This window comes from Drosophila willistoni, unplaced genomic scaffold (genome assembly GCF_018902025.1).
Source record: "Drosophila willistoni isolate 14030-0811.24 unplaced genomic scaffold, UCI_dwil_1.1 Seg531, whole genome shotgun sequence".
Lineage (NCBI taxonomy): Eukaryota > Metazoa > Arthropoda > Insecta > Diptera > Drosophilidae > Drosophila > Drosophila willistoni.
Genome location: NW_025814459.1, coordinates 1,661,712 through 1,805,890, shown reverse-complemented (window position 1 = coordinate 1,805,890; position 144,179 = coordinate 1,661,712). Strand labels below are relative to the sequence as shown.

Genomic DNA, 144,179 nt, shown 5'->3' with positions numbered 1-144,179 from the left:
TGTATACTTGTATGTACATACCTGACCTGTTCCAAAGGTTACATGGTATTTCCCGATCATTTTTGTGTTTATAAAGTGTATTTTTTTTCATTCTTCGAAATTCTGATTGTCCAAAAGTCCAATTGCATAGCAATACATATGTATGTATATACACATATATACATACATGTAAAAACAGCTGTTTTCTAACCTGTAGGTAAAAGTGTTTAATAATCAAGAATTTGTAAAGTTAACACCATGAACTCTGCCCACAAACATCAGGCCACTCTGCCCCTCACATAAACTGCCCCTCACATAAACTGCCCCTCACATAAACTGCCCCTCACCCAAACTGCTGGCTCAGCATAGATTGCTGGCTCAGCAGAAAGATGGGGAAGCAAAAATACCAACCGATTGCGCAAGAGCCAAAGCGGTGACACCGGATGCGCGTGCGACCGTTGGACGGTCATTCGCGCTGCGTCAGCAATTCAGGGCCAGCGAGGGAGCTTTGGCACTTTTGGGCGGGAGCGGTAAGAATTATTCTGGTTGCAACCAGCAAAATAACAAGAACTATTAATCAATTTGCTTCAATATCAAATACCAACAACATACTATTAAAACTCTTTATACTAAGTACTGAATAAATGGAATTGTAATGTTTTCTAACTGTCCAGGATTCTTATTTGGGTAAATAACATTTGTAATAAATCCTTACGAAAACGTAAGGTAGCTTTCGTTTAGCAATGCGAAAGTTAACTTATATGTAAAAACAGCTGTTTTCTAACCTGTAAGTAAAAGTGTTTAATAATCGAGAATTTGTAAAGTACCACTTACCTTTACTTAAAGTGTAAAGCACACTCCACGTGCTGATCATTAGTCCAGCGGCATATAATAATAATATTATTTATGCCAAATAATTTGTACATCCATACATACATATGTAATATTTTTTGCCGCGGTAAGCACACTCATACGTACATACATACATATGTCCACATACAATTTGATTTCACCCACACAAAATTAATTGCAGCCACTCCGATTGGCTTTCTGCAATTTAATAATTTGAAACCTACATAATTAAAGCAGGAAATCGTGATATTCGTTAAACAATTTAAAATTAATTAAATTCACAAAACATAAACAACGGCAGAGCAGCTGACTCCCGATCAGTGCTGACACTCAAGTCTCATCAGTGCTGACACTTGAGCCAAGCCGTGACTCGGTCACGACATCCATTTTTTCCATCGTGATTCGTATTGTGCCAAAAAAAAAATATTTCAATCAGTATTTAATTCGCAAAATATTTTCTAAATAAAACTAAGTATAATTTTATTTATATGGAATTAATATTTTGTCTCGAAAATTAATTTCGAGTTTTTTTTTCTTCATTGAAAAGTTATTGGCACTCCCAATCCTACTGATCTCAATTTTTCCATATTTTTTAAATACTCTTATAAATTTCAACATATTTCCACATTGTATAAATTTTAATAGCCAAGTGATTATATATCCTTATAATTATTCACACAACTGCGAGGAAAATTATAAATCCTTCTAATTTCATTTATGCTATCTATGCTAATTCATTGTATTCATTAAAAAGAGGAGACATTTTTCCTTCTCACTTCTCTATCCTTAAATTATACAGTCCACTTACAGCTTCGTTTCGATCTCCTCGCTTGAGAGCTCTTATTCCACAAAGTTATTTGTTCCCATTCGATTCGTAATAGCTTAGATAACACTCTAAGATGTCTCTTTCCGACTTTGTTGCCGTGTGCGAGGCATTAACGGCGTTCGAGGCTCGCGAGGCCCAGGCTTTAGCTGATGATGTGCCACTTGTCTCCATTAAAATACACTTAGACCAGCTTAAGTCACTGTGGGCAAAAGTCGAGGCAGAGTTTTCACGATGCCATAAGGCCTTGACGGCTCAAAAGAACGAAGATAGTCCGAAGATACAATATACAAATTACAAAGCTCCAGTCCTGTTAAGGGTGAAGATTAGGTTGAGAGGCAAACTGAGCCTCTTATTGATTACAATACTCCAGTCCTGTTAAGGGTGAAGATTAGGTTGAGAGGCAAACTGAGCCTCTTATTGCTGGCCTTGGGCTCAGACAATAAAACAAATTATTTTACGGCTAAGTGCCGGAGTGAATATTTATTTAAGCGACTTACTGGAAGAGCGCTGTATTCAAACTGATTTTTTAATACATAGAATATTTCACTTAAGCTAAGCCAAAATTCGCATCACGCCACAATGTCATGGTCGGCAAGCCGACTCAGCAAATCTTCGGCGATAACGGAAACTCTTGCAGCAAAACAAAAGTGTCCGGTTACCGTCGCTGACCATTGCAGCTATAGCGCGCTGATATGCAATGTCGCAATTGCGAGGGCTGCTACTTAACTTATGGAGCACGCGATAGCGAGGGTAGATTATGAACTTATAAAATATCCTATGTTAAGTGTTAATTGTTAACTACTCCCCCTTCAAGTGTAAGGCCGTCCTCGGCCGACCCAATGCCGGCGACGACTTCTCGTAACTGCATTGCAGACTTCTTTGCACCGATGAGTCGACAAAGAGTGAGGCCAGTGCAGATCAAAGCACAGCATATGGCTCCGATGATGAATGCCACACGATAGGCCTGATCAGTTCCGGCGTTTTTTTGGAATTGCTGTATCACCTCCAGATTACGTTCATTCAAACGATGAAGGTAAGGGAGGCTGAGGACATCTTGGGTGGCAGTGATGTTCAGGAAGGGAGAATTGGCAATACTCAGGACTCTATTACGCACGTTGTTGTGATAGTAAAACAGAGTCCCGTTAATTGCGACTCGGTCTCCGAACGTGATGAGATGCGTGCCTTGTACCTGGATCTCAGTGCCGTTGTCCACCTAAATACCTGCGGACCCGTCGTTGAGGATGATGATTCCGTCATCTACATGGGTGATTATTTCCAGGTTGCTCGGCTTGATCCCGCAGTGTGCCGTGACACCTGCATGGAGCTCTTTGGCACATGAACTTTCCAAAGCCAGACGACAAAATGCGGCTCCAGGTTAAGCGGCGCAACTCTGCAGTGTGTGGGTTTCTCCATCGCATTCGGCTATGACGTTGTCAAACAATCGCACTATGAAGTTCTTGTGGATAACAGGATAAATCGTGATCTTTCTGCAAGCTCTTTTAATCTTGGGGAATTTAATTATAAAGTGTATCGTGTTAATGGATTGAAGAACTTTTACGGACGCAACGGACATAAGATCTCCTATGGGAGTGTTGGTGGGTTCCTCTAGCCAAATTGATTTCAAATCTGAATGGTCCAAAATGTTTGGGCTAACAATGTTGGCCTTTGCCAGAGTAATAGCAAGCATTAAATTTTGCAACTCCATCATTAGCATTCTGTTTCTAGACAGAAGTGTTTCATATAAATGGCCAGTGTCAACCTGTGTGTCTTTGGCTATCTTGAGAATTTTGTTGACAGTAATTGTTAACTGATTAAGCTGGTCCTGAACTCTAGTGTTTATTTCTATCTGTCTATTATTGGCATTTATTAATTGCATTTCAGTAAACCTAGCGTGCTCTAAACTATGCCAAGTGGCTAGAGGTAAGTTGAATAACTATATCTAACTTATACGAGTTTGCCTAGTGGCGTAAAAAAAGGTGTAAAAGAAAAACAAGTCACCTTAGGTTGTCCTTGTGGACCACCCTCCCTCTAATGAGGACCTCGGTCCCCAGGTCTGCTTCCACTGCCTTCTCATCACATAAGGGGGTGAGCTTGTTTCCGAGCCGTCGGTTGGACTTGACCAAAACTCGGTCACCAACGTCGAAGACCCTATTCTGCCGCTTTGCGTTCTCCCTAGCTCTGAGCATGGTCTGAGCGTTTCTGATCTTTTCTTGTTTTTTGGGGTGTCTATCATATTTTGCCCTAGCACATGTTTTGCAATTTTGTACTATTTCATTGGCCATTCTTGACATCTTTGGAAAGTAGTACCCCGAGAGTACCTGCTTAATATTTTCCTGTGGAAACTCAGGTAAACATTTGACGGCATCTAGTGGCTCGTCACAGCGAATGTCGTTTCTAATTCCTATAGTAGCATATGCTACTACTTGTGGGGCGGCAACGTTAGCTGCTGCTATTTGTGGGGCGGCAGCGTTTGCTGCTGCTATTTGTTGAGCCAACTCATTAATTCTTTGAGTCAATGCTCGATCCCTCTGCTCGTTTGCAGCGGCCTGTTCAGCTAAAGCATCGCTGACAGCTGACCTTATTATTTCCCTAAGCTGATCTGGATCCATTTTACCTAATGGGGAGAAACTGCAGGGAGAGGATTTGTAGCCGAGGCTTCGATGCGAATGTCACAGTCGGAATCTGAGTCGCTAAAGTGCTTGCGAGGTGTTCTGTATTGGCTGAACATGCGCAGGCCAGTGGCCGCGAAAAGCAAAACGGGTCGAATTACGTCGTAGCTCTGAACCACGAGAACTGTATGTATTGATATAGCACAATTTTAGACACAGAAAGTAACACAAAGTAATTTTATTAACGAACTGGATGACAAATTGTTTTACCTAGAATTCTCAAGGCAGTCACTCTCACAAGTTTTAGAAACCTAGTTCAGATTACTGTTATTAATTATGATTTGTTGCAATATTAAACACTCACAAGTACTAAACTAATTTTTACAAAAAATTAAGACTTTTGTATAAGAAAAAATTTTGGCTAGAGTATCCACTTACATGATTCCACTAACACAAAAAAAAATATTTCTTTATTATGTTGGTCACTCGCAGCTCCCTCGCTGCTGTCTTAATTTTTTGTTGGTCACTGGCAGCTCCCTCGCTGCTGTCTTATTTGTTGTTGCTTGTTGCAGCTCCTGTGCTGCTGTTTGGTTATTAGTGGATGTGGAGTCCGACCACTAGTTGGGCGCCAATTACAAAGCTCCAGTCCTGTTAAGGGTGAAGATTAGGTTGAGAGGCAAACTGAGCCTCTTATTGATTACAATACTCCAGTCCTGTTAAGGGTGAAGATTAGGTTGAGAGGCAAACTGAGCCTCTTATTGCTGGCCTTGGGCTCAGACAATAAAACAAATTATTTTACGGCTAAGTGCCGGAGTGAATATTTATTTAAGCGACTTACTGGAAGAGCGCTGTATTCAAACTGATTTTTTAATACATAGAATATTTCACTTAAGCTAAGCCAAAATTCGCATCACGCCACAATGTCATGGTCGGCAAGCCGACTCAGCAAATCTTCGGCGATAACGGAAACTCTTGCAGCAAAACAAAATTGTCCGGTTACCGTCGCTGACCATTGCAGCTATAGCGCGCTGATATGCAATGTCGCAATTGCGAGGGCTGCTACTTAACTTATGGAGCACGCGATAGCGAGGGTAGATTATGAACTTATAAAATATCCTATGTTAAGTGTTAATTGTTAACTTACACATAGGTACAATTAAAGCTAAACATGAATATTTTATATGGTATATGTGCGAGGCGGGACTTTGTTTGGAGAGCGAATCGAGCAGTTGTCCGCGAAAATGGCTCCCCCACCAGTCAGGCTCTCTGTCGATTCCACCCATCAGAAAAACTGCAGATGTCAATTCAAAGTTGCTTAACCGGTCTTGAGCGTTCCGGGGCTCGTACAGACAATTGGGATATCCTTCTCATAGCAATTTGTACGAGCAAAATGTCCAAATCCACCCTTCTGTTGTGGGAACAGTCCGTTCCAAATACGACCACCGTCTCATCCTGGGACGACCTGAATCGATTCCTAACTGATCGCCACCGTGTACTGGAGGCCACAGATGTCCTTCAACCAAGCTCTGGGGGTCAGACTTTTCCATCCGTAAGCCGGAAACCTACGGCAAGAGCTCAGTCCTTTCCTGCTCAAATGCAAGAAAGCTCCGCACCTGATGCTTGTATAATTCCTAATCCTGTGCCCTCCGATTCTTCCAGCAGCCCTCATGTAAACGTGGGAAGTTACTTCGACTCCACTCGCTGTATTCATCATCGAGGCAAGCAGTTTCAAATCTGCGCTTTGATTGATATGGGAGCCGAAGGGTCCTTCATTTTCCAAAGAATGTTTGAATTGATTAATCCTCCAAGCTGCAAAGTATCATCTACCATTCTCGGCATTGGGCAATGCGATGCTGGTAGCGGCGACAAAGTGTGCCGCTTACAGATTTCTCCTCCTGACGAACCGCTGCGCCAGTTCCAAGCAGTCGCCGTTGTGCTGCCTAGTGTAACTGAATCACTTCCGTCCCGCGCCGTCCCGAATAAGGTTAAGCAGGATTGACCTTCCGCTCGCTGATTCGCAATTTCACCAAAGGGCTCCTGTGGATTTGGTGCTTGGAGTTGAGCTCCTTCCCATTATCCTTGGGGAACGAATCATCAAGAATGTTGATTCTTTCGTGGGGATCGAGGCGATATTCGGATGGGTTCTCTGTGGATCCGTTACTGGAAAATCCAGAAGGTCTCGGTCCACCTTATCCTGCAGTCCGAAAATGTCTCTAAGGACAGTAGCACCATCCGACTTAGAACGCAGTTCCAATTGCTTCAGGTGCCGCGTGTGTCAGGGCCCACGCTCTCCGCTAGTTCCGATAAGGTTCAAGGACTACGAGCTGCCCGAATTGTTGGGCTCATGAGCATTCCAATGGTTCTTACAGGTGCACAGTTGGATGACATCGATGTGGCAAGCAACACCACACGCTCTTGCACATCGACAGCTCAGTCACGTACATCCAACCCAAAGAGCAAAGACCCGAAAGGCACCCGCCTTTCATTCGGACTTCTATCCAGAGGTCATCAGCCATCGTGCCGCCTACGCCATCTGCATCCAAAGTTCAGCCTCCATCTCCACCAGTGTCTTGGCGATCCAGAGCGCTGCCATCCCCCATCCTTACACATGTCCAGCGAGGCAATTGTAAATTGTTGCACGGGGGTCGGTATGTTCACGTCACCGGCTGAACAGCAGAGGGTGAGGGGTAGGGTTTTTTCTCAAAACGGAATGCGGTCATACTGAGGAGAGTGACGAGTAGTTCGCCTGTAAATCGCTATAGTTAATCTGGTACGAGACTTTGATTCGAACACCCATTCTTTTCTCTTTTATAGTCGAAACTCCTGTATATATATTTAAAATCGAAACATTTCGTGTGTGTCGGGTTATCTGTGAATAAACTTAATATATTAAACGAAGTCCCACGCGTTTTAATTATTTCATCAGCTCACCATACCACGAAGAAATTGGCACCCGCCAAAAGTTGTCCTCTCATTGGATCCTTCCGCCTCTCCACAAATAAGAACAAAATGACCCGAGAATACAAAAATTTTAGCTTTTACACCGCAATATTCGAGACTTTTTTCCGAATATAGTCTATTACATCCTCAGATGTGACAGCAGGGTCTACTCTAGAAACAAATACATGTTTCTTTGGTGGTATGCCAACGAGAGGCCGCGGTCCCGAAGCGTCAGCCGCAGCAGCAATGTTGGACAAGTCACCCACTGCAGCAGTCAGCTTTTTCACGGGGCCTTCGATAATTTTAGAACTATCGGCAATTTCCATTGGAATGGGTTATTGCCCGGACACATCGGACACTACAATTGACAACGTTTTTGACAGATCATTCCCAGGTGATACAGGTAATTCCTTACTAAGCGTATTCACCACCGGGCTCTTAAACGATAGCAATTGCTGTACATTGGGAGTGGAAGGTGCATAAGACCGGTCGGGGACGATAAGAGACGCTCGCGGATCTACAGATAAAGATACACTGAGCCTCCACCGCAGTAAACTCCGCTTGGAGTTTGTTAAAACCTACCCTCAAAGTGTCAAAACTATCTGTAGTCAATTTATTTATTTATTTTTAGAGCAGACAAACATTCTATAAAAAATTTAATTTAATTTTAAAAAGGAATAAGTAAATAAGTTATGACACAAGGGTTAATGTGCAGATTAAGCCTTCACAACTAAAGCGTAAAAAGTTCAAGTGATAATCAAACAAAAATAGGAAAGATAGTTAGCTACAAAGGTAAAATTTAAGACAAAAGCAAAAGAGAGAAGCAAAACAACAACACCGCTAATGCAAGTTTTGTTGTAAGATTAAATTTATGTTGGAATTGTTCCATTTCAGAAACTTTTAGTCAAGTAGAAAGTGAGTTTATAAGTTATAAAACATTATTTAATCGCGAGAAAAAAATAAAACTTGATAAGAACAAAAAAAAAACACGTCCGACCTTTACAACGAATAAAGTATTTATACCAATTGCAGGCAACCTTGATAGATTGCAACGATAGATTGACTACAAATGTTCAATTTTCACGAGCTTCTTTTGGAGCGGACAATACAGAAGCAATACCAAAAATACCAAGTACAAGAGCAAATACTCGGGCAAACCCAAATCAGAATCGAAGATCTGTGAGCCCATCTCGACGTGAAGAGCCACGGAATCCAATTCAGAACAAGCCATTAGGATTGTCAGAAGAACGCTTTCAACAACCTATTTCAAACTCATTAAAAACCTATCGAGTTAATATGGCAACGGTAATTACCAGGAAATTCGTAAGTTCAGGCAGATTCAACTGATGAACCTCAACTAGAGTGGGACTTTCCAGCACCCTCAATTTCTCCTCGGAGAAATCTCAAAAATAGAATTAGAACTCGACCATTTAATATTCGGAGTAATCCAGCCGCATTTGATCAAGAGATTGTACCAGAGCGATTCTCCAATGATATAACAGTAGAAGATTTTATTGATTATATAAATTGATTAACAAATCAAAGATACAACAACGCGGAATATTTTGTTATAAACAGTCGCAGGATATCTGCCGATTAGTGAACGGGGATTTCCGCCCGTAGTCTTGGATAAACCGAAGTATTTAATAATGAACTCAGACGTGACCTTAACTAATAACTAATACTAAACAGTTCAAATCCTAACATGTGCGGCTACAAGATTATTTAAAGCGAAGATCTGAACTTTTTAAGGACGCTGTGTCAAACTCGTAATCTTATTAACGAATGCGAACGTTATGGACTAATAGACACAAGCTGAAGAAAGTTCCCACATCGACCATATGTGGAGGTGCCTTGATTAAAACTTGCAGCTCAAAAGAAAAAAAAAAAAAAGGAAGCAAGCTGTGGATTCCATCTGGTTTGACGACTGAAGTCATATCCAGTACTGATAATTGTGTTATACCAGCACATGGAGGAATGGCTAAGACCCTAGAATTAATAAGGAGATTTTTTTATTGGCCAGGCATGGTGTCACAAGTGAGAGATTATGTACGTAACTGTGATATTTGCAAGTCTACCAAAGCCCCGAATTACAATTTAAAACCGCCGTTGGAAAAGCCAGCAGTTTCAATGCGTCCTTTTCAAAGGTTTTACATAGACCTGCTCGGTCCATATCCACGCAGTAAACGAGGGCATATTAGGTTGGTAATAGTTTTGGATCACTTTTCCAAATTTCATTGGGTGTGTCCGTTGAAGAAATTGACATCTCGTTTAATACAGGAGTTTCTTCAGCATCACATTTTCTTTATGTTTGGTATTCCGGAAATCCTAGTGATTGATAACGGAGCACAATTCAAAGCGGTCGAATTTAACGCGTGGCTAACGAAACTTGGTATTAAGCATGTTTATACAGCTTTATATTCACATCAAGCCAACGCTTCAGAACGGGTGAATCGATCAATCATAGCAGCGATTAGAGCTTATCTTAATAATGATCATAGAGAGTGGGATGAACGTATTCCAGCAATTGTTGTGCTCTGCGGAATGGTTATCATGCTAGCAGTAATTGTTCCCCATATCATGCAGTTTTGGCTTTGATATGATCACACTAAATAAGTTCAATTTATTAGACGAATCGCTTAATCCCCTTAGGAAAAATTCATTTTAGGATAGGCCAAGAAGTATTCAGAAGAAACTTCAGCCAGAGTAATTTTCAGAAAAATACGAATGCGAAATTCAATCCGCAATGGGTAAAATCTAGAGTCAGGGAATGTTTAGGGAATTGTTATTAATTCACCGAGAAAACTCTAGAATTCGTCTGCAGTTGTGGAGGTGCCTTGATTAAAACTTGCAGCTCAAAAGAAAAAAAAAACAAAAACAAAGGAAGGCCGAATTTAAATGACCCGCGAAGGCACTGCTTGATTGCAGAAAGAAAGTTCACCACAGTGGTACATTTCCTTTTTCCCATTATGCCAATAGCGGATAATCTCACTTTGACAATTGACTTCTGGTCTAAACGACGATCAAAGCGAGGCCTAGAGCATAGCCGAACCATCTTGATAAATTCTTTTGAAATTGGCAACCGAGCGGAACAGTCCTTTGCAGGAAGTGAATAAATTAATATTTCATTTTTTGTGTTTGAAGTAACACAAGTAAAATTAAATCCGAATAAATGCAAGCCATCCTTCATGGACTTGAATCGGCGATAAGAAGAAGCCAACTATATTGGTGTTCTCTATATCGCGATATAGTTCTTGCGTAAGTGCAACATTTTTCTTTGGTGGATTAAGTTGGATAATTTCGCAAATAAAATTTTTGCACACAGATTTGCTGAGTCTCGGTACGTTCTAATATAGTGCCTGAAAGGAAATTAAATTGTATTGCTTTGAGTAAGCTGAAAAAAAAAACGCATTAACGACTTTCCTATTTATCCAATATACATATGTATATAATTTTTTTAGAGCCCGAATTTTGGTATCGGTGATTTGCAAAGACAGAATTCCAAAATATTCATGTTGGATAGTGCAAGCAGCGAAGAAGTTATTTACCAAAGGGTACGACGCAATTGCATTGGCACCCACTGATCAGTCAAATTTCGTTACGACACCGGCAAGTAACGACTAACACTGGCAATTAGTGCTAGGGCAAGCGGTTAGAAGTAAAAAACAGGAAAAACACGCAGCCCAAAGAAAAATGTATAAGTAGTTAAAAAGTATAAAAATTACAAAGAAAAAAAAAACAACCCATGTGGAAAAAAACAATAAATCTAACAAGAGTGAAAAGAAAGAAAAAAGGTTTAAGTCAGATGAGGAATATTGAAAATGAGTGAAAACGAAAAATGTTAACTTCTATTTTTTTTTTGTTCAAATCTAGGTAATATTATATAATTAGAAGTTAGAACAAGTGCATGAGAGGTTATTGTACAAGTCTTGCTAATAAGAAAAAAAAAAACAGAGGGAGTGAAGCAAGTGAAAAAAAAGCAAACAAATTTACGAAGAAGAAAACGCAAAGTAAAATTTTAAGCCACATTGTGCAAAAACAATTTTTTTGGTCAAGTCGAGTGATAACACACACTGAAAATTGAAAAAAAAATGAAGACAAAAAAATGAACAAAATTTAAACAAAAAAAAAAAAAATGAAATCTACAAAATTGAAAAGGTTGAAAAAAAAATCTATAACAAACAAAAGAAGAAAGTGAAAATATAGAAGAAAAAAAATTTAAATACAAGCATGAGCAATTACTTTACAAGACTTGGTAACAAAATAAATAAAAAAATGTGAACATAACTAATTAAATTAAAAAAAAAAAACTAAATTAAAAAGCTTCTGCTCTCTGACGTGACGGTCGTGTTTTTGCATAGCTCCTGAGTTTTTATTAATATTTATTGTTTTCTCTCAATTTTTAAGTGTGCTTAGTTTGTTTACGAGTTTGCTGGTTATGTTTGCTTGACACCATTGTGTTTTATTTCCATAATTCGGCAAATTAAATAGTTTAAACAGTTTTTTCTGTTCTCTGCTCTGTGCTTGTGCTCAGCTTCTCTCCCGCGTAATCACTTTTGTAAGGCCGCCTCTCAAAGCTCGGCTTATAACTGTTCTTGCACTCTCTCTTGTGCTGTGCACTCTAGCTGTCTCTTTGTTTTATTTGTAATTATTGATTTTTTATCGATAATTATCTTTGTGCTGTGTAATTAAATTTTTCTATATATTCTTATATATATAAATTTATTTTTTTTTTGCCTTGTGTTTCTTTTGGCTTTATAATGGCTTGTTCGTCGTTTTGATGATCAGTATAGAGCAATATCTTGTTGGCTTTGCGAAAATCTTATTCATTATTATATCTTGTGTGCTGGCCTCAATGGCCGCGACTACGACAAATTTTCTGGTTTGTCTGTGTCTAAGCCTGAGCTTGGATAATGCGCTGGACTTGCCCATCTTGTGCCAGCCAGCAGCTCGATTTTAGCCGTATGTATAGAGATATTCGTTTAAAGTTTCTTTCTTTAAACAAACTGGCCAAACAGCTGTCTAACGAGTGTGACTCTAGCGTACATTTATTGTCGCAATTCAAGTTTGTTTCACCTTCTGAGAAGTTGCCCAAGAAATGTACCCTTGAGTTGCCTCGTAAGCAGTCGCCAGCACTCTCTATTACATCGTCTCCCATTTTGCTTTCGCCGACACCATCTTCTTGTCCCTCTTTATGCTCTTCTTTTCAGATTGAAGTACCCATTACAAGCCCTGGTGTAACTCAATCTATCCCTCACGGGAACTCTGATCAATCGCAGGATCATGCTGGCTCTCAATCACTTTCGGATCCCAATGCTCCTCCGCCTCCACTAACTGTAGTGCCTCATCGCAAACAATTATTTATTTCTAGGCTTGCTCCAGATACTTCTGAGTCGTCTGTGGCAGCTTACATTGGTAATATATGCCCTGCTAAAGTTTTAATTCAAAAGTTTAAGTTTTCTAGGCCTCGCGAAATCTCTCCTTTTTTAAAATTACAGTATCAAATGAGTATTTCTCAGCTATGGTTGGTAGTTGTACACGAGTTTGCGCCCAATAAGCGCTCCCGTCCGTTGCCTGTCCACCTTCCTAGTTTATCTTCTGCTTCAAAAAACTAATAACGTCTAGTCTTTGCATTCATTATCAAAATGTAAGAGGACTTCTTACCAAGCTCTCGAACCTGTTCTGTGATAGCCAAACCTTTTCGGCTGACATATTAGCTTTCTCTGAAACTTGGCTTAACTCCTCTGTTTTGGATAATGAAATTCTTTCTAATAACTTTATTTCTTATAGGCTTGATCATATTGGTGGTCGTGGCGGTGGAGTACTCAATGCTGTTAACTCGAATCTGTGTTCAAGTGTTGTGCCGATTGATCTGCCCTAGGTGTTGAGTTTATTTGCGTCGATGTTACATGTTCCAACTTTAGCTTATATATTTCTTGTTCATATATTCCTCCAGCTTCTGATATTATGACCTATATGTACCATGCTGATGCTTTGCAAACTATTTTTAATCGTCTTAAAGATCATGATTTCCTTATAGTTTTAGGTGATTGTAACTTGCCTAATATTTCTTGGTTTGCTGATGATAATCTATCTTTCTTAACTCCTTCATCTCAACATGTTTTTCTTGATAGCCTACTTGAATGTCCGCTATATCAGTTGAATTCTTTCCTTAACTCTTCTAAAAGAATCCTTGATCTTGTTTTTGTCTCTGATCCCACTGTTAGTGCTGTATCCCGAACACAGCCCCTAGTGAAACCTGAAGATCCTTATCACCCTACCATTGAAGTTACTATTTCTTTCAATTCCGTTACTAATTCATTTAATAACATCGCAAATTCTCGTCGTAGATGTTTTCGTAAAACAAATTTCAATCTTCTTAATAGCCTTATTTTCTTTTTTGATTGGTCGTTTCTATTTGAGTGCTGCGATATAGATCGTGCAGTGAAGTTTTTCTACTCTGCTCTCAATTCTCTAATTGATAAATGCGTTCCTTATGTGAATGTCTCTACCGTCTCCAGCGCGACAGTCTGGTTCACACGTAGGCTCTCTAATCGCCGTAACATTAAATCGAGATATTTTAAAAGATTTAAAAAAACTGGTTCGCGACTTGACTATGCAAATTACTGTATAGCCAAATCTCAATTTTGTCTTTTAAACACTCAATGCTACAATAATTATATCGTTCGCTGTAAGGTTGAATTTTATAAGAACCCCAAAAGATTTTACAACTTTGTTAATTCCAAAAGACGCTCTAATGTACTACCCTCCACCTTCAGACCTAATGACCAGACTGCTAATAATGATTCAGATATTGCAGATCTGTTTGCTAAATTCTTTCAGTCGACTTATTCTACTACTGTTTCGGATCCCACACCCTATCGATCGATTTCCCTATCTAAGCCTTTATTTCGGTTATTCTTTATATCGAGCGAGACTTGTAGCTTTCCCGATATTTGGAAGGAGTCTTTTATTATTCCGCTTTTTAAAAAGGGTAGCAAATCGGATGTTTCTAACTACAGTGGCATTGCCAAACTTTCGGCAATACCAAAGCTGTTTGAGAAAATTATTACGTCTTCCCTTCAACACCTATCCAGATCCACTATTTCTCCTTGTCAGCATGGATTCATGAAAGGTCGTTCGTCGCTTACTAACCTTTTACAATTGACTACCCTTGTACACCATGGCTTCCGTAAAAAGTGTCAAACTGATGTTATTTATACTGACTTTAGTAAGGCTTTCGATACGGTTGATCATTCTATGCTTCTCGCGAAACTTAACATCATGGATTTTTCCCCAAAACTATTGGCTTGATTAATGTTGTAGCTTATTGGCAGAACCCAAAAGGTGCCTTTTCGTTCCTCGATATCTAAAACTGTTCGAGTTACGTCAGGTGTACCCCAAGGCAGTCATCTGGGCCCACTGTTATTTACTTTGTTTTTAAATGATTTGCTTTTGGCCTTGGCTCATTCACGCGTGCTCATGTTTGCGGATGACATCAAGATTTGTTATTCCTATAATGATCCTTCTTTCCAACAGTACTTGCAATCAGATCTCGATGCGTTTTGTAATTGGTGCCACGTTAATAAATTACACCTTAATGCCTCTAAGTGTTCTTTTATGACTTTCAGTCGTTTGTCTCCGTTCCTAGCTCAATACTCTATTAAGTCTATTCTGTTAGATTATGTAGCATCGTTCAAAGACTTAGGCGTTATGTTTGACCCCAAACATTAATTTAATGTTCATATTTGTTCTATTTGATGATCCCTATGTAACAAAGGTTTTATACACTTCGTTAGTTCGCCCTACCCTACTCTCTTCACGAACCTTTTCGTGTTCTTTGCCAATCTTTTAACAACCTTTCTCACCTAATTTCTCCTCATCTTTCTGTCACTTCTCTTCGCGCTATACTTTTTAATCATCTACAGCGAAGCCAATTTAAATATTCTAGACTTGGATTGGCTGCAATTCATCCCTGACCACTGACCGCTGGCACCTTATGCAAATAAAACACCTCCACCGAGTCGGGGATGTTATCTTCTTCAATTAATTACTATCTGTCCTAAGCTTAAGCTTTTTCGTCGACTGCTGTGTTAGTTGACGTAAATAAATAAACAAAGAAATAAATAAAAAAAAAAATAAAAAAAAACCTATAGCCTCTACAGCAATTCCTTAAAGGCCTTCGTCGGACGCTACAAGGGTGAGTTTTTTACCTCCACTCCGTTTGCCCACTAAATATTTTATATACTTCTAATGTTGTTTTAAATAAAATCATGCGTAAAGAAAAGAAATAAGAATAAACTGAAAGAGTGAAAAGAGTCAAAAAAAAAAAAAAAAAAAAGGAAAGAGTGAATAGATATGCATAGTTTTTTTGTTGAAGACGTTTTGTATGCGACTAGTTGAAAAAAGAATTAAACACTTGATTTTTATACGCTGCGTATGTAGGCGTGACATTTTGTTTTTGCACAGTGGGTCAAAGTTTGAAAGAAACGTTCATGAAATTATGCCGAATGGTTAGAGCATTTCTTAGATGTTGAATTATTAAACTTTGAATATGAATCATTCTGCATTAAAGTTTGGTTTATGGTTTTTTTAAACCACTGTTCAATGAAAGACGTTAGTGTTTCTTGAAGTTATTAAATGTTTATTTATTTATATATATATATAGGCACTAGCACATAAACCAGTGACTAAAGGTTGTCGCAACCAACACATAAATTGGGTGGACCTCGGAGTGAGATTACAAAGGTAGAGATGGGGGCCAAAGACACAGCGATTCACACCCGATGTAGCTACAATTGGTATCTGATCTTACTAAGAATAATGCATTTCTTTTATAGTACAAAATAGCGAGCTCACCAGTGCATAGTGTTAGGTCAGCAAAGTACGTTTTTATTGATTAACTAAGTCTTTATTGTTTACTGCTGACCATATCAGATCTACTTATGACTGATATCTATAATCGGGTTACATACTTAACATTGACATACATTTCCATTCGTTCTATATTATAATTGGCTTAATGTTAGCTTATTTTATATAATCTAAACACCAACATACTCCCGGCCGTTGAACACCTGTTCAACGTTATCCAACGTTGACCGCAAAATTGCTGGGGGCTGGGCTTACTGCAGCAGGAGTCGGTATGGGATTGACGATCCTCACGGTTGTCTGCTCTGGACCATTGTGTCTTGGGGGTTGTGAGCATCTTTTTATTCCATATACCATCACAAGAACCAATGGTATTGTTAGCGCTACGTAGGAGACTATAACATGGTGAGCCGGCTGGCTGGGGTCTTCTGGCAATTTCCAGTTTTGCTTAGTTTCCAGTTTTCCTTGAATGTTGCTTAGTTCGTCGTAGCTTAGCTGCATCTTTGTGAATTGTGTTGTTGTTGGCGCTACTTTTGTTGGGCCAATGTTGAAGTTGCCAAATCGGACATATGACAATTTCATTGTGTCTGTCGTAGTTATACGGTGACCTGTTATTCGTATAGCAGAACTCCTTGCTGTACACGTCGGGTCTAGAGTTAACAATCCAGTCTTCTTAATAGTGACACCTTGTATATTATCGTCACAGGTCACTGCGAGTTCAATTGGTCTAGTGGTGGCAAAAATCCACTGATTTTTGTAATACATGTCGTACCACACGAATGACCTGTTTGTGTGTTGTATTTGACAAGTTAATGGTTTTTGTGTTTTTGAATAGCAGGAACTCACAGTTGCTATTAGCCGTAAACGTCGTTTGTTTATCAAAACAAATATATTGCTCGTTGTTGAGCTGATGGCATTGTTCCAAATCGGATCTTGAGAGCTCAATGTATTGATTGTGTTCCTTGTTGACAGCAATGATGGGAATTTTAATGTTCATGATTACAATCCCATGAGTTCCGATTGCTGGAATGGGTACCAGGTTATACAGTTGCACTGCCTGCGTTGCCACTAACGGAAACGTGACCTTAAATATCACATGATTGTTTGCGATTGTGCCTTGTGCCTTCATTAAGCCATATAATTGCAAGACGTCGTTATCTGGAACTGGCAAATCCAAACCAAACGGAAGATGTCTCTTCAGTTGGTTCAGATGTTCCCGAAGCTGGCCTGGTGATAGTAGTAACGGGCTTATTTTGCTATGATGGGCATCTGTAAATACTCGAGAAATTCCGGTTTGAATTCGGTGCAAATTCCCTGCAATAACTGTCATCTGAGTAGTTAGCGTGATATACCATTGCAATGCCTTTACCGCATTGTCCTGGACCTTGGTCATGTCGTTCATTTGTTGTTCCATTAGTTTTATCTGATTTTCAATTGTGGCTTCATCTCGCTTAATGATATTTATCGTTGAATCAATTACAGATGTCTGATTTTGCAACAGGTTCAATAAGTAATCTTCATTTGATTTAACCTTTCGTATGGTGCCTGACATCTCTGTTGCATACTTTGAGTCCAGCACACCAAATAAGCCGTTCGCAATGTTCCCAATTATATCGTCGTTGGCGTTCTATGTGAAGGAGATCATTTCCTGTCCGTAGCTCTGAGTTGACATGCTCGAAGTGCCTCTGCATTGCGGTGCATGCCTCTGGAACCTTCATTAACACGCATATTTCTCCAACCTTTACTACTCCGTCTGAAAATGTCTTCAGGTCGGCCCAATATGGTTCGAGATCGTAGAATGCCACAATAGTCCAGTCAGACGTTGCCATCCTTCCTGTGCCAATACTTTCATAGTATATGCCTGGTTTGGGGTTGAATCGAGTTATATTAGTTCTTTGAGCAAATGCTATAGGCAATAATAACAGCATTAGGCAGATCGTCATTGCCAACGGTGGCAGACCGATCGATAAGCGTCTTTTTGTTTTTGGTTCTGCGTTGTCCTCGATACCAGGGTCTTTTTGGGAATTCGATTCTGTGTCATCTGCCTCGATTTTACGTTTTGTCGCCGTCTCTCTAAGCAAGGGGGCCAATTTATGGATAGCCCGCTTGTAGGTGCCTCTGGCTGTTTTAACGTCTACCACGCAGACGTATCCATCCAGGCCTGGATATAATTTAACAATTCGTCCAATTGGCCACTGCAAAATTGGCACATTATCCTCCTTTAGAATTATCATCATGCCTTCTTTGACATTGTTATATGGTTTTTTCCACTTGGATGTACCCTGCAATTCTTGTAGGTACTCTTGAGACCATTGTGTCCAGAATGTATGCTTAAGCCGTTGCACTAATTCCCATTGCTCTGGAATCGATCGCTGTGTTATTGGCTCTGCATCTGGTTGGGCTACTAATGGTTCTCCGATCAATAGGTGGCCTGGGGTTAGAGCTGTTAAGTCGTTGGGATCGTCTGAGTTTGGCGTTAACGGACGAGAGTTCAGCACTGCTTCAACATTAACAATGATGGTAGACAGTTGTTCGAACGTTAAGTTTGCTGTCGATACGTTTTTCAACAGTAAATGCTTAGCGGACTTTACCGCAGCTTCCCATAATCCTCCGAAATGTGGAGACCGTGGTGGTATGAACTTATATTGCACTCCTTTTTTTTTTTTTTTTTTTTAACGTTTAATATATATTTGTTGAATCTACTCTTAAATTAGAGCCTAACAACAAGTTTGAGATATTTTTCTTAGACTAGTACTTAAGATAAATCCTGGGGATATTGCAGGCGGCCCTAATCACTTGTTATTGGGTTGGTCTGTCATTTCTTTTAAGACGAGTTCTATTATTAGTTCGCGTAAGGGAATTGGCAAGAACATTTGGGTGTGTATCCAGTTTCGCAGAATACTTTAGTTGTTGAGTACCTATTTCAGATTTTACGCTAGGTATATTTAGATCATTTTGAATGTTGTCGTTTCGTATATACCACGGGGCCCCCGTGATTGATCTTAAAATCTTCGACTGCGCTCTTTGTATAATATCGACATTGCTGGTACTTGCATTTCCCCATAGTACGGCTCCGTAAGTCCAGATGGGTTTCAGTACGGAGTTGTATAGGAGGACTTTATACTCCAGACGTAGAGGGGACCGAGCATTGATGATCCAATGTAGGCTACTCGCTTTCAGTTTAAGCTGTGACTTTTTTGCTTCGATGTGCTTGAGCCATGTTAGTCTTCTGTCTAGGTGGATGCCAAGGTAAGTGACATCCACGGCTTGAGGAACTGGTACGTTGTTTAGCATTAGAGCTGGGCAGTTTCTTCTGTTAAGCGTAAATGTAACATGTTTGCATTTCTGATCGTTGACCCGGATACGCCAGGTTGCTAGCCATTCCTCTACCACCTTAAGGTGTTCCTCTAGTTTTGCAGAGGCTTGTATTGGGCATTTGGATCTGCTAAGGATTGCCGTGTCATCGGCAAAAGTGGACGTTGTAAGTCCTAAACTCGTTGGTAGGTCTGCAGTGCAGGACCTTTTCAAAAAGCTTCGAAAGACATGGCAGCAAACTAATTGGCCTATAGGATGATGGCTGGGTTTTGTCCTTTCCCACTTTAGGAATCATGATGATAGTGGACTTTTTCCATGTTCTTGGGAAGTAGCCAATTTTTATTATAGCGTTGAACAGTTTGCAGATATATTGTATTGCAATGATAGGGAGTTCTAGGATCATTTTCGGTGTGATTAGGTCATGGCCAGGGGCTTTTTTCGGCTTTATGTGGTTTTTAATAACTGCAGTGATCTCGTCCGATTGGAGTTCCGAGTACTCACTATCCGTTAATGTGTTCGAAGGGGGAAGTACAGATGAGTTTGATGTTGGATTTGGCTGGAAAACCATTTTAAGATGTGTGGCAAATACGGATGCCCTCTCTTCGTCACTGCGGTCCCATCCACCGGTTGGACTCCTTATCGGTGAAATTGTCTCTGTAGGAGCGCTTAAAGTTGGGTGGGCTTTCCACAGAGGATGTTTAGTGCTGGTTGGACTGAGCTTTTCTATGTATTTCTTTTGAGCCCAGCTTTCCTCTTGTCTTAACGCCTTGGAGAGGTTGCGATGAGCTTGCCTTAGGCGAAGTTTTGCTGCTGGTGATCGAGTAATCTGCCATTCTCTTCTTAGACGTCGTTTTTCCGTTACTTATTGTTCTATCCGCCGGTTCGTAGGCCTGTCAACAGGTTTGTTGTAAGAAGAGGCATGTGGAGTAGATACTCTTGCTGCAGCTCCCATCATCGACTCAAGTGCAGAGACGCACATATCAATGTCCTCTGCAGCATCCAGTTTCGGCGAACAGTCAATGTGGGCACTCATGTACATTTTAAATTTAAGCCAATTTGTTTTGTTGTTTGTAAGCCTATATGGGCGATCAAGTACTTGAGGTCTTGTTAATAATGTGAATAGCACTGGAGAGTGATCGGAAGTTAAATCTAGCAGTGTTTCCGCAGTGATCCGATTACGTGGAATCCTCTTGGTTACTGCGAAATCAATCAAGTCATGCACTTTCTGTGGATCTGTGGGCCAATAAGTAGGCCTACCCGGTGAGACGCAATCCATCTTATTGAGAGGGTTGACTATTGTGTTGTACAACTGCTTTCCTTTAGGATTTACCAGGCGAGATCCCCAGTGCGTATGTTTGGCGTTATAGTCCCCTGCTGCAATGAAGCGATCTCCGAGTGTGTTAAAGAAATCGGTAAATTCCTTTTCAGAGATTGAGAAGCGTGGTGGGCAGTACAGGGCGACCAATGTAGTGTTGCCGCAGCTGGTTTGGACGGTTATAGCAGTTGCTTGTAGGTGCTGTGTTTCAAATCTGTTGAGGAACGAGTGTTTTATACGGTTTTTGATTAGGATACCGGTCCCGCCATGAGCTTTTCCGTCTGGATGGTTTGTTGCGTAGAAGGTATATTTTGATATTTGAAAATTATTTTTTGATGTTAAATGTGTTTCCGAAATCAGCAAAACGTCGATTTCACTTGAGTCTAGGAATAGTTGCAGTTCATTTTTGTGCTTGGAGATGCCGTTAGCATTCCAAAGACATAGACGTAGGGAAGCCATTATTTATTCTCGATAAGCTTCTGGATAAGCAGGTTTTGATTCCGCATCAGTTCGTGCATACAGTTTTGCATGAACGTCATAAAAGTGGTCATGTTTTGATTGAGTGAGATCAATAGGGCCTCTAGACCACTTGGAGTTTGCTGGCCAAGCTCTGGTGCGCTAGGTTGCGGATTCTGTAGATGGCGGAGTGACGGGGTCTCTTTCGCGGGCTCCGTCTGTCCAGTTCGGAGCACACTAGCGAAGGATACACTAGAACTGGTTGTAGCAGTCATGTTGGATGATCTAGCAGCCTTGGCGAAGAAGACCTCAGGTGTAGTTTTGGAGGCGTTCAAGATGATTTTTGGTCCAGCTGGGGGTTTGCGCCCGTTTAGGTGTGATTTAAGATCCTTAAAGACAGGACATCCTCTGTAGTTGGCCGTGTGGTTCCCTCCACAGTTGCTGCATAGTCTTAGTGCGACGTTGTTTCTGTCCTTGGTGCAAATTCCATCTTCATGATGTTCGCCGCAGCCAACACACACTGACCTAAGATTGCAATTCTTAGAGGTGTGGTTGTATTCCTGGCAGTTTTTACACTGCGGTGGTTGGCGTCTCTTATGGGGCTCCTCTACGGTAATTCTTCTGTGCAATAGAAGCTGTAGGTTGTAGATCGGGTGCACTTCATTTGGCTTCGACCGCTTTGCATCTGGTTGGAGCTCGATTTTAAAAAGCGGCTGTGCGACTTTGTTCCTGTTGATGATGTTGACAACGGACTTGACCGCAAACCCTTTTTCGACCAACGCGTCTGCTATTTCTTGAGTAGGGACCGATGGCTCAATCCCCTTTAACACAACCTGGAGCCCTTTACTGCTTTTTAGTTGGTAGGTATAGAAGTTGATGTTAGCATTACGGAGGTACTTTTCGATGATGCGGAAATTGTCCTCAGTTTGGGCTTGACATTTAATTTCTTTAATGTTACCCCTATTGAGAGGGGTTACAACAAAGTTATTTGCCCCTACTGTTTCTACTAGCTTCGAAATCAGGGCGCTGCAGTTGGCTCCACGGATGTATAAAGGGGGTGGTCTAGCCGATTTAACTTTATCTACAGCGCCGGCTTGATCGTCTTGCTGATCGGCAAGAATTTTAAAACGATTCCCGCTAAGGGGTGCTACTCGTTCATTTGGTTTGGTTATTTTCGGCGTATTGCCACTTTTTTTCTTTTGCGGGCTTAGCTTCCGCTTAGTTATTTTAATATATCTGTCCATTCCAGTTTGGACAGAAGTCGTTGGGTTTACTATTGTGGCTGACTCTGGGCGACTTGTCGTTGACGGCTTGAGGCAGGTCAATACTTCGGCAGACGTTGCAGTAGTTGCTGTCAACGAGCTGACGGTGCTGGTTGGTGCAATCGGTGACCTAGTTATCGATATTGATGGAGAAGCACACTGCTCTCTCCACGGTAAGTTGCTGTTAATTGCTGAGTGGCTGGCACTTTCGGTGTTATTGCTTACGTTAGCATTCGGTGGGGTCGGCGACACCACCGAAAAGTACGCGTTGTTGGACCGAGAGTCGACGCTCACGTTGTTGTTGTACAATTAGTTCTTGTAGCTGTTGTTGGTGGGGATCGAGAGAGCTTGGGCCCGAATTGGTGGACATGGCTTTTGTAAAAATTACGCACTTTGTTGTTGCAACTTAGTATTTATTGCTATTAGAGCAATCTAATACATTTTACACATTTTTTTTTTTACACTCAATTTTTGCGGAGTGCATTAAAAAACACGTCTGCACACGGCGGCAGTTGAATTGGCCTCCACTCCTTTTTGATTGCAAAATTCCTTGATACTACCTGCTGCCGTTTCTGAGTGTATTGTATCGGTCAGTTCCTTAAGTTGGTTGTTTGCTCCAACAAAGTTTGTTGCATTATCGCAGTATAATGTCTGCCATCTTCCTCTGCGCCCAATAAAGCGCTGAAGCGCGCCCACAAATGAGGAGGTGGACAGGTCTCCGACCAACTCCAAGTGTACTGCCTTGGTTGCAAAGCATACAAATACTGCAATGTAGGCTTTGTCGGGACGTTTTTCTCGAACCTTATGATGGATCCAGAATGGTCCACAATAGTCTACTCCGGCATTGAGAAAGGGTCTATTCTGAGATACCCGATGCTCAGGTAAGTCGCCCATGACTTGTTTAAAGAACTGAGGCCGGTACTTGGTGCATACTACGCAGCCCTGGATCACATTCCGGACCATCGGTTTCACCTTAATGATGTGGTACTGTTGCCGAGCTATTCCGCGTAGTGCCTCATGTCCACAATGAAGATTCTCTTCATGAAGTTTCCGTAGCATCATTTTTACCACCGGATCATTATACGGCAAGAGATATGGATTCCTTGTTTCCGTTGATACTGGTGCTTGTTGTAGCCTAGTTGCTACTTGTATGATTGAATCTTCATCCAGTATTAGTGGCAACGTTGCCACCGTGCTTTTGCGATCTAGCGGTTGATCAGGTCGTTTCTTTAAGTGCCGTAATTCATATGCAAATCCTGTTTCTTGAATTTGCTTAATGATCACTCTCCGTGCTTGGTCCAACTCTTCCAACTCTAACTGAGCCGTTGGTTTCCTGTTCTGCTTGTGACAAAACCGTAGCACATACGCCACTATTCGCTGTAGCCGGTAAAACGAATTTCTGTGATTTACCGTATATATCCATTCACTCTTGTTGTTTGCCGTGGCAGTCACCATGCTGAATACCTTGGTTTTCTTCTCAGCGGTATCCATCGTGTGCTCTGTAGGCTTAAATGGTGCTGGCCAGCCACGTTGTGGTCCATGCAGAAATAGTGGTCCATACAACCATAATGTATGTGTGCTAAGCTGAACTGCTGATATGCCTCGAGACAGAACATCAGCTGCGTTGAGCGCTGATGACACATGCCGCCATTGACTTGGATGTGATACTGTGTGTATTTTTGTCAACCGATTAGCCACAAACGTGTGGAAATGTGATGCCCGTGAATTAATCCACGAGAGTACTACTGTTGAATCTGACCAGAGGAATGATTCCACACTTTCTGATCCGAATTGGAGATCCTGTCGAACTCTATCCGTGAGTTCAGCTCCAAGTACAGCTGCACATAGTTCCAGCCGGGGCAGTGTCTGTTTTTCCAGGGGAGCCACTCTCGACTTGGCGCACAACAATCTGACCGAAATTTGGCCATTTTTATAGGTTGATCGGACATAAACTGCCGCACCATACGCCTTTTCTGATGCATCAACAATTGTATGCAATTCCTTTGTAGTGGGGACCTTGCCATCAAAAATATGCCTTGGAATTTTCATGTGGTTTAGTGCCTGTACATCCTCTCGGTAAGCTTCCCATTGCTTCTCCAAATACGGCGGTAGGTCACCATCCATCTCAATTCGTTCGGTAGCTACATGTTGAAGAAACATTTTCGCTTTTACCACTACCGGTGCGAACAGTCCTAGAGGATCAAAGATTTGACCGACTTCGGATAGCACCACTCGTCTGGTTTTTCCTTTTGTATGCCTTCTCCTTTTGTCTTTTCCTTTTGTGAGCCTTTCCACATAATTGGTCTTCTTTGGGTGCCCATATGATTCCCAATGTTTTGACACTTGTTTGTTCCAGTGTGTCACCGAGATTGATGTCAGCAATCGTATCTTCCTTTGGAATTTCCTTTAGAAGTTGACTGCTATTTGAACACCATTTTCGTAAGTTGAAACCCTTAGGTTTCAAGATTTCTAGAAGCTCTTGTCTTATTTGCAGGGCTTCTGGTAAACTGTCTGCTCCTGTGAGACAATCATCAACATAAAAGTCATTTTTTAATGCTGATGCTCCAGACGACAATTTTTCCATGTTTTTCAGTGCCAAATATTCCAGACACTTCGTCGCTAAATATGGGGCTGACGTGGTTCCATAAGTTACCGTTTTTAAACGATAAAACTTTAGTTCTTGACTTGGATCCTCTCTCCACACAATCATCTGATTGAATTGATCGGCAGGGTTTATCCAAACTTGGCGATACATTTTTTCAATATCTGCCGTGAACACATATTTGTGTGTCCTGAACCGCAGAAGAATTGAGAAGAGTTGACTCTGTACAACTGGTCCAGGATATAAAATGTCGTTCAGTGATTTTCCTGATGACGTTTTGCATGATGCATCAAATACCACTCTTAGCTTGGTGGTGGTACTTTCTGGTTTTAGTACACAATGATGCGGTATAAAGTAATGGTTCTTGGGAATTTGTTCTACCATTACTTGCTTCATATGTCCAAGCTGTTCATATTCTGACATAAATTTTACATACTCCTTTTTTATGTCAGGGTTCATTCGCCTCTCTAACGACATGAATCTTCTTATGGCTACTTCCCGAGTCTCCAAGAGATGACGCCTCTTCAGCAAATGGAAGCTTTACAATTATAGGTTATCGAGGAAGAATTTTTCGCAATACTCTTCCTCCGGACTCCTGTACCTTTTTATTGGCTCTAGTGTGTCTAGCTGCCAGAATCTTTCCAGTGATTCCTCTGGATTCGTCATGCCTACCATACATGTGATTGAAGCTGACGTTGACATATTAATTCTGCCAGCAACAATCCATCCAAACTCTGAGTTTTGTAATGTTGGACGGTTTCGATTGCCCCGTCTCCTTTCTGGTAGCAGTATAGCATAGTGATCATCAGCTCCCAACAGCATATCAATTTTTCCGGGTTTATCAAATGTTGGGTCCGCTAATTGAATGTTGTCTGGTAATGTGACTTTCTGCGTTATTTGTTCTGTGGGTTGGTCACCTATTATGTGTGGCAATACAAATGCCTCAACTAGCATTGCGAACTTGTTGTATCTTGACCTTACAACCAAGCTTACTCGCGCCTTGCTTATCTGTGGTTGACCACCCACTCCATTTATATGCACATGAGTCTCGCTAATTTTTAACGATAACTTCTTTACCAATCTCTCTGAGACGAGATTTACTTGAGATCCGCTATCCAGGAGTGCTCGAAATTCTCCTTTCCTTTCATTGATCCCTTTTACCACTACCTTGGCCGTTGCCAACAGGGTGTATTTTCTGCCAATTCCATACGCAGAAGCTGCAGAAGCAGATGTAGCAATTTGGTTGCCTGTTTCTAAATGCAACATTGTGTTATGTTTTTTATCGCATTTAAAGCATCCCCTCCAAGAGCAATTTTTTTGCCATATGGTCCGACTTGAAGCAATTGACACACAATTTGTGTCTCTGCACCCAATTGAGCCGCTCTGCTGCGGATTTGATTTTGAACTTTTCACATTGGAAGAGTTTGTGCTTTGCTCTTTCGCAGAAAGCCCACAGGGTACTGTTTGTCCCAGATGCTGTTGCGCATGTCTTCCTTGGACTTGGTTTTTCAATGCTGCGATTTTCGTTTCTTGGTTTCCCAATCGCCTCTAATGTTAGGAAGCGCTGTTCCAAGAAGGATAGGAAGTCCTTTACTTCCTGCAGATCCCTTCTGTTGGAAAGAGATTGCCATATTGACGCCTACATTTTTTAAGGCTTGCAATGATTCAAAAATGTTATCATGCAAATTCTTTATAGAAGCTGCGTCATTTCCCACATTTGGGTGATCAAACAGCTTTGCCAGTATGGCTGTTACTAGAACTCGTTTGTTATTAAAACGTTCCTGCAACACTGACCAAGCAGTGTTGTAATTGGCTTCTGTTAATTCCAGGTGCCGTATCAATCTCTCTGCTTCTCCAGAAAGGTTTGATTTTAAGTACCACATTTTCTCTATCGTGGATGCATTTGACTCATGAACCACCTTTTTATAGATGTCATGAAATTGTTGCCATTTCAGATAATCCCCATCAAATTTTGGAATGGGAATTTTGGGTAGTTGCAATGATGATTGCAATACAGGTGGTGATTGTATCACTACATTTTCTGCTGGTGCCACACAGAATTTCAGCATTGTATTTTCTGCGGCCACAAACGTAGCTATATTGTATCCGGCTTTGGCTGGATTTTCAGCTAGCCGATGAATCTCATAATGGATTTCTTCAATTTGCATCCATAATTTGTCGACTACCGATTTGTAAGTCATTTTATCTTCAGGCACAATTTGTCTTAATGTCCTGGACAATGATTCCAGCAGAGCACTTTGCTTACGAACCAGTGGTTTGATCATGACTCGCTCTTGCTCTCGTTGGCGAGCTTGCCTCTCTAGCTTTATTTTTGCCAAATGGTCCTTCCAATCTTCCACTATATTAGATACAACCGTCTTCATTTTGCTGAAATAGTCCGTTACAAAGTAGTCATCTTCAGTTGGCACGTTATTTAATTTGTCCATCAACTCCTGATGACTTTTCTCGAAGTTCTCTCACATGTATTCCAGGAGCTCAAGTTTCTCCTCGAAATAAGATGGCTTCGTTTTCATGGCGAAAGAATCTTTTTTGGTATTCCGAATAAAGGCCTGGATTGCCTCTCCTCGTTCTGTCTGCTGTTTATAAAACTCCTCCATGTTCTTTTATATTCTTATGCAATTGCTTATCTGTACTAGTACCTAACCCGATGGGAGTTTATTTATTTTGTTAAAGACAGGGAACGCTCCGACTCGTTCCTAAAATTGGTCAAGTGTAGCACAAATAAGAATAAGAAATAAATCGAAGTTGCCTTTTGATTAGTGTTTTAACAATAGTTTTATTTTTATTTCCAATATACCTATTCTTTTACACTGATAACTGCCACGACAGTCAAACCAATTTTTTGAGTTTCTTTTCTTTGTTTAAAAAATTGCTGATCAATGCCAAAATCTATACTCGTGCGTACTACCTGGGTTACTGACCGAGTTAACTAGGTCAGATATTGCTGACGCCAGGGAATGCAACAGAGTTGAGTTGATCAAACTTTATTTTTTATATAAAAATAACTTTTTATGATTTGGTCGTTTTATGATTTGGTCGCCTCGTTGACACAAATCGTTGTTAAATGTTTTTATAAAGTGATCGCCTAGTTGATCAACTTTTATTCAATGGGTATGCACTGCTACCCCGTTGCGGAAAACCAACTCCTAGTTTTCCAATAAATCTTTTTTATTCGCCAAGGTGGCTACGCAATGATTGCCAAGTTAATCAATTGCGATGTTTTTAGTCGGGACCCCAGATTGATGTGAGATGTTCATCAATTTGTGCCCTCGCTTAGGATTGTCGTGTCCAAAGCGTGCAAAGAAAGTAGTCGCCTAGTTGACCAGTTTCCTTTTTGTTGAGAGATTGGTCGCCTGAGTTGACCAAATGTTCTCGCTTGATGACGGTTTCACCAAGTCTGTTATTCTTTTAACTTGGAGCCGCCAATGTCGGGGTCACCAAAATGTTCAATGAAAGACGTTAGTGTTTCTTGAAGTTATTAAATGTTTATTTATTTATATATATATATAGGCACTAGCACATAAACCAGTGACTAAAGGTTGTCGCAACCAACACATAAATTGGGTGGACCTCGGAGTGAGATTACAAAGGTAGAGATGGGGGCCAAAGACACAGCGATTCACACCCGATGTAGCTACAATTGGTATCTGATCTTACTAAGAATAATGCATTTCTTTTATAGTACAAAATAGCGAGCTCACCAGTGCATAGTGTTAGGTCAGCAAAGTACGTTTTTATTGATTAACTAAGTCTTTATTGTTTACTGCTGACCATATCAGATCTACTTATGACTGATATCTATAATCGGGTTACATACTTAACATTGACATACATTTCCATTCGTTCTATATTATAATTGGCTTAATGTTAGCTTATTTTATATAATCTAAACACCAACAGATACCTAGTGGAATAAAACTATATTTTAAGAAATGAATGATTGTGGAAAATTTAATTTAAGTGAATAATAATGATATTTATAATGGGGTAATTTTCTAATTTTCCTTTTTGGGCAATCTACTGTGAATAAGGAGCTTTATTTTGGGATTTTCAACTAACGCTGAAAGGAAAATCATGGTAGGGTGGGTAGAGCGCGGCTGTAAAAATACACCTATATAACCAACACTAGGACTATTTTTCTTCTATTCTTTTCTCTCTATTCTATATCGAGTTTCAGCACAGGGACTTTATTTAAAGTTGCTGACGTGTGAGTGTGTGAAACACATTCATCAAAGAACCAACCCAGCCGATTGTCTTGCTAGCCGCATTAAAAGTCCCGCAGATGACATGTTAACATCGAGATAGACCTCACACAATAACGTATAGTTGCCGATTGCAATGGTTGGTGAGCCTTTGTGGTTTTATATTTAAGGATATTTAGTTGTCCATCAACTGCATTGAGGCTTTGTACGTTACACATAATTAATCCGGATAATGATTTACGACCTTTTATTGATTTATTAATATGTGGACAAATTCACACTGCTTTACTACACAGCGGTGCCAACAAAAGAGTAGTAGGAAAAGAGTTAGCAACAAAACTAATGACCACCAAGCAATAATGGGCCAAAACGCGCGGTAAAGATAGGACAGCCGATGGGCAATCGCAACAGGTCGAATACCGCCAACTTAGAATTTCCCATAGTACAGAAATTCAATTCAAAATGCCAAAAATTAGCATGGAGAACAAATTCTGGAGAACATTTGTTCTTTCAATTTCTCACGCCCATTCATACCCTAAAAATTGCCGAAGTTTCGTTGAAAGAGGATAACAGCTAGTCAACATAGTCAATTACAAACTGTAATAAAGGATTTGCAACGTTTGAAAGAGATGGCTAAGGCTTTACGACCCTGATAAAACATGACGTTGATACCGAAAACACCAGCCAAGGAAAACTTGTTAGGAGTGATACAAGAATGGCCTTCCCCTTGCGTCTTGTTAGTCAAACAGAGTAAGGTAAGATTTTGCTTTGATTCTTGTAAATTAATTGAGGTTACAGTAAAAGACGCGTTTCCAATACCTTATCTAAAAGGCATTTTATTATTACCAAGATAGACCTTAAAGATGGCTTTTGGCAAATCAGTCTAGAAGAACCATCAAAAGGAAAGACAGCATTTACAGTTCCCAACCGCCCATTGTATCAAATTAAAATGATGCCTTTGGGACTATGTAATGCGCCCCAAACGATGTCTCGTTTAATGGAACAAGTTATTCCGTATCAGCTCAAAACTCAAGTATCAGCTTACCTTGACGACGTATTGGTACCTAGTCGGTGAAGGCACGTTAATAGTTAACCCAGACAAGGTTAAGGCTATATCCGAGTTCAGAGTGCCGAAAACCAAGCAGCTTCAAAGATTTTTAGGGACGACTGGGTGGCAATTCTTTTTCGTCGAACGAAGAAGCGCAACGTGCTTTTGAGACCATCAAGTCTAAACTTAGCGCTGCTTCGTTTTTAACAAACCCAAATTATAAGAAACCGTTTATAGTTCAATGTGATGCATGTATGCTTGGAGTGGGTGCACTCTTAGACCAAGTTGGTAAGTTCTGATTCAAACGACCCATCACTTTTATGTCTAAAAAACTTAACAAAGCGCAACGTAACTATTCGGTTACCGAACTCGAATGTATTGCTGTAGTGTTGGCTAATAAAAGATTATTGATGTATATCGAAGGCCATGAGGTTCAGGTTATTGACCAATATATATATCAACGCACTGACTTGATGACTGGAAATTCAGCGGATAACGATAAGTTGTGGCGATATCAATCTAGATCACTTTAATAAATTTACCTTCGTAGAACCTCTAAAGAAATTTAACTCGAATGTGATAATTTCTATCTTAAAGGACGATATTTTAGCAGCTTTGCAATGCCACAGTCTGTTATATTGGCACTCAGTTTAAAAGCTAGGAATTCACAACATTTCTTAAGGATTACGGAGTGCAGCACATATTTACTGCTGCGTACTCACCACAGGTCAATGCGGCTAACGAGTAAACCGATCAATTAATGCGGTCTTACGGTCCTATCCCCTTTTGGGAGAATTTTTTAACAGTATAAACAGTGCCTTACGATTCATCAATATATTCATATTCATCAATCAATACGAATTTCACCCTATGATTGGTGTTACTCACACTTTTTCGTAAGTTCACTTATCGCCCAACTAGTAAGGAGTTATATACTTCAAATTATTGTTAATATTGTTCTTATATAAGTAGGATGCTAATTCCGATGTTATCTTCTTATCTAAAAGGCATTGTAGGAAATGATGAATTAATAAGATAGTTTATTTGGACACCCGACGGAAGGAACTTAACAGCAAAGATATAGGTAATACCGAGATTCCGAAGTTTTTCCAAAGTTGGGTCGGTAAAGAGAAGGCAATGACATCTAGGTCCTTCGACTAACATCCCTTACCTCTGCACAAAGATCCCTATTTTTGAAGTCCTTTATTCCTTATCTCTGTCTTCGTTTTATTTATGTAGCTCATGTTTTGTGAGAGCACAAGAACGACCACATTTTCCCTGAGCCCAGCCGAGCCACTTGTTAGAAAGAAAGAGAGTGCACTCCGACACCCGCGGGTTCGTCACGTAATAAATGGCGTCCTTAACCACAAATCCTTTTCTTCTCACATCACCTTCTACCTTCATCCTGCAAACTAAACATTCCTTGCAATATTCCAAGTGTCTTTCTGTAGTCGCTGCTTACCCAGTAGGTTTAGACTAATCAGTCTTTGAATCAACATTATCCGACACGGCAATCCTGACAAAACATACGACCTCATGTGGTGTCTTAACTAAACCACATAAGTGGCGATACTTCAGGATTCTAAAGCTCTCTGAATATTTCAAGGCATTTCAGTAGATGCCCTTAAACCAGAATTTAGGTGTGTTCTCTGTCCGTCTAAGATATATGAATGAAAATTCAACTTATAACATAATTTGAATTTCTTTAACACATAATTATCTTTTCGTTTGTGTAGATCCTATTACACATACGACCCCCGCCATAGCAAGTCTCTTCTTCCTTAGATCCTTTAACACATAATTCACTTTTCATTTATGTAGATCCTTTTACACATACCACCCCCTCCATAACAAGTCTTGTCTGCTATGGTGCGGCCTCCACCGCCATAACAAGTCGCTTCTGCTGTCTCTATTTTTACACAACTCATCGATTATCTGATTATTTAGTATTGCTTTTAAAATTCATGAGAATACTTGTACTTTTGTTCTAAATACTTCAATTATATCGACCCCGCCATAACAAGTCGCTTCTGCTATGGTGCGGTCTTCAGTTTCCCCATTAGGCAACAGACGTAGCTTCCCTGGTGCTGTCTCCATTTTTACACAATTCATCCATTATCTGATTATTTAGTATTGCTTTTAAAACTCATGAGAATACTTGTACCTTCGATAGTAAATATCTATCACAATCCAATACTTCAATAATATCGAATGACCCTTAAAATTTAGGATCTATTTTATTTATTTATTTATTTATTTATTTACGTCAACTAACACAGCAGTCGACGAAAAAGCTTAAGCTAAACACAGATAGTAATTAATTGAAAAAGATAGCTCAGCTATATATACAACTAAACATCCCCGACCCGGTGGTGGTGTTTTATTTGCATAAGGTTCCAGCTATGCCTCGAGTCACAGCCAATGTGGTCAGGGATGAGTTGCAGCCAATCCAAGTCTAGAATATTTAAATTGGTTTCGCTGTAGATGATTAAAAAGTATAGCGCGAAGAGAAGTGACAGAAAGATGAGGAGAAATTAGGTGAGAAAGGTTGTTAAAAGATTGGCAAAGAACACGAAAAGGTTCGTGAAGAGAGTAGTTAGTCAGACATCTACTAAGGTGAATAGGAAAAAAGTTTCTGGACCGACGTGAGGGAACACAAAAATATAGCGTATCTAGTAAATTAGTAGGAATGACTTCGTCGTTGACTAGTTTATGGAGAAAGAGAATGCCAAAAACGAGCCTACGGTTGTAAAGTGAAGGAAGATTAATAAGAAGAAGTCTGCTAGAATAAGAAGGTAGGCGAAGACTCGGGTCCCAATTAAGACCACGTAACGCAAACTTAAGGAATTGCTTCTGTACCGATTCAATACTACGCTGGTGAACATCATATTGCGGATTCCACATTGGCGAGCAATATTCTAGAGTAGGGCGAACTAACGAAGTGTATAAAACCTTTGTTATATAGGGATCATCAAATTCTTTGGCCCAACGTTTAATGAAGCCAAGAAGACTGCATGCTCTATTGACAATAGAAGAAATGTGAACATTAAATGAAAGTTTTGGGTCAAACATAACGCCTAAGTCTTTGAACGATGGTACACAGTCTAACAGAACAGACTTAATAGAGTAATGAGCTAGGAACGGAGACAAACGACTGAAAGTCATAAAAGAACACTTAGAGGCATTAAGGTGTAATTTATTAACGTGGCACCAATCACAGAACGCATCGAGATCTGATTGCAAGTACTGTTGGAAAGAAAGATCATTATAGGAATAACAAATCTTGACGTCATCCGCAAACATGAGCACGCGTGAATGAGCCAAGGCCAAAGGCCAATCATTTATAAACAGTGTAAATAACAGTGGGCCCAGATGACTGCCATGGGGTACACCTGACGTAACTCGAACAGTTTTAGATATCGAGGAACGAAAAGGCACCTTTTGGGTTCTGCCAATAAGCTACAACATTAATCAAGCCAATAGTTTTGGGGAAAAATCCATGATGTTAAGTTTCGCGAGAAGCATAGAATGATCAACCGTATCGAAAGCCTTACTAAAGTCAGTATAAATAACATCAGTTTGACACTTTTTACGGAAGCCATGGTGTACAAGGGTAGTCAATTGTAAAAGGTTAGTAAGCGAATCCATGCTGACAAGTAGAAATAGTGGATCTGGATAGGTGTTGAAGGGAAGACGTATTAATTTTCTCAAACAGCTTTGGTATTGCCGAAAGTTTGGCAATGCCACGGTAGTTGGAAACATCCGATTTGCTACCCTTTTTAAAAAGCGGAATAATAAAAGACTCCTTTCAAATATCGGGAAAGGTACAAGTCTCACTCGATGTAAAGAATAACCGAGATAAAGGCTTAGATAGGGAATTCGAACACATTTTAAGGATGCAACTAGGTATATTATCAGGACCGGGAACGAAGGAAGACGTCATAGATGACAAGCTAGAGATAATACAGTCTTCAGTAATACTAGTAAAAAACATACAATTTAAATGTGGGATTGAAAAGGGATAGGGTGTGGGATCCGAAACAGTAGTAGAATAACTCGACTGAAAGAATTTAGCAAACAGATCTGCAATATCTGAATCATTATTAGCAGTCTGGTCATTAAGTCTGAAGGTCGAGGGTAGTACATTAGAGCGTCTTTTGGAATTAACAAAGTTGTAAAATCTTTTGGGGTCCTTATAAAATTCAACCTTACAGCGAACGATATAATTATTGTAGCATTGAGTATTTAAAAGACAAAATTGAGATTTGGCTATACAGTAATTTGCATAGTCAAGTCGCGAACCAGTTTTTTTAAATCTTTTAAAATATCTCGATTTAATGTTACGGAGATTAGAGAGCCTACGTGTGAACCAGAATGTCGCGCTGGAGACGGTAGAGACATTCACATAAGGAACGCATTTATCAATTAGAGAATTGAGAGCAGAGTAGAAAAACTTCACTGCATGATCTATATCGCAGCACTCAAATAGAAATGACCAATCAAAAGAGAAAATAAGGCTATTAAGAAGATTGAAATTTGTTTTACGAAAACATCTACGACGAGAATTTGCGATGTTATTAAATGAAGTAGAAATAGTAACTTCAATGGTAGCGTGATAGGGATCTTCAGGTTTCACTAGGGGCTGTGTTCGGGATACAGCACTAACAGTGGGATCAGAGAGAAAAACAAGATCAAGGATTCTTTTAGAAGAGTTAAGGAAAGTATTCAACTGATATAGCGGACATTCAAGTAGGCCATCAAGATAAACATGTTGAGATGAAGGAATTAAGAAAGATAGATTATCATCAACAAACCAAGAAATATTAGGCAAGTTACAATCACCTAAAACTATAAGAAAATCACGATCTTTAAGACGACTAAAAATATACCGTAAAGCATCAGCATGGTGCATGTAGATCATAATATCAGAAGCTGGAGGAATATATGAACAAGAGATATATAAGCTAAAGTTAGAACAAGTAACTTCGACGCAATGAATGCAATTAAATCAAAACCTAAGGGGAGATCAATCGGCACAACACTTGAACACAGATTCCAGTTGACAGCAATGAGCATCGCCACGACGACCAACAAGATCAAGCCTATAAGAAATAAAGTTATTAGAAAAATTTTCATTATCCAAAACAGAGGAGTTAAGCCAATTTTCGAAAAAAGCTAATTTGTCAGCCGAAAAGGTTTGGCTATCACAGAACAATTTCCAGAGCTTGGTAAGAAGTCCTCTTACATTTTGATAATGAATGCAAAGACTAGACGTTATTAGTTTTTTGAAGCAGAAGATAAAGTAGGAAGGTGGACAGGCAACGGACGGGAGCGCTTATTAGGCGCAAACTCGTGTACAGCTAGGCCCTCTGGCCAAAAATTAGGGTCAACCATAGCTGAGAAATATTCATTTGGTACTGTAATTTTAAAAGAGGAGATTTCGCGAGGCCTAGAAAACTTAAACTTTTGAATTAAAACCTTAGCAGGGCATATATTACCAATGTAAGCTGCCACAGACGACTCAGAAGTATCTGGAGCAAGCCTAGAGATAAATAATTGTTTGCCATGAGGCACAACAGTTAGTGGATGCGAAGCAGAATTGGGATCCGCAAGTGATTGAGAGCCAGCATGATCCTGTGATTGATCACAGTTCCCGTGAGGGATAGATTGAGTTACACCAGGGCTTGTAATAAGTACTTCAATCTGAAAAGAAGAGCATAAACAGGATCAAGAAGATGGTGTAGGCGAAAGTAGAATGGGAGACGATGTAATAGAGAGTGCTGGCGACTGCTTGCGAGGCAGCTCTAGGGTACATTTCTTGAGCAACTTCTCAGAAGGTGGAACAAACTTGAATTCGAGTTTGTTTAAAGAAAGAAACTTTAAACGAAGATCCCTATACATACGGCTAAAATCAATCTGCTGGCTGGCACAAGATGGGCAAGTCCAGCGCATTAAGCCAAGCTCAGGCTTTGACACAGACGAACCAGAAAATTTGTCGTAGTCGCGGCCATTGAGGCCAGCACATTTTAAGTGAATAAGATTATCGCAAAGCCAACAAGATATTGCTCTATACTGATCATCAAAACGATCAGAATGCTTGCAAGTAGGTAGACAACAAGCCATTATAAAGCCAAAAGAAACACAAGGCAAAAAAATAAATAAATAAATTTATATATATAAGAATAAATAGAAAAATTTAAATACACAGCACAAAGAAAATTATCGATAAGAAATCAATAATTACAAATAAAACAAAGAGAACAGCTAGAGTGCACAGCACAAGAGAGAGTGCAAGAACAGTTATAAGCCGAGCTTTACAAGGCGGCCTTACAAAAGTGATTACGCGGGAGAGAAGCTGAGCACAAGCACAAAGCAGAGAGAACAACAAAGCCACTAGCACTGATGGTATGATGGGGGCGATGAGGGGAGCAACTGCAGAAGCAATGACGAGAGAGAAAAAAAAAAAAGGAAAAGAATTAAATGCACCAAACACTAATCACGAAACAGAAAAACTGTTGAAACTATTTAATTTGGCGAATTATGGAAATAAAACACAAGGGTGTCAAGCAAACTAAGCACTCACTTAAAAATTGAGAGAAAACAATAAATATTAATAAAAACTCAGGAGCTATGCAAAAACACGACCGTCACGTCAGAGAGCAGGAGCTAGTTAGGTTTAATGTCGTTCTTAATTTTTAAGAAACACGTGATCACCCACTTTGAAATTTACTATTTTTATCAAACCTATTTTTGTCGTATTTTGTTTGAGTGTCTATGTTCATTATTGCTTTCTTTCTCAAATTTTCTTCGTTTAATGGCAACAAGCCAAAAGCTCGAGCTTCCTTACCAATCAATATTTCAAAAGAGTGGACTTAATCGCACAATCATTGCTACCTGCACTTCAGCCAACGCGTCCTGCTATGATCTCTGACTGGTATCGACAGCAGTCGCATACCTTTCAGGGTACTCAAGACCCGTTCTACATCTACTTGCAGCAGTGGCAATTACATTAATTTTTTAAGAGGAAGAAAATTCTCGAAACTTTTACTTGTGAAAATATGTCCTTGATCTACTATATTTCAAGTAGGTAAACGACATAAGGACTTGGCTGATTTTACAGCCTTAATGCAGCTTTTAAAATCTATATTTAGGGTCTAATAAAGGCGAAGTCTTCTATATGAACGATAACGTATTCTTTCAAATAATTTTAATAGCCTTACAGAGGGTATTATAAAATTGGTCAGATGTTTGTAACACACAGAAGGAGAAGTTTCCGACATCATAAAGTATATTCCTGATAAGGATGAGAAGCTGTGCGGTGCGTATGCGTTTTATTTTTTAGTCATCAGGATCGGACCACTATATCTTAAAGTTTTAGAAGAAACAGGTGAAGAAATTCGATATAAAACCTCAGATCCCAAAATTTGAATGTGATCGGATAAATATAACACAAGTTACAGTCAATATAATAATCGGCTCTGCTCCCAGCTCTGCCGGCAACGCTGCTTGCTATCTACTGCGTCATTCGTCATCAACAGAGTACATGCATACACACACAGACGCAACGCTACATAAACTGTATGTGTATGCGAGCCTTGCTTTGCTTTGGGAATGAGGGAAGAAGAAGAACAAATTGTAAAATAGAGAGTAAAATTGTTTTGTTTGTATATTGATGAATTGAGTTGCAGAAAACAAACATGTAAAATTATTATTACCAAGGACTGCAAGGGTATATAAACTTCGGCATAGCCGATGTTAGCTTCTTTGATAAGTTTTTTTTTTTTTTGTATTTGGGGGAGAGCAATGAAAGCCGAAAAGTGTGGGACTTGGTGTCGACCTTGGTTAGAGGTCACCTCACCGCACTAAAACCTACCCTACTTCTGTATCCCCCTCGCGGAACCAACGCTGAAGTTATTACTTCACGAGGGGGAGATGGAACATGAACATGAAAGCCTCATCTAGATACTCATCTACAGTTTGAATTCTGGTTGCGTTGACGTTCAGCGCGACGCAAGGTCTGTATGATCACTGCAGCTAGGTGGCTAACTGCCAGCCAATTGTTTTGGGGGCTAAGTAAGATATCCATCAAGCCATGGACTATGAATGGCCTCCCAATGCCTTGGCTTAGCTCTTCCCGTTCAACAATGTCTGCCGGCCTGTGCCTATATATGTATGCGGGGTTGGGTTGGCAACGCCGAATGGCCAAACCACCTCAAAACAGCTGTTTAACGACGGAGTGGCAAGCGATCCATATGAGACGAGGTGGCAAGCGACCCACAAAAACGACGATGTGGCAATGCTGCTACGAGACGACGAAGAAGAACTTTTTTAAGACGAGCCAACGACGAAAAGACGTGTTTTAAAGATGTATTAAAGACGAAAGACGTGTATTAAAAGAAGTAAAGAAGTGTTAAAGACGAAAGACGTGTAAAGACGAATGAGAATCGACGCTCTCATTAAAAACTCAAAAACGAAACAATTACCATTCAATTCAATCAATTTATAGTTACTAAAACCTAATTATAATCTAAAATAAAACCTATTACCATTTAACTAAATATCAATCAAACGGGACTACTTATTTCTACGGAATCGGAACCTAGTCCCACAAAATTGGGTGCTCGTCCGCGATCGGTAAAAAGAGAATGGTAAAAAGAGAATGCTGAAAAGTGAATTGTGAAAAGAAAACTATGAAAAGATTGCTGAAAAAAAAGTCTAAAGAAGTTAGAGGAAAAAGTGACTAATAGAATATAAAACAATAAATGTTGTTGTTCACGCCACCGGGTGAACAGCAGTGAGCGGCGAAGAGCAGTGAAGAGTGAGGAGGGTTTTTTGATCCTCGGCATCTACGGTCACACCAGGAGGGGTGACTGGGTTTTTTCCAATGGGCATCGCCATTATTCTGAATCGAGATTTTCACCCGAACACCCGTTCATCTCCTTTATATTTTACTTTGCGATTTGTCACTTTTTCAAACCGAACCATTTCGTGTGTGTGTCGGTATACCTTGTGAATTAAATAAATCAAACATAGAATTAAAACGAAGTTTTTCGCGCGTTTTAATCATTCTACTCACGTACGAGACCCTGAAGATATTGGCACCCGCCAACCACTTGAGACTATATCGGGTCCTTCCGCCCCTCCACAAATATTGGTCCTTCGAGCCGGATATCCTTCCGCTCCTCCAGCTTGCATCGGCGGAATTCCTGATAAGTACAAAAATTTCATTATTCGTTTCATTTGCCCCTACATACTAATAAAAGTGTGAGGTTTTCCCGCTTCTCCATAGCGACCTACACACTTTTACATATTGTATGTACATACCTGACCTGTTCCAAGGGTCCATGGTAGTTCCTAATCCTTAGCGTGTTTGTCCAACGTTCTCGTTTTACATTACATTTCCATTTTTATTTATATTTTTCCCCGCACTTGTCCAAATCCACCTCTTTTACATATGCATTCACATGTACATGTAATTTCCACAGCTGTTTGCCAAGTCCGCGTAAAGGGTTAAAAAACAAAAAAAAATATTAAAGTGTTATAAAAAATAGAAAAAAAATAATAATCCAAGTGTTCACCGCGTTTTCTTATGTGTTGAAATAATTATTTTTAATGCCAAACTAATTTCCGCACGCGCGTATCCACGTACATACACACATCGTCATCTGTTGATGTACGCGCATATGTACATATCCATGTACATATAATCCCTTCACACATTTACCACAACACAAAAGGCCAAAAAATATTGTTTTTTTTAATAGCACTTAACGTATGCACCGCGATTTCTTGCGCGTTCGAATTAGGTGCGAAATTAATTCCTCACGCTCGTCTTTGGAAACCGGTGCACTTGCTTACATATGTACATACATACTTACATAGTCATACATTGCACATATGTACATATCCACAACACATAATCCATTTCGGTGTCGCGCATTGATTTAACACCACCCCACCTCCAATTAAATGACAATTACTTACGTTATTTTTGTTGTGAACAACGCGTGTGCACACATATCTATATACTCACCTGTGTACTTATGCATGTACGTACATACATAGATCAAGCATTTGTCCACATGCATTGATCGTTTGTTTTGTTTGCCTTCGCGCACAACACTCGCGGTGTGTAAAAGCGTTCTTTTGTTCTTGGTTTTCTCTTTTTTTGCACAACCACAAAAAATTATTAACATAATTAAACAACAACATCAAAATATAAACAACGTCCGACAGCTGTTTTCGGAGTAGTGGTGACACGTGAGTCGAGTCGTGATATCGATAGGCGGCTCAAGCGCGCCAAATTCAAATCACATTATTTCCGATTCCCTTTTTTCGCCTAATTATATATCCGCCCATATTTATAAATAAATACATATATATTTTTTCCAGCACTATCGTGCCCACATTTATATATCCGTCCATATGTATAAATCTTTTATATAATTTTTCCGGCCAACTTTTTGCGCTCATATATGTATCCGCCCATATTTATAAATAAATACATATATAATTTTTCCAACACTATCGTGCCCACATTTATATATCCGTCCATATTTATAAATCATTTATATAATTTTTCCGGCCAACTTTTTGCGCGCATATATGTATCCGCCCATATTTATAAATAAATACATATATATTTTTTCCAGCACTATCGGGCCCATATTTATATATCCGCCCATATTTATAAATAAATACATATATATTTTTTCCAGCACTATCGGGCCCATATTTATATATCCGTCCATATTTATAAATTATATATATATAATTTTTTCCGGCCAGTATTTTGCGCACATATATATATCCGCCCATATTTATAAATAAATACATATATATTTTTTCCAGCACTATCGGGCCCATATTTATATATCCATTCATATTCAAAAATTATAAATATATTTTTTCCGGCCAGCCTTTTGCGCTCATATATATATCCGCCCATATTTATAAATAAATACATATATATTTTTTCCAGCACTATCGGGCCCATATTTATATATCCATTCATATTCAAAAATTATAAATATATTTCTTCCGGCCAGCCTTTTGCGCTCATATATATATCCGCCCATATTTATAAATAAATACATATTGTAAACACCTAATTATTAAGTAAAAATGATAAAGATTAGTTTGTATTGGTCGGATTTAATCTTTTGGTTTTGCGCAGATGCAACTTGCTCGTTGCATCGCCGGAAGAGAAGAGAGACGCCGTCTCTCGACCTATCGAGGACTTATCGCTAACAATCGATACTTATTACTAACAATCGATACTTATTACTAACAATCGATATATATACATGAGCATTTAACAGACTTTAAATAATTGGAATCTTACAATATATATATTTTTTCCAGCACTATCGGGCCCATATTTATACATCCGTCCATATATATAAATTATATATATAATTTTTCCGGCCAGTATTGTGCGCACATATATATATCCAGATCCAGATTTATACAAAAACGTATTTTCTTTTATCCTATACATCTTTATTTATATATTTCCTCCGTGTTTTGTTTTATACGTACTCCCAGCGTTACTTACGAATTCATACAAACTTGTTTTGTAATCATTTAGCTTTGCCTACGGGCAAGTTTTGATCCGCACTCGTGCGTTCGTATATTGTTCCGCAGCTATCCCCATTAAAAGGGCTCCGTTTCCGAGCCGCACGCGAGATAATTCTCCCGCAATCCTGCGGTGCACAGTGAGAAAGCTCTTGCGTCCTCATACAGTCCACTTCTCATTTCCTGTGGTTTTTTTTCAAAACAAAAAAAACCCACAAACTCGGTGTTCGACGGTAAGGTCGTCCCCTGAGTATGTCCACGGAGCCGTCCAAGACTGCGCCGAAGTCTAACGGTCTTTCGTCTCCCTCTTCAACTCCGGAGAAGGTTCGGCCTCCGATAACTCCGGCGACCGTCAAGCGTACGGATATTTCGCGCAAGTTCTCGTCTGTTCGCAGCCGCAGCGAATCCCCAAGATCCCGTCCGTCTTCGTCCAGCCTCTCTCAGGGTCGCAGATTCTCGGTTAAAGACTCGAGTGAACACAAAGGTCGTTCCAAGCTTTCAACCCAGACCCAGATCCCGCACGTTGTTGTGACGCACTGTTCTGACGCTCCCTTCACCCGATCCGTATCACAACAGCGCAGAGAACACTCCAGAATGTCCCTCTCCGATTTCATTCTGGCGTGCGACGCATTGACTCTGTTCGAAGCTCGGGAGAGTGAAGCTCTAACTTCTGAAGTGCCCTTGTTTTCTATTAAAATGCACTTAGAGCAGCTCAAATCGCTTTGGTCAACTGTCGAGATGGAACACTCCCGTTGTCACAAGGCCTTGACAGTCCAAACCGACGAGGAAAGCTTGGCACACATAAGCCGCATCAAGGCGAAGCACGAATACGCTTATGCGGCGTATGTGCGATGCGGGACGTTGTTCGGAGAACGCATCGAACAGCTCTCGGCACAGATGACGAGTCTTATGCGTCAGCCAACCGCTCCGTCGAGGCCGGCGGGGCATAGAGTTCCTCCGTGTGAGGTGGGTGGTGGCGGTGACACAAGAGTCGGGCAAATCCTTGCGAGAGCTGCAGACTGCGTTTCAAGGGTGTCTTACCGCGCTTGAGCGTTCGGGTGTTAGTACGGAGAATTGGGATGTCTTACTTATCGCCATCTGCACTAGCAAATTGCCGAAGGCCACAATCCTCCTGTGGGAGCAATCAGTGCCAAATAAGACTGTCGTCTCAAATTGGTCCGATTTGAACCAATTTCTTACCGATCGGTATCGTGTCCTGGATGCCACCGAAGAACATAAGTCGGGCCCAAGTGTGCAAGCCATCCCCTTTGGCCCCCGCAAATCCTCTGCAACGATGAAGGTCCAAGCGTTCCCCGCGAAAGCCCAGCTCAAACCGGCTTCTTGTAAGCTGTGCCATCGGGAGAATCACCCTATACGGCTCTGCCCTAGTTTTCTTGATATGCCTGTTCACAGGCGGCTGGAAACCATTAGACAGCAGGGACTTTGTCTGAACTGTTTTGCCCGCGGTCATCAAGTGAAGGGCTGCTCCAGTGCGCATAATTGTCATACCTGCAAGGAACGTCATCATACGCTGTTGCATCCTAGTGATGTGTCCGTGTCCTCGCCGTCCGCTGCGCAAGTCCCACCATCCAGCGCCACAGAGGGTCCGTCCACGAGCAACCAGCTCACAAATGCTCAAAGTTATTTTGCATCTACCCCAGGCAGAGGCCTTTTAGGCACTGCGATTGTCACTCTGCACCATCGTGGTGTGGATCACCATATTCGGGCGTTGATCGACTCTGGGGCCGATTCAACTTTTCTCTCCGAGCGTGTCTTTAGCATGGTCCAGCCCCCCTTCTACCCAGTAGACGCTGCGGTTACTGGCATGGGCCAGAGTGATGGAGGCTGCGCCGACAAGGTGTGTCTGCTAATGCTGTCTCCCCCGTGTGACAGACTGAACAAGATCGAGGTCTCCGCCCTGGTCGTATCCAAATTGTCAGGGGCCATTCCAACAGCTCCATTCCTTAATACGGTTCCGACGCAGTGCCTCGATCGCCCCCTGGCTGACCCGTACTACAACAAGCCCGCGCCTATTGACATGATTATCGGTGTTGACCTGTTTCCCCACATCCTCGGAGAACGGATCAAAAAGGATATTGGTGAGTTCGTCGGGCTAGAAACCATCTTTGGATGGGTTCTGTGTGGAGCTATCATGCCTGACCCTCCGGTGTCTCGATCAGTTTTCGCGGCACAGACGCGAGTTAGGCCAGAAGCAAAACTTGATGTACTCCTCACCAAGTTTTCCCTACCCGTTCAAAGGTCCGAATAGCGTTGACTTGGGCCACTCAAGACCGATCGCGCTGGCTCAATTCCTGCGGAATGAAGCACGCCTTCTCAAGGATCCCGTCCTAAAAACGCAGTACGATGCCATTATTCAAGAGTACGAGGAATTGGGTCACATGATTCGGGTGACGCCGCCTCAAGATGGGAAAAACTTCTATCTCCCCCATCACGCGGTGTTTAAGCCCGATAGCACCACCACTAAGGTACGCGTGGTATTTAACGCGTCGAGCCCCTCCACACAAGGCGTCAGCCTCAACGATGTCTTGCACACCGGCCCCACTCTTCAGGCCGACCTCACGCTTCAGGTACTGAAATGGCGGTTCTTTCAATTCGTTTTCAACGCCGACATAACGCAGATGTATCGACAAATCCGAGTCGACCCCAGGCATACCCCCTTTCAGCGAATCCTCTACCGAAACCGCTGCGGCAATATTCAGGATTATGAGTTACAAACTGTCACGTTTGGGGTTAACTGCGCGCCATTCTTGGCGATCCGAGTCCTTTTACAACTGGCACAAGACGTGCAAGCGATGTATCCTCAGGCGAGCGAAATCCTTCGGAACTACATGTATGTTGATGATGTCCTTGCCGGCGCTCACACTGAAGCCGACGCCCGTCTCGCCATACGAGAGCTTCAAGCGACCCTCCAATCTGCGGGCTTCCCGCTTCGGAAGTGGACTTCCAATAAGAAGGAAGTACTTCAAGCCATTCCGAGAGAGCACCTGCTGCGAGAGGACTTTCTCGAGCTGGAAGACGCGAGCACTGCAAAAACCTTGGGCATCCGCTGGCAAGCTGCCGAAGACGTCTTCTTCTTCACCGTAGCGGACCCCCCCTTGAAGGAGTCCATCACCAAGAGGCAGGTTCTGTCCCATATCGCTAAACTCTTTGACCCCGCTGGTTGGCTAGCCCCATTTGTCATCCGAGCGAAGATATTCATGCAACAAATCTGGCTTACCGACCTGGGCTGGGATGATGTTCTGCCGCCACTCCTGCTGCAGCAATGGCACGAATTCCTGCAGGATTACCCAGGCCTCAGTCGACTCCGCATTCCCCGTTGGCTAAACACCAGCGATAAGCTCTCGTGGGAGCTTCATGGCTTCTGTGACGCGTCACAGAAAGCGTATGGAGCAGCCCTATATGTGCGGGTTCGGTGCGGCGATCAAGTAGACGTCCATTTATTAACGGCTAAGACCCGTGTAGCTCCAGTCAAAACAGTCTCGCTGCCTCGGCTGGAGTTGTCCGGAGCGGTTTTGCTAGCCGATCTCTGGGCGTCGATCGTTCCTGAACTCCCAATCCCACCTGCAACCTCCCAGTTTTGGACCGACTCTACCATCGTGTTGGCTTGGCTCAATAAACCCCCGTGCAGTTGGTCCACCTTCGTGGCCAATCGGGTATCCAGCATCTCCAAAAGCACCAGTGGCCAAAGCTGGTCACATGTGCGCTCCGAGGACAACCCCGCTGATCTGGCGAGCCGTAGAGTCTCCGCGGCCGAGTTATCGGCCAGGTGGCATGGTGGCATGGGCCGGACTGGCTCCAGCGAGCCCCCGAGTATTGGCCAACTCCCCATAATGAACTCCCAGACACACAGCTGGAGCAACGAGTCCAGTGCCACACCACCGCGACAACCCTACTCGATGACGTCAGCGAACGTTTCTCGGACTAAGGTAGGGCATTACGAGTCACCGCGTACATCCTACGCTTCGCCACCAAAAGGATTTCGAAGCCTTCCACGGTCCGCCTCACCAATGACGAAATTCTCTCCGCCGAGCGCGCCTTGATTCGGACCTCTCAGCGTCGGGAATACCTCGCGGAGATACGGGCCCTGGGTGAAGGGCGACCCCTGCCATCATCCAGCACGCTACTCAATTTGAATCCATTTCTCGACCAGCGTGCGATAATCCGCTCCTGCGGACGACTCCGAACCGCTGAGTCCCTCCGGTATGATGAACGTCACCCTATTCTCCTCCCCTATAGTACTCATTTCACTCGCCTGCTTGTCGAATTCGCCCACCGCATCACGTTGCATGGCGGCAATCAACTGATGGTGCGGTATCTGCGCACCAAATTCTGGATCCCACGGATCAAGAACATGGTGAAGTCCCACCTCAAGGGGTGCAAAGTCTGCATCGTTCATCGTCGACGACTACAGACCCAGATGATGGGTGATCTCCCTCGAGAACGCATCACGTACTCCAGGCCCTTCACCCACACGGGCATTGATTTCGCAGGGCCGTTCGAGATCAAAAATTACACCGGGCGTGCGTGTCTCATAACTAAGGGTTATGTCTGCGTCTTTGTGTGTTTCAGCACGAAGGCAATCCATCTCGAGGCTACCTCCGACCTCACCACTGAAAGATTTCTTGCAGCCTTGTCTCGGTTTGTCGCACGGAGACAATGCCCACAGCGCATTTACTCCGACAATGCAAAACCTTCGTAGGGGCCTCAAAGGCGCTCGAACAAGATTTCCTGAACGCCACCAAGCTTGATATAATGAAGGCATTTCCCCAGCACATTTTATCCTGGCAGTTCATTCCGCCAAGCGCCCCCCATATGGGAGGACTGTGGGAAGCAGGGGTCAAAAGTTTTAAGACCCTGTTTTACAAGTCCTCGTCCACTGTCAAATACACTTTCGAGGAACTTTCCACTCTCCTGTGTAGGATCCAAGCGTGCCTAAACTCCAGGCCAATCTCTCCCATGAGCGAGGATCCAGAGGACCTGCTGGCCCTAAGCCCGGGACATTTCCTGATTGGAGGACCGCTCTTATCCATTGCGGAACCGGAAATTCTGGTCGAGCCTATGTCACTGATCAACCTATGGCAGCGACTGAAGGCAATCCAGCAGGCTTTCTGCCGCCGCTGGAAGAGTGAGTACCTCAAGGAGCTTCACAAACGGAACAAGTGGAAATCACCGACTCGCAGCATCCAGACCGGCGACCTCGTGATCGTGTCCGAAGATCATCTCCCCTCCAACGAGTGGCGCTTAGGGCGAATTGAGCGCACTCTGCCCGGGGCTGACGGTCTCGTCCGAGTGGCTGATGTCACCACCGCGCGTGGGTCTATCCGAAGACCCGTAGCGAAGCTTATTCTGTTGCAAGACAGCAGGAGTCCTGAGCCTAAAACCTTATCGTGACTCCCAATCCCTCTATGTTCCCTCCGAATGTCCTCGTCTCCGTGCATGTTGTTCGTTCCCGCGCATAGACTAATCCACTCCCCCCTACGTAATTTCTTTCGTTACAGTTCGTTCAGCTCGCCCCTTCATAGCGACATGGCCCCCACACGTCTGCCGCACCACCGCAGCAAACGAGCTGCTCCGCAGGGCATGAACGTGTACCGATGCCGGGTCTGTCGGGGGGTTCATGCACTCCGGCAGTGTCAGCATTCATCCGACGCGTGCCGGACTCGCCATGGTTGCCGACGAAGGCACCATACCCTGCTCCACATGGCCGACCAACCGCCGAGACAACGTGCCTCCGCCCGGCGTCGCAGCCAATCACCCCCTCCGGGCGTGCTGCACCCCCGCTAAAACCCTGTTCCCGATCATCGTCCGACCGCTCCGCTTCCCCAGAAGGCGCACCCGAAATCTCTCTATCCTCCCTGCTCCACGCCAGGACGACGACTGTCCTGCCAACCGCAGTTCTCCGGTTGGGCAATGGCTCGAAATCCTTCGTGACCCGCGTCCTTCTCGATGCGTGTGCGGCTGAGAGCCGCATCAATCGCTCCTTTGCCCGGTCCCTGGGGTTAGCTGTGACCAAGGTCGGGGTCGACCAAGCCTGTACGGCCGTCCTCGAGTCGAGGTCCGACAAGACGTTCCGACGGTTATATTCCGGGTCGAAGAGGACTTGCTCATCCGCACTCTCATCCGGGAAGTGGCGGCGCCGGTCCGGGAGAAATTCGCCACCCTGATCCTGGCCGACCCCTATTTCTATCGGCCGGCGTCGGTGTCCGTGGTGCTCGGGGCAGACCTCTATCCTGAGGTCATCCAACCAGGCTGTGTGCCCGGTCATAGCGGTACTCCCGCAGCCCAGAGCACCGTGTTCGGATGGGTCGTCTCCGGCTCCTGATCTAGGCGCTCCAGGACGTTGCCGTCCCCCATCCTTTATATGTCCAGGGTGGCAATTGCAACATGTTGCAAGGGGGGCGGTATGTTCACGCCACCGGGTAAACAGCAGTGAGCGGCGAAGAGCAGTGAAGAGTGAGGAGGGTTTTTTGATCCTCGGCATCTACGGTCACACCAGGAGGGGTGACTGGGTTTTTTCCAATGGGCATCGCCATTATTCTGAATCGAGATTTTCACCCGAACACCCGTTCATCTCCTTTATATTTTACTTTGCGATTTGTCACTTTTTCAAACCGAACCATTTCGTGTGTGTGTCGGTATACCTTGTGAATTAAATAAATCAAACATAGAATTAAAACGAAGTTTTTCGCGCGTTTTAATCATTCTACTCACGTACGAGACCCTGAAGATATTGGCACCCGCCAACCACTTGAGACTATATCGGGTCCTTCCGCCCCTCCACAAATAGCGGTAAAAAATAAACCAATTTTTTTCCCCCATCATGACCAAAATGCCGTGTTTAAAAAATTTTATTAATGCTAAAATTGATAGTGCCAGTAGAGCACGCATTACTGCTTTGCATAAGTATGTATATGAGCGAGAGGGAGACAGAAGCAATCGGCATCGGTTAAGAGAATTTTCTGGATTTAGCTTCGATGAGAATGACGCGCAATACGAAAGCAAGAAAAAATATGTTGAACAGAACTTGTCTGAACGTGATCTCATGTAACATACTCGGTATAGGGCACGAAGTAGAGAATTTGCAGTCACATATTGTTGCCGAAATTCGGGCCTGCGAATAAACTTTGTACCACTGTACTACAAAACGGCACTCTGTCTGAACAAACAGAATGACGCTCTTTAAAAACTCTAAAACTCTCTCTCTCATCTTACTCTTGCGGTACTTTATTATACATAAGTAGACACATAAGCGCGAAAAATACGCAGCTGCATTGATCTAAGTACATACATAAGAACCGCGTGTTCAGTTGTTTTTTCGTAGCCAAGAGGCCAAGACTAGAGTAAGTGAAATGAGATTGTACAATTATTAGTTATAAGAAATTTGTAAAATAACATGAAATTACTTACAGAATTAAAAAGCTTACCGCTTACCGCTTCCCGCTTACCGCTTACCTAACCAAAGGAATTAATGGATTAAATTTATTTCAAAGGCACTGGCGGAGCTAGATTAACTAGTCGAACGAGCAACAATTCTTTTTAATTTCTATCAAAATTCTTTTTAATTTCTACGGAAATTAAATTTACTCTTTCGTAAAGAATTTTGAGCAAATTCTTTAATTCCTACGGTGTAGTAGAGCTACAGAGACCTAAAGAGGAGGGACTACACAATTCCCAAGGAAAGAACAAATTTAAATTTTACCACGCGTAAAATTACGTATAGACATGGCACCGACTGGAAACTGTGGTCTGTGCCAGGAGCCGGCCAACCAGGAAATGCTCACATGCTCTCAATTCCACTGCACCTGCTGCGGATCGAAAAACAGTGCCACCTCGAGTTCCTGGATGTGCGAGACATGTCGCCACGTGCCTGATGAAGGCGAACATAACCTCGAAACTGAATCACATTTCAAGGTTAACCAACCGGGTAACAAAGATCAGCACGTGGAAGATGAAGCAATGCCGGAAGATCAGCAAATACTTTTGCAACAATTAGAGGACGAAATGTGCCTCGAAAGGGAATATCTGCGCCGTAAGTACGCCTTACTCCACACGAGAGTACAGTCAAACGGAGAAGCGAAGAACCATCCACAACATGCTGCTGGAATACCTCGTTACATAATGATGACGGATTATAGTGCCACCAACACTCCACAGGCGACGAGTACCAGAGCGCAGAGCATGCCGTGCAAAGCCAATGGCATAACACCACAACAAGTAGCTGCTCGACAATCAATGCCGAGGGAATTACCAGTTTTCAAAGGAGATCCAAGAGAATGGCCACTTTTCATAAGCACCTATGAAACTAGCACCCGGATCGGTGGATACAGCAACGAGGAGAACGCTATGCGTCTGCAGAGATGTCTGAAAGGTAGGGCCCTTGAAGCCGTGCGAGACAGCTTACTGTTCCCAGAAATGCTGCCGAGCGTTATAAGTACTTTGAGAATGTACTTTGGACGCCCGGAACACATAATAAAACTGTTGATGGAGAATGTGCGAAATTTGCCTCCTCCAAAGGGCAAGCTAGAGCCGCTGGTCGAGTTTGCATTTGCGGTTAAAAATATGTGCGCTACCATTAGGGCAAGCAAGCTAGATGCGCACCTGAACAACCCTACGTTATTACAAGAGCTTATTGAGAAGATGGGACCTGATATGATGCTTAACTGGGCCCCACATTCAAAATCCATACCGTACCCGAACATACAGCACTTAGCGGATTGGTTGTTTGAGTTGGCTGAAGCGAGTCGTGTATCGACGCCCAACATATTACCAGAAAGCGACAAGAAGAGAACCAACAGAGGAGTGATGCATACACATACCGCAGCGCCCACAGATAACCATAAACACACATTCTGTGCGATATGCAAAGGACACCACAAACCAGTGTCTTGCATAAAGTTGTTGCGGATGTCAGTCGGAGCCAGGTGGAACGCGATAAATAACTATCACCTATGTGCTCAGTGCCTCAAAAACCACAAGGGATCCTGCTGGAGTCGCGTAACTTGCGACATAAATGGCTGCAAAGCAAAACATCATCATCTTCTACACAAGGAGGTGACGGAAAGCGTCCTGCACAATCATCGTGGGTCACTAACCAACCAGCCAGAATGCTATGTTCGAATCGTTCCAGTCACTTTGCACTCCAATTCGAAATCCGTCGATATCTACGCATTTATGGACGACGGATCGACTCTAACACTTGTAGAAGAAAAATTGGCTGATGCGCTCGTAGTGAAAGGTTTTGCCAATCCCCTATGCATTAGATGGACCGGCAATGTTAGTCGGCAGGAGCCGGAATTCAAGCAGCTGAACTTGAGAATCTCAAAACAAGGACAGGGTAATAAATTATTTAAAGTAAATGAAGTCTGCACAGTTAGGTCCATTGGTCTCTCAGCCGAGACGATGATAGCAGATAGGATAAAACAGAGATATCCGCACTTAAAAAACTTGCCTATCCCGAGCTTTGTTAACGCAATGCCTCAAATGATAATAGGCAGTAATAATCCGAATCTCATAGCTTCGCTAAAGGTGCGCGAAGGAAAATGGCAGCAACCAATTGCTGCAAAAACGAGACTAGGATGGACTATATATGGCGGATCGGGACGATCTGGTGGAGGACTCAACCTGCATCGGTGTCAATGCGATCTGGATTTGCATGAGATGGTTAAAAAACATTTGCTAACGGAGGAAAAATCACCGCCGATGTTTACCAAGTCCCCTGATGAAGAGCGATCTCTACAGATTCTGGAGGATACTGTTAGTTACAGCTCGCAGATGTACACCACGGGATTGCTTTGGAAAGATGGTCCCCGTGTATTTCCAAATAGCCTGCCGGTAGCAAAACGACGACTCTTATGCATGCAAAAGAAAATGGCAGCAGACTCTCCTTTTGCAAATGAGCTACATAGTCAAATACAAAACTTGATAGCCAAAGGCTATGCCAGAAAGTTGACAGAGGAAGAAGTCCTGGAGAAACCCGAAAATGCATGGTACTTGCCCATTTTTACCGTACGAAATCCACATAAACCTGACAGGGTCCGATTGGTGTGGGACGCGGCCGCTCAATCATCAGGAGTAGCCCTAAATGATTTTCTTCTGAAGGTGACATCGCCGAAATGTTCCATCGAATAGCAGTAAGAGAAGAAGACGCTAAAGCACAACGATTCCTATGGCAAAATCAGACAACAGGCGTCATAAAAACTTTCCAATTAAATGTGTTGATATTTGGGGTCACGTGCTCACCCTGTATAGCGCACTATGTGCGCGACCTAAACGCTAAAAAACACGCAGATGAGTTTCCTTCGGCAGCTAAAGCTATTCAGAGAAGTCACTACGTAGACGACAACATCGATTCATGCCATTCAGAAGAAGAAGCCATTACATTAGCGAAAGAAGTTAGAGAAGTCCATGCACGCGGAGGTTTCCATATGCGCAAGTGGTGTTCGAATTCAAAACGGGTACTCGCTGCGCTTCGCGATTCAACAACCTAATGATGTATCTCAAAATACTGCTCCAACAAGTTTGGCGATCGAAGATTGATTGGGATGAGGAAATACCACCCAATCTGCAGGATATGTGGCAATCATGGCTGTCCTTCTTACCCTTGATAGAGAACGTGCAAATTCCGAGATGCTATTTTAAAAATTGGCATGCACACGACTGCCGAGTTCAACTTCACGTATTCGTGGATGCGGGAGAAGACGCCTACTCTGCCGTTGCGTATTTCCGTATCGAACAAAATAACCAAATACTTTTGAGTCTCGTTTCAGCCAAATCCAAGGTAGCTCCGTTGCAGCCGCTCTCGATACCCCGCTTGGAGCTACAGGCAGCAGTAACTGGAGCGCGACTGATGAAAAACATAATAGCACAACATGAAATCGACTTTGAGGAATGTTACTTATGGACCGACTCGAAAACGGTACTAGCGTGGCTCGATGGAGACCCACGACGATATCAACAATATGTAATGTTTAGGATAGCCGAGATATGTGAGCTCACCGAGGCCAGAAACTGAAGATGGGTACCAAGCAAACTAAATGTTGCGGACATCGCCACCAAACGACAACATAGGCCTGAAACATAGACACAATGGTTCGAAGGACCCAAATTCTTAAAACTAACCGGCAGATTGGCCGACGGAAACTACCAATGAAAGGACAGTCACTGAGGAACTGCGTCCTCGTTTCCTTCACATGCGAAGGGAACCAGCAAAAATCAATTACGAGTACTTCTCAAAATGGAATCGATTGACAAGGGCAATAGCATGTTGGCTTGCCTATAAGAGGAAATTGGTCAACAAAATACGTAAATCAAATGAGAATTCAAACCAACTGGCATTCCAAATTAATAAAGCCAGAATGTTTCTATACCGGATCATACAACAAGAATGTTACAACGAAGAGTACACAGCCATCGAAAACGGCCACCACGTTTGCCGGAGCAGTCCACTATGGAGGTTACAACTTTTCCTAAATGACCAGGGAGTATTGTGTGTATGCGATCGAGCCAGTCGCCAAATACCAAAACTAAGACCTCTCCTTAAAGGGATTCGTCGAAATTGCCAACAATGTAAGCTGAGTAGTGCTCGACTTATTGCACCCTTAATGGCGCCCCTACCGAGGGCTAGACTGGGTGCATTCAAGCCAGCGTTTACGTATGTAGGAGTTGATTATTTTGGGTCATCGATGGAAGAAAGTCATTGAGAAGATGGGGCATGCTGATAACCTGCCTCACAATGCGAGCAATAAGCATTGATCGTGCATAGTCTAACCACAAACTCATGCCTAATGGGCTTAAGACGCCATATATCGCGCCGAGGCACACCAAAGGAAATATATAGCGATAACGGGACTAATTTCCGAGGGACCGATGCCTTCCTTAGAGACAAACTTCAACTGGATGATGCGAAAATGCATCGAGAATTGTCGCAGCAGGAAATATCGTGGTACTTCAACCCACCGTCAGCTCCTCACATGGGAGGAGACTGGGAGCGCTTGGTGCGTTCCGTCAAAACCGTGTTATACCGTATAACACCAAATCAAAAATTTTCAGATGAAAGTCTTCTTACCGCCATGGCAGAGGTGGAAATGACAGTCAACTCCAGGCCCCTGACATACGTGTCCCTGGACGACGAAGATCAAGAAGCTCTTACGCCAAATCACCTGTTGCTTGGCTCATCAAATGGAGAAAAACCGATTTGCGATCCGGAACAAATCGACTATAAATGGTCGTTCCGCCAGAGTGAGATGTTCGCCAACCTATTTTGGAAGCGCTGGGTCAAAGAGATGCTACCAAACATAACACGAAAGTCCAAGTGGCATAAAAAAGTAGGCGACATCGTACTTATAGTGGACGAAAATCAGCGTCGTAATACCTGGACAAAGGGTCGAGTGGTCGAAGTGACCACCGCAGAGGATGGTCAAGTCCGCCAGGCGAAGGTACAAACACAATTAGGTGTCCTCTCCAGACCAGCAGTAAAGTTAGCAGTCCTCGATGTCAGAAAAGATGAAGCAAGCTCCAGTGGCTCGCTTGCTGGGAGGGGAATGTTGCCGAAATTCGGGCCTGCGAATAAACTTTGTACCACTGTACTACAAAACGGCACTTTGTCTGAACAAACATAATGACGCTCTTTAAAAACTCTAAAACTCTCTCTCTCATCTTACTCTTGCGGTACTTTATTATACATAAGTAGACACATAAGCGCGAAAAATACGCAGCTGCATTGATCTAAGTACATACATAAGAACCGCGTGTTCAGTTGTTTTTTCGTAGCCAAGAGGCCAAGACTAGAGTAAGTGAAATGAGATTGTACAATTATTAGTTATAAGAAATTTGTAAAATAACATGAAATTACTTACAGAATTAAAAAGCTTACCGCTTACCGCTTCCCGCTTACCGCTTACCTAACCAAAGGAATTAATGGATTAAATTTATTTCAAAGGCACTGGCGGAGCTAGATTAACTAGTCGAACGAGCAACACATATATTCCACGAACTTCGCAATTTGTTTTGTGAAAACGAAGAGCGTAACGACGAAAGCAGCGACGAATCTGACGACCAAGATGGTAACGAAAGTGCCGCTCTCAGTAGTGTGTACAATGATGCAGAAGAAAACGTTGAACAGAAAGAGAAAGAGAATTCACAAAGATGTAAGAGAAACGGTGCAGACGAAAAACGTTATAGTGATATTTCTATGCGTTTTGGTATGAACTTTCGTGACATAGAGGACACAATTAGAACATTCGATCGAACAAATTCAATTGGAATTGAGGAATGGCTTTCAGAATTCGAAGATCAGGCTGTTTTGATGGACTTTAATGACCTTCAAAAATTAGTTTTTGCAAAAAAGTCGCTAAGAGGCAATGCCAAGCTATTTGTTTTCAGTGAAAGAGGTATTAATTCTTGGTCAATACTCAAAAATGCATTATTAAGCGAGTTTAGGCAGACCGTATCGAGCAAAGAATTACATAAACAACTGAGTGAAAGAAAGCGAAACAAAGGTGAAAATGTGCAAGAATATTTTTATAAATTGAAAGACATTGCATTGCGCGGTAGAATCGAAGACCAAGCTCTAATTCAATATATAATCGACGGCATAGATGAACGTGAAACTAATAAATCGGTTTTATACGGTGCTAATGACTTAAAAAAATTTAAATCAAAACTAAGAAGCTATGTGTGAAAAATTCAAAGCAGTCGACCGCAGTGTTTTTGTTAAAAAGATGGCAAGTAACGGAATATCCAAAAATAAAGAAGTCAGCTGTTATAGTTGTGGACATAAAGGCCATATAGCAAGTGATTGCAGCAATAAAGACAAAGGTCAAAAATGTTTTAAGTGTAACCAATTTGGGCATATTGCCAGTAAATGCAGTCAAGTTAAACAAAAAGATGAACAAAAAGTGAATGCGAATACTCTACAATGTCAAAGTAAAATTACGAGTAAAACAATGTTAATAGAGAATATAAATTGTTCGGCTTTATTTGATACAGGCAGCAAATTCAATGTTATGCGCGAAGACTTATTCAAAGAACTAAGTGAGCAAAAACTTTTGTCGTGCAGTGCAAGTCTTATTGGATTTGGCGGTGATCGTGATGAAAATCAAGTTAGACCAATTGGACATTTCAAAAAAATCAATTAAAATCGATAATGATGACTATGTTCTTGACTTTTATGTTGTTCCGATGAAGTGTATGGATATTAAAATAATCATTGGTGAACAGATTTGCCTTCTTGCCGAATTAATTTTTAATCGTTATGGTCTAACAGTGCGTAAATATGTCGAGAATGAGATCGAGATTTCGAAATTGAATATAATGAAAATTGAAGCTATCGCGAATAATGACGAAATAAATATAGATCAAGCTGCGGGTGAAAAAGCAAAAATTGAAGTGCGAGAATTAATTGAAAACTATAAGCAGGTTAAAACAAAGTCAACCCAATATTTTCGCGTCCGCGCAGACTACCGTTTCAAGAAACAAAAATAGTCGACGAACAAATTGAAGAGTGGATAAACAACGATGTAATTGAAGAACCTAATTCTGAGTTTACAAGTCCTGTAGTCCTTGTCAAAAAGCGTGACGGCTCACCGAGACTTTGTATTTATTTTAGACGCATCAATAAGGTAATTGTAAAAGATCGTTTCCCCTGCCTCTTATTGAAGACCAACTTGATAGACTCCAAGATGCAAAGGTATTCAGTACAATAGATCTGAAAAACGGATTTTTTTACGTACCAGTGGCCGAATCAAGTAAGAAGTACACATCGTTTGTGACTCAGAATGGCCAATATCAATTTAAGAAAGTACCTTTTGGGCTCTCCAATTCGCCTGGTGTGTTTCAACGGCACATTAACGCAATATTTCGACCCCTTACTCGCCGAGGTATTGCACTTCCCTACATAGACGACGTAACAATTCCAGCAATCATGAAAAAGAAGCTGTTTTAAATTTAAAAGAAGTCATTACTACCTGCAAAGATTATGGACTGGAACTCAACATTAAGAAGTGTCATTTTTTGAAAAGACGAATCCAATTCTTAGGACATATTATTGAAAAACAGATGTTGTATCCGACAACCGAAAAGTTGAAGTCGTTTCTAAATTCAAAATTCCTCAGACACCTAAGCAATTGCAAAATTTTTTGGGTTTAAGTGGGTATTTCAGAAAATTTATACCCAACTACGCAATCATTGCAAAGCCATTAACAGACTTGTTGAAATCCAATAATAAATTCTATCTAGGTGCAGCAGAAGAGTATGCTATCAATTTATTAAAGAAGAAGTTGACCGAAAATCCAGTTTTAAAGATATATAACCAGAAGTACGAAACCGAAGTTCATACAGATGCTTCAATATGTGGATTTGGTGCAGTCCTATTGCAAAAATCAAACGAAGACGACGAATTACACCCTGTTTATTTTATGAGTAAGAAGACTACAGATGCACAGCGCAAGTATTCGAGTTATGAGCTGGAAGTTCTAGCAGTCATTGAGGCCTTGAACAAGTTTAGAGTTTACCTATTAGAGATCAATTTTCGTTTGATAACTGACTGCAATGCTTTTACGAAGACACTTGATAAGCAAAGTTTGTGCACAAGAGTTGCAGGTTGGGTCTTATTTCTACAAGAGTATAATTTCAAAGTTGAACATCGTCCTGGAACACGTATGAAGCATGTAGACGCCCTGAGTAGATATCCAATATTAACAATAACTGAAGATAGTTATGAAGACGAACAACTTAAAGCTAATAAGCAAGTACTTACCGATAAAAAGCAGTCCTATGACAACTATTTTTTAAAGTCAGATGTTTTGTACAAGCTTGTAAATGACGTCGAATTAATTGTAGTACCAAACAGTATGCAGAAACAAATAATTAGCCGAGCACATGACAGAGGTCACTTCGCAATCAAAAAGACTAAGGAGTTGATTTGCAAGGATTATTATATACCAAACATCGAGGATAACATCGAGAAATACATAATCTGCTGTATACCGTGTATCATGAGTAATCGCAAAAGAGGTAAGCAGGAGGGTCTGCTACATCCACTTCAAAAAGAAGACGTCCCGTTGCACACATCATGTAGATTTTTTGGGTCCCCTTGACTCGACGTATAAGAATTATAAGCATATCCTAGCCGTAATTGACTCATTCACTAAATTCTGTTGGCTATCCGACGAAGTCAACAACTGCAAACGAAGTTATAGCAAAGCTGTCTACACAGAGTTCGATTTTCGGAAATCCTTCAACAATTATTTCGGATAGAGGTCCTGCTTTCACCGCAGATATCTTTATTCAGTATGGCCGAGATGAAAACATTAAATTGGTGAAGACGACAACTGGTCTACCCCGGTTAAACGGACAAGTTGAGAGGTTGAATGCAATTATAATTTCAGTACTATCTAAGCTCAGCATCGACGATCCAACGAAATGGTACAAACACATATGCAGAGTCCAACAAGCAATAAATTCCACATATGCTAGAAGTATTAATTCCACACCTTTCGAGCTGCTAATAGGAGTAAAGATGCGAACCAAAGACGATGATCAGCTAATAAAAATAATTAATGATGAAACCATAGCTACATTAAACAACGACCGCAACGAACTACGATGTAAACCCAAGACGCAGATCCTGAAGATGCAAAACGAGAATAAGAAGTCATACAATTTGAGACGTAAACCAGCCAAACATTACGACGTTGGTGATCTAGTCGCCATAAAGCGAACACAATTTGGCGCCGGCCTAAAATTGAAGCCAAAGTTTTTGGGCCCATACCAAGTTGTTAAAGTAAAGCAAAACAATGCATATGATGTACTAAAGATGGGAAGTTCAGATGGTCCAAAGAATACGTCAACGTGTGCTGAATATATGAAGCCATGGTCAACAGACTATGTTGATGATGACGACGGCGTATTCGGGCCGAATGCTTAGTCAGGACGGCTGGATGTGGGGTTAAGTTGGCAACGCCGAATGGCCAGACCACCTCAAAACAGCTCTTTAACGACGGAGTGGCAAGCGATCCATATGAGACGAGATGGCAAGCGACCCACAAAAACGACGATGTGGCAATGCTGCTACGAGACGACGAAGAAGAACTTTTTTAAGACGAGCCAACGACGAAAAGACGTGTTTTAAAGATGTATTAAAGACGAAAGACGTGTATTAAAAGAAGTAAAGAAGTGTTAAAGACGAAAGACGTGTAAAGACGAATGAGAATCGACGCTCTCATTAAAAACTCAAAGACGAAACAATTACCATTCAATTCAATCAATTTATAGTTACTAAAACCTAATTATAATCTAAAATAAAACCTATTACCATTTAACTAAATATAAATCAAACGGGACTACTTATTTCTACGGAATCGGAGCCTAGTCCCACATGTATGTATACACATCCATACATATGTACATATGTCTGTATGCGTATGTCTTACAGGTATCCTGGGGGTAGGTTTCCAACTAAATGGAACATATATTTAATATGTGTATATATACATATTTATAAACCCTTCTGCGGTATTGTATCTAATGGAAAAATAATAGAATTAAATACATATGTAATCAATTCAGATGATATATTGTTGTCAAACGTGAAATACAAATACATATATACATAGTTGTATGACTGAAAGTTCGATGCCACAAAAAATGTTGTATGACATCTCGATCTTTGGCAAATTAAGAATCTGCAGGTAAACTTATGCCCAAATTGGGCTGAAATTTTTGGTCCGTTGTAAAATTTTTTTTAATTTTGTCTTGTTTGTGTCTGTTGGAAGGTGAAATGGATGGTAAATTTCAGTACGGCAAAACCTTTTGTACCATCCCGTAAAGAGATGGTTAAAGGTCGGCAGTGGGAATCGGTCTTTAATGCACAATCCTTCAAAGAGATGTGGGATGGTATATGGGCTTTAAATGACTTCTTTAAACGAAAGGGAACATGGTTTCATGGTATTGGTCTAAAGAATTAGAACTCTAATTGTCCACCAACCAATTTCCAAATCAATCGATACTATCGATAGTCCCTATCGATGGACTTGCAGCTCTAGTATATACATAAGTATTTATTTGTTATAAAATTCCGTGTTTGACGAAATACAAGTATATTTAATTTTGATTTAGGAAATAAATTTTTAATGTGAGTTGGGCAATGAAATCAACGGTTCATTTATTTGCTTGAATCGCATATGACTGCGTGATATTAGGACACGGCAATACAAGTTATATTAACTTGTGCAAAGTATGTTCATCTATGTATATACATATAAGTAACATTTAAGTTTTGAGTTTTATTTAGGCGTATTTAAATGTATATAAAAATTAATGTATTGTATATAATTATCCATCGGTTAGTCAGTTTGTGTTTTATGTAAATATGTTGACTATGTATGTATGCATGTACATATATGAAATTAAATGATACATAGCCGTATACACTCATATATGTACATACATATGTATACATCCGTAGATTTATTTATGCATAACTATAAACGTATATAGTACATATGTATGTACATATGTATGTATAATTTGTAAGCATGAGAGTAAATCAATATATCTATATATGTACATAAGTACATACAATTGGATATGCACTTTTTTTTTTTAATAACGGTTATCATAAGTATTATCTTCTTGTAAGAGCTTTATGTAATTCACATATGCATACATATGTATGAACCTCTGCATATGTAAGTAATTTAAGCACACAACTCTTCGTTCGCCCAATCTTGTGCGTTATTCTGGGAAACAGTATATTAAATTAAATCAGAGGGTCGGGGCTAACTTCGAACGTGTAAATGTTTGTATACCCTTGCAAGTTTTTTTTGTTACTCTTCCCTTCCCTAAAGCCGACAACTAAAAAAAAAGTTTATACATACAGTCAAGGAATAATTCTAAAAATCTAAAAATTAAAAAAATTATGTCATAATTTAGAAGACCGAAAATTAGCTCTATGCGAGAAAAAAATAATTCAAAAAAAAAAAGAGAGTCTTGAAAAATACAAAAAATCATTGTTATTTTACGTTATTAAGAGGAGGGATTTCGGTGTATGTAGACTTTTTTCCCATCACTTTTTCTGTTTTTTGTCAATAAAATTTAAATTGTTGTTTAAAATTTTTTGGAATTTTTTTTTCTTGCTTTAAGTTACCTTTCGGTACTCTAAATTATGACATGCTTACATTTTTAATTTTTATTGCAAAAAGCCGAATTATAGCGAAATTGGAGGTGTATGTTGACTTTATTCCTTGACTGTATATAAAAATTCAAATGCTTGCGAAAGAACAGACATAGCATAGAAGATAAGTTTTCGTTCAAAGTTACTGTTTCCCAACGATCGTTTTTATGGGAACTATATGATATAGTCACCAGAACTTGATCAAATTTGGTACAGTCGTTTATAGGTAAAATAAACTCACCAATATTAAATTTCACGAAAATAGCTCAGAAGTTATTTAGAAAAGTCACAGTTCGTGACTTTGCCGTTTGTATGGTAGCTAAATGATATAGTGGCCTCATCCGGCGGAATCTAAGATATTTCAGATCTCTAGGTCTTACGGAGATCCCGTCGATCCAGACGGACGGACGGACATGGCTATTTGAACTCGTAGATAATGGCTATATAAGGTCGGAGATGCTTCCTTCTCTTCTAGGCGTTGCACACTTTTGACCAAAATTAAAATACCCTTTTGGTAAGGGTCTAAAAATGAATGCATATGTATGTACAGGGACTCAACTTTTTGATCATGCAACTAAACTAAAATGTTAACACGAGCTAAAACACAAAATTTAAAAGTTATTTCGATAATTTTTTTAAGCAGATAAGTATTGATGTGTCAGATATTCTATAACATATGTTTTTAAAGATGTTTCACAAGTAAACTCTCTTTTATTTTTAACCCCTTGGGATTGCTATTATAATTTCGGATTTTGTTATTTTATTTCCACATTGCACGTGTGGTCTTATTGCCTATATTGTGAGTGTGCCCGTCCTCTATTCAGTATATTATACTCTTTTAGTGTGACCAAAATCGGTTATCGTGGGAATAATTCACTTGGAAATGAGCCGGCTTATTAAAATATTCTTAGAGTCTACACACTATACAAATACGCAACAAAAAAACAAAAACAAAACCAAGTGATAAATTAGTTGACTCTAACTAGAATTGAACTTGCGGTGTTATTTTAAAAGTCCCTAATGTCCAAAAGATACTAATTCTATGTAAATCGATTTATTGGGTGTTCCCCACTTAAAAATATGTTGGACAGAAAATAACGAACCATTTTTTTAAATAAAAATTGTGTCTCTTCATTGCATGAGTTTGGCTACTAACTTTTAAAATTTTCTTCAGGGAAAAAGGAGATATCAATAAAAGCAAGGATGAAATCCTACAAGAGCTATCCATTTCAGTAGCACTTTGGTCGGTAATTATTCAAAGATAAGAAAGAGAAGACCCCCAGGCGAGTAGTCTATAGTGGGGGCACACATGCTGCGGGAAATCCTAAGACAAATTAAGTGTTATCTTCCGAAGAGTCTGTAAACCCGTCGAATTTTCCAAAGTTTTTGCTTTTAATCTACTACTATGGGAATACCAAAGAAAAAGAAACTCTATTGACTCAAAAACAATTTCGGTGTTTTTAATGCACTCCAAAATTTTAGTCTAAATAAAAAAGACTGCGTTTGCAAAAAATTGTGTAGGGCTCTCAGTCGCCTCAGAGACGACCATTTACAATCATATTGCTATAACTTTGTTCTAATAGCAATAAATACTAAGTTGCAACAACAAAGTGCATAATTTTTGGAAAAGCCATGTCCACCAATTCAGGCCCAAGCTCTCTCGATCCCCACCAGCAACAGCTACAAGAACTAATTGTACGACAACAACGTCAGCGTCGACTCTCGGACCAACGCAACAACGCGTACTTTTCTGTGGTGTCGCCGACCCCACTGAATGCTACCGTAAGCAATAACAGCGAAAATGCAAGCCGCTCAGCAATAAACAGCAATTTACCGTGGAGAGAGCAGTGTGCTTCTCCATTAATATCGATAACTGGGTCACCGATTGCACCGACCAGCACTGTCAGCTCGTTGACAGCAACTATCGCAACGTCTGCCGAAGTATTGACCTGCTTCAAGCCGTCAACGACAAGTCGCCCAGAGTCAGCCACACCAATAAACCCGACGCCTTCTGTCTGAACTGGAATGAAAAGATATATTAAAACAGGTAAGCGGAAGCTAAGCCCGCAAAAGAAAAAAAGTGGCAATACCTCGAAAATAAATAAACCAAATGAACGAGTAGCACTCCTAAGCGGGAATCGTTTTAAAATTCTTGACGATCAGCAAGACGATCAAGCCGGCGCTGTAGATAAAGTTAAATCGGCTAGACCACCCCCTTTATACATCCCTGGTGCCAACTGCAGCGCCCTGATTTCGAAGCTAGTAGAAACAGTAGGGGCAAATAACTTTGTTGTAACCCCTCTCAATAGGGGTAACATTAAAGAAATAAAATGTCAAACCCAAACTGAGGACAATTTCCGAATCATCGAAAAGTACCTCCGTAATGCTAACATCAACTTCTATACCTACCAACTAAAAAGCAGTAAAGGGCTCCAGGTTGTGTTAAAGGGGATTGAGCCATCGGTCCCTACTCAAGAAATAGCAGACGCGTTGGTCGAAAAAGGGTTTGCGGTCAAGTCCGTTGTCAACATCATCAACAGGAACAAAGTCGCACAACCGCTCTTTAAAATCGAGCTCCAACCAGATGCAAAGCGGTCGAAACCAAATGAATTGTACCCAATCTACAACCTTCAGCTTCTATTGCACAGAAGAATCACCGTAGAGGAGCCCCATAAGAGATACCAACCACCGTAGTGTAAAAACTGCCAGGAATACAACCACACCTCTAACAATTGCATTCTTAGGTCAGTGTGTGTTGGCTGCGGCGAACATCATAAAGATGGCATTTGCACCAAGGACAGAAACAACGTCGCACTAAGACCATGCAGTAACTGTGGAGGGAACCATACGGCCAACTACAGAGGATGTCCTGTCTTCAAGGATCTTAAATCACACCTAAAAGGGCGCAAACCCCCAGCTGAACCAAAAATCACCTTCAACGCCTCCAAAACTACAGTGGAGGTATTCTTCGCCAAGGCTGTTAGATTATCTAACATGCCTGCTACAACCAGTCCTAGTGTATGCTTCGCTAGTGTGCTCCGAACTGGACAGACGGAGCCCGCATAAGAGACTCCGTCGCTCCACCATCTACAGAATCCGCCACCTAGCGCACCAGAACTTGGCCAGCAAACTCCAAGTGCTTTAGAGGCCCTATTGATCTCACTTAATCACCTTTATGTCGTTCATTCAAAACTGCATGCAGGAATTGATGCGGAATCAAAACCTGCTTATCCAGAAGCTTATCGATAATAAACAATGGCTTCCCTACGTCTATGTCTTTGGAATGCTAACGGCATCTCCAAGCACAAAAATGAACTACTACTTTTCATAGATTCTCGTGAAATCGACGTCATGCTGATATCGGAAACACATCTAACATCAAAAAATAGTTTTCAATCAAACTATACCTTCTAAGTAACAAACCATCCAGACGGAAAAGCTCATGGCGGGGCTGGTATCCTAATCAGAGATCTGCTTCATTGCAGCAGGGGACTATAACGCCAAACATACGCACTAGGCATCTTGACTGGCAAATTCTAAAGGCAAGCAGTTGTGCAATAATCAACCCACTCACTAAGATGGATTGTGTCTCACCGGGTAAGCCTACTTACTGGCCCAGAGACTCACAGAAAGTGCCTGACTTGATTGATTTTGCAGTAACCAAGAGTATCCCGAGTAATCGGATCACTGCGGGTACACTGCTAGATTTAACTTCCGATCACTCTCCAGTGCTCTTCACACTATTAACAAGACCTCAAGTTCTTGATCGTCCATATAGGCTTACAAACAACAAAACAAATTGGCTTAAATTTAAAATGTACATGAGTGCCCACATTGACTGTTCACCGAAACTGGATGCTGCAGACGACATTGACATGTGCGTCTCTGTACTTGAGTGAATGATGGAAGCTGCAGCAAGAGTATCTACTCCACATGCCACTTCTTACACTAAACCTGTTGACAGGCCTACGAACCGGCGGATAGAACAATTAGTAACGGAAAAACGAAGTGTACGAAGAGAATGGCAGAATTCTTGCTCACCAGCAGCAAAACTTCGCCTAAGGCATGCTAATCGCAACCTCTCCAAGGCGTTAAGACAAGAGGAAAGCTAGAAAAGCTTAGTCCAACCAGCACTAAACATCCTCTGTGGAAAGCCCACCCAACTTTAAGCGCTCCTACAGAGACAATTTCACCTATATGGAGTCCAACCGGTGGATGGGCCCGCAGTGACGAAGAGAGCGCATCCGTATTTGCCACACATCTTAAAATGGTTTTCCAGCCAAATCCAACATCAAACTCATTTGTACTTCCCCCTTCGAGCACATTAACGGAAAGTGAGTACTCGGAACTCCAATCGGACGAGATCACTGCAGTTATTTAAAACCACATAAAGCCGAAAAAAGTCCCTGGCCATGACCTAATCACACCGAAAATGATCCTAGAACTCCCTATCATCGCCATACAATACATCTGCAAACTGTTCAACGCTATAATAAGAATTGGCTACTTCCCAAGAACATGGAAAAGGTCCACTATCATCATGATTCCGTGGTATATACGGAACGACAACATTCAAAATGATCTAAATATACTTAGCGTAAAATCTGAAATAAGTAGTCAACAACTAAAGTATTCTGCGAAACTGGATGCACACCCAAATGTTCTTGCCAATTCCCTTACGCGAACTAATAATAGAACTCGTCTTAAAAGAAATGACAGACCAACCCAATAACAATTTATTAGGGCCGCCTGCAGGATTTATCTTAAGTACTAGACTAAGAAAAATATCTCAAACTTTTTGTTAGGCTCTAATTTAAGACTAGATTCAACAAATATACCTATTAAACGTTAAAAAAAAAATTTAAAAAATTTCAGCTTTAATTCGGTAAAAATACAAGAACTTCAGTTTTAATTAAAAATCAGTTGGTTCAATGAATTTAAAAACCAGAACAGATATCGAAACGACTTCCATTCAAATTAAAATCAAACTCAGCTGTCGATATGCTCTGTCATGGAACTCTATGACGGCTGATAAAGTAGGAGAGGGTTAACAAATTGATGTCGGATTCAATGTAGTTCATGATCTTTCAATTTTGGACCTTGAATTCAGTAAAAGAGGGGATGATAGGGAAAAAATAACTCCGGAGGATAAATTTCTACACATTTCAAGCCCCAGGCATGCTTCAAAAAGAGTTAAAAAGATGGTTTACTGGTCAAAAATTGAACTTTAAGATTGGTCACGATCATTACCTATGCGTATTGATCACTTTCGGATAGATGTAAAATTCAAAATTTCAAGTAGACAGCGTTGCTTGGGAGAGTTTTTAAAAAAATCTTGACCAGATACAAAAAAGTTTGGATAAATTTAGTATGAAGCATGCCTAATCGTATTCGAGATGTTTTGGGTTTCAAAAATAGCGTCAGAAAATATTACAAAATAAATACAAAATATCAAAGAAGCTAACTTTGGCTGTGCCAAAGCTCATATACCCTTGCTGTCCTTGGCAATAATATTTTTACATTTTGAAATTTCTTTCCCTGCAACTCAATTCATCAATACACAAACAAAACATTATTACTCTTTTTATTACAATGTTTTCGTCCTCTTCCATCATTCCCTAAGCAAATCACGTCACGTATACACATACAGTTCATATGGCGTTGCGTCTGTGTGTGTATGCATGTGCTCTGTTGATTTGATGATGACGTAGCAGGCTTCAAGTAGTGATGCTGGCAGCGGTTGAACCGATTTATATCGACTGTAACTTGTGTTTTATTTATGCGATTAGATTCTGAGATTTTATATCTAATACTATCATATTGGTAAATTTCATGAGGATACTCCAATTTTTGCAAAAATGTATCTTCCAGAGCTATATGATATAGTGGTCCGATCCTGATAAATTTCATAGCACAGAAACAATGTCAGCCCGAAAGCTCTTAAGATGGCTGAGTAAAACGCATACGCAGGGAGGGACAGACAGACATGGCTATATATCAACTCAGCTTCTCATGCTGATCAAAAATATATATACTTTATGGGGTGTGAAACGTCTCCTTTTTATTATACCTTCTGCAAGGGTATAAAAATGTATGTGGCCTCAACTAATTAATCATACGCCATTTTTCTGATTTCACTTAATATTTTTTTATTATGACAGTAAATCTCCAATATTATCTTCTTTACTACACCTGAAATATCAATACTTTCTGACCTAATCAGAAAAACTTGATAAAAGACTTATATTATTTAAATTTTCTTTGTAATAGACCTTAGGTATAGTTGCGTGATCAAAAAGTTCAGTCACTGTATGTACTGTGGCGGCCACGAATTTAAGCCTTTTTTTGACTTTAGTTCTGATTTTCTCGTCTTCTAAATAATGGTATAATTTACAAATTGAAGAAAAAATTATTTTATTAAGTTACTTGGGATCCGAGAAAATTAGAGCTAGAGTAAAAAAAAAAAAGCGTCAAAAATTCATGGCCGCCGTGAGAAGAGTTTCGGTGAAAAGTGATTACGTTAGATTTTAATAGATTAAACTGGCACCAGGATTGAACATTTTTTACACGTTGACTGCCAACTACGAGATACCTCGTAGTATGATTTCCCTTCTAGGAAGCCAACTACTAGTGGGCGCAAAAGAAGTCATACATTGTTGTTTGGCTCTTATTTTTTTTTCTAAATGAAAAGTTCGATTTTGGTTTTTGATTATGTTTATTTATACCTTTAGAATTAATTGTGTTAAGTCCAGAAGATGATATCGGACAAATAGGCGCCGTCACAATTGATTGCTATACGGGCATTTTCCATCACTTCGGCGAGCGTTTCGGGCGATAAATTCTCGCATTCGTGTCGGATATTTTCCTTGAGGGCATTCAAGGTCTCAGACTTGTTGATGTAAACATGGGACTTCAAAAAACCCCATAAAAAGAAGTCCGGGACCGTTCAATCGGGCGATCTGGCGGGCCAGTGCAAATCGCGAAATAAGGCGACCGGAAACGCCGCGTCAGAATTATTCCGCGTTCTTGGGGAGTGTATCGCTCCATGGCTTATTCACTTGTATTCTGTATCTGTCTAGTCCACAAATGTCAAAACAGATTTGACATTGGCGGCCATTTGCAAAAATGAGAGCATCTTCCAATAGGGTGATTTCTTTTGCTCCACTTTGTACAAGTTATCTCTTTCTACCTAAAACTACCACTTTTTGTGTAGCTACGAGTTTTATAATAGTGTTAGTATCGATAAATGGGAAAAGAAACACATTTTGGGTTTGGCTTCCGTGACCTTTTCCTATCCATATTGGGTCCTTGATAATTATAACAGTAATTTTAGAGAATGTTTATAAATCTGAAAAGAAAGAAAATAATAATAAAATTATGATAAATTTAATAAATATTAATAACTAAGAAACAAAATACTATAGAAAGCAAAAGTTATGTTTTTTTTTTTAGGAAAAAAAGGACCTACCTAGTACCTCGTAGCGAGTTCTTTCCCAGACGCCAACTACGAGATAACTCCTAGGTCCTTTTTATCCTTTAAAAAACATAATTTTTCATGATACCAATGATCTAGAAATAGAGTTTTTAGTAATATAATGTGAAAAAATCAAAATTTCATTTTTGGCCAGTTTTCTGAAAATGGCCTTGGCAGTCAACGTGGGAATATCTTGTAGCCGACCGAATTAATCTATTTGTTTATAGGTGACTCAAAGTTATACATCGTAGAATTAGCAAAAAAAAATCAAATTATTTATGGTCAGAGGAAAACTGAAGCTTGCAACGATGAAGATGATTCTCTTAGTATTAAGCACCATGAATTTTTAAGCAGCGACTGTATACAGGGAAAAATCTCGGAACCGACGTTTTGTTTAAAACTTCTTATAGTATCTAGTCTTTACATTTTCAAGCTGTTAAACTGCTCCTGTCTACCAAGATGCACACAAATATCAAGGAGTCAATTAACAAATACGAAGAGTATCATAAAAGAAGCGATCAGCTGATTTAATATCTATACAATTGTACATACAGTAGGGCAAAAAAGTATTCGTCTCTAGGGGTAACCTATATTTGTACTCGTTTTTGCTGTATAAATAAAATATGGATGGCTTAAATAAAATATTTATCTAACTCAATTTAACTTAATTTTATTTAAAAGTTCAATTCTTCAGATTTTTTATTTTACCAAAACAAAAAAATTAACAAAATTTAATTCCCCAGAAGTATTTTCCTCTTCAAGTCTTTCTTTTAAATCTAGATACTAAAACTAATTCTAATATTAAGTATGCAAGCCCTTATTATCTAAATTGGCTTTCAAACGTCGGGGCATCGATTCCACCAGCTTGCGGCATTTCTCCTTCGGAATTTTTGATCATTCTTTTAGCAAAACTACATTTAGTTCGTTTTTAGAGGAAACCTCCTGGACTTTGTACAGATCAAGCATTCACAACGAAAGAGAAACTGCATATAAAGATGAGAGTGCATTCAAAAAGAAAAAGAAACAAGAACAAGCAAGATAAGTAAAACAACAAAACTGTTTAAGCAAGTTATTACAAACTTACAAAACTTATTTAAATGATAAACAAAGGAATTTTCATAAACTTCAGATCAGATAAAATCAGATAAAACTGATTTTCTCCAAGACTAACAAAACTAAAGCTACCAGAGTACGTAAACTTGTTTAATATGCGCGCAGGTTATGATTATTTAAAATTTTTGTCACTCCTACTTCTGCTACTACAACTAAGAAAATCCTATTGCCACCAATTAGTCGAATTAATTTCTGCCGACTTACCAATTTTTTTTTTTAAGACCGAAATATAAATGTTCAAATTTTAAAAAAATTCAATGAAAATTGAAGTAGAATTTAAAAAGAATTTAAAAGACATATTCACTTGAAGGTTAATACAGATTTTACATTTTCTGACTCTTCTAGCTCAAATGTTATTCTATTCGCTTAACTTTTATTTTTGAGAGTCCCGTTCAACACTTTTTGAAAAAATATCGTGATAGGGAAAAATTAGGAAAGAAGAAAGTATAAGGCGGGAAAAAATTACCAAGTGAATGGCAGAATCGTATTATATGGGAGACCCACCACGATCGCTTCAAAAATGATGTAGAAATTGCATCTGAATTGGAGCAAAGATTTGCAAACAAATTCCGACACAACCCATTCAACGTTTTTCCAGGGAGATGGGTTTAATGGCAAGTACATCAGCCGATTGGCCGAAAAATTCTTTTCAGTAGTCTTGGGGCGATCATTGAGTAGTTTACAAAGATATGATCAAGAACCTATATTTCCGTAAAGTATATATATTCTTGATCAGCATGAGTCGAAATATCCTAGTCCGTCAGTGCGTATGCGCTTTACTCAGCCACCTTAAAAGCTATCGGGCAGAAATTTTTTCTGTGCTTTTTATTACCTGCTTCAGATCAAGTATGAAAAATCTATCGGATCGTACCACTGTATCATACAGTTACATACGAAAAGAAAAAAGCAATTTGAAAATTGCTATAAAACATGAGATCCCAAAATTTCAATTTGATGGGATACCTAGAACACATGTTACAATCAATATAAATCGGCTCTACTCAAGCGCTGCCGGCAGCGCTGGCAGATCGGATCTCTTAATCATATAGCCCATTAAAACGCAAAAGTCATGAACTGTGACTTTTCCCAACAACTTTGTTATTTTCTAGACTATTGTCATTAAAATGATGTTCTATATATATCTGTTATTGACTATACCAAATTTAATAAAGATCGAATGACTTTATCAAATAGCTCCCATATGAACGATCTGTCGAAAACTGTGACTTATGTATAACTTCTTTACCTAACTTAGCTTTTGATTGAATTGTCAACAAAAAAATTATAATTCTCAATTTAACATAGGTAGTAGTAAGACTAGGATAAGAGTTTAAAGCCAAAAAAAAAAAACACCTTTTCAAACATTCATGTGAAGATATCAATTAAAAGCCTGGGGCTATTTCTTTTATATACATGTTGTTAACTGACTTTTGTGGTATTATTAGTTAAATTTTGAATTCTATATACATACAATTTAATTCAACTTCCGCCGTGTACAGACGTGTTTTTTAATGCACTCCGCAAAAATGTAGAGTAAAAATTTGTGTATGGCTCTCAGTCGCCTCAGAGACGGCTATTTACAATCATATTGCTATTAGATTGCTCTAATAGCAATAAATACTAAGTTGCAACAACAAAGTGCGTAATTTTTACAAAAGCCATGTCAACCAATTCGGGCCCAAGCTCTCTCAATCCCCGCCAGCAACAGCTACAAGAACTTAGTGTACCACAACAACGTGAGCGTCGACTCTCGGTCCAACGCAACAACGCGTACTTTTCGGTGGTGTCGCCGACCCTAAAGTGCCAGCCACTCAGCAATCAACAGCAACTTACCGTGGAGAGAGCAGTGTGCTTCTCCATCAATATCGATAACTGGGTCACCGATTGCACCGACCAGCACCGTCAGCTCGTTGACAGCAACTATCGCAACGTCTGCCGAAGTATTGACCTGCTTCAAGCCGTCAACGACAAGTCGCCCAGAGTCAGCCCCTATAGTAAACCCCACGAATTCTGTCCAAACTGGAATGGATAGATATATTAAAATAACTAAGCGGAAGCTAAGCCCGCAAAAGAAAAAAAGTGGCAATACCTCGAAAATAAATAAACCAAATGAACGAGTAGCACTCCTAAGCGGGAATCGTTTTAAAATTCTTGACGATCAGCAAGACGATCAAGCCGGCGCTGTAGATAAAGTTAAATCGGCTAGACCACCCCCTTTATACATCCCTGGTGCCAACTGCAGCGCCCTGATTTCGAAGCTAGTAGAAACAGTAGGGGCAAATAACTTTGTTGTAACCCCTCTCAATAGGGGTAACATTAAAGAAATAAAATGTCAAACCCAAACTGAGGACAATTTCCGAATCATCGAAAAGTACCTCCGTAATGCTAACATCAACTTCTATACCTACCAACTAAAAAGCAGTAAAGGGCTCCAGGTTGTGTTAAAGGGGATTGAGCCATCGGTCCCTACTCAAGAAATAGCAGACGCGTTGGTCGAAAAAGGGTTTGCGGTCAAGTCCGTTGTCAACATCATCAACAGGAACAAAGTCGCACAACCGCTCTTTAAAATCGAGCTCCAACCAGATGCAAAGCGGTCGAAACCAAATGAATTGTACCCAATCTACAACCTTCAGCTTCTATTGCACAGAAGAATCACCGTAGAGGAGCCCCATAAGAGATACCAACCACCGTAGTGTAAAAACTGCCAGGAATACAACCACACCTCTAACAATTGCATTCTTAGGTCAGTGTGTGTTGGCTGCGGCGAACATCATAAAGATGGCATTTGCACCAAGGACAGAAGCAACTTCGCACTAAGACTATGCAGTAACTGTGGAGGGAACCACACGGCCAACTACAGAGGATGTCCTGTCTTCAAGGATCTTAAATCACACCTAAACGGGCGCAAACCCCCAGCTGAACCAAAAATCACCTTCAACGCCTCCAAAACTACAGTGGAGGTATTCTTCGCCAAGGCTGTTAGATTATCTAACATGCCTGCTACAACCAGTCCTAGTGTATGCTTCGCTAGTGTGCTCCGAACTGGACAGACGGAGCCCGCATAAGAGACTCCGTCGCTCCACCATCTACAGAATCCGCCACCTAGCGCACCAGAACTTGGCCAGCAAACTCCAAGTGCTTTAGAGGCCCTATTGATCTCACTTAATCACCTTTATGTCGTTCATTCAAAACTGCATGCAGGAACTGATGCGGAATCAAAACCTGCTTATCCAGAAGCTTATCGATAATAAACAATGGCTTCCCTACGTCTATGTCTTTGGAATGCTAACGGCATCTCCAAGCACAAAAATGAACTACTACTTTTCATAGATTCTCGTGAAATCGACGTCATGCTGATATCGGAAACACATCTAACATCAAAAAATAGTTTTCAATCAAACTATACCTTCTAAGTAACAAACCATCCAGACGGAAAAGCTCATGGCGGGGCTGGTATCCTAATCAGAGATCTGCTTCATTGCAGCAGGGGACTATAACGCCAAACATACGCACTAGGAATCTTGCCTGGTAAATTCTAAAGGCAAGCAGTTGTGCAATAATCAACCCACTCACTAAGATGGATTGTGTCTCACCGGGTAAGCCTACTTACTGGCCCAGAGACTCACAGAAAGTGCCTGACTTGATTGATTTTGCAGTAACCAAGAGTATCCCGAGTAATCGGATCACTGCGGGTACACTGCTAGATTTAACTTCCGATCACTCTCCAGTGCTCTTCACACTATTAACAAGACCTCAAGTTCTTGATCGTCCATATAGGCTTACAAACAACAAAACAAATTGGCTTAAATTTAAAATGTACATGAGTGCCCACATTGACTGTTCACCGAAACTGGATGCTGCAGACGACATTGACATGTGCGTCTCTGTACTTGAGTGAATGATGGAAGCTGCAGCAAGAGTATCTACTCCACATGCCTCTTCTTACACTAAACCTGTTGACAGGCCTACGAACCGGCGGATAGAACAATTAGTAACGGAAAAACGAAGTGTACGAAGAGAATGGCAGAATTCTTGCTCACCAGCAGCAAAACTTCGCCTAAGGCATGCTAATCGCAACCTCTCCAAGGCGTTAAGACAAGAGGAAAGCTAGAAAAGCTTAGTCCAACCAGCACTAAACATCCTCTGTGGAAAGCCCACCCAACTTTAAGCGCTCCTACAGAGACAATTTCACCTATATGGAGTCCAACCGGTGGATGGGCCCGCAGTGACGAAGAGAGCGCATCCGTATTTGCCACACATCTTAAAATGGTTTTCCAGCCAAATCCAACATCAAACTCATTTGTACTTCCCCCTTCGAGCACATTAACGGAAAGTGAGTACTCGGAACTCCAATCGGACGAGATCACTGCAGTTATTTAAAACCACATAAAGCCGAAAAAAGCCCCTGGCCATGACCTAATCACACCGAAAATGATCCTAGAACTCCCTATCATCGCCATATAATACATCTGCAAACTGTTCAACGCTATAATAAGAATTGGCTACTTCCCAAGAACATGGAAAAGGTCCACTATCATCATGATTCCTAAAGTGGGAAAGGACAAAACCCAGCCATCATCCTATAGGCCTGACAAGGTCCTGCAGATCCGACTAAACTCATTTCTGGCATCGGAGAACACAATCCCTTCACACCAGTTCGGCTTCCGCGAAAAACATGGTACAATTGAACAAGTCGATCGCATAACATGCGAAATACGAATAGCATTCGAACTAAAAGAATACTGTGCGGCTGTCTTTCTCGACGTTGCCCAGGCTTTTGATAGAGTTTGGCTGGAGGGTCTGATGTTTAAAATCCGGCAAAAACTGCCACAGTACACCCACAAACTCATGGAATCTTACCTTTACAATAGGATGCCAATTCCCTTACGCGAACTAATAATAGAACTCGTCTTAAAGGAAATGACAGACCAACCCAATAAGAAGTGATTAGGGCCGCCTGCAATATCCCCAGGATTTATCTTAAGTACTAGACTAAGAAAAATATCTCAAACTTGTTGTTAGGCTCTAATTTAAGAGTAGATTCAACAAATATATATTAAACGTTAAAATAAAAAAAAAAAATATACATACATATCTATTTCAGCTTTACAGGGTTACAGGATCATCTCAACAAAATTCAATTCTTCTAAAAGCTAAAAGATATTCGCTGGTAGTGACAAAGCTTTTTTCGAAAAAGTTTTTATATTATTTTTGAGTCGGTTTTAAAGTAACCAAATTTTTGAATCATTTTTAATTCTAAAAAAATAAAAAAAAAACAAAACGCTTTGGCACGACCTGCTTACTCATGTGTAGAATTTATGTAAAAAATTTGAAAACTATCGATCAAGTGGCATGCCCGCTAGAGTACTCACCGGCTTGGAAAATGCCGTTTGTCTCAAAATCTACTTAAAGTTTTTTACACTCGAACAGCTTTATTATTTAAAAAAACAAAACGCTTTGGCACGACCTGCTTACTCATGTGTAGAGTTTATGTAAAAAATTTGAAAACTATCGATCAAGTGGCATGCCCGCTAGAGTACTCACCGGCTTGGAAAATGCCGTTTGTCTCAAAATCTACTTAAAGTTTTTTACACTCGAACAGCTTTATTATTAGTATTATCTTTGTCTGTTTTATTTCTTGAAAATAGAAGACTGCTTTAAAAAAAGAAGCAATCTAATGCAATTGTGCATTTCCTGTTGTCATCGCTGATGTGGACATGGTCAAGTATGCATGGTTTTCATCAAAGTTGACAAACGAGAGAGATGTTTTCATACATTTTAATTTTGTTTCCTTTTTTAAATTAAGTTGAAGTTGGTTTGTATATCTTCAAAAGCATCTTCATCATGAAGTAGATAAAATTTATGTATTTTATCTACTCCATGATGATTTTATTTTATGATTTATATCACAATAAATATAAAAGCAGAAATTTGTTATTAATTATGTGAGATAAATTAAAAAAAAAAACAGGCTCGAGGTCATTTTCTAAAGCACAAAAATTTTTTGTTCAATGTTGGATGAAAATTTTAAGTAAATCGCAATAAAACAGTCAAAGACATAGCGCTTCAACTGATTAGCCTTTAATGAAGCTGTTTGAGTCTAAAAAAATTTAAGTCGATTTTCTGCCGAACAGTATTTTCCAAGTCGGTGAGCACTCTAGCTGAAAACCCACTTGACCGATCGTTTTCACAAAAATTCTACAAATGACTAAGCAGGTCGTGACGAAGCGTTTTATTTATTTATTTTTTTTTGTTTAAGAATTAAAAATAAGTCAAATAATTGGCCGAAACTTTTACTTAAAAACCGTGCCATAAATAAAAACAATTTTCGAAAAAACGCTTTGTCATTACCAGCAGATATATTTTAGCTTTTAGAAGCAATTTAACTTTTTTCGTTTGGATGATCCTGTAACCCAGCATTGTGCTCACCGCAAACCCTTTTTTTTATAGAGTTGGGAGCAATAAAATAGTAGCGCATAACACTTGCCAATATTTATTACTATAACTTGAAAGATAATATTTTGATCTACATATTTAATCCCTCTAAGTACGGTTATCAGCAATGTCTAACATTTGTCCATAACATTGCAACCTCACTTGGTGACTTTCCTCTTTGCTACTTCATTCTTAAGCCAGGAAACTTAAACTATTAAACTTAATGCACTCCGCAAAAATGTAGAGTAAAAATTTGTGTATGGCTCTCAGTCGCCTCAAAGACGCCTATTTACAATCATATTGCTATTAGATTGCTCTAATAGCAATAAATACTAAGTTGCAACAACAAAGTGCGTAATTTTTACAAAAGCCATGTCCACCAATTCGGGCCCAAGCTCTCTCAATCCCCGCCAGCAACAGCTACAAGAACTTATTGTACCACAACAACGTGAGCGTCGACTCCAGGTTGTGTTAAAGGGGATTGAGCCATCGGTCCCTACTCAAGAAATAGCAGACGCGTTGGTCGAAAAAGAGTTTGCGGTCAAGTCCGTTGTCAACATCATCAACAGGAATAAAGTCGCACAACCGCTCTTTAAAATCGAACTCCAACCAGATGCAAAGCGGTCGAAACCAAATGAATTGTACCCAATCTACAACAGTCAGCTTCTATTGCACAGAAGAATCACCGTAGAGGAGCCCCATAAGAGATACCAACCACCGTAGTGTAAAAACTGCCAGGAATACAACCACACCTCTAACAATTGCATTCTTAGGTCAGTGTGTGTTGGCTGCGGCGAACAACATAAAGATGGCATTTGCACCAAGGACAGAAACAACGTCGCACTAAGACTATGCAGTAACTTTGGAGGGAACCACACGGCCAACTACAGAGGATGTCCTGTCTTCAAGGATCTTAAATCACACCTAAACGGGCGCAAACCCCCAGCTGAACCAAAAATCACCTTCAACGCCTCCAAAACTACAGTGGAGGTATTCTTCGCCAAGGCTGTTAGATTATCTAACATGCCTGCTACAACCAGTCCTAGTGTATGCTTCGCTAGTGTGCTCCGAACTGGACAGACGGAGCCCGCATAAGAGACTCCGTCGCTCCACCATCTACAGAATCCGCCACCTAGCGCACCAGAACTTGGCCAGCAAACTCCAAGTGCTTTAGAGGCCCTATTGATCTCACTTAATCACCTTTATGTCGTTCATTCAAAACTGCATGCAGGAACTGATGCGGAATCAAAACCTGCTTATCCAGAAGCTTATCGATAATAAACAATGGCTTCCCTACGTCTATGTCTTTGGAATGCTAACGGCATCTCCAAGCACAAAAATGAACTACTACTTTTCATAGATTCTCGTGAAATCGACGTCATGCTGATATCGGAAACACATCTAACATCAAAAAATAGTTTTCAATCAAACTATACCTTCTAAGTAACAAACCATCCAGACGGAAAAGCTCATGGCGGGGCTGGTATCCTAATCAGAGATCTGCTTCATTGCAGCAGGGGACTATAACGCCAAACATACACACTAGGCATCTTGCCTGGTAAATTCTAAAGGCAAGCAGTTGTGCAATAATCAACCCACTCACTAAGATGGATTGTGTCTCACCGGGTAAGCCTACTTACTGGCCCAGAGACTCACAGAAAGTGCCTGACTTGATTGATTTTGCAGTAACCAAGAGTATCCCGAGTAATCGGATCACTGCGGGTACACTGCTAGATTTAACTTCCGATCACTCTCCAGTGCTCTTCACACTATTAACAAGACCTCAAGTTCTTGATCGTCCATATAGGCTTACAAACAACAAAACAAATTGGCTTAAATTTAAAATGTACATGAGTGCCCACATTGACTGTTCACCGAAACTGGATGCTGCAGACGACATTGACATGTGCGTCTCTGTACTTGAGTGAATGATGGAAGCTGCAGCAAGAGTATCTACTCCACATGCCTCTTCTTACACTAAACCTGTTGACAGGCCTACGAACCGGCGGATAGAACAATTAGTAACGGAAAAACGAAGTGTACGAAGAGAATGGCAGAATTCTTGCTCACCAGCAGCAAAACTTCGCCTAAGGCATGCTAATCGCAACCTCTCCAAGGCGTTAAGACAAGAGGAAAGCTAGAAAAGCTTAGTCCAACCAGCACTAAACATCCTCTGTGGAAAGCCCACCCAACTTTAAGCGCTCCTACAGAGACAATTTCACCTATATGGAGTCCAACCGGTGGATGGGCCCGCAGTGACGAAGAGAGCGCATCCGTATTTGCCACACATCTTAAAATGGTTTTCCAGCCAAATCCAACATCAAACTCATTTGTACTTCCCCCTTCGAGCACATTAACGGAAAGTGAGTACTCGGAACTCCAATCGGACGAGATCACTGCAGTTATTTAAAACCACATAAAGCCGAAAAAAGCCCCTGGCCATGACCTAATCACACCGAAAATGATCCTAGAACTCCCTATCATCGCCATATAATACATCTGCAAACTGTTCAACGCTATAATAAGAATTGGCTACTTCCCAAGAACATGGAAAAGGTCCACTATCATCATGATTCCTAAAGTGGGAAAGGACAAAGCCCAGCCATCATCCTATAGGCCTGACAAGGTCCTGCAGATCCGACTAAACTCATTTCTGGCATCGGAGAACACAATCCCTTCACACCAGTTCGGCTTCCGCGAAAAACATGGTACAATTGAACAAGTCAATCGCATAACATGCGAAATACGAATAGCATTCGAACTAAAAGAATACTGTGCGGCTGTCTTTCTCGACGTTGCCCAGGTTTTTGATAGAGTTTGGCTGGAGGGTCTGATGTTCAAAATCCGGCAAAAACTGCCACAGTACACCCACAAACTCATGGAATCTTACCTTTACAATAGGATGCCAATTCCCTTACGCGAACTAATAATAGAACTCGTCTTAAAGGAAATGACAGACCAACCCAATAAGAAGTGATTAGGGCCGCCTGCAATATCCCCAGGATTTATCTTAAGTACTAGACTAAGAAAAATATCTCAAACTTGTTGTTAGGCTCTAATTTAAGAGTAGATTCAACAAATATATATTAAACGTTAAAATAAAAAAAAAATATACATACATATCTATTTCAGCTTTACAGGGTTACAGGATCATCTCAACAAAATTCAATTCTTCTAAAAGCTAAAAGATATTCGCTGGTAGTGACAAAGCTTTTTTCGAAAAAGTTTTTATATTATTTTTGAGTCGGTTTTAAAGTAACCAAATTTTACCAATAATTCTAAAAAAATAAAAAAAAAACAAAACGCTTTGGCACGACCTGCTTACTCATGTGTAGAATTTATGTAAAAAATTTGAAAACTATCGATCAAGTGGCATGCCCGCTAGAGTACTCACCGGCTTGGAAAATGCCGTTTGTCTCAAAATCTACTTAAAGTTTTTTACACTCGAACAGCTTTATTATTTAAAAAAACAAAACGCTTTGGCACGACCTGCTTACTCATGTGTAGAGTTTATGTAAAAAATTTGAAAACTATCGATCAAGTGGCATGCCCGCTAGAGTACTCACCGGCTTGGAAAATGCCGTTTGTCTCAAAATCTACTTAAAGTTTTTTACACTCGAACAGCTTTATTATTAGTATTATCTTTGTCTGTTTTATTTCTTGAAAATAGAAGACTGCTTTAAAAAAAGAAGCAATCTAATGCAATTGTGCATTTCCTGTTGTCATCGCTGATGTGGACATGGTCAAGTATGCATGGTTTTCATCAAAGTTGACAGTTAATTTTGTTTGAGAGTTAATTTTGTTTCCTTTTTTAAATTAAGTTGAAGTTGGTTTGTATATCTTCAAAAGCATCTTCATCATGAAGTAGATAAAATTTATGTATTTTATCTACTCCATGATGATTTTATTTTATGATTTATATCACAATAAATATAAAAGCAGAAATTTGTTATTAATTATGTGAGATAAATTAAAAAAAAAAACAGGCTCGAGGTCATTTTCTAAAGCACAAAAATTTTTTGTTCAATGTTGGATGAAAATTTTAAGTAAATCGCAATAAAACAGTCAAAGACATAGCGCTTCAACTGATTAGCCTTTAATGAAGCTGTTTGAGTCTAAAAAAATTTAAGTCGATTTTCTGCCGAACAGTATTTTCCAAGTCGGTGAGCACTCTAGCTGAAAACCCACTTGACCGATCGTTTTCACAAAAATTCTACAAATGACTAAGCAGGTCGTGACGAAGCGTTTTATTTATTTATTTTTTTTTTGTTTAAGAATTAAAAATAAGTCAAATAATTGGCCGAAACTTTTACTTAAAAACCGTGCCATAAATAAAAACAATTTTCGAAAAAACGCTTTGTCATTACCAGCAGATATATTTTAGCTTTTAGAAGCAATTTAACTTTTTTCGTTTGGATGATCCTGTAACCCAGTATTGTGCTCACCGCAAACCCTTTTTTTTATAGAGTTGGGAGCAATAAAATAGTAGCGCATAACACTTGCCGATATTTATTACTATAACTTGAAAGATAATATTCTGATCTACATATTTAATCCCTCCAAGTACGGTTATCAGCAATGTCTAACATTTGTCCATAACATTGCAACCTCACTTGGTGACTTACCTCTTTGCTACTTCATTTTTAAGCCTAATTGCCAAATTTAGAGCGAGCAATATAATAGTAGTGAAGGATCTTTCTTTGCAGGAAACTTAAACTATTGCTAGAAGGTTGGTTTTTTTTACTCTATATTATGTGTTAAATGTTCGCTATAGAATTTTCATTAAAGTATTCCAATTTGCAGACTTAAATGGGCCTGGGTAAGCACATATCTTTTGATAAGATTCAGATCAGAAACCTTATAGCTGAGTTCAAAACTTACAGAGCAGTCAGAGAAATTTTTAAGTGCTCTCCAACTGCAAACGTGAAAAAATAGCATAAAGACGTGGCCGAAATCTTAAAATCTCGCCCAATCCGTTCGCATCTGCTGTGGCGATCCAGGAAGAGCTTTAAGTGCCGGCCAGTGTTTGGGCAGTTCGGCGAGAGTTAACACTTAATAACTTGAACGCTCGCAGCCCTTGGAGAGTTCCGCTTCTCTCACAGAAGAACATAATTGTGATGTTTGGAGGGAGGGGATCTAGGCTGTATATTCGTCGACCGAAAAACACGGACTACAAGACTATTAAACTATGGCGAATGGAGTAAGTTGGTGTCGGGCTGTTTTTCCTTTTACGGGGTTGGACCTATATGCTGCATAGAAAGCGTCATAGACAAACATGTATAAGTACGTTAAAATTATTGGGGAATTGGTGGTACCATATGCCGACGTGAAGATATCACTTTGTTGGGTCTTTTAACAAGACCCGAAACAAACAAGGAAAGTGGCAAAAGCTTGTATCGATAATGCAGAACTTGATTTAATGAAGTGCCCCTCACAGTCGCCCGATCTGAGCACGATCGAAAATTTGTAGTCCAACGAAGGGAGAGGTATTTGGACTGCTATATAGCGTACATGAAAGGCCATAACACCAGAAAGGTGCCAGAAACTAATAGATTCCATGCCGCGTCGCTACGCAGCCCTACTGGGGAACAATGGACATGCCAATAATTATGAATAGGCTAATATTTCCCTGCAATAAAATTCTATACTTAAAAATTTTGTGCTCTTCAAAATATGTGCTACTATTATTTTGCTCGCCTCAATTTGGCACCATTGACACAAAACCTTCATTATTTTCGAAAAATCAAAATGGAATGGTTTTTTTTGTTTGTAATAATTATTTATTATCAGTCCAAATAATAATTTTGCATACCAAAAAAACTCAGTCTAACCCTGATAACATAACTTTCAACGATATTTATAAAATGGGTGATGCCACTACTATTGCTTTTTTCTGTATATATATAGAATTCAAAGTTTAGCAATGAAACTTCAGATGTCAATTTTCAACATGTATATAAAGCAAATAGTCCCTGATTATTCATATTTTCAAAAAAAAAATTTGTTTGGGAATGTGCCTTTTTTGGGCTTTAAAACCCAACCCCCAAGGGCAAATCATTTATAAACAGGTTGAATAACAGTGGGCCCAGATGACTGCCTTGGGAGATGCCTGAGGTAACTCAAACAGTTTTAGATATCGAGGAACGAAAGGACACCTTTTGGGTTCTGCCAATAAGCTACGATTTTAACCAAGCCAACAGTTTCGAGGAAAAGACCACAATGTTAAGTTTCATAAAAAGCACGAATCAAGCCTTACTAAAGTCGGTACAAATAACATCAGTTTGACACTTTTGCAAAAGCCATAGTGTACAACGGTACTCAATTGTAAAAGGTTGGTAACGACCTTGAAGCCATGCTGTTAACCAGAAATAGACATGAATTTGGATAGGTGTTGAATGGAAGACGTAATACTTTTCTCAAACAGCTTAGGTATTGCGGAAAGTTTGACAATGCCACGGTTTAAGTCTGTCTGGTCATTAAGTTTGAAGGTGAAAGGTAGTTAATTAGAGGATCGTTTAGAATTAACAAAGCTATAAAATCTTTTAGAATTCAACCTTACAGCGCACGATATAACTATTGTAGCATTGAGTATTTAAGAGACAGAATTGAGATTTCGCTACACAATAATTTGCATAGTCAAGTCGCGAACCAGTTTTTTTTAAAACTTTTAAAATATCTCTAATTAATGTTAAGGAACGTTAAGTAAAGAATTCAACTGATATAGCGGACATTTAAGTAGGCTATGAAGAAAAACATGCTTATTGTTAGACTAAAGAATTAAGAAAGAAATCCAAGAAATATTAGGCAAGTTAAAATCACCGAAGGCTATAAGGAATTCACGATCTTTAAGACGACTAAAAATGGTTTGCAACGCATCAGCATGGTGCATGCAGGTCATGATATAAGAAGCTCGAGGAATATATGAACAAGAAATATATAAGCTAAAGTTGGAACATGTAACTTGGTCAATCGGCACAACACTTGAACACAGATTCGAGTTAACAGTAATGATTACTCCACCGCCACGACGACCAACACGATCAAGCCTATAAGAAATAAAGTCCTAGGAAACTAGGCCCTCTGGCCAGAAATTAGTGTCAACCATAGCTGAGAAATACTTATTTGCTGCTGTAATTTTGAAAGATAATATTTCGTGAGGCCTAGAAAATTTAAAATTTTGAATTAAAACCTTAGCAGGGCATATATTACCAATGTAAGCTGCCACAGACGACTCAGAAGTATCTGGTATCTGGTATCTGGCACTACAATTAGTGGAGGCGGAGGAGCATTGGGATCCGCAAGTGATTGAGAGCTAGCATGATCCTGTGATTGATCAGAGTTCCCGTGAGGGATAGAATGAGGTACACCAGGGCTTGTAATGGGTACTTCAATCTGAAAAGAAGAGCATAAAGAGGGACAAGAAGATGGTGTAAGCGAAAGTGAAATGGGAGACGATGTAATAGAGAGTGCTGGCGACTGCTTACGAGGCAACTCAAGGGTACATTTCCTTGGCAACTTCTCAGAAGGTGGAACAAACTTGAATTGCGACATTAAATGTACGCTAGAGTCACACTCGTTAGACAGCTGCTTGGCCAGTTTGTTTAAAGGAAGAAACTTTAAACGAAGATCCCTATACATACGGCTAAAATCAAGCTGCTGGCTGGCACAAGATGGGCAAGTCCAGCGCATTAAGCCAAGCTCATGCTTAGACACAGACAAACCAGAAAATTTGTCGTAGTCGCGGCCATTGAGGCCAGCACATTTTAAGTGAATAAGATAATCGCAAAGCCAACAACAAGGTAGACAACAAGCCATTGAAAAGCCAAAAGAAACACAAGGCAAAAATATATAGAAAATTTAAATACATAGCAATAAGATAATTATCGATAAAAAAGCAATAAATACAAATAAAACAAAGAGACAGCTAGAGTGCACAGCACAAGAAAGAGTGCAAGAACAGTTATCCAAGCTTTGAGAGGCGGCGCTACAAGAGTGATTACGCGGGAGAGAAGCACAAGCACAGAAAAAAAAAAAAACTATCACTCATGGTATAATCGGGGCGATGAGGGGAGCAACTGCAAAAGCAATGACGAGAGAATAGAAAAAACAAAGAAGAAGATAAAAAAAAAATGCACCAAACACTAATCACAAAAAAAAACTAGTTAATTTGGCAAAACACACCGATGAAAGCGTAAACGAACTAAGCACAATTGAAAATTGAAAGAAAAAAACAATATTGATAAAAACTCAGGAGCTATAAAAAACACGACCGTCACGTCAGAGAGCAGAAGCTGTTTTTGACTAACTGGCTGTTCTACAATATATCTAAAATTCCTAAAGTTCCCCTTGTTAGTCAAGTGTTAATTATTTTAAAAATTACTTTGTGATTTTACAAAAGTTCTTAAAATTTTATGTAAAATTAATAAATTAAGATAAAAAAATTAAATTATCGGATGTACCAACTTGTAAAGGTGTCGAGTTCGGTTATTTTGTCGATGTGTGTGCAGTTGGTTTCGCAACTTACAATATTTTATCCACTTTGGTGCATGGTAAATTGAAGTCGGCGAGACTACTTACTTACTTCATTATAAATAAATTCGTATGAAAGAATACGAATACCTACCCACAGTTTTTGTTTGGTTCCTATAAAACTTAACCGCATTTTTTGTTTATTTCTTATAACAGATGGGTGATGTCGATCCTGAGACGTTGTTGGAATGGTTGTCCATGGGGCAAGGAGATGAGAGAGATATGCAGTTAATTGCCCTGGAGCAATTATGCATGCTTCTTCTGATGTCTGATAATGTAGATCGCTGTTTTGAAAGGTATTTCCCTTAAATATAAAATATGTTCTAAAATAAAATTGTTATATCCCGGAAAAGAATTAATTTAATATTAGTCATGGGTCTAATCCATCTTAAGAAAGTTACGAATAGTTAAAAACAAATCACCGAATGAATTTAATGATTTAGTGACAATCTTCAAGAAAATTTGTAAGATGTTTGTACAAGATAAGACGTTTCCGTATATACAGTGGACCCTTGGTTAACGAACGCACCGGATTTTTTTTTTATAATTTATTTAAGCGCTGAATCCATAGATAAATAGTATCTTAACAACAATTATATACCATACACAATGAACCAAACGTCATTGGTATATTCCAGTGGACTAGAAATATTGATATTGGGTAACCTATATTTTTCGCAAAGTTCATTCTTTTAAGCGGACTTACTTGAAGGAAAGATAACGCAGGTTTACATTACAAGGTTTTGGACCCAAGCCGGTAACAACATTTTGAAGTAATTTTTGGTGCTGGACACGAATCAGCCATCAATTTGAACTAAATAATGAAGCAATAACACAGATTTACAGATTTGATGGCGGGAAACGGGTAACAGAATTGAATAGCGAGTGAAAATACACAGAAAAACATGTTTGTCTACCCGTGTCCAAAAATTTACCGATATTTTTAAACTTTCTTTATAAATTCAAATAAATCAATTACATTGCTGGCTTTGACAACAATTTGCAGGGGTTTCGAAGGGCCCTTTAGCTGATTACTAGTGTTTGGTCTCTAATTTTGCGACACCTGGGCAATATTAGTTGCTTTGTCCATCGGGCTCAAACTTTCTTGCTCAGCACTGTCAATGTCTGTGTAAATAATGGCATATCTGTTAGTAAAGTTTGCGTGTTGACTTGTAGTAACGGTCGAGGTCATAACCCGTCCACTCGCCCGCTTTGATTTGGATATGTGTGAAAGAGTTCTGTTTTTATTTTTTCTCACTACTACTACTGAATAGGGATTCCCGGAGAGAAGGAAAATAACCCAATCTTCATTCGTTGAATTCAAAATATGAACTGATTTTATTTACAAAAGTACGGAGTTTATATAGGAAATCTTCGGCTCTAGGAGGTAACAATTGTTCTTAAGGAGATCTTATTCTAGTACGACTCACACCCACGCATTCGGGGGTTGAAAAATTATTATTATTATAGGCACGGCGTCGGCCACTTGACATCCTGCCGTTGTGATCGTTTGGGTTAGTTTACAATTACAAGTGTTTGTTCCCACAACATGTGTGGCTGATTGTAATTCTAGTCATATGCTAGGTTAGTTGTTTGTGACAAAAGTACAGTTGTATTATATTTTCTTTAGTGCATCTGATTTGGTGAAGCCGCTTCAGATGGACACGGTGTTTATTCTTAAACATTCTGCGAGGGGCCGCCAAATGGGGCGTTTTGGAATTTATTTTTATAGTATGTAGTTAGTTTTTGATTTAAGCGACCTTTAACTTGTTAGAAAACCATGCTTTGCCTCCGCTCGCCTCTCCTTAAACTCGTTCGGACTCCGCTCGCCTCTCCGATCTGCTCCTGCGGCCACCTGGCACCATCCTTTTCGTCTCTGCAACTATGTTGTTGGTCTGCTGCTAACGTGGTTTGTTGCCTAATTGCAACTGTTTCATTGCTCTGCTGCTGATCTTTGTTGCCTACTTGCAACTACATACAGCGTTTACAACGATATTAGTGTACATACACACTCAATATTTCTGTTATACTTTCCATATTACGGCTTCGAAAACGCCAAACACCAAAATACTCCGACTGCCGAAATTACTACAGTTGCTCCACTAGCCAAACTGCCTTTAAGATCGGTTAAAACTCTCCCGCCGCTGAAGATACTACAGTTGCTCCACTAGCCAAACTGCCTTTTAATTCAGACGTACGCATTTTTTATTTATTAAGCAATAATATTTTGCTTTAATTTTATACTCTGTCTCTTACCACTGGTGGGGGAAAACAAGAGTTATTTATTTTGCTACCTTTAGCTGGTCTTAGCATTTACACTTGCATAAGATCTCAAACTCTTAAGGAGCTGATAGAACCTCTGAGTCTCTTACCACTGGTGGGGGAAAACTACAGAGTTCTTTCTTATCGAAGGACCAAACATGATCCATCCGGCCCGAAGGACCAAAATGAATAGGGCATCCCGGAGAGAAGGAAAATAACCCGATCTTTATTCGTTGAATTCAAAATATGAACTGATTTTATTTACAAAAGTACGGAGTTTATATAGGAAATTTTAGGCTCTAGGAGGTAACAATTGTTCTTAAGGAGATCTTATTCTAGTACGACTCACACCTACGTATTCGGGGGTTGAAAAATTATTATTATTTTAGGCACGGCGTCGGCCACTTGACATCCTGCCGTTGTGATCGTTTGGGTTAGTTTACAAATACAAGTGTTTTTTCCACAACGCGTGTGGCTGATTGTAATTCTAGTCATATGCTAGGTTAGTTGTTTGTGCCAAAGTACAGTTGTATTATATTTTCTTTAGTGCATCTGATTTGGTGAAGCCGCTTCAGATGGACACGATGTTTATTCTTAAACAACTACTCTGTTTTTGGGAATCGAGCACATTTTCAGCAGCTTCTACTTTATTAGCATTAGGGCTTTAGCTGAGAGTTTCTACTTTATTAGCATTAGGCAGACAATCTTGTCTATCAATGCTAGTTGCATTCGTTGTTGTTGAGCTGATGTGATGTTGTCGTGTTGATTAGCTTCTTGCAATTGTGAGCGGCTTTTAGCACAAATATCAGCAGGAGTTTTGAGAACATTCTGTTATAATCAATTAGCTTATTTCTAATCGGAGGGTCATAATCACAATTCTCTACTATGAATTATATTTATTTTACGCTGTTCGGTAAAGAATATATAAAGAAAAACAAAAATTCAGGTCAAAAAGAATTTTGTTGCCCTTCTTGTGTGACCACTTACAGACAGTCTTGCCCAGGGGGGAGTTGATGCAAGCAAGCAGTTCTACTATCATTGCTTTTGTTTTTGTACAGGTTGACGACACGGAACTGAACAGCGCCCGAAAATACCAGTGTGTGCTATGTTGTTTAGGACAAAAGGGAATGCACGCGTAAAGCAAAGATTACAAAATAGATAACTACTCAAAATTGAGAGCTTATCTCAAGCGCGTTACCACCATTCCCTTTGGTAGATTAGAAACTTAACGCCCCGGATTACATATACATATTGAGTTTTGTAAAGTGTGGTAAAAAATGCATTTTACTTTCAGTAAAAGCTTATCTTAAAATATGCATATTGGCGAATTTTTTGTTTTTTAAAAGTTTTGAAGCATTTTATGTTATTTTCTTTGAATAACAGTTCAAATTGAAACATGTAATAAAAATTTTATTATTTAACAAACTTGGTTTAATTAATTTTACATTGATTCATTTGGGACAAGCACTATTGGTTTAGCTTAACGAACGATTCGCTTAATAAAAAAGATGCTGGAATATATTGTATTTGTTAAGAGGGTCCACTATATATTCATCTGCATGAGTAGCTGTGCCGATGCCATGTCGGTCTGTGCAGCGGTGCAAATCAACTTCACGCTAATTTAAAAGCTATTGGGTTGAATCTTGAACGTTGATATATGCAAATCATACTGATTTGGCCACTATATCATGGCATGAAAAATCCTGGAAGGAGTTTGGATATGTACGGAGGGACCACAATAGTCGCAATAATCCAACCAAGCTCTTAATGTCCAATTCCGAATTTACAATGCTTTTGCCTGGATAAAATCATTATTTTCATGATCAAAAGATTTTTGAAATTGTGTAGGGAACCGGCTTTGACTCAGGCCCAGTTGTGACATTCTTAAATATTTTTGACATGCGTGTTTGTTAGACGCTCTGCAGTTTTTGGACAGCCACCAACGTTAATAATCGCATTGTATATACTCGTACCAAACGTCGTGTTGAAAGTCGTGCGAAAAAGTTATTTTGAATTTTTTCAAAGTACCAAAATTTTTCACTCTCATCTAAGCAACCAAACGTTGTAGTACTACACTTCTCACAAACCAACAGGTTATGTGCCTCAGTGTTAAGTTAGGGGGAGCTATAGTATTTAATTTTAAAATTTTTTTTTTTTTTTCTCTGAACCCACAAAATTTTAAGAATAGTGTGTTAAAATTTTAGATCGATCCGAGTAAAATTTCTGAAGTTATGGGCAGTTGATCGGAGGTCGGCCGACCGCTTTATACTAGATTTTTGAATGTCCAAAACTTTAAAACGCTCTCCTGAAAAGTTGCAATTTTCAAAGTCGGTGAACACGATCCTGCAAAATCTACTGGTCGAATCGTTTTGAAACTTTACACAGTACTTCTTCACTAAATTCTTCAAGTAACGCTGTCGAGTTTTTTTTTTTTTTTTAATTTAGTATTTTTTAACAACAAATACCTCGGTTTTTTGAGCTAAAAACGGGGTTTTTAACTTTCAAGTTCCTTTACAAATCAAAAAAACAAAAAAAAAAAATTAAAAATAAAAACTCGACAGCGTTACCTGGGGAATTTTGTCCTTCAACTAATGCAATTTTTTTTAAATCCGATGATTCTGTGACGTGCTACGATGTTCACCACAAACCACTTTTTTTCGAGGTCCCGCCGGAGATTGCCTAAATCTCATTCAATTTTCAATATTTTTGCATGACAATTTTTAGACATATTGTCTTAATTTTGTATTATCACACGGCCAAACAAAAATTAAACTGAAAATTTTTTTAAAAATTACAGATTTTTGCATGAATTAACTATACCCCCCCTTAAGTGTATTCACTAAAAAATAGTGTGAAAGTATTGAGTGCTCAAGATTCGTGTATTTTTTTCTCGGCATAACGAACTTTGCAAAACAGACAGGCTTTAAATGTGCCCATTCGCGGCAAAATGCGCGATGAAAGAAGATCAAGAAAACAATGCCAGAAACAGCGTTAAAAACAGCGGAAGATTCGAATATTGGAAGAATAAATGGGACAACGATCTTTTGCTGGCGTTGCCACTAACAATCGGATCGATATCGATGATTGAGTTATCGGGATTGTTTCTGTGTGAAACTAAAAATCAAGAGAGACTGTGTGTTTCCAAAGCCTCCGATGAGCTCGAAAAATCGCATATATGGTCATTGAAATGTGCAAAGTTTGCGTGAGCTGCAGAGCAAAGAAATGGTTCGTGGTTTGACATCAAGCATTACTGGGGAAAATCTAGATAGATTATATGAAAAAACAAGCGTCATGTAAAGCCGTTTGAAAAATCGCAAGCTAGAGCTACGAAGTTGCTGGAATTAATTCATAGTGATGTATGTGGGCCTATGAATAAGAAATCAAATGGTGGTTCCAAATATTTAATGACAATGATCGATGATTTGAGTTGATATATTCATGTCTATCCCATGAAGTATAAGTGAAATCCATAAGGAGTGATAATGGGACGGAGTATGTCAATAAAGAATTAAATGATTATCTGAAGGTTAATGGTATAAAGAGACAGCTTACAGTTCCCTACACTCCATAGCAAAATGGGGTAGCAGAACGCTGCAACCGAACACTCGTGGAAATGACAAGAGTTATGCTGAATAGTGCAGGTTTAAAAGAAAGCTTCTGGGCAGAGGGGATAGTTTGTGCTGCATATCTAAGAAATAGATCACCAACAAAATCAGTTAAAGGCAAAACGCCGTTTGAAGTGTGTACTGGACACAAGCCTGTGGTTATGCACTTAAAAGTATTTGGATGCGTCGCAGTGTCACTAGAAAAGGTACCAAGGAAAAAATTCTAAGAAAGGGAAAGAGAGTATGTTATGGTCGGATATTCGGAATCTTTATAAGATTATCGTTTATACGATAAGAAAACTGGCGATGTCAAAATAAGCAGAGATGTATATTTCATTGAGAACTGTTAACCAAGAATTAGAGAGAGCTCTGAAATTACAATGGTGCTGGATGAATTAATAGATGAACCTAACAATATCGTGGAGGGTCAAGTTGTTTCAAAGAAGAAGGAAGGAAGCAAAAGTCTGTGGCTCTAAGCATTACCTAGGCAGAATATATGGCGCTTTCCAATGCTGCAAAAGAGGCTATTTATAAGAAAACTGATAAATGGGATGAAATTGTATTTAAAGCTTGATTGTATAACCTTACATGGCGATAATGTTGGTGCTTTACATCTTGTAAAAAACCCTGTCTATCATGCTAGAAGCAAACATTTTGATGTGAAGTACCACCATATAAGAAACTCATTTGAAGAGAATTTAATTAATCTAGAATACTGTCCAACAACCGAAATGATAGCTGAGCATTTAAAATGTACAGCGTTGCTTGGATTAAATAAGTAGTAGAACCCTGAATTGTGGGAAAGTGTTAATATGGCAATTCTGTGCTGTACATGTGGCAACCCTAGTTAAGCTTATGTTAAAATAAATTGAGCTCACTCTCATCTAAGCAACCAACCTTTGTAGTAATACATCTTTCACAAACTAGCAGGAAGGTTCGGGAATGTTCCATTTGGTAAAAACACTGATTAAGTAACAATATTTATGATATAAGGAAAAAAAAATTGTCATTATAAATTATACCTAACTCTTGATTTTAAAACTTTCGACCCCAAGTTTTTCCTTGTGGAATAAACATTTTTTTTTTTTAGAAAAATTAAGGTCAAAATGCTAAGTCACCACGTCCACCGGTTCGGGGGCTACAGAAAGTTGCTTGTAAGCAACATTAAACTTTAAAAATGACTCACCTAATTATTTATTTATGATTATAAAATCTAACTTCAGATCCGTCAATTTAAGTCTATACCTAAATATATTGCATATATACTTTGTATATAATATATGTTTTAGATATGTAAAGCCGTTACTTTCAAAACCCTAATAATTTTCACATGAAATTTTTCTTCGATGCACGTGCAGCTTAAAACACTGTTATCACTGCGAATGAGGAGACAAAAACCAAAGAAGAGCAAACCGTACGCTATTAAACAGCTGATGTTGCCCACAGGCAAACGCTGGGGTCGAAAGGGTTAATGGATCTAATTGTTTAAACACGATTATTAACGATCGATAAGAACTTTTGAGAAACGTAACTTTCTGAAATCTTCGCGCTCTGACCTCGCGCTCATGTATAAATTTTGGGGGGTTGCGTAAACATCCGACATCGTACCGTATACCAAAGTGTTTCGAAAAGCGCATGAAACAGTTGTCAAAACGCATCTTCACAGGCGCCGATTTGGTTCAAACTTTTGCACAAAATGAGGAACAAGTTGCTTTTGATGCCGAAGATGACCAGCGACGTATCGTTTTGAACTATACCATGGATATAGGACGCTGAAAAGAGGTGCTAACATCCGGAACCTCTACCTCACAATCCCTATCACTAATGTCATTGGTGACCAGCAGTTCATCGGTTTTGGAAGAGATTGGTCCTCTTCAAGCCGCTGTTTCAAAAAAGCCTTTGAATCGTGGACGAAAGCCGATGCAAAGTGCTGAGCCGACCACTTCCGAAAATCGTGCTGTTTTGAAGGAAAAGGCAGCAACAAAGCAGCCAAAGGAGCTAAAAAGCCAACGCCGAAGAAGGCAACAACGAAGAGATCAACACCGGGCAACACCAAGCGAGCAACACCATCACGAGCGTCCAAGCGCGTCAAACCAACATCACCACCATTTGATGAAAAAACAGATTTTTGCATCATTTGCCTAAAGCTGTTGCCGCAGAAATTGACCGCAGCCAACTTGATCAATTGCAATGTGTGCAAGCGTCCAGTTCATTTGAAAAGCGCCAACGAAGGCCATTTTCCTTGGTGTTTTTCATTATTTTTGCCACTGAAGGCCTTAATAATAAATAAATCATTTAATCACAATTGTTCTGACGTTCCTTTCACATTTTCTCAGTTTCAGTGAATTTCTTGAGGTGAGTCACAACTCGGCCTCTTTTTATCCAGATTAAATCTGTTCTAACATTTTTTGAGTAACTCAAATAAACATACTTTCTTTGAAAAAAAAATTGCGTTTGGTTCATATTTAAATGTTAAACTTCTTAATTTTACATTTTCCGGAACTGAGGAACTCAAAGTTGTGTATTTGTATTATGTACGAATAAATGGGAATTCACAAAAATTTGCAACTTTAAAACTGAACTGATATGAAACTAACAAGGAATAGAACTAGCAAGGGTCAACTCAACACTACATACACTAGGTTATTTAAATATTGCGTGTGGTCAGGAAAGAATTTGAATAATTGCAACTAAAATTAAAATTTTTTGATATTAAATATTAATGATTATTTTGATGAAAATCAGACTTCAATAGCAAATGCTCAAAACTAACCAAAAAATCGCCGAAAAAGTGTTTCTTATATTTTCTTATATGTTTGTAACGTAGAGAAGGAGACAATATAACCATGTCCGTCGGTGCGAATTCGTTTTACTCTGCCAACTTAAAAGCTATGAAACTTGGTATTTAATCTATGTTTAACCTGGGTGAATATGAAAATCATCCGGATCGGACCACTTAACCATTAAGTGCAATATGAAAAAACGGTGAAGGACTGGGAGTATCTTTTATTTGCTAATGAGCACCCTACTTCGTAATTGCTCGAAACCTACAAAGCTATATAAACTGCATTTGTATACGTGTACACATACAATCGGCTTGCAAACAAGATGAAAGAAAGGGAAGGATTAGCGAAATTAAAAGAGATAGAGCCTTGAAGGCTTTGGAACACAAAAACAATTTAAAGCACTTAAAAGTATTATTGCCAAAAACTGCAAGGGTATATTAACTTCGGCATAGACGATGTTAGCTTCTTAAAAATTTATTTATGTTTAAAAATCAAATTAAAACATTAAAAAATGTTATACAGTCGTTTAAAACAATAAAAAAATTCCTTTTTATTTGACCTTGAATATTTCTATTAATTAATTCTATTAATCTATTAATTCATTTGAAAGCTTAAGAAATTATTTATCAAATGCTTTTTAAATATTTAAATCGCTCTATCGGTATATAAGCTATAATTTTTATACCCTTGCCTCTGCAAGAAGACGTTTCCGACCCCATAAATTATATATTTTCTTGATCAGCATGAGAAGCTGTGTCGATATAGCCATGTCCGTCCGTCCGTCCGTCCGTCTGTGCAAATCAACTTCATTCCGCCTTCTCAAGAGCTATCGGGATGAAACTTGATATTTAAGCTATCTGCCCGGAGCAGATAAAGTATGAAAATTGTCAGGATCGGACCACTATATCACATAGTTATCGAAAAAACATAGATGAGGGAACGCTGCATAAACTGTATGTGTATGCGTGTCAATCGAAGCATGCAGTATGGGAAAGAAGAAGAAAAATAAATTGAAATGATATTTGGAATGTTTTGTCTGTGCAGTGATGAGTTGAGTTACAGAAGAAGAGTTTGTAACATGTACCAATATTATGGAAAAGGAATGCAAGTGTATACAAAGTTCTGCAAAGCCGAAGCTACTTTCTTTGATATTTGAAATGTAAAATGAGCAAAGACCATGTGTAATCATGGGTAAACGCAAAACCTAGGCAGGACCTCATCATCCAGTTTTCTGTTGCCAAAGTTTATATACCCTTGCAGTCCTTGGCAATTATATTTTTACATGTTCAAAATTCTTTTCCTGCAACTCAATTCATAAATACACAAACAAAACATTTAAATCATTATTCTTTTTACTACAATTTTTTTTCTTCTTCCCTCATTGCCTGAGCGAACCACGGCACGCACACACTTAGAGTCCATGTAGCGTTGAGTCTGCGTTTTTTTTTCTATTTTAATTTATTTAAGAAAGAAGGAGTGTAACAATGTTGGCGAAGTGTAGAAGACAATAGTGCGGAAGAAATAGAAGTGGAAGAGGAACAGTATTAAGATAAAAATTGTAGGTGCCAATTTAACATTGCTTCGCAGGCTAGAAAAGCGGGTCTCATGCCCCTCAAGCGTTTCGTTGCCTCTTCATTTTGCTTTCTTTGCAAATGTGCACGCCGCAGACTATTTTTCTTGGTTGACTCACATTATGTTGATGTTGTTCTCGCGGGCATGAAAAAAACACGTGTTCAGCATCCTCTACTACGCCTGTTTGGCAGAGCATACATTCTGGACTGCTTTCGTGGTATGAGCCCATTGCCACTTAGCAGTTGTGTTAACTCGACCGTAATTTCGCCGTACCTTTTCGAAAGCCAGTTCTCCAGGCTCGCATCCATACGCTGGTTTGCCTTCACCAAAAGATCGATAGGGGTCATGACCAACGCAGCCTCGTCGGAAATTGTTCGAAAACCTTGACACACTTGTATGGCTCCCAATCTGTATGTGGATACGAGCCCTCTACGATATAATTTCTGCCGCATGCTTCAGGTGTTGCTTGAAACTTAGGCAACAAGACGCCCATATGTGAAATAGGTATTCTGGTACCCGAAACTCCCGAAGAGAGCTTATGATCCGACTCCAGCTTGCGGTGTTGAAGGCGTTTCTCACATCTAATGTGGTGACTAAGCAGTATTCCTTCTTGCCACCATCGCTGCCCCTCGATGGCATTACTGGCTATGTCAACTACCGTTTGTATTGTCGTAGGGTCGCAGGCTGCTTAAACGGCGAACTCAACTCTCTGCACCATTAGTTTTTCAAAAAATTTCGAGGCCGAGTCGAGAAGGTAGATCGGCTTGTATGCTGACGGGTCCTCGGCTGGCATGTTCGGCTTGGGCAGAAGCACCAGGTTCTGTAGTTTCCAAATGTCTGGGAAAATGCCATCATGCATGCATTTATTGAACACTTTTGCAAACCTTCCAGGCTGGAGACGGGCCGCCAGTTTTAGCACCTTGTTTGCAATCGCATCCGGACCTGGAGCCTGTTGGTCATGCAAGCTTGCGGCAATTGTTAGTATTTCATCGGGGCTTATATCACAGACATCTCGAGTAGCAGCGATACGAGTGGGTCTTGGCGATATAGATGAGGTATTTGGAAACAGAGTCTCCACAATGTGTTTCATTTGGGATTCATTGGGAGTCGCGGGCCTTTTTGCGTTGAGGAGGCACCTCTTCCTCTCCTCATCTATAGATGCATTCCACCAATAGACCGAGGCCTTTTGTTTCTTGCGACATCTACGGACTACCATGCTGGCCTCACAGGCTGCTAATATGGCATCTACAAGCGTTTTTTTATTTTTTATTTATTTATTTATTTATTTACGTCAACTAACATAGCAGTCGACGAAAAAGCTTAAGCTAAAGACAGATAGTAATTAATTGAAGAAGATAGCTTAGCTATATACACAACTAAACATCCCCGACCCGGTGGAGGTGTTTTATTTGCATAAGGTGCCAGCTATGCCCCGAGTCACAGCCAATGTGGTCAGGGATGAGTTGCAGCCAATCCAAGTCCAGAATATTTTCATTGGTTTCGCTGTAGATGATTAAAAGTATAGCGCGAAGAGAAGTGACATAAAGATGAGGAGAAATTAGGTGAGAAAGGTTGTTAAAAGATTGGCAAAGAACACGAAAAGGTTCGTAAAGAGAGTAGTTAGTCAGAGATCTACTAAGGTGAATAGGAAAAAAGTTTCTGGTCCGACGTGAGGGAACACAAAAATATAGCGTATCTAGTAAATTAGTAGAAATGACTTCGCCGTTGACTAGTTTATGGAGAAAGAGAATGCCAAAAACGAGCCTACGGTTGTAAAGTGAAGGAAGAATAATAAGAAGAAGTCTGTCAGAATAAGAAGGTAGGCGAAGACTCGGGTCCCAATTAAGACCGCGTAACGCAAACTTAAGAAATTGCTTCTGTACCGATTCAATACTACGGTGGTGAACATCATATTGCCGGTTCCACACTGGCGAGCAATATTCGGGAGTAGGGCGAACTAACGAAGTGTATAAAACCTTTGTTATATAGGGATTATCATTATTTAATGAAGCCAAGAAGGCTGCATGCTCTATTGACAATTGAAGAAATATGAACATTAAATGAAAGTTTTGTGTCAAACATAAGGCCTAAGTCTTTGAACGATGGTACACAATCTAACAGAACAGACTTCATAGAGTAATGAGCTAGGAACGGAGACAAACGACTGAAAGTCATAAAAGAGCACTTAGAGGCATTAAGGTGTAATTTATTAACGTGGCACCAATCACAGAACGGAATATAGGAATAACAAATCTTGACGTCATCCGCAAACATGAGCACGCGTGAATGAGCCAAGGCCAAAGGCAAATCATTTATAAACAGTGTAAATAACAGTGGGCCCAGATGACTGCCTTGGGGTACACCTGACGTAACTCGAACAGTTTTAGATATCGAGGAACGAAAAGGCACCTTTTGGGTTCTGCCAATAAGATACGACTTTAACCAAGCCAATATTTTCGGGGAAAAACCCATGATGTTAAGTTTCGCGAGAAGCATAGAATGATCAACCGTATCGAAAGCCTTACTAAAGTCAGTATAAATAACATCAGTTTGACACTTTTTACGGAAGCCATGGTGTACAAGGGTACTCAATGCTAAAAGGTTAGTAAGCGACGAACGACCTTTCATGAATCCATGCTGACAAGGAGAAATAGTGGATCTGGATAGGTGTTGAAGGGAAGACGTAATAATTGCCGAAAGTTTGGCAATGCCACGGTAGTTAGAAACATCCGATTTGCTACCCTTTTTAAAAAGCGGAGTAATAAAAGACTCCTTCCAAATATCGGGAAAGCTACAAGTCTCACTCGATATAAAGAGTAACCGAGATATAGGCTTAGATAAGGATATCGAACACATTTTAAGAATGCAACTACTTATATTATCAGGACCGGGAACGAAGGAAGATGTCATAGATGACAAACTAGAGATAATACAGTCTTCAGTAATACTATGAAAAAACATACAATTCAAATGTGGGATTGAAAAGGGATAGGGTGTGGGATCCGTCTTTTGGAATTAACAAAGTTGTAAAATCTTTTGGGGTTCTTATAAAATTCAACCTTACAGCGAACGATATAATTATTGTAGCATTGAGTGTTTAAAAGACAAAATTGAGATTTGGCTATACAGTAATTTGCATAGTCAAGTCGCGAACCAGTTTTTTTTAAATGTTTTAAAATATCTCGATTTAATGTTACGGAGATTAGAGAGCCTACGTGTGAACCAGACTGGCGCGCTGGAGACGGTAGAGACATTCACATAAGGAACGCATTTATTTATCAATTAGAGAATTAAGAGCAGAGTAGAAAAAATTCACTGCACAATCTATATCACAGCATTCAAATAGAAATGACCAATCAAAAGAAGAAATAAGGTTCTTGAGAAGATTAAAATTTATTTTAGAAAATCATCTACGACGAGAAACTGAGATGTTATTAAATGAATTAGTAACGGAATTGTACGAAATAATAACTTCAATGGTAGGGTGATAAGGATCTTCAGGCTCTTCACAGTGGCTGTGTTTGAGATACAGAACTAACAGTGGGATCCGAGACAAAAACAAGATCAAGGATTCTTTTAGAAGAGTTAAGTAAAGAATTCAACTGATATAGCGGACATTCAAGTAGGCTATCAAGAAAAACATATTGAGATGAAGGTATTAAGAAAGATGGATTATCATCAACCAGCCAAGAAATAATAGGCAAGTTAAAATCACCTAAAACTATATAGAAATCACGATCTTTAAGACGACTAAAAATAGTTTACAAAGCATCAGTATGGTGCATGTAGGTCATGATATCAGAAGCTGGAGGAATATATGAACAAGAAATATATAAGCTAAAGTTGGAACAAGTAACTTCGACGCAAATAAACTCAACACATAAGGGCAGATCAATCGGCACAACACTTGAACACAGATTCGAGTTAACAGCAATGAATACTCCACCGCCACGACGACCAACACGAGCAAGCCTATAAGAAATAAAAGTATTAGAAAGAATTTCATTATCCAAAACAGAGGTGTTAAGCCAAGTTTCAGAGAGCTTCGTAAGAAGTCCTTTTACATTTTTATAATGAATGAATTCCCGTGAGGGATAGATTGAGGTACACCAGGTCTTGTAATGGGTACTTCAATCTGAAAAGAAGAGCATAAAGAGGGACAAGAAGATGGTGTAGGCGAAAGTAAAATGGGAGACGATGTAATAGAGAGTGCTGGCGACTGATTACGAGGCAACTCAAAGGTACATTTCTTGGGCAACTTCTCAGAAGGTGGAACAATAAATGTACGCTAGAGTCACACTCGTTAGACAGCTGTTTGGCCAGTTTGTTTAAAGAAAGAAACTTTAAACGAAGATCCCTATACATACGGCTAAATCGATATTGAGCAAGGAGCCTGCAGTCGAGCCTGACATTGATAAGATGGCCAATGGCGTGTCACCAAAAGTATGGCGTAAGCCTCTGACTCGCACGTTTTTGGTGGCTTCGCCAAATCTTTTCCTTAATGCTTCCATAATGTGGTCTGCTGTTACCAAGGTATCGAGTTTGCGTATCTCGATCCATGCATCGGTTCCTACTGCCCTTACCGACGCCAGTTGGGCTAAAACTTGTCTAAGATCTTTTCTCAGTTTTTGGCTGTCAGCTTGGCGATCCCGCATGAGTTCTATAAGCAGCTCGGCCGTGGCGGTCTTTCTTGTGCGCTTTACATTGTTTTTAACCCCGTCGAGATTACCATCAATTCTCCTTGTGACCATATAGAGAATTTGGGCGTAAGAAGACCTCTTGGCCCTCACAATGGCCGCGGGCTTGTCCCTGCGAGCTGGTTGCTTGCTAGGCCGCCTGCGAGACACCGTCTGCATTCTGCATCCGCTTCAGCTGCATTGACTGAATTGGCCCAAAATGTGCTTGAATTCCCCAAGTTGGTTTGTGGTTGTTCTGGTGGAGTACTGTAACGATGCTTTTTCGTCCTTCAGGATAATTTCAATCTTTAGGGCGAGGTTCGGCACAACAAATTTTATTTTGTGCCCCGGTGAAATTATGACAATGATTTCTATGTATAAATGTATGTTGGTGTTTATTTGTATACTTTGGGTTTGGGTGGAATATATATATAACATTTTCCACTGATTTGGGTTGCTGTTTGTACTGGCTGCGTAATTATTTGGTTTATATTCAGATTTTGTTTGATTTGCTCGTACTTGTAGATTGTTAGGCGCCGAATACTCTTAAGGTTACTCGTAAGGCCAAAAGAGATTTTTTGCTTCGCTTCTTGCTGATCAGGACTCGATGACTTGATCATGTCCTGACTCGCTGCGCGCCTTATATAGGCATCCTGGGCCTCTAAAATCACTTGGTGTGATACCGCTATACAGCCGGTGAATTTCCATCGGCCCATCGTTTTAATCCACGCTGTTGCCATGTGTGGTGAAAGTCCCGTACAAGTCCTTGGCGCAGCCGCATCCACTTTCTGGCCTGCTGTGCGCCCATTGACTTCTTGTTCTTGTTTCTCTGCTCTGCCCATATAGCGCCTCTGTTGCTATGCGGGCTTCCATCCTTTTCTCTCCAATTCTTGATTTCTCTGCTCTAGTCGCATGTCCTCTCTGGTTGCTAGGCGACGCTGCCTTTTCAAATGTCCTTCTCCATTTCGCTCGATCTCTCAACTTTTGGGAATTGTTGCTCTTCTCTCAATGCATGGTTGTTTTATTTCATCCGAATAATATATTGATTTTCGTTTGTTTCGTTTTAATTAATTTAAGTCAAAATTAACTAAATTCGTTGGTCTACACGCATCTTCCCGCTGTGACGAAATTCGCTGATGGTCGTATGTGGTCCGATCGAACTTGTTGTGTCGTATCGTAATGTTGCGTGTTTTAATTGCAGCAACATGTTGCGAAGAGTGATCTTTGGCAACATGTTGCCGGGCACCATGAATCCTTGGTTTTACATATGTGTTGCTTCTGGTTAATTACATGTTGTTGTGTGGAACATTATTGTCGAATATTATGTTCCTCACAGTACCCAGCGTCGTTTTTCCACATTTTGGTGGGGGTTTTCACTGAGTGAGTGCATCCTCTCTCCGGCGTTTGGACTCCTGAATTGTGCTCCTGAATTTTTGGCAACTTTTCCGTCAGCTTTGTGTCTGTGGTCGGAGGCTGTGACCGCAAAAGCCGCGGACTACTGCCAAAAGCAGACTCTTTTAATTGAGTATTTTGCTCTTCTGCCCTTGCACATCGCGCTTGGTGATCGATGGATACCACAGATTTATTCCTATGATTATAAAGTATCTGTTGCAAGTTTTGAATTTAAATTTAAATCCGGAGGAAGAAGCTTGGAAACGGTTGGCCCAGAGGCGCCGAATGCCGCTATATGGCTTGGGGCTCCCCCTTTTACTCATTTCCCAACACTGGTACAAACAGATGGTTCGTGGCGGAGTGAAGACGAAGAAGACGTCCAACAACACAGAAAGTTTTTGGAGAAAGGTGGATAAAAAGATATATCTCACCCACACCAGCAAAACAGGAGCAAACGATTAGAGGCGGAAAAAAAGGAAAGAGAGGCAATTTGCAGCCTCCCCATCACCCCTACCGGCTCCAATGGTCCAGCCAAGAGGTTAAAAAAAGTTCAGGGCCAACACACAGGCAGCCGTGAACTCCCCGCAACAAAATATGTCGTCAGTGTTACGGAGGCCCCCTTTGACCCGTTGCATTCAAGATTAAATTAAAATTTTGGGTTCTGATGTTTCATATCCATGTGTGTTTGCTGCTCTGTTCATTCCGAACAATGACGTTGTAGGCAGCAGGCAGCACTTGAGCAGAGCCGATTTATATTGACTATAATTTGTGTTCTATTTATCCCATCAAATTAAAATTTTGGGATCTGATGTTTCATATCCATTACTATCACATAAGTAAATTTTATATAAATTTGTTATATAAATTTATAAATTTTATCCAACGGCTTCACCTACTTTTCATATGTGACTTTATGATATAGTGGTCCGATCCGAGGGTAGCTTTTAAGATGGCTGAGTAAAAAAAGAAAAGCTTCTCATGCTGATCGTTGCTTAGCACCAACGGATCTTCAGGAACTCAAGGCAATACTCTCAGCTCTGTTTTTGCGATCAAAAACCATCGGTATAGATTCCATTACTATTCGGCTTAATAATAACAAGGCCCCCAACCCAATGTTTCGCAAACGCTTACTCCCAGTGTCTACGCGAGGGCTCATTTCCTGTCAGGTGATAGATTCACAAACTATTTTTTTTTCGAAGTCTGGCAAGTCCCCAAATGATGCGTCTGCCGATATCGACACTATGGGACTGCAGCAAGCAGTAGGGGTCTCTTCAACCGCAAGCAATAGAAGGTTCAGTATGGAAAGGTGGGACAAAAATTCTGCCTTTTAGCCACTATAGTCGACAAGAATTCTGTTAACACGGATCATGATAAACATCAGACGTCCTAAGACCGGCCTAAAGACCGGCAGTACGTCAATGATATTGTACGCAACTTAACTCTTGGCGAATGCAATTAGCGTCGAGAGTTACAGTATAGTCATCCGCTCGTCACACAGACCAAGTGCGCTGAGAATCTGCGTGGCTTTTTGAACTGTTTTCGACGACGAATCTGTGTTACCTATACACCTACATGCAGACGGGATTGAGCTGAGCGTGAGAGATCCGAAGAGGCAAAGAATAGCCACTATATCCCTTTTTCATGTCTGTAGTTTTACTGTTGTTAAACAAATGAATATAAAAAGAAACGAAAAAGATCGCAGCGAATCATAATCTGTATGCGTATGCGTGACATGCTTGTAAAGGGGATGGGTACGAGAGGGTAAAGAGTTTTGAACTTGTAAAAATATTATGGCCAAGGATAGCACGGGCTTATAAAATTTGGCATAGCCGAATTTGTTTCTTTATTATTTTTAATTATTTTCTGCTAGGAAATGCAAACTTCATTATATTTATATTTAAGGTAGCTAGCTCTGTTTTTTATTTGTGAATTTACAAATTGAAAAGAACTTACAAGATTACTTTAATTTCAGTTGCCCACCCCGGACATTTTTACCTGCGCTTTGCAAAATATTCCTTGACGAACTTGCTCCTGAAAATGTACTCGAAGTGACCGCCCGTGCAATAACTTATTACTTAGATGTATCTGCTGAATGCACTCGCAGAATTGTTTCCATCGATGGAGCAATTAAAGCAATTTGTAACCGATTGGTTGTTGCAAATATATCTTCTAGAACGTCACGTGACCTAGCAGAACAATGCATAAAAGTTTTGGAACTGATATGCACCAGGGAAGCAGGTGCAGTCTTTGAGGGTGGTGGATTAAATTGTGTTCTATCATTTATACGTGATTGCGGATCACACGTCCATAAAGATACTTTGCATTCAGCTATGTCCGTCGTCTCAAGACTTTGCACTAAGGTGGAACCAAGTTCTCCATGTATACAAAACTGTGTTGAGAGTTTAAGCACACTATTACAACATGAAGATTCTATGGTGTCAGATGGTGCATTAAAATGCTTTGCATCAGTGGCTGACCGCTTTACAAGGAAATGGATAGACCCAGCACCACTTGCTGAATATGGATTAGTTACAGAATTGTTGAGGCGATTGGAAAATGCAGGAGGTGCAACAAATGTTCACACACTAAATTCATCTAAATCTTCAAGATTTCAACAGCCTGGCTTAGCTTCAATATTGGCTAACTCGGATGCGTCTCAAAATACCATATCAGGAATTGATACTGCATTAAACAGCCAGATTCAGTCAGTCGATTCTACAAGATCACCGCAATCAACATCAACAACTATATCTCTTTTGTCAACATTGTGTCGAGGATCTCCATCTATAACACATAGCTTATTGCGATCTCAATTACCTAAAGCTTTGGAACAAGCTTTAAATGGCGATGAAAGATGTGTGCTTGATTGTATGAGGTTTGCAGACCTGCTACTTTTGCTTTTGTTTGATGGACGGCAAGCCTTGAATCGAGCAAATGAAACATCTAATCAAGGACAGTTAGTTCCACGTCCTAGGCGCAACGATGTTAACGCTGATCGCACACATCGGCAGCTAATTGATTGCATTCGATCAAAAGATACAGATGCCTTACAGGAGGCGATTGATGGTGGAGGGGTCGATATCAACTGCATGGATGACGTAGGACAGACACTTTTAAATTGGGCTTCGGCTTTTGGTACTTTAGAAATGGTTGAATATTTATGCGAAAAAGGAGCTGATGTCAATAAAGGTCAAAGAAGTTCTTCCCTTCATTATGCAGCATGTTTTGGGCGCCCTGCTATTGCAAAAATTTTACTTAAGTTCGGTGCCTATCCCGACTTGCGGGATGAAGATGGAAAAACACCGCTCGATAAAGCACGAGAAAGATCAGACGATGGTCATCGTGAAGTGGCTACCATATTGCAATCGCCAGGCGAATGGATATCTTCAGATAATACACTAGGCAATAAAGATGGAAAAAATTATACTTTAATTGAACCGCGAGGTGATATTGAAATGGCGCCCATATACTTAAAACTGCTTTTGCCAATTTTTTGCAAAACATTTCAAGGAACTATGCTTAACAGTGTGCGGAGGGGCAGCTTAGGTCTTATAAAGAAGATTGTACAGTATGCAACTCCAGCTGTACTTAAAGCTCTTAAGCAAAATAGTCATAATGAAGCTAATACTTCAATAACATTTTTAAGTACTTCTAACTTGTTAATTGAGGTCATCGCTACAGTGTTAGATAACGAGGTACTATTGTTGAAATTAAACAGCACCAAACCATTAAGAGTTTTTTTTATGTTCCAAGAATTTCTTATATTTAATTTTTTAATTACGCTATATACAGTGACGACAAAAAATTTTAGACATACATTTTTTGACCTTGAATTCTGATTTTATGCCATTTTTATTTAATGTTAGTGAAAAGTTTCTTTACGGGTTTTTTTTTTAAATGGATTTTGATAAAAAAAAAACACCCCCAAAATTCGGAGCCGGCAAAAAAAAACATTTTTAAAAACTTTTTAAATTGATTGAACCTCTTTGCAGCCTAAGAAAACGGGTTTTAGGTCTAGTAAAACTAAGATAAACTGCATGCCACAAATTTCGAATTTTGCCCCAGGGTCTAATTTGGATTCAATTGAAAAGTTCAATTTTGTATGTATTTTTATGGTCTTTCTGTTTGGCCTCATTTTACGCCACTAATTCATAGTTAAATTTGAGACATCAATTATTTGATCTTAAATATATGATTTCAAGACATCTTTATAAAATGTTAGTACAAAGCTATAATTTGTTAATTTACATGGCCTTACTAAAAAGGTTATACTTTTGGAGAGGGCATTTTAAAAAAAAATTTGTCAGATGTTAGTAACGCAAGAAGGAAGAGAAGGAAAGGATATATTACATTATTGATCAGCATGACAAATTGAGTCGATACAGCTATGTCCGTCGGCCCGTGCGTATGCTATTGGGATGATACTTAATATTTGAGATATGTGAAATAAAGAATGAAAATCATTAGGATCGAACGACTATATCATTTAGTGCTAAACGAAAAAAAAAGTGAAGGTGTTGAGGTATCTTAATCAAATTTACTAAGATCAAGAGTAAAGAAAATAAAATTTCAGTTATAGTAAAATAGGGAAAATAAGAGTTTGAAGGTTATTTAAGTGCATGTGCATTTTTGCATTGCGACACAAAAATAGAGTTTGAAACATGTCAAGGGTATATAACCTTCGGCATAGCCGCTGGTAATACGAAAAAGGTTTTTTTTTTGTAGTTTTTTGATTGTTGTTTAGTTTTCTTAATTTTGATTCTTTGACCAATTTTCAATTATCAAAAATCAAAATACTGCCTAGAACGGGCGATGCACTAAGTTTGCATCATATTTTTGACTGTCGGTGGGCCTATTTTGCTAACTGTTATCGGTAAAACCGCGAATTTGCCCCTTTTTACCTAATGTGCGGCCTTCGTAAGGTTCATACTCATGAAAAAGAAAGATTATTGATGAAAACAATCTAAATTTTATTGGAATTGAATGAAAAATATCAAAGAAGCTAACTTCGGCTGTGCCGAAGTTTATATACCCTTGCAGTCCTTGGCCATAATATTTTTACATGTACCAAACTCTTTTTCTGTAACATCAAATCATCAATGCATGGATTTCAAGCAACGACGTAGTAGAGCCGATTTATATTGACTGTAACTTGTGTTATATTTATCCGATCTGAAATTTCGGGATCTGATGTTTTATATCCAAAACTATCATATTAGTAAATTTCATGGGGATACTCCAATTTTTATGAAAATATTTCCTCTAGAGCTATATGATATAGTGGTCCGATCCCGATTTTCATACTTTATCTGCTCCGGGCTATAAGTAGCTCAAATATCAAGTTTCATCCCGATAGCTCTTAAGATGACGGCGTGAAGTTGATTTGCAACGGCCGGACGGACGGACGGACAGACGGACATGGCTATATCAACTCAGCTTCTCATGCTGATCAAGAATATATATACTTTATGGAGTCGGAAACGTCTCCTTCTGTGCGTTACCAACATCTGACCAATTTTATAATACCCTCTGCAAGAGTATAAAAATAGTAATTCCATAGGAAAGAGCATTTTGTAGTATTCAGTTTATCTTAGTTTTGCTAGATCCACAACTTCTTTAAAGAGTTTATTCTTATATCACTAATATTATAGATATTAGCAAAAACGTCTTAAATATTTGCCAACCCAAAAATTGGGTTTTTTCTGTTCAAATTCACCTGTGGCAAAAACGATAATACCTAAGATGACAATTTTTACGGATTATCATCTAAATAAATTAAAAATTTTTTTTTTTTAAATTACTTAGGAGCCGAGAAAATAAAAAAAAACCTCACTGTAAATTTGAAAAAATGGTCCGTTGCCGTTTAATTTTTAATGTTATGTATTATAATAAAAGAGTCAAACTATAAAACACCCTTTTGTTTATAGGACGATGATGATGGCCATATAATTGTTTTAAACATTATTGAAGAGCTTATGTCGAAAACACAAGACGACTTTCTTGAGCATTTTGCAAGGCTAGGGATATTTTCAAAGGTTCAAGCGCTTATGGACATTGAAGCACCTAAAAATTTACCGCATATTACTACAACGTCTATGGAAGAGTCATCAACGAAAAGAAGTGCATCATTGTGTAAGTTTAGTAAATTATAATCTTCTTGTGTTTTAAATAAGTTAAATATTTCACAGACGAATCCATAGAGGATGCCAAAGAAATTCTTCAAGGAAAGCCATATCACTGGCGCGAATGGAGCATTTGTAGAGGACGTGATTGTTTATACGTTTGGTCTGAATCTGCGGCCCTGGAACTTTCTAATGGCTCAAACGGCTGGTTCCGATTTATCCTTGACAGTAAATTGGCTACAATGTATTCAAGCGGAAGTCCGGAAAACGGAAATGATAGTTCAGGTAATAATAAACTACTCTATATAATGATTTTAGATAAATATTGAAAAAATTCCTTAATCTATAAGTTTTGTTATACGAGCAAAACTGGATATTTGCTCATTTTTAAGTTTTTTATGGATAATTCGAGCTAAGGGGGGATAATAAATAAAATACGTTGTCTTTCGTTATATATATAATTTTAGTGAATTTTTGTTAAAAATTCGGAATCTATTAATGCATTTTTGTGAATTTTACAGCCACTCAAAGTCACAGTATCAAAACAAGTATCCACATGTGCTCGCCACTGTATATATATATATATGTATCTATATATATATGAGGATATAAAGATGAGAATAGTGATTAGATTCCGTTTCTTTTAGATTGGTTTTTATGTTTGTCTAAATTTCGACCTTATTATTGGTATCTGCAGTTGCAAGCTTTGCCGTTCTTTTTTCGCTTCATGTAGTTTGAATTCCCAACTACTTTTAGCGTTGAAGATATGGTATGGCCATTACAACTGCAGATTCTTTAGCGAAGTCTCATGATGATAGAACTTGGTGGTTCTTGAAATAGCTATACAGACATCCTGCTCACCTTTTGTGCTGCCTTTGATTTTAAATCTTATAAATTATTAAAATTTATTCACCTGAAGTCCGGCTAAAACCCTGTTTTGATTATCTTCAATAGACAATCACCAAAAACGGAAGGCCCGCTGTATTACACATGTTGTTTTTACACTTGCTGTAAACCCTCTTTTTTGCATATAGTACAATATATGTACTATAACAAAAATATTTGGGCGCGACAGTTAGTTGGTTAAGGCGAATCCTTTACACTAATTCTGATGGCGCCCAAGGGTATGCACATAAAAAAGGTGGAATCTGCAGTTGTAAGCTTTGCCGTTCCTTTCTCGCTTGATGTAGTTTGAATTCCCAACTACTTTTAGCGTTCAAGATATGGTATGGCCATTACAACTGTGGATTCTTTAGCGAAGTCTGCTGATGATAGAATTTGGTGGTTCTTGAAATAGCTATACAGACAACCTGCTCACCTTTTGTGCTGCCTATGATTTTAAATCTTAAAAATTGTTAAGATTTATTGACCTGAAGATCGGCTAAAACCCGGTTTTGGTTTTCATAATTTTTTAATGACTTTTGCGAAACAACAAAAAGTGCCTGTTCATAATTATAGCAGTGGTTACAAAGGAGGCAAAAAAAGAAACAGTTAATTTAATTCAATAGTGATTTTTTGAGTTCTTCTTACTTAATACTTTGTTGTATAGCCTTTTTTAAATACCGGCATTGCATCGGCGGATCATCGAACCGGTGAGGTCCTGACAACGCTTCAAGGGGATTTGCGACCATGCTTCATGAAAGCTTCCAAAGCTTTTTATACCCTTGCAGAGGGTATTATAAAATTGGTCAGGTGTTGTAACGCACAGAAGGAGACGTTTCCGACCGCATAAAGTATATATATTCTTGATGATGTAAAAATATTATGGCCAAGGACTGCAAGGGTATATAAATTTCGGCACAGCCGAATTTTTTTTCTTTTAGTTAGTTGGAATTTTTAAATTGGGGTTAAATGCCTAACTGTTCTTTTGAATCATAATAGAATATGTGAAGTATTTATATATTATTTATATATATATACATGTCAAACAATATAATATACTTTATTTACGGAAGTTTTTGTGAAAGAAAGCAGATCTAATCAATGAACTTTACTTTTTTAATATTTTTTCCCCCTTTTCCATGTAATATGTTTTTATTTAAAGAAATCTTAGTGCCATTTTTAGTTTTGGATGAACATGAAGGATTAGTAATCCATAATTCATATTATTATTTTTTTTTTTCAAAGTGTTCCCTATTTGATCAACGTAGTGATCGTCCTACCTAATGTTTGGCTTCATGGGCCATACTCTAGCGGGCAATGCAATTATCGCTTCCGCTTAGCAATATTTGTTAAATTTATTTTATTTATGCATCGCATTCGTTTTTTTTCCCACTTCTTCGTTGGCTTTTTTATTTCGATCCTCGGTAGGGCAGCATTTCTGGCATTATTAATAATTGGAATCTGTTTATTTATTTATTCTATTTTTTTCGGCTTGCTCAATTTGGTCAAGGTCGTTTTGTAAAAAAATAATAAAAAGAAGTAAGTAAGTCGTCTCGACGACTTGGGTATACCATACACCAGGTGAAACAAATATTTAAAATTTCGAAAACCAAATGTATGGCTATTAAATTGTTTTAACATGCCTCATACCATATGCTATCTTTTACACTACAAACACACGAGCACTCTAGCGCCGCCACTAGCCCACGGCCAATTCTGCCCCTATGAACCGCGTAGCAAAATACGTTCATACGTATATTTTGCATGTTTCTAGTCCAATTTCAATCAAATTTGGTAGTTTGATAGAAATAGATAAGATTAATTAGTCTGCCAAATTTGATCGCGATGGTCAAAAAATTGCAAGAGCCAATCGGTTTTTTCTAAATTATGGAGGCGGAAGTGGGCGTGGCAACATATTAAAATATATGTATTCTGCACGCATACTAAGCCGGTATACATACTAAATTTGGTGACTTTAGCTTTGTTAGTTTTCGAGAATATCAGTTTTGTTTAATTTGCGGGGGCGGAAATGGGCGTGGCAAAATTTTTAAATAGTCAATATCTGCTCGTGTATTAAGGTAGCTTACATACCAAATTTAATGTCTTTCATAGTTTTTAAAAAAATCTGTTTTTTGTAAATTCCGGGGGCGTAAGGGGGCGTGGCGAAAAGTTGGAACAATTATTTTCTGCGCGCTAACTAAACGAGTATATAAACCAAATTTGATGTCTCTATCTGCTATACTTTTTAAGAAAAACAGTTTTATGTAAATTCTGGGGGCGTAAGGGGGCGTGGCCAAAATTCCAATTAACTCTATATATTTACATACCACACGAGTCTACATGCCAAATTTGGTGGCTCTAGCTCTTATAGTCTCCGAGAACTGCGTGTTCATACAGACGGACGGGCAGACAGACTGACAGACAGACGGACATGGCTAGATCGACTCGGTTGTTGATCCTGATCAAGAATATATATACTTTGTGGGGTCGGAGATGCTTCCTTCTGCCTGTTACATACATTTTGGCGACTTTAATATACCATTTCACCCTATGGGTGTATGGTATAAAAAAAATTGACCAAAAATTTAATAAGATCGGATAAATGGAACACAAGTTACAGTCAATATAAATCGGTTTTGCTGAAACGCTGTGGACAGCGCTGCCGCCAGCCTACTACGTCATTGCTCAATATGAGCCAAGCAGCAGAGCACACGCATACACACGCTACATAAATTGTATGTGTATGCGTGACAATCGCTGACGTATATAATTAAATTATAAATTTAATTTTATTTCAAAAGTTTTATTTTCTTAAGTTTAAGTCTTTACAATTGAACAGAAGATTAGCGAGTGAATCGGCAAGCAAAAAATTAATAATTTAAAGTTGATAAATCATATTAAAACGTCCAAAAATGCACCAATATTTAATAAATTCATAATCTAGTACTATTTTGGACTGAACAAAGAGTCCCATATTTTCAGAAACGAGCAAGATACTGAAGGAAGGGCATTTTGAGCTGTTCATTAAAATAGCAGTGACAACTGCTGCAAGAATTAAAATCGGTCGATTCCAAATTATTTGAAACTTTAAATTCAGGTCACCTTTGGTTCTTAGGACTTAATACTTAGTCCTGAACCAATTATTGGCAATAGCCGGGTGGCACCTGCGCCGCACAGACTCCAGCAATGGTGAACTGGGATCTGTAGCCATTTTTCATGGATTACTTCCCAATGCTAAGCTTTATTGGACGGTTTTTTCTTTGTGACGCTTCTCTGAATATTTCCCCATACATATTTAATGGGTTACCAATCCGACGACTGAGCTGGCCCTGGCATAACATCGTTTCTTTCGAATCGAAAATCAAATTTTTTGAGCTTGCTCCTAGGTTTTGGGACGTTAGACCGGTGATATGTCCATTTTATGAGCAGATTCCATAAGATATAGGAAAGCTTAACCTTCCTTATGATGTCCACGTAGATATTTCGATCCAAATCACGCCGGATTGCCTAACCGTTTTAGCGTGTCGTTTGATTGGTATTCCGTATATTGTGGGCGACGTACATATTGTTTAGACCCTGCACCACCAAACAGGACTACTTTAAGGACGCCTGGCCCGAGAGTATTACGCTACTTTGCAATATGAAGATTCATATGGTGTTTTGTCAAAGTACAAACGTGATTTACAGGCTTCAAAGTCAATATTGGGACTTTCCTTCGACTTGGCGATATTAGATCTTGTTCTAGGATTCTACACCGACAAGTGACACTCCTTACCGACACGTTTAGATCATGTTTGACGAAATTAGAAGATGTAAACTGATTGAATCTGCTGTATAGAACAATGTGCAAGTCATCTGAAGCCGTTTGTGCAAGTTTTACGGCACGTTTTTCGGGTTTTTTTGGTAGTCTAGGGCAGCAGAGAACATCTTTGCAGAACATCCAACTAACATTTTGAAATTTTTTAAAACTTTTAAAGGTTTTGGATCCATTCCGTGTTCTCAGCATAGCAATGCGTTCCTTTTCCGCCTACCATGAAATTTTTAGCGTTAGTAATAGTACAGCATAATTATCTAATTAATTACACTTACTACTGACAGATTTGTAAACTTTTAATTTGTTTTTTCCGCAACTAAACGAAACACTGCTATTTTTGTGAACAGCCAAATTTGTAAGGTTAGGAACAAAAATGTGAAAAACAACTTAAAAGTTAGTAAAATTAACGGAATTTTTTCGGTTTTCCTATGCCTACATACCATTTTACAAAATCGAAGTCAAAAAACTGAATGTATAAAAAGGAATATGTGAAAAATTTTTGAATCTTTGTTAGCATCTACTGCACTGCTATTTTCGTGAACACAGCTGTATATGCATGCACTCATACAATTAGTTTGCAAATGGCACGGGGGAAAAAGAAGACTTCAAAGGTTTTGTTTGTGTGTTGATGAATTGAATTACAGAATTTTCAACATGTAAAAATATATTTGCCGATATTTATAATTTAAAATTAGTTTAAAATTTGGATAGAAACCGAAATTTGCCAAAAATATTTTCGTTTGACGTGGTACCATTATTTCCATACAAAATTGAGTATACAGTTTATCTTAAACCTTAGGGTTCGAGATGTACAAAGACATTTTTATACCATACACCCATAGGGTGAAATGGTATATTAAAGTCGCCAAAATGTATGTAACAGGCAGAAGGAAGCATCTCCGACCCCACAAAGTATATATATTCTTGATCAGGATCAACAACCGAGTCGATCTAGCCATGTCCGTCTGTCCGTCTGTCCGTATGAACACCTAGATCTCGGAGACTATAAGAGCTAGAGCCACCAAATTTTTTATGTAGACTCGTGTAGTATGTAGAGTGATCAAGTTTATTTCAAATTTTTGCCACGCCCCTTTCCGCCCCCGCAATTTAAAAAAAACGTTTATCTCAAAAACTATTCTAGCTAGAGACACCATATTTGGTATGTATATTCGCTTAGTAAATGCACACATTTTGTATGTATAAAAATTTTGCCACGCCCTTTTCCGCCCCCGTAATTTGAAAAACTTGATTATCTCCCGTATTTTTTTACCTTATGGAATCAAATTTACACACTTAAATTTAATACTAATATCTAGCAAAATACCAAATTTGATCAAAATCGGACAGAAAACAGTCGAGTTATGCATATAAACGTTTTTCCATAAGGCCGGAGTTGGCCGTTGGCTGGTGGGGGCGCTAGGGTGCTCGTATGATTGAGTTAGCGAGATACTAAGATATGCTTGTAAGAAGCATGTGAAAATGCTTGAAATATTTGCTTTACTGGTGTATGGTATACCAAAGTCGGCGAGACGACTTACTTACTTCATTTTTTTTTGCCAGGTCCAAGTTTTGGGGCTTTTTATCAAAATTCATTAAAAAAAACATTAGAGATTCGTCCACAAATTTAACGGTACATTATCTTAATAGAATGACCAACTTACCGGAATGAAAACTTTTCACTAACATTATATAAAAATGGCATAAAATCAGAATTTAAGGTCAACAAATTTGTCTCCTATTTTTAGCCTCCACTGTAAATGTGTCATTTGACGATATGAAAGTTAATACTACATGTGCATATAGTAACACCTTGTCGCTTTGCAAAAGGCAAGCGCAAAGTTAAGTAGTTGAAATACGATCACCCATCTATGTGTGGACTGACCAGCTTGCCTTACTGACAGTCTCTCTGATTTGGGAAAGCAAAAAAGAGAACAAAAATGATAACGGTTCTTCTCAGAAAAAGCGAAATCGAAAGGAGAATGCAAAATAGCGCGGTGAAAAAAATAGCACTAAGCACATGTTGTCATAGAAAAAAAGCATTTGCACGAAAATTATCATTGGGAAACCCTCGTGTTTATTAGAAAAAGTTATTTTTCAAAGGAAAACATAGTTTAAAAACAAAATTATTGTCAATTTTTTGAATATGGGTCGCGGAAACCATTGCAGTGACGAAAATAGGAAACTTATCAAAAAAATGCTGAAAGAAGGCAAAACATTCGCCGAAATAGGTCCTATACTGGGCTGTTCCAACAAAATGATCAGGAACGCCAAGAAATATGTCCCAAAAGCCGCGTCTCGTGGGCGAAAATCCGCAATGTCGCCATTACTCGTCAAGCGTCCTGTAAGACAGAGCAAGAAAGAACCATTTAAGCCAGCAACAGAGCTTAAGAAAGATTTACAAATTTCTGCATCTGTTGAAACCATACGTACTACGGGAAAATAATTTAAATGCTCGAAGTCCGGGAAAAGTGCCACTATTGACCAGTAAACACGCAGCTAAACGCATGAACTTTGCCAAGCAACACTCCAAATGGCCAGTAGAAGAGTGGACGAATATATTGTGGACAGAGGAGAGCAAAATCGTGTTATATGGACAGACAGATCTCGTACTTTCGTTCGGAGACCACCAAATAAGGAGTACAGACCAATGTACACAAAAAAAAACGGTGAAGCAATATTATGATATGGGCGTGCTTTTCGTACTAAGGAGTAGGGCCGATTCATTGGATTAAGACGATCATGGATCAGCACGTCTACGTTGAGATCCTGCAAAATATAATGCTACCACATGCAGAGGATAAAATGCCATTAGTTTGGGTCTTCCAGCAGGACAATGGCCCCAAGCACACGAGCAAGAAAGCGGAAAAGTGGTTTGCAGACAACACCATCAACGTCATGGAATGGCCTCCATAGTCCCCGGGTCTCAATCCAATTGAGAAATTGTGGACTGATGTTAAAAAGGCAGTTCACACCTGCAACCCAACATCAAATGAAGCACTTTGGATGGTTGCGAAAGAAAGTTGGGAAAGGATTCCTATTTCTAGATGCCAGGATTTAGTGGATTCCATGCCAAAGCGCTGTGCCGCCGTAATAGTCAATAAAGGATACTCAACCAAGTATTAACACACTAGTTAAATATCATAGTTTTGAATCACAAGTATTTTTGTTTTACATTTTTAAGTTAATCGTTTGTTTTCGCCATTGTGACTGAATAGTGCTATTTTTGTTACCGCCTTATTTTGACCTAACCAATATGATAAGTGAATATATTTTGAAATACTCAATGGACTCATATGGAGTCCTTTTTTTTTACAAAATATATTAATAGATTCATTAGTTGAATAAAATCATTTTAGGTTAAAAAAAATCTGTTATTTTCAAAATTTTACAACTTTGAATTTCGCAACATCCTATGGTGCTATTATTTTCACCGCAGCTGTATATGCCATATGCATATACACTCGTAGGCAAATATATTTTGATAATTTTTGATTCCAAACCGTTATATTGAATGGAACGAAAATGATGGTTAAAGTCAAGAAGACACTAATAACTTTACAGTTACGCTAAATATTTTGTCTATTCATATTTATCCTTTCTTTCTGCTGATGAAATTACCAGCAGTCACTAAATTTCACAACGGCATATATGTTTTGATATTGTGTGATGTGGTTGTTTCTGTGCCACTGCACAAGTTTTCGAAAATTTTGATTCAGTTGAATTCAGTTGAGCGGCACTGTATGTGTTTTTATATTAAAAATGGTTAAAACATTAGAAATAAGATTAGCAATACGAAAACAAATTTTCACAGAGTATAACTTGAGAATTTCCGTCTTAGATATCGCTAAGGAATATAATTTGTCACGTCAAACTATTTATTATCAAATTAATAAATATAAAAAATTTCATGAAATGAACAATTTTGTGTACCCTTGCAGACCCCATACATTTTTTTATACTCTTGCAGAGTGTATTAAAAAATTGGTCAGATGTTGTCCGTCCGTCCGTCTGTGCAAATTAACTTCGCGCCGCCATCTTAAGAGCTATCGGCATGAAACTTTATATTTGAGCTACTTATAGCCCGGAGCATAATGTATGAAAATTGTCAGGATCGGACCACTATATCATAGCTCTAGAGGAAACATTTTCATAAAAATTGGAGTATCCCCATGAAATTTACTAATATGATACATTTGGATATAAAACATCAGATCCCAAAATTTCAATCAGATCGGATAAATATAACACAAGTTTCAGTCATTGCTTGAAATCCACAGAGCAGCTGAGCACACGCATACACACACAGACGCAACGCTACGTAAACTGTATGTGTATGCGTGCCAATTGCAACATGCAGCATGGGGAAGAAGAAGGAGAAAAAGAAATGGAAATGATATTTGGAAGGGTTTGTCTGTGCATTGATGAATTGATGATACAGAAAAAGAGTTTGGAACATGTAAGTATTATGGCCAAGGACTGCAAGGGTAGCCGAAGTTAGCTTCTTTAATATTTTTTACTATTACTGGTGTTCTCCTTCTGCAATCTGTCCTTACCCGCACAATATACAATAGATAGTGTGGGGACCATTGACCACGATCTGTCAGGGAAGTCCAGCGGGTGATGTCTTCTCAAGCGGCGGGGTTTTGCGCTGTTGTCCAGAAGATTTATTGCCAGAGGATTTTGGCTGTGAAGGCGTTCTAGATAGGCTCCAGTGAGACGAAAGATATCGTGCATGACCGATGGGAATCCGAGTGATTCGTGGATCTCTGCATAGGAGGTTAACAGATACGCCTCCGAGATGATTCTCAGCACTTTATTTTAATACCTCTGAATCAAGTTTCTATTTCACATGCTGGCAGTGCCTCAGATAGGAACACTATATGTCCATATGGGCTTTAGGATGGCCTTGTAGACGAAGAGCTTGTTGTCCAGCCTGAGCTTAGATCTTCTTACTATTAGCCAGAGAAGCTTTCTAAAGCTAAAGTTCAGAATGTTTCTTTTGCCAACCAGGAGCGGCTCTCAGGTCAACCTGCGCTTCAGAATGAGTCCCAAGTATTTGGCTTCATTGCTCTCCGGGATGGTGATGCCGTCTAGCTTAATACCAGTGCAAATCCCTCGTTTCAAGGTAAAGTGGTGTGTAACGACTTTTCGGGATTAACCCATGATGTCTAGCTGAGCTGATCTGTAGGACGCTGCTGGCATCAGTTGGAACTCATAAGTGTGGCAGACCCTATCAAATGCATACATACTTCACGTCCAAGAAGGCTGCGGTGCAGTACTTCTTCTACTCAAATGCTTCCAGGATATTGCGCGTGATTCTGTGGCATTCTTCTGGCATGCCATGACGCTCTGAAGCCAAACTGGTGATCAGGGATCAAACCGGCCTCGTCCAATATTGGTCGTACTCTCCGCAAAAGGAGTCTCTCTAGTACTTTGGAAAATACGGCCAATAGACTAAACGGACGATAAAAGGCGAGATTAGCTGCAGGTTTCACAGGTTTTTTAATCAGGATGATGTCGGGCAAGGCCAAGGAGCGTCCAAGCGGCCAAGGAGCATCTGACTAGGCCAAGGCTTATACCAAGACCAGCTGGCGCGCCATTGATCCTGTGTAATATATTCATACCAACAATCAATTATAACAAAGAGCTGAACTTGTAACACTTTCTTGTAAGTATAAACAGTTAAAAATGTACGCAGTAAATTATAAGTGTGCACTTGAAAATGTTTATGTATATACATACATTGATGAATGCATACATTGATGGTAGACATACACAGATAGTGTTCTTGGTGAAAGTTGTGTTGTTGTGTTTTCCAAGTGCTCCGTAGTTTTGTCGCGACAGTGCCTAGACTCAAAGTTTTCATTAACCAGGGAAGAGACTTTGTGCTACTCACTACTACTCACCCGAAGCAGTTTTCCTTTAGCGGCGACTTGCCTCTCTGCTCTGGACACATTACCACCAGATGGGCGGCTAAGCTGCGATAGCATTGCAAGGGCCAGAAAGACTCAGAATGACGACCTGCTGCTGGAGCTATAAACTAAGGATGGAGGAATCAAGCTACAAGAAGAACTGAGCAGTGTCTCTGATGTGACACATCTCATGCTTCGCAAACTGGACTGCTTGGTAACGAAAGCAGACATTATTGCTGCTATAACCAAGGCAACTGGCACCGGCTCAAGCCAAATAATGGTGAAGGCGTTAAGACCTACATACAACGAAACCCAGATGGCCATTGTCTGCTTGCCACAGAATAGTGCGGCAATTCTCCTGACGATGAAGGCACTTATAACATCCACACAAAGGTGTTATAAGTGCCTCAATTTTGGCGCTAAATGTAACAGCAGCATAGATCGGACGAATTGGTGCTTCAAGTGTGGACAGACAGGCCATAAGTCTGTGGCATGCAACGAAACCAAAAATTGTTTTAACTGCGCAGCGATAGATCGCGACCCCAGAAATCATATTGCTGGTAGCAAAGAGTGCCCTCTGGGCAAAACAGGAAAGCAACTAACCTGTCTATAATGGTCAAGTTCATACACTTGAACCTCAACCATTGTGCAGCTGCGCAAAACTTGCTCGCGCAAACGGTGATAGCTTGTGGGCAGCGGATACAACTGGCAAAGCGGCTATTTGTACCTGTGGCAAAAACCCACTGCTCCTCCAGTCTGTGCAACGCAACAATTGCTTTGTGCCTAAACATACGTAAATTTGAGACTGTGCTCGATCAACTTTCTGCAGACGTGCGTGGAAAGACCAAAGTAGTTGTTGCAGGCTATTTTAGCGCTTGGTTTGAGGAATGGGGCACCAGCTCAACAGCTAATGAGGCTAATGAGCTATGTTGGTGTTCCGATTATATAAAGTAAGATAACATTAAGCCAATTACAATATAGAACAAATGGAAATGTATGTCAATGTTAAGTATGTAACCCGATTATAGATATCGATGGCTCATCAGTCATAAGTAGATCTGATATGGTCAGCAGTAAACAATAAAGACCTAGCTAATTAAGCTGCTATGGTTAGCTATTATCAATAAAGACGTACTTTGCTGACCTAACACTATGTCGAACTATGCACTGGTGAGCTCGCTATTTTGTACTATAAAAGAAATGCATTATTCTTATAATGCAGATACCAATTGTAGCTACATCGGGTGTGCATCGCTGTGTCTTTGGCCCCCATCTCTATCTTTGTAATCTCACTCCGAGGTCCACCCAGTTTATGTGTTGGTTGCGACAACCTTTAGTCACTGGTTTATGTGCTAGTGCCTATATATATATATAAATAAATAAACACTTAATAACTTCAAGAAACACTAACGTCTTTCATTGAACATTTTGGTGACCCCGACATTGGCGGCTCCAAGTTAAAAGAGTAACAGACTAGGTGAAACCGTCATCAAGCGAGAATATTTGGTCAACTCAGGCGACCAATCTCTCAACAAAAAGAAAACTGGTCAACTAGGCGACTACTTTCTTTGCACGCTTTGGACACAACAATCCTAAGCGAGGGCACAAATTGATGAACATCTCACATTAATCTGGGGTCCCGACTAAAAACATCGCAATTGATTAACTTGGCAATAATTGCGTAGCCGCCTTGGCGAATAAAAACAATTTATTGGAAAACGAGGAGTTGGTTTTTCTGCAACGGGATAGCAGTGCATACCCATTGAATAAAAGTTGATCAACTAGGCGATCACTTTATAAAAAACATTTAACAACGATTTGTGTCAACGAGGCGACCAAATCATAAAACGACCAAATCATAAAAAGTTATTTTTATATAAAATAAAGTTTGATCAACTCATAAACTCTGTTGCATTCCCTGGCGTCAGCAATATCTGACCTAGTTAACTCGGTCAGTAACCCAGGTAGTACGCACGAGTATAGAGTTTGGCATTGGTCAGCAATTTTTGAAAAAGAAGAAATCAGTGTAAAAGAATAGGTATATTGGAAAAAAAATAAACTATTGTTAAAACACTAATCAAAGGGCGACTACACTTGACCAATTTTAGGAACGAGTTGGAGCGTTCCCTGTCTTTGACAAAATAAATAAACTTGACCCATCGGGTCAAGTACTAGTACAGAGAAGCAATTACATATAAATATAAAAGAACATGGAGGAGTTTTATAAACAGCAGACAGAACGAGGAGAGGCAATCCAGGACTTCATTCGGAATAACAAAAAATATTCTTTCGCCAGGAAAACGAAGCCATCTTATTTCGAGGAGAAACTTGAGCTCCTGGAATACATGTGGAAGAACTTCGAGAAAAGTCATCAGGAGTTGATGGACAAATTAAATAACGTGCGAACTGAAGATGACTACTTTGTAACGGTCTATTTCAGCAAAATGAAGACGGTTGTATCTAATATAGTGGAAGATTGGAAGGACCATTTGGCAAAAATAAAGCTAGAGAGACAAGCTCGCCAACGAGAGGAAGAGCGAGTCGTGATCAAACCACTGGTTCGCAAGCAAAGTGCTCTGCTGGATTCATTGTCCAGGACATTAAGACAAATCCTTTGCCTACCCGCGACTCTGTGATACGTGTTTTTGTTTTTGTGTTTTCATTTCTTTTTATTCTTTAGTTGTGAAGGCTTACTCTGCACATTAACCCTTGTGTCAGAACTGGTCAGTATATTCTTATACACAGATTTTTTACCTTTAGAATTTTTATTTTTTATTTTTTTGTATTTCCTTTTGTAATTAAATAAAACTTTTGATAAAATGGTTGTCTGCTCAAAAAATAAATGCATAGTTGCCACTAATGCGGTTGACTCCCATGATTATATTCTTTGTTGGTTGTGTGACAATGCGGTTCACGTTAAGTGTGCAGGTTACACAGGCAGAATCAAGGAGTCTATTGCTAAAGGTGGTGGCTTAAAATATGGATGTGATGCTTGCCGGGAGGTCGAGAATGAGATGCGCTCTTTCATGAGGCGGACTAGAGATAGTTTTGACACTTTAAGGGCAGGTTTTAATAAACTCCAAGCGGAGTTTACTGCGGTGGAGACTCAGTTCAGAAGTTTATCGCTTATGAATGAGTCTCCGAAACGTAAAAGGACCAGTCCTTGGGGTGTTTCTGTATCTGTAGATCCGCCAGCGTCTCTTATCGTCCCCGACTGGTCTCATGCACCGTCCACTCCTAATGTACAGCAATTGATATCGTTTAAGAGCCCGGTTGTGAATGCTATTAGTAATGAATTACCGGTATCACCTGGGAATGATCTCTTAAAAACGATGCCTATTGTAGTGTCCGATGTGTCTGGGCAATTACCCATTCCAATGGAAATTGCCGATAGTTCTAAAAGTATCGAGGGCCCCGTAAACAAGTTGACTGCTACAGTGGGTGACTTGTCCAACGTTACTGCTGCGGCTGACGCTTCGGGACCAAGCCCTCTCGTTGGCATACCACCAAAGAAACATATATTTGTTTCTAGGCTAGACCATGTTGTCACATCTGATGATGTAATAGCCTATATTCGGAAGAAAGTTAACGTCTCGAATATTGCGGTGGAGAAGTTTAAATTTTCTTATTCTCGGGACATTTCGTCCTTTAAAATTAGTGTTTCTGCAGCATCTGCTGGTGTGTCAAAAAACTAGCTTCGTCCCTTAACCTGGGTTATCAGAACGTTAGAGGACTGAAATCTAAACTTCCTAATCTCTATGTAGATAGTCTTTCTTTTGAGCATAACATTCTAGCTTTCACAGAGACGTGGCTAAAACCTGATATTGCTGCATCGGTTTTTTCCACAAACTTTTCTATTTTCAGACGTGACCGGATTTCTCGCATAGGTGGTGGCGTTCTGATAGCTGTTGTTGCTGCTTTATCATCTGAAATGATTCAATTTTCTAGTACCCAGGAGATTGAGTTTGTCGATGTTAAAGTAAATTTTAAATCTTTTAATGCTTAATTTTTTTTTTCATTACTTGTTCCTATATTCCACCATTGTCAGACATGGCGGTATATTTAAATCATTTAGAGGCAATTCAGTTTGTCTCCTCTTTAGTTTCGAGTCAAGACATGCTCATAGTTGTAGGTGATTTTAATTTACCCGCTTTAGCATGGTCACTAACAGATGAATCTACCACGTTGTTGCCCTCTTTGTCACATGACTTTATTGATGGCCTTCTAGGCTTATCTTTATCCCAAGTCAATCCTGTCTTAAATTCTAATGGAAAATCGTTAGATCTTATTTGTGTATTGGATTCTTCTTATTGTGAGGTTTCTAGGATCGAACCATTTGTTCTTCCAGAAGACAAATTTCATCCTACATTAAATTTAAAAATTGATTTGCCCTTGCTTTCACCATTACTTGGTTCAAATGAGTTACCACTAACTAGGTGCTTTCGTAAGACTGACTTTGCCAGCCTTAATGAAAACATTGCTACTACCGATTGGTCTTATCTGTACAATTGTAGTGATATGAACTCGGCTGTTCGTTTTTTCTATGATACTGAATTCACTCTTTGATATTTGTGTGCCTCTTGGTAGGCTGGAGTGGCTTAACAAACCTCCTTGGTTCTCTCGCGAGCTATCCAATTTGAAAAATGTGAAGACACGATATTATAAGAAGTTTCAAAAAACACGTCGTTCATCAGATTATGCTCTGTATACAGTCGCTCGTTCAAAATTCATGATGCTTAATACACAATGCTATAAGAATTATCTTCAGCGGTGTAAGCTTCAGTTTTCTTCTGACCCTAAACAATTTTATAATTTTGTTAATTCTAAACGTAAGACCTCTGTGCACCCATCTTTTTTGTCTTTTCAAAATAAAAAAGCGAGCACTGATCAGGCAATTGCCGATATGTTTGCGAGTTTTTTCAAAACAACTTATTCCTCAACGGAATATCGAGCAAGTCCGTATCCTTATCATTTAAAAAAGGCTAATTGCATTTTCAATCCAGTGATTGATGAAAGTTCTATTCTTACCGAACTTAAATTAGTTAAACCTGTTTATTCTCCGGGGCCAGACGGTATTCCTGGATGTGTACTCAGGTTCTGTGCAAACGCATTATGTAAACCCATTTTAAAATTGTTTCTATTGTCTGTAGAATCTTCCTCTTTTCCATCTATTTGGAAGGAGTCGTATATTATTCCTCTGCATAAAAATGGCAAAAAGTCCGAAGCCTCTAACTATAGGGGTATCTCAAAATTGTCCGCTATTCCGAAAGCTTTTGAGAAAATTATAACTTCTCAATTGCAACATTTTTGCAGCTCTATTATTTTACATCACATCAATAATTATCAAGGGGTTCAAAAATGGTAAACAAACTGATGTCATATACACTGACTTCAGCAAAGCCTTTGATTCCGTTAATCATACCCTATTACTTTCTAAGCTGAGCGACATTGGGTTTCCACCCCTTTTCCTTTCTTGGGTTCGAGAATATTTAACAAATAGAAAACAGAAGGTACTTTTTAAGTCTTCTTTTTCCGTTTCCATTTCTGTGACTTCTGGTGTACCTCAAGGTAGTCATCTTGGCCCTCTGCTCTTCACACTATTTATTAACGATCTTCCATCAGTCATTGTTCATTCGCGTGTGCTTATGTATGCTGACGATGTCAAGCTTTGTCTTACTTATAAAGATACAGATTCATTTAGTCGGCTACAAGCTGATCTTAAAAACTTTCAATCCTGGTGCCAGTTTAATCTACTAAATCTTAACACTACCAAATGTAAGGTAATGACTTTTTTTCGAAACTCTCCTCAACTGGTCACTTATTTTCTAAACGATAGCCCTTTAGAACGTCTAAATAATATGAATGATTTGGGCGTACTTATGGACCATAAGTTAAATTTTAACACCCATATTTCCACCACGGTCGCAAAGGCCGTGAGTGTTCTGGTTTCATTAAAAGATGGTCAAAAGAATTTCACAACCCCTATACAACTAAATTTCTTTTTACTTCGCTTGTCCGTCCTATTTTAGAGTATGGATCTTGCATTTGGTCACCTCAATATGAGTCGCACCAGATTAGACTAGAATCCGTTCAAAAGCAGTTCTTGCTATTTGCTCTTCGTGGCTTAAACTGGGATCGCAATGTCAATTTGCCTTCGTATTCTAGTAGACTTCTCTTGATTAACCTTCCGTCCCTAACTAACCGTAGAATTATGCTTGGTGTCATTTTTATGCACAAGCTCCTAATTGGTGATATCGACTCGCCTGAGTTATTAGCTCAGGTGAATCTGTCGGTACCATGTAGACGGAGTAGACATCCTTTGATACCTTTATCCCTTAGTCGTTGTTCTTCTAACTATGCTATCACTAACCATAGAACACATAGATGGGACAAACTCATGATTTTTTGATTGCAAACGCTAGCCTAGTCATGGAACCCCAGAGAACCCCCGTTCGGGAAAACCCGAACGCTCGTACTCTCAATGAGAGCGTAAAGTGGGGAGAGGGCCAAGCAGCTACGAAAAATTTTCAGTCTAGCACAGACTACAGAACGACGAAGGCAGGCCTATGTCGCTTGTGATTTCGTTCCGTCTATGTATGTGTACACTCGTCGGTACATGCTCAGGCTTCGTAGTGTGCGTGTGACGTGAAGTTGTACAACATCGCATTTCAATAGCTCTCTCGACCAAAATTTTTTATTTCCGACAAAACAGAGACAATACGAATAGAATATGCCCCAGTGGAAAGAATATCAAGAAATATTGGCATCATCTACGTATGTATCTCGGTGGCTGTACCGATAGAGTGTTCGCTTGGAAATAGGAATGTCCCGAAGTTCTCTGGGGTTCCATGACTAGGCTAGCGTTTGCAATCAAAAAATCATGAGTTTGTCCCATCTATGTGTTCTATGGTTAGTGATGCTATGCATGAACCTTTTAGGGTCCTCTGCTCTGATTACAATCTTCTATCCCCTGTAATCGGCTCAGAGTTTTCTATTAATATATGCTTAAAACATCTATCCTATCCCATTTAGTTAATAGATAGCTATAGTATTATGTGTTTGTCTGTCTTTTATATTGTGTATTTTGTCCACGCGATTCGTGCCGTGCGTTATACGGCTGCACCCCTCGGTCGGTCGGGTGGGAGGTGAGCAGTTATCTGCTTGGGCTCGCGCGTAACAGGCTTTGTCCTGGTGTCGTAGGGGCCACTTGAACTTGAATGATGCAAATTGAAGAAATCCATTATGAGATTCATCGGCTAGCTGAAAATCCAGCCGAAGCCGGATATAATATAGCTACATTTGTGGCCGCAGAAAATACAATGCTGAAATTCTGTGTGGCACCAGCAGAAAATGTAGTGATACAATCACCACCTGTATTGCAATCGATACAATCATTGCAACTACCCAAAATTCCCATTCCAAAATTTGATGGGGATTATCTGAAATGGCAACAATTTCATGACATCTATAAAAAGGTGGTTCTTGAGTCAAATGTATCCACGATAGAGAAAATGTGGTACTTAAAATCAAACCTTTCTGGAGAAGCAGAGAGATTGATACGGCACATGGAATTAACAGAAGCCAATTACAAAACTGCTTGGTCAGTGTTGCAGAAACGTTTTAATAACAAACGAGTTCTAGTAACAGCCATACTGGCAAAGCTGTTTGATCACCCAAATGTGAGAAAGGACACAGCTTCTATAAAGAATTTGCATGATAACATTTTTGAATCATTGCAAGCCTTAAAAAATGTAGGCGTCAATATGGAATCGTCAGATGCTGTCATAATGTTTCATATGACAAGAAAATTGGATAGATTCAACCACACACTATATGAACAATCTCTTTCCAACACAAGGGATCTGCAGGAAGTAAAGGACATCCTATCCTTCTTGGAACAGCGCTTCCTAACATTAGAGGCGATTGGGAAACCAAGAAACGAAAATCGCAGCATTGAAAAACTAAATCCAAGGAAGACATTCGCAACAGCATCTGGGACAAACAGTATCTCACAGAACAAATAACGCAGAAAGTCACATTACCAGACAACATTCAATTAGCGGACCCATCATTTGATAAACCAGGAAAAATTGATATGCTGTTGGGAGCTGATGATCATTATGCTATACTGCTACCAGAAAGAAGACGGAGCAATCGAAACCTTCCAACATTACAAAACTCAGAGTTTGGATGGATTATTGCTGGCAGATTAATATGTCAACGTCAGCTTCAATCACATGTATGGTATGCATGACGAATCCAGAGGAATCACTAGAAAGATTTTGGCAGCTAGACACACTAAAGCCAATAAAAAGGTACAGGAGTCCGGAGGAAGAGTATTGTGAAAAATTCTTCCTCGATTAACCTACACACGGCGGCGGACAATCTACTAATTGTAAAGCTTCCATTTGCTGAAGAGGCTTCATCTCTTGGAGAATCTCGGGAAGTAGCCATAAGAAGATTCATGTCGTTAGAGAGGCGAATGAACCCTGACATAAAAAAGGAGTATGTAAAATTTATGTCAGAATATGAACAGCTTGGACATATGAAGCAGGTAATGGTAGAACAAATTCCCAAGAACCATTACTTTATACCGCATCATTGTGCACTAAAACCAGAAAGTACCACCAAGCTGAGAGTGGTATTTGATGCATCATGCTTGGACATATGAAGCAGGTAATGGTAGAACAAATTCCCAAGAACCATTACTTTATACCGCATCATTGTGCACTAAAACCAGAAAGGACCATCAAGCTAAGAGTGGTATTTGATGCATCATGCAAAACGTCATCAGGAAAATCACTGAACGACATTTTATATCCTGGACCAGTTGTACAGAGTCAACTCTCCTCAATTCTTCTGCGGTTCAGGACACACAAATATGTGTTCACGGCAGATATTGAAAAAATGTATCGTCAAGTTTGGATAAACCCTGCCGATCAATTCCATCAGATGATTGTGTGGAGAGAGGATCCAAGTCAAGAACTAAAGTTTTATCGTTTAAAAACGGTAACTTATGGAACCACGTCAGCCCCATATTTAGCGACGAAGTGTCTGGAATATTTGGCACTGAAAAACATGGAAAAATTGTCGTCTGGAGCATCAGCATTAAAAAATGACTTTTATGTTGATGATTATCTCACAGGAGCAGGCAGTTTACCAGAAGCCCTGCAAATAAGACAAAAGCTTCTAGAAATCTTGATATTTAAGGGTTTCAACTTACGAAAATGGTGTTCAAATAGCATTCAACTTCTAAAGGAAATTCCAAAGGAAGATACGATTGCTGACATCAATCTCGGTGACACACTGGAAGAAACAAGTGTCAAAACATTGGGAATCATATGGGCACCCAAAAACCAATTATGTGGAAAGGCTCAAAGACATACAAAAGGAATAACCAGACGAGTGGTGCTATCTGAACTCGGTCAAATCTTCGATCCTCTAGGACTGTTCGCACCGGTAGTGGTAAAAGCGAAAATGTTTCTTCAACATGTTGCTACCGAACGAATTGAGATGGATGGTGACCTATCGCCGTATTTGGAGAAGCAATGGGAAGCTTATCGAGAGGATGTACACGCACTAAACCACATGAAAATTCCAAGGCATATTTTTAATGGCAAGGTCCCCACTACATAGGAACTGCATACGTTTGTTGATGCATCAGAAAAGGCGTATAGAGCGGCAGTTTATATCCGATCAACCTATTAAAATGGCCAAATTTCGGTGACTCCCCTTGAAAAGAAGACACTGCCCCGGCTGGAACTATGTGCAGCTGTACTTGGAGCTGAACTCACGGATAGAGTTCAACAGGATCTCCAATTAGGATCAGAAAGTGTGGAATCATTTCTCTGGTCAGACTCAACAGTAGTACTCTCGTGGATTAATTCACGGACATCACATTTCCACACGTTTGTGGCTAATCGGTTGACCAAAATACACGCAGTATCACATCCAAGGCAATGGCGTCATGTGTCATCAGCGCTCAACGCAGCTAATGTTCTGTCTCGAGGCATATCAGCAGCCCAGCTTAGCACACATACATTATGGTTGTATGGACCATTATTTTTGCATGGACCACAACGTGGCTGGCCAGCACCATTTAAGCCTACAGTACACGATAGATACCGCTGAGAAGAAAACCAAGGTATTCAGCATGGTGACTGCCACTGCAAACAACAAGAGTGAACGGATATATACGGTAAATCACAGAAATTCGTTTTACCGGCTACAGCGACTAGTGGCGTATATGCTAATGTTTTGTCACAAGCAGAACAGGAAACCAACGGCTCTGTTAGAATTGGAAGACTTGGACCAAGCACTTAGACTAATCATTAGGCACTTAAAGAAACGACCTGATCAACCCATAGATCGCAAAAGCACGGTGGCAACATTGTCACTAATACGCGTAGCAACTCGGCTACAACAAGCACCAGTATCAACGGAAACAATCCATATCTCATGCCGTATAATGATCCGGTGGTAAAAATGATACTACGGAAACTTTATGAAGAGAATCTTCATTGTGGACATGGGGCACTACGCGGAATAGCTCGGCAACAGTACCACATCATTAAGGTGAAACCGATGGTCCGGAATGTGATCCAGGACTGCGTAGTATGCACCAACTACCGGCCTCAGTTCTTTAAACAAGTCAAGAACAAGAATAGACCCTTTCTCAATGCCGGAGTAGACTATTGTGGACCATTCTGGATCCACCATAAGGTTCGAGGAAAACGTCCCGACAAAGCTTACATTGCAGTATTTGTATGCTTTGCAACCAAGGCAGTACACTTGAAGTTGGTTGAAGTCCTGTCCACCTCCTCATTTGTGGGCGCGCTTCAGCGCTTTATTGGGCGCAGAGAAAGATGCCAGACATTATACTGCGATAATGCAACAAACTTTGTTGGAGCAGACAACCAACTTAAGGAGCTGACCGATACAATACACTCAGAAACGGCAGCAGTTAGTATCAAGGAATTTTGCAATCAAAAAGGAGTGCAATTTAAGTTCATACCACCACGGTCTCCACATTTCGGAGGATTATGGGAAGCTGCGGTAAAGTCCGCTAAGCATTTACTGTTGAAAAACGTATCGACAGCAAACTTAACGTTCGAACAACTGTCTAACATCATTGTCAATGTTGAAGCAGTGCTGAACTCTCGTCCGTTAACGCCAAACTCAGACGATCCCAACGACTTAACAGCTCTAACCCCAGGCCACTTATTGATTGGAGAAGCATTAGTAGCCCAACCAGATGCAGAGCCAATAACACAGCGATCGATTCCAGAGCAATGGGAATTAGTGCAACGGCCTAAGCATGCATTCTGGACACAATGGTCTCAAGAGTACTTACAAGAATTGCAGGGTACATCCAAACGGAAAAAACCATATAACAATGTCAAAGAAGGCATGATGGTAATTCTAAAGGAGGATAATGTGCCAATTGCAGTAGCCAATTGGACGAATTGTTAAATTATATCCAGGCCTGGATGGATACGTCTGCGTGGTAGACGTTAAAACAGCCAAAGGCACCTACAAGCGGGCTATCTATAAATTGGCTCCCTTGCTTAGAGAGACGGCGATAAAACGTAAAATGAAGGCAGATGACACAGAATCGAGTTCCCAAGAAGACCGTGGTATCTAGGTCACCGCAGAACCAGAGACAAAAAGACGTTTGTCGGTCGGTCTGCCACCGCTGGCAATGTCGATCTGCCTAACGCTGTTGTTACTTCCTATAGCATTTGCTCAAAGAACTAATATAACTCGATTCAACCCCAAACCAGGCATATACTATGAAAGTATTACAGAAAGTATTTCCAGTGGCACAGGAAGGATGGCAACGTCTGACTGGACTATTGTGGCATTTTACGATCTCGAACCATATTGGGCCGACCAGAAGACATTTTCAGACGGAGTAGTAAAGGTTCCAGAGGCATGCACCGCAATGCAGAGGCACTTCGAGCATGTCAACTCAGAGCTACGGACAGGAAATGATCTCCTTCACATAGAACGCCAACGACGATCGCCTTTAGATAGAATAGGGAATATTGCGAACGGCTTATTTGGACTACTTATTGAACTTGCTGCAAAATCAGACATCTGTAATTGACTCAACGATAAATATCATTAAGCGAGACGATGCCACGATTGAAAATCAGATGAAACTAATGGAACAACAAATAAACGACATGACCAAGGTCCAGGACAATGCGGTAAAGGCAGATGACAGTTATTGCAGGGAATTTGCACCGAATTCAAACCAGAATTTCTCGAGTATTTACAGATGCCCATCATAGCAAAATAAGCCCGTTACTACTATCACCAGGCCAGCTTCGGGAACATCTGAACCAACTGAAGAGACATCTTCCGTTTGGTTTGGATTTGCCAGTTCCAGATAACGACGTCTTGCAATTATATGGCTTAATGAAGGCACAAGGCACAATCGCAAACAATCATGTGATATTTAAGGTCACGTTTCCGTTAGTGGCAACGCAGGCAGTGCAACTGTATAACCTGGTACCCATTCCAGCAATCGGAACTCATGGGATTGTAATCATGAACATTAAAATTCCCATCATTGCTGTCAACAAGGAACACAATCAATACATTGAGCTCTCAAGATCCGATTTGGAACAATGCCATCAGCTCAACAACGAGCAATATATTTGTTTTGATAAACAAACGACGTTTACGGCTAATAGCAACTGTGAGTTCCAGCTATTCAAAAACACAAAAACCATCAACTTGTCAAATACAACACACAAACAGGTCATTCGTGTGGTACGACATGTATCACAAAAATCAGTGGATTTTTGCCACCACTAGACCAATTGAACTCGCAGTGACCTGTGACGATAATATACAAGGTGTCACTATTAAGAAGACTGGATTGTTAACTCTAGACCCGACGTGTACAGCAAGGAGTTCTGCTATACGAATAACAGGTCACCGTATAACTACGACAGACACAATGAAATTGTTATATGTCCGATTTGGCAACTTCAACATTGGCCCAACAAAAGTAGCGCCAACAACAACACATTTCACAAAGATGCAGCTAAGCTACGATGAACTAAGCAACATTCAAGGAAAACTGGAAACTAAGCAAAACTGGAAATTACCAGAAGACCCCAGCCAGCCGGCTCACCATGTTATCGTCTCCTACGTAGCGCTAACAATACCATTGGTTCTTGTGATGGTATATGGATTAAGAAGATGCTAACAACCCCCAAGACACAGTGGTCCAGAGCAGACAACCGTGAGGATCGTCAATCCCATACCGACTCCTGCTGCAGTAAGCCCAGCCCCCAGCAATTTTGCGGTCAACGTTGGATAACATTGAACAGGTGTTCAACGGCCGGAGTATGTTGGTGTTTAGATTATATAAAATAAGATAACATTAAGACAATTATAATATAGAACAACCGTAATTGTATCGGGTAAATTGTAACCCGATTATAGATATCGACGGCTCATCAGTCATAGTAGATCTGATATGGTCAGCATTAAACAATAAAGACCTAGCTAATTAAGCTGCTATGGTTAGCTATTATCAATAAAGACGTACTTTGCTGACCTAACACTATGTCGAACTATGCACTGGTGAGCTCGCTATTTTGTACTATAAAAGAAATGCATTATTCTTATAATGCAGATACCAATTGTAGCTACATCGGATGAGCATCGCTGTGTCTTTGGCCCCCATCTCTACCTTTGTAATCTCACTCCTAGGTCCACCCAATTTATGTGTTGGTTGCGACAACTTTAAGTCACTGGTTTATGTGTTAGTGCCTGTTTACATATAAATAAATAAACATTTAATAAATTCAAGAAATACTAACGTCTTTCATTAAACAATATGAGCTCGGTACTTTCCTTGAATTCGATTTTTAAGCCTTATTAATCTAAACTATTTTTTGTGTCTCATTTATTAATTTTAATGGAACAATTGTAGTGACAAACAGTGAACTGTCGCTGCTTGTTTACACTCTGTCCGGACGAACCATAGCTGAAAATTAGTTTGCAATGTACCAAGTTGGGAAGTGTTTCCAAGACTTCATGTTGCATTTGTAAATCCATTTTTTAATAAAAAGGCAAGTGCACTGTCAGCAGACATTTGCTCGACTGCAAAAAGTTGCTATTCTGATCGGAAAGCTCAGCAGCTAATTCTCTTTGGAAGACCCATTTTTATACCATACACCCTTAGGGTGTAATGGTATATTAAATTCGCCAAAATGTGTGTTAGGTAGCAGCTTATAAAAGTATATCATTCCGTGTTTGCCCACAGAACACCATTTTTGCTGCCACTTGATTTAACTTGAAAGCCGCTGGTCCCAGGAATCCAAATGGCATCAGTTTTCGATAGCTCTTCACGCCACTTGCCGGTGGTTGGCGTATAACGATTCTGCTCACTTATGACTGACACGTTGCATTTTTGTTCATTCATGATTTGTGGCAGCAGTGCTGCAGCTGTTTGGCTCCGATGAATTTAAGACTAATGAACCTTAGTTGACCTGGTTTCTATGAAACTGGATAGATCCATGAAGATGGTCAGTGTTTTCGCTTCCGTTTGCTACACAGACGTAGCGCTTCCTAGGATTTTTACAATATTTCACAAGGTGGTCTCTTTCATCACACACAATGCGCTAGCCTTAACCTTTTCTGTCTGTGCCCATGCAGCTCGATTGAGTGTCTCTAGAGTCATGTACCAGGTCGACCTTTGTATGCATGTGCTCTGTTGATGTGATTATGACGTAGCAGGCAACGAGCAGCGCTACCTGCAGCGATTTAGCCGATTTATATCTTGTGTTTTATTTATCCGATCAGATTCAAATTTTGGAATCTAAGGTTTTATATCCAATACTATCATATTGGTAAATTTCATGGGGATACTCCAATTTCTTCACCTATGTTTCTTCTAGGACTATATGATATAGTGGTCCGCTCCTGATGATTTTCATACTTTATCTTACCCGAGTTATAAGTTGCTCAAATACCAAGTTTCATCCCAATAGCTCTTAAAATAACTGAGTAAAACGCATACGCACCGGCGGACGGACAACCGGACATGGATATATCGACTCAGCTTCTCATGCTGATAAAGAATATATGTATATACTATATCGGGTGGGAAACGTCTCTTTCTGGGCGTTACAAACATCTGACCAATTTTATAATACCCTCCGCAAGGGTATAATAATAAAATCAAAAATTGTAAAGGCTTTTAAAACCAACTAACTGAATTTCCAACTATTCCAACTGTTTATTCATACTAATTCTTCACCGCGATATGAAATTCATAGAGCTGATTCTAAAAGATTACCAAAAGTATTTTAGTTGTGTTTCTTCATAAATAATGATTTATTTATATTATGATACATTTTTACATTACAGAAAACCGGGGCGAGTTTCTTGAAAAACTTTTGCGTGCTCGCTCCAGTGTAAGCCCAGGAATGATATCACAGCCTATACTACCTACAGCTTCTGTATTGCGGTTAGTTGTAGGAAATTGGGTGTTACAATCCCATAAACCGAACCAACTACAAATTCATAACACTGAAGGCCACCAAGTGACCATACTACAAGATGACCTTCCAGGATTTATTTTCGAAAGTAACAGAGGTACAAAGCATACCTTCTCGGCAGAAACAGTATTGGGTCCAGATTTTTCTTCAGGATGGACAACATGTAAAAAAAAACGGCTTAAATCAAAAACAGATGTTCAAAAGTTGCATGTTTGGAATCTCTCACGTGAAATATACAATAAGTACTTTAAATCAGCTCAAATTATAACGCGGGGGTCCGTTGCTAAGCTTAGTTCAATTGTTGGGCGAGTTGGGCTTTCAATGAAGGAGCAAAAGGAATCATCAACTTCCAACTGGTCAAAAACTTTATCTACTGCTCTAAACGACCTTTCACAGTTGCTGCAGGAAGATGGCATCGTAAGTGCATATGAAATGCATTCATCTGGTCTAGTTCAAGTATTACTGTCTGTTTTATCAAAAAATGACTGGCATGGTAACTTCTCACAATGGAAATTAAATGAAATGCATAAACAACGCATAGCAGTTTTTAAAAAATGTATTTTGCTTGGTAATAATGACTCCAGACCAAGCCACATAAATTCTAAAAGTACTGCAACTATTTTATTGCATAAACTAATTGCTGTTTTAGAAAGCACTGAAAAGCTGCCGATATATTTATATGACGCTGTCGGCGCCGGATATGGATTACAAATTTTACAAAAAAGAATTCGTTTTAGATTAGAACGTGCTGCGTGTGAAAGTACTCTTTTCGATCGAACGGGTCGAACTTTAAAAATGGAACCTCTAGCTACGGTTGGTCAGCTAACTAAATACTTGCTTAAGATGGTTGCAAAGCAATGGTATGATATGGATCGCTCAACATATTTTTATCTAAAAATTATGCGAGAAAGTAAGTCAGGACTATCATTTCTTCATTCTTTTGATTTTGATGAAGAGGGTTTGTTGTATTACATTGGATCAAACGCAAAAACCTACGAATGGGTAAATCCAGCACAATATGGATTAGTCCAAGTAACTAGCTCAGAGGGAAAGGTATTGCCGTACGGAAAACTGGAAGATATTCTTTCAAGAGACAGCGTCTCCCTTAATTGTCACACCAAGGACAATAAAAAAGCTTGGTTTTCAATAGACCTCGGAGTATACATTATTCCCAATGCATATAGTCTTCGTCATGCCCGAGGATATGGGCGTTCAGCCCTTAGGAATTGGCTTCTTCAATCATCCAGAGATGGCTTAACTTGGATAACTCTTATTAATCATGTAGATGATAAAAGTCTAGTGGAACCTGGCAGTACAGCGACGTGGCCTATTATTTGTGCATCAGATGAAACTGTTGGTTATCGGCATATAAGAATTCAACAAAACGGTAGAAACGCATCGGGACAAACTCATTACCTTAGCTTAAGCGGATTTGAAATATATGGCAAAGTTGTAGGAGTATGTGAGGATATTGGTAGAAGCGTAAAAGAAGCGGAAGCTAAAATAAGACGAGAAAGGCGACAAATTCGTGCACAGCTAAAACATTTAACTGCTGGGGCACGAGTAGTTCGTGGTGTCGATTGGCGCTGGGAAGATCAAGACGGCTTCTCTGAGGGAACCATTACTGGGGAAATACATAATGGATGGATTGATGTAAAATGGGATCACGGTGTACGAAATTCTTATCGAATGGGTGCTGAAGGAAAGTACGATTTAAAATTAGCTAACTGCGAAAATCTTTCTATATTTGAGGGAGGCAATTATGCTGCACCAGTGGGATTAAGTTCGAACAACAAAAAAACAGAAAAAAACAGTACTCTCACATCGCGAAAATCAATCTCAACACCATCTCTCCCTGAAGCAACTGAAGAAAATCGGAACTCTGATGAATCATCAATTCAAACTACTTCTGCTGATAATCTAGCTTGGAAACATACGGTTGGGACAATTACAGAAAATGTATTTGCATCAGGAAAGACTCAAGTAACTTCTAATCAAAGAACAGCAAAAACAACATCTACAGATATTCCTATAAAACTTCAAGAAAGTCATTGCGCTAATCAAGCTTCAAAGAGTGCAGTAACTTGTGCACCACCTTTGATTCGTGAGCTAGAACATGTATCAGATCTATCTGCAATAAATAATTCAATGTCGGCAATTAACTCTGACTTAGCAACTATTTCGGAAAATATTACTCTAGCTGTTATTACTAAAGAAAATATTTGCAGTGTTTTATCTACTACACCCAGAGCCATAGTATCCGACGCGTGTTCTGTTTCTGGAGAAACTAATATTAAACCGATATCCCATATTGAGGAAAACAATAAAATGAATGCCAACAATACGGGAAATATTTTGGCAAAGGGTTTGCATATGAGCATGCGTTCTGCAAGTTTACGAGGGGATGAATCAGTATCACAATTTTCTTCTGAAGACGCTGAAAATATTGATAAAATACATGATGGAGTAGATATGCTACGAAAAAATACAAACAATATTCTTTCTACTGAAGTCCATCCTTTTCCAAAATCACAAAACCTTAAATTAAACACTGAAACTAAGCCTCAATCAAATTGTAAGAGTTTTCCCGAAAGCCAAATAGTGGTTTTAATGGATGAGCTTTTTACTCGGAATATTGATAATTCTAGTACATCAACTTCCAATCAGCAGAGTAAAATTGATGGTCAGGTTGGCAAGATAGCGGATACTGGAATGTTATCTGAAGTAGCAGCAGTTTCCAATCAAATGAGTATAAGTGTACCAAATCTAGCTACTACCTCAGCATCTGAAGTGTCATCAACTATAGAGGTATCAGCACATACTGGACTACTAGAAACATTTGGTGCAATAGCGCGTCGTCGTACGTCACAAGGTGCCAACATCCAAGATAATCAAATTATTAACGTGCATAATAATACTAATGAGCTTAGCAATCAAAATGTTGGTACTAGTTCGTTTTTTGCTAAAGGTCCCAATTCAGTAACCAGTTTAGTAAAGATGGCTTTGTCAAGCAATTTTCATTCTGGGTTATTAAGTACTGCGCAAAGTTATCCAAGCTTGTCTTCCAATAATGAAAGAGGCTCTGCACCACCAAATGGAACAAGTAGCAACACTAGTCAACAGCCTGTATCTTCTATAAATCACACATTAACCATGAGTCTTACTTCCACTTCGAGCGATAGTGAACAAGTTTCTTTGGAGGACTTTTTGGAAAGTTGCCGAGCACCAGCGCTATTGGGAGATTTGGACGACGATGATGATATGGACGAGGACAATGAAGAGGAAGAAAATGAGGATGAATATGAGGAAGTAGGAAATACATTATTGCAAGTAATGGTATCCAGAAATCTGCTAACATTCATGGATGATGAATCTTTAGAAAACAGATTGGTTGGTGTAACCAAGCGGAAATCATGGGACGACGAGTTCGTTTTAAGACGACAGTTTTCGGCATTAATTCCTGCATTTGATCCAAGACCAGGTCGAACAAACGTTAATCAAACAACTGACTTAGAGATACTCAAGCCAGGTTCCAAAATAGAAAACTCAAATGAAAGCGGTTATATCCACGTTAAACAGCCAAACCTTAGTCTGAAACTACGAGGTCCTGGCGTAGGCGGTGTTCCTGATGTTGAAATCGAATTAGATAACGCTGATTGGACAATATTCCGTTACATACAAGAATTGCTTCAAAATAGTCAGTTAAATAAAGTTGACAAGTTTCGTAAAGTATGGGAACCAACATACACAATTGTTTACAAAGAGGTTTTGCCTGATACTCGTGAAAACATTTGTTTTGAATCGGATCAAACATCTGAAATATCATCAAAAAGCGGTGCCTCCACACTCTCCCCAAACTCACCAATGCATGGCGGTATCAACACTAATGAGCATTCGCTGTGCTCTGTAGATGAGATCCTAGAGTTGCTTACACAAATTAACTCACTTAATCAGAATAAATTAGGGTGTGAAAGCAAAGATTGTGTCTTACCACCAGAGTTGTTTATAAGCAAAAAAATCACAAACAAGTTGCAGCAGCAAATACAAGATCCTCTTGTACTATCAAGTAACGCTTTGCCTAGTTGGTGTGAGGAGTTAAATCAGTCGTGCCCATTTTTGTTTCCCTTTGAAACAAGACAACTTTATTTTAACTGTACGTCGTTTGGCGCATCTCGCAGTATCGTTTGTCTTCAATCGCAAAGAGACAATACGATTGAACGTCAAAGGCTGCCCCTCTTAAGTAACCGTCGTGATGATCAGCCTGATTTTCGAGTTGGACGCATTAAACATGAACGGGTAAAAGTCCCACGAAATCAGGACCTCCTAAAGTGGGCAATGCAGGTAATGAAAACTCATTGTGATCGAAAATCTGTTCTTGAAGTCGAATTCTTAGATGAAGAAGGTACTGGTTTGGGTCCAACGCTCGAGTTTTACTCTTTGGTGGCTGCAGAACTACAACGAGCAGACTTGTGTATGTGGTTGTGTGATAATGAATCAATTAATAGACCCGAATCAACTAAATTTAAAGAAAATGTAAATGAGGAATCAAAACCCGTGGGATATTACGTAAATATTCGTGATCATGGTCTTTTTCCCGCGCCGTTACCACAAAACTCTGAAGTCTGCAAAAATGTCTGTGAGTACTTCTGGTTTTTTGGAGTTTTTATTGCGAAAGTCTTGCAAGACATGAGGCTGGTAGACATGCCATTATCAACATCGTTTTTGCAGTTACTATGTCATAAACATCTGTCATCGCAAAATTGTCAGAAAGTACTTTCTGAGCATTCTGAACTTGTAGACACTTGTTCTAAACTGATAAATGCTTCTTCTGAAAATATTGAATTTAACATGTTTGGTGGGATCTTAGATCTGGAAAATCTTAAAGAGATAGATCCGACACGATATACATTTTTAATGGAGGTAAAGAATTTGTTATTGAGGAAGCAATCAATAGAACTTGATAATTCTATAAATTTTGAAGAAAAAGAAAAAATCATAAACGATCTTAAACTATGTACAATGTCTGGGATTGAAGTATCGATAGAGGATTTGGCACTTACGTTTACCTATTCGCCAAGCTCACCAATATATGAATATGGGCATATAGAGTTATTGCCAAATGGAGCGTCTATCGATGTGAATATCCATAATCTGAAAGTGTACTGCGACTTGATTATAAGTTATATACTACAGGATGGGATTGCAAATCAGTTAAAAGCGTTTAAAGATGGATTTAATAAAGTGTTTCCTTTAAAAAAGCTTGCTGCGTTTTGTCCTTCTGAAGCTCGTCTGATGCTATGCGGCGAGCAACACCCCCAATGGAGTCGGGAGGATATTATGGCTTATACTGAACCCAAATTGGGATATTCAAAAGACAGGTATTTTCTTTTTTTATATTATAATGTTGAACTTTAACTTCATTTTTTTTTTAGCCCCGGATTTTTACGCTTTGTAAACGTTCTTCTGAGTCTATCAGGAGCTGAGCGTAAGTCTTTTGTTCAATTCATAACCGGTTGCAGTAGTCTGCCTCCAGGCGGGTTTGCAAACTTACACCCTAGGCTAACAGTCGTTCGAAAGGTTGATGCAGGAGAGGGAAGTTATCCATCTGTGAATACTTGTGTTCATTATTTAAAGCTTCCTGATTATCCGACTGAAGAAATATTGAAGGAACGATTGTTAACAGCCACTAAAGAAAAAGGATTTCATTTAAATTAATTAACTTGAACGTTTATTACTAATATTAATGATCCCATTTGCAAAAATGTAAATAATACCCAAAAATAAATTTAATAAAGAATTCCATTAATAACTTCATTCCTTTCATGATTTGCACTCTGAGTCGCATTTTACTGTAGCACTTGTTATAATTATTCAGTTGCGCGGCTAGTAACATTTTCAGATTTTTCATTAATTTTGTTATTATAATTATTAATTTTAATATTATTATTGTTATTAATTTTATCGAACTTATAGGAACACAGGCGATAGAATTATAGAGAAACCTAGAGCTTACACTGTAGGAACAAATATGACAGCAGTCAGTCTAAATGGATTTACTACAGACACTTCTATAGGAACAGTACTGGAAAAGCAGAAGGCTAAAACACAAGAAACTGTCACCTCAACACCCACACTGGTACAAGGCGTTAGAAACGAGTCACTCCTGTTTAACGAGGCTTGATTCTATACAAAATTTAAGACAGCTAAAAGAATCAATTTGAAAATGCATGGAGACTCTTAAAGCGATGGTGCAGGCTATGGAAAGTCAAGGACACATCTGCAAAGACGTCCAAACTTAGTTAAGTTGTTAGGGTGCACTGTTTAAATTTTATAAATCTGCTAGCTTGACAAATTTATTTGACATACACTATTTCTACGGCGAATTGACCTTGATTTTTTTTTTGGAACCGAGCTCACACGATCCACTTCTATAGAAAAGCTAGAGGGTGCGGAGAGTCTAGATTGGTCTGAGCGAGAGTGCATCTGTGCGAATAATAGGAGGCAGAAAGCGAGAATAACGACATTACATAAGTCCACGCGTCTTTTTTCAAGTTCCACCTATAATTAAAGAACATCTACGAGAATATTACGTCATTGCCCGCGCTTTCTCGCCTTTATTCAATGCAAGAGCGTCCACATGGTGGTGCCAGAGCGACCATTGTCTGACGACGACCCCATCCATGGTTTCAAGTCGGACTTTTGGGACTTTGAGCAACAAATGTCGACCTGGTCCTGGACTTGCCCAGAGGATAAATCGGCGAAGTGCTACTTGGCCATAAGTGCATACTGATATCATTGTATAGAGCGTAGCCAGCCAACCTAATTCCCCTGCGAACCCTCGTTGGAGTGGATGTTTCACCTGGGGATACGGGAGAGCCCTTCGCAACCAATACTGGAGATTTCTAGTGGGAAGGCGTTGTTGCAGACCTTCAATTAGTCCTTTTTTTTCTTAAGTATCGTGCAAACATGTGTTAATATTTATAACCTAATGATATTTCAATATAGTAAGTTCTAAATGTAATAATCGTTGGTATCGAGAAGCAAGTTATATTTTGGTGCCATCCTTCTTAATAATTTTAGCAGGCCTGCTGACTGGATTGGACTCTACAAACTGTAATTACGGCATAGCCGCATAAAATCTATTGGCGAAATATAACCGCTTGCCATGACCGCAGAGTTAGTTGGTTTTTTTTACTTTTTGAAACTGAAATGAATGCCTAACTTAAAATTTAGTTTAGATCAAATTTATTTTTATAAAACTACCCACAACCTTCTGTATATGTCGGGGCGCCAAGACTTTTGTTTGTTCCACTCATGTTTCTTTTGTATTTTCCACTTTAGACTTTTCACTTTAGATTTTTCACTTTAGACTTTTTACTTTCACTTTTTATTAGAATCTGTTTTGGCTAGTTCCCCCATTCTGACCCCCCTTTATATAGGACATGACCTGAAGACCGATTTGTTTATAAACATGTTACTAAAGCAAAGATGCTTGTCAACATTTCCAGCAACATTCCAGGTGTCAGTCTGTAAACTAACTAGTAGGCTTTGACTTATTAGTCACTTAATCAACACTATCCGACACGGCCATTCTGACAAGTTACACGTCCCCGTGTAAAAGAATATGAAGATCCTTTCCGTTCATGATTCTACATTGAATAAACCAGATACATGTCATCCATATTGGCAAACCATTATAATCTTTATGTTTTACTTGTATTATCCCGGCAAGGGCAACCAAAAACTATTTCGCTCCAACATACCAATGTACTATTTGCTCTAATTGGCCACACGGTTTCTTATCCTGACTCAATTACCCGTATCTGGCTTAATCAGTCAACTTCCATCCATTAATAAATCGCCAAACTCATATTAGCAGTAACATACAAAGTTCTTATTTTATTAACATTAGATGTAAACTATTTATAGTACAACACTGTACGGCTCTCCTAAACCATCACACGTCCTCGTGTGTTACATTAATAATGTTACGACATGCATTGCTCAGTCTGAAATGACAACTTTGTTTGATCTGCCCAGTTGCAGATGGTACAAAACTCCAATGCTCAATAGCATGTGGAGTGGAGTGAGGAAAATTAAGTCTTCTCCTCTTCGAATTCCAGAAAGAAGTCTTTTTTATATTTCGTTTTCATGAGTTAGAAGCTCTTCATGAGCCATCTAACAGAAGCTTTTAGAACATGTTAATGTAAATACAGTGGTAGAAATTCCGATAATCTTAAACAAATAATATAAGAAATGTTAATATATACAAATCTAAGTTGACAATGACGTCTCCTCCAACATACTCCCCCATTGAAGGATGAAGTATGACTCCTTCAATTTACATCAACGTCTTCTCTTAAAGGCAATGGAGCAAGTTTGCAGATTGGGCGACGAATAATTCCTTTCTTGGTGCGAACATCGGCTACTCTGACCCTTCCATCTGCACCAAGTATGGCTTCGACCACACGACCAGTAATCCAGCATTGCGGTGGAAGATTGTCTTCATGGATGAGAACTAATTGTTCCTTTGCTATGTTGTTTTCGGGATGCAACCACTTAGAGCGTTCTTGTAGTTGATGTACATAGTCGCGCTTCCAGAGTTTCCAGAAGCGTTGCTTGAGATAGGTCACCCTTTGCCAACGAGATAGATAAGATAGTTTTGAGTCATTTATTACCGGTTCAGGGATCGCTTGCAGTGAACATCCGATCAATAAGTGTGCTGGCTGTGAATGGATATTGGACGGGAATTCAATATCGCCTCCACTTCAATTGCAATCGATTGAAGCTCTTCATACGTCAAATGAGAAGAGGTCAAATTTTTGATGAGCAGAGTCTTCATTGACTTTACTGCGGCTTCCCATAAGCCTCCAAAATGGGGAGCACGCGGTGGAATGAAATTGAATTCAAAGCCGGCATTTCGGCTAAATTCCTCCAGATTTTTTGCATTGAGTTCTGAACAGAATTGCCGTTTGAAGCCTTCAAGTTGCGAACATGCTCCGACAAAGTTGTTAGCATTGTCACAATAAATCCTTTTGGGTATGCCACGTCGTCCGATGAATCGCTTCAAACAGAGAATAAAATTATTAGCAGATAGGTCAGAGATTAGTTCTGTATGAATAGCTTTTGAAGAAAAGCAAACAAATATGGCCAAATAGGTTTTTGTAAGGAACTTTGCTTCGAATGCGGTACGACGTAAGAAATGGTCCACATAGATCTACTCCGCATATCAGAAACGGGCGTTCGGCCAGGAGACGGTCAGCTGGGAGGTTACCCATGATTTGTCGCATTAATACAGGTTTGTAATGATAGCAATGTGTACAACTTCTAACAACCTTTCGGACCAGTTCGCGAGCATTTACAATCCATACTGTTAGGCGCAGAATCGCTATCAAAACCTTAGCTCCCGCGTGAAGGTTTCGCAAGTGAAGATCTTCAATATATTTATAAGTGAAATTATGAGTCTTTGGAAGCAATAACGGCATTTTAGCGTCCAATGGTATGTCAGCCATTGCAAGACGGCCTCCAACACGGATAAGTCGAATATTTTGAGAACCTATCTGTTCATTTGAGATGAATGGATTTAACTTTTGAAGCTCCGGCTTCAGACTTCGTCCTGCTTGTAAGTCCTTTAGTTCTTTCGCAAACACATCACTCTGAATGGAAGAGATTATATGATTAAAAGCCAATTTAAATTCTTCTACTGAAATGCTTCTTGTAGCATTTATCGTATTTTTGCGGTTAATAGGAACTCGGTTGAAAACTCGTAAAACGTATGCTAAGACTCTCACAATCATACGAAACGATGATAGTCTACTAATGATCTGCTCAACTATGCTCTTTTCTTTATAACTAGTGCTACATTTCAATACAATGGTGTTTCGCAATTCTAATTCTTTGGGCTCGAAATCTGTCTTTCTTTCAGATTTCGGCCAATGTAATGCATCAAGTGTTAAGAACCTTGGTCCATGAAACCAAATCGTCTGCATCAAATCGCGCGCTGCACAGCCACGTGAAACAATGTCGGCTGGATTATCCTTTCCAGGCACGTGACTCCAAATGATATCCTGCGATTGAGTTTGTATGGTTGATACGCGATTGGCAATAAAGCATTTTAGAGTTGATGGGTGCATTTTAATCCAATGGAGAACGACAGTTGAATCTGTCCAAAAATATGTTTTGCTGACAAGACAGTTTAATTTGTGTTTGATTTTAGTCCATGTTTGGCAGAGTAAAACGGAAGCACAAAGCTCTAAACGAGGTATGCTTTGCGATTGAGTGGGCGCAACTCTCGATCTCGAAATGATCAATGAAGTTACATATTTTCCGTTGTCCAAAACCCTTGCGTATATGCAACATCCATACGCTCGATTTGAGGCATCCGAAAATCCATGGATTTCACACTTATTTTTTGGTGATGTGTTAACAAATCGATTTACTTCGAACCATGTCAAGATTAGATAAATCAGCTTTAAGTTGTTGCCATCTAGTCCGTAAGATCTCTGGCAACGGGTCGTCCCAGTCCAAGCGCTCGATCCACAAGTCTTGGATCAAAATTTTGTAGCGTACTACGACTGGCGCTAATAATCCTAGCAGATCATGGCCAGGCTCCATGATCGATACTATTTTTCGTTTTGTTGGTATTGCAGTTAATGGAAGATCAAATCGAAATAATATAAGATCTTCAGTTGGCAGCCACGACATGCCAAGAGCCTTGGTGACATCACTATTGTCAATATTGAGATTATATTCAAAATCTGTTGGTGCCCCACTAAAATTCCACTTTGTCAATTCTAAGCTTGCCTTTGAGAGCAATTTGGTAACTTCATTCGTCTTAGCATTGAGTTCTTCGATTGAGTCAGCTCCATAAAGTAGATCGTCGACGTACATATCCTCAGCTAATACAGCAGCTCCAATTGGAAACAACTCCTTATACGTCTCTGATAAAAACTTTAAGGACCTGATTGCGAGAAATGGAGCGCACGACATCCCATAGGTAACAGTATTCAATTGA

General features: G+C 39.7%; 2 protein-coding genes across 2 annotated transcripts; both read left to right on the top strand.

The window, feature by feature from the left end:
* The first annotated feature begins 49,618 nt into the window (after nt 1–49,618).
* Nucleotides 49,619–52,024, top strand: LOC124461558. Its single transcript, XM_047013075.1, has one exon. It carries the CDS (start codon nt 49,619–49,621, stop codon nt 52,022–52,024), a length of 2,406 nt encoding a protein of 801 aa, XP_046869031.1.
* Nucleotides 52,025–59,971: 7,947 nt separating this feature from the next.
* LOC6653305 (E3 ubiquitin-protein ligase Ufd4) lies at nt 59,972–138,979 on the top strand. Its single transcript, XM_002075644.4, has 7 exons — nt 59,972–60,128; nt 84,775–84,914; nt 102,884–104,606; nt 106,839–107,043; nt 107,100–107,318; nt 133,035–138,543; nt 138,598–138,979. The coding sequence occupies exons 2-7, from the start codon at nt 84,775–84,777 to the stop codon at nt 138,878–138,880; spliced, it is 8,079 nt and encodes a 2,692-aa protein (XP_002075680.2). The 5' UTR covers nt 59,972–60,128; the 3' UTR covers nt 138,881–138,979.
* Nucleotides 138,980–144,179: the final 5,200 nt, after the last annotated feature.

Bases quoted from the DNA above. Each gene is read 5' to 3' on its own strand.
- LOC124461558 (XM_047013075.1), top strand. From the start codon at position 49,619: ATGGCACCGACTGGAAACTGTGGTCTGTGCCAGGAGCCGGCCAACCAG.
- LOC6653305 (XM_002075644.4), top strand. From the start codon at position 84,775: ATGGGTGATGTCGATCCTGAGACGTTGTTGGAATGGTTGTCCATGGGG. The intron at 84,915-102,883 runs GTATTTCCCTTA...CTTTAATTTCAG, and splicing joins GTAGATCGCTGTTTTGAAAG to TTGCCCACCCCGGACATTTT. The intron at 138,544-138,597 runs GTATTTTCTTTT...TTTTTTTTTTAG, and splicing joins TTGGGATATTCAAAAGACAG to CCCCGGATTTTTACGCTTTG.